General features: G+C 39.1%; 1 protein-coding gene across 2 annotated transcripts; it reads right to left on the bottom strand.

Annotated features, from left to right (window-relative positions):
• Positions 1-59,218: 59,218 nt before the first annotated feature.
• On the bottom strand, positions 59,219-120,891 carry LOC140269877 (protein jagged-2-like). 2 transcript variants are annotated; one of them, XM_072364885.1, is made up of 26 exons: positions 120,574-120,891; positions 119,254-119,577; positions 100,390-100,447; positions 90,411-90,665; positions 89,786-89,846; positions 83,880-84,010; positions 83,077-83,196; positions 82,854-82,967; positions 82,534-82,647; positions 80,723-80,836; positions 79,910-79,956; positions 78,922-79,095; positions 78,661-78,811; positions 78,385-78,549; positions 77,840-77,953; positions 76,664-76,777; positions 76,189-76,302; positions 75,972-76,088; positions 75,779-75,806; positions 73,054-73,139; positions 72,307-72,420; positions 71,624-71,739; positions 71,219-71,479; positions 70,638-70,769; positions 63,442-63,601; positions 59,219-62,653 (listed from the first exon to the last, which is right to left on the bottom strand). In XM_072364885.1, exons 1-26 carry the CDS (start codon positions 120,640-120,642, stop codon positions 62,142-62,144), a joined length of 3,765 nt encoding a protein of 1,254 aa, XP_072220986.1. In that variant the 5' UTR covers positions 120,643-120,891; the 3' UTR covers positions 59,219-62,141. The 2 variants fall into 2 exon arrangements, with proteins under 2 accessions (XP_072220986.1, XP_072220987.1); XM_072364886.1 differs by lacking the exon at positions 80,723-80,836.
• Positions 120,892-144,179: the final 23,288 nt, after the last annotated feature.

Raw genomic sequence — 144,179 nt, 5'->3', positions numbered from 1 at the left:
CACACAGAGAGGCTCCAGCTGGGTTTAAAACTTTATTGCTCTGTTTTTTTTTTATTTTGATCCATCAGTTTTATGTGGACACCAGTACCAGGAACCTTCTGAGATTCTAGTCTCTTGGTACAACAAACAAAAAAAACCACATTTAATTGAACCTTTATCTAATGACAGATAACACAAACCCAAGATATTTCAAGTTTTGTCTCCTCAACTTAATCTTATCTGTCAATATTCACCATTCTTTGCTTTTTAGGTTTTAAACACATTCCAAAAGAAGTTGAGACGGCAAAATTGTTCCAACTTTGTAATGCTGCCATTGCCTCTCACAAGACTAAGTGTCAATTAGCTTCGGTAAGGTCACTGATTCAACCTCGTGCCATTACAGAGCCTGGTTTTTGGACTTGTTGATAACAGCTTGGATGGATTTTTGCTCTTTGTTCCAGAACACAGTCTTCATATCTTCTAAAAAGGAACTTGAGTACTGACTGGTCAGATGCCAGATGCCTCTGAACCCAGAAGTTTATGCCACCTCTGGAGAAGGTTAACATAAGGTTCCTTTTTTGCCATGTGGCAAGTGGTGTTTGTGAAAGTAACTTTGTTTTTACTGCTTGACAAAGATTTTCCACGAGAATCCCCTTCCAATGTGGTAATATCAGCTATTGATGAATGACAGTACTCTATGCAGTGCTGTCTGAAGGATCTGAGATCACAGGTATCCAGTTTCTGTATGTACCCTTGCCCTTTACTCACTGATATCCCCTAAGATTCTTTGAAACGTGTAAAGATTTTCCACACTGTAGAAGAAGAAATAAGGAAATCCCTTTTAATCGTTTTCTGAAGAAATTTTTTTCAAACATATTAATGTTTTTATGCATTTGCTGCCTAGCTTTGATCTTTAAAGACTCAACCTTTTGTGGATCAGGCTTGTACCTAGTCATGACTGTAATCACCTGTTGATATCACATGTTCAGAATAACATCATTAATTGCCCTTTAAAGGGAAATATGTTTCAGGCCTAAATGGCATAAATTGATACATATTAAGAAATGCCAGAATGTCTTTTCAGCCTTGTAAGAGGTAATGGCGGAATTACAAAGTACGTGTTGCAGAACATGTATATTACCATCAGGTGAAAAACTTAACAGTGACATTAAAATTCCAAAGAAAATTAAAAATTCACATAATTTTCCCATAATGCTTCAACCTTTTCTGATTTGGACTTGTATCTGATCCAACTGACTTGTCCCAAACTACTATCACCTACTCCCTTGGTGTATCAATGTCTTTGTAGTTATTGTTGTTTATATTGAAAGTTTATGTATTAACTTGAGAGGCTCACATGAAGTAATACCTATTTTTTCCATGAAGTTTCTGGCTGTGATACAGCGTTTGAACAGTGCGGGTGAATAACTGACATGAAATCAGGTCAACAAGTTCTAACATGCTCACTGTATCAGCTCACTGGCCACACAGAAAAAGGACCAATCGTTCCTGGCTGAAGTTCCCCATTACTATAACAGCAGCATGGATGCCTCACAACCAACAGGAAGACAACAAGAGTAGTGAACTGTGACCAAAACTAACCACGATAGTTACTATCATATAATGTGTTCTGTTTAAATGATCATTTGCTTAATCAGATTAATTTTCTAACATGTTTGTGGCTGTTTTCACATGTTGTTCAAAGCTTTATCTGTATACCTGGAATTGCATGCATGCAGTGCGTTCCTCTGTGTATTTGTGCATAACTTTGTGTTAGGCTCTGCAGCCAAACAAGTACTGAATCGCTCCATTCATGCATTCAGCGAAGTAAAGGAACAGAGACAAACAGCTGGTCCCACATGTCCTAATAAGAGAGTGGCTGACTGGCAGAACATCATCTCCACCCCACTGCAGATTAGATTACACTTTGCCTGGCATGGCCTCTTCGTCTGATTACTCAGTCTACTAAAGCAACTGTTGTTTCATAATGGTTAAAGGTGCACTTCATTCAACAGTCTTTTGTTTTAGAGTCAAATAGTGACCAAAAGGCTTGAAAAACAGTTATGAAGTGTAGCCAGCTACTAATTAAATACAATGGCATGGACTCACAGCTGTGACAGTGGATGCCAACAAGATTAAGCATCACAGTTAAAGAATATGTCCGATGTATCAAGATGTTCTTGCTGTAGAAACTTCATACAGCATAATCATCTTGTTTCGTTACATGGTCCATATGCTCAATATATTCTTAGTTATTCTTGTCCAATTAATTGCTGTGATTATCTGTAACTGATGTAGCCCACTTAAGGGTAATCTTTTACCAGCACAATTCAGAGATTAATGAATTTGATCATTCTAGAGGTGTGAGGAAAACAGCAGCCATCTTTGTTGCTTGGTTTTGCTGCCTTCTTAATGTCCTGCTTACACAGGGGTGCATCCTTTTCTGAAAAAGGACATTAACAATCAGTAGTTGGGCATTTGATTTTTGTGCTTCTCTACTGATATTAGGAGTAGAAGACTGTCTGTATGGGATTTATGTAGGTTTTAATGCTCAGCCGGTTGCACTACAACCAAGGCCCAGTCAGGGCTTTGCTTAAAGACAAGCTACAACAGGTGTAGCCTTCAAAAGCCATAGCAGTTTTATGGTGATTACAATTTACATGATGGAAATAAACAGTCATAAAAAAGCACTTGTAACAGTGCTTGGTATCAGCACTGTCTATTTGCATACCTCTTTATTTATCAACATCTGTATCAGTGCAAGATCAGCAGGGACATTGATTTTTACATTTAGATGGTACCCCAACTTTTTGAGAATCATATTTTTACAAACTTTTAAAAAAGCTGGGTTTTCATTGTTGTTGTCTTTGAATGTTGCTTCCTTTGCCAGAATCTAAACAAAAGAAGAACCCTTCTTTTAAGAGTCTCAAAAGCCAAGACCTGAATATTTTATGCCTACCAGCACCTCCAAGTGTAAGTGGAACATCAGCAACATCCTGTCTCAGAGTGATACAGTGTTTCTTCAAGATTGGACTACTGTAATTCTTTATTATTGGACTGTCCCACCCACAAATTCTCTGAAAAGCCTCCAGCTGATCCAAAATGCTGCAGCCAGAGTTCTGATGAGATCTCACAGGAGAGATCATATTTCTCCAGTTTTAGCTTCTCTTCATTGACTCCCTGTTAAATTCAGAATAGAATTTAAGATTCTTCTTCTCACATATAAAGCTTTTAATGACCGAGCTCCATCATATCTTAAAGATCTCATTGAAAGATATTTTCCTAACTGAGCACTTCGCTGCCAAACTGCAGGTTTACTTGTTGTTCCCAGAGTTTCTAAAAGTAGAATGGGAGGTAGAGCCTTCAGTTATCAGGCCCCTCTCTTGTGGAACCAGCTGCCAGTAAATGTCCGGGAAGCAGACACCCTTTCCACTTTTAAGATTAGGCTTAAAACTTTCCTTTTCGATAAAGCTTATAGTTAGGGATGGCTCAGGTAATCCTGAAACATCCCATAGTTAAGCTACTATAGGCCTAGACTGCTGGGAGGGGGGGCTCTTATGTCACACCCTTCCTCATTTTGCTCTCTTTTTCCCCCTGTCTAATTTTTCAAATGATATTATGTACATGTGACATTATTGTGGTTATTAACTTGTGTTTCCCTGTTCCAACAGGTATCTTTTGAATGGCGTTATGGTGTTTTTCCCCCCTCTTTTCTGTCTTCTCAAACCCCAGCTGGTCGAGGCGGATGGCCACCCTTCCTGAGTCTGGTTCTGCCAGAGGTTTCTTCCTGTTAAAGGGAGTCGTTCCTTTCCACAGTCGCCTCAGGCATGCTGAGGACAGGAGATTGGACTGAAAACAAGTTTCGGTGCAATCTGTTGGTTTCCTTAGCTAGGATATTGTTTTTGAATTGGCTCTAGATGAATGAATTGGATTATTTTGAAATTAATTAATTGGATGTCATTGGATTATGATTACAATGAATTTAATTCCAATTGGCTTGAATTGGACTATATTATTTAAGTGCCTTGAGATTCTTGTAATTTGGCACTATGTAAATAAAACTGAATTGAATTGAATTGAATTGAACTCTTAGAACAAAAATAAACTATACTGTTGGATATGTAAATGTGGAACCAGACTTCTCAATAATTTGTCAACCACAATCAAAACTTTGAAGTGACTATTGGACTGAAGTGGACAGTACTTTAAATGGTTAAATTCTCCGTTCCTGGTAATGTTCCTGGCAATAGCATTTTAAATGAGCTAAAGCCATTGAAAGGGATAAGTGAAAAATGATCTTCTCTCTGACTGAGACAGAAGGCGATGTATTTTTTTTCAGTATAAATATATATATTTCCAAAGTTATGCTTGGCTATATTTGTATGAGCTTTGTAGCTTTGTATTCTTACTCACATGGATTTACATTTTGTTCAACATTTAATATCACTCCAAGATTCAGTGGTAAAAAAAAAGAGTTTCAACCATTGTGATCTAATCTTGGTGAATTCATTTTTTTCCTGTAACCTGATTCACCACATGGTTTGTTTTACTGAAGAATCTGGGAAGTCTTCCATGGAAACCTTGTGAAAGAGAGCAGACAATTTTCAAATAAAATACTTAACAGGTGAAGGATGAAACATCTGTCAAACAAATTCATGAATGAAAAGCTACCAATTGGTAGTGGTAAATGTCATTGATTGGTCCAAAGTTTAGCATTTTGGCCACAAATGATTTGCTCTAACGTAATAGTTTTCTCATGATCATGAATCACAAATCTCAATCTCCAGTTGCTTTGCAGGTGAAACAATCTCTGCTCTGTGTCAGACAAGTCTATATGTTTGCTCCTGTTCAGTGGAGAGAAATGGAAACCATAAAAAGTATTGACCAGTCTCTGACCAAGACATGTTTATTTACCTCATAGTTGAAAAATCTATTTTGGCAGCCACATGTGCTTATTTTTCTCTGCCCATCATTTCCAATAACAATTATAGTAGCATTTTAATTGCCTATCATTGTATGCTATAATATGCAATGGAAAATGGGGAAATGATAAATTGCAGCACTATGGTAGCCAGTAAACAAACACACAAAAAACGTGACTGCTTAGTTAATAAGATATATTTAATTTCCAGCTAATGATCCAGTAAAATTGGTTGCAGGCTAATTCAAAAAACAAAGTTACTCTGCCCATAGAATTGTTCAATTTAAGCATTACTTTTAAGCAAGAACAAGCATGTGGTGAACTTGACAGTACTTGTTGTGACTGACAGTATATTTAATGCAGGAAATAAAATATGAAGTGCAAGCAGAAACACAAACATAAAGAAAGCCAAACCAAAAGACACCTCCTATTTGTTGAACAGTTAGGAAATAGAGGTGATTTAAGGTTGTTTTCCAGTTAAACATATGGTTAGATACTGCACGTGTGAGTTCCCAAGAATATCCTTTAGAATTATTTGGTGATACATTTGTGATTATTCAGATAAAGGAATCTTACAGGATTAATCTCTAACATCCGCTTTGAACAACAGATGTTAGCACTGACATCCACTAACATCAGTCAGTTTTAGTACATTGTACCATGAATACTTCATTGAATGAAACCTGCTACTTCTGATAAAGGTTTCAACAGATGTATGAAGATAGTATCTTTTAAGTTGAATTGGGCAAACATTATTTATTTTATTTACTGTAAGTTGATTCATAAATCCTTTTACTGCGTGAGAATTTCATGTTCTCATATTTGTAAAATGGAGAACATTTAAATACATTTTGCTGACCAGATCAAGGAAATACTGCACAAAATAATTAAAATAGATACACCCTCACACACTTTGCACTGCTAAAAAAAGGATTTACATACCTATCTGGGATATTGTTAACTTTTTGCCAAAAATCTATCAGGCACTCTGACTCACTCCATCAACACTTAGAGGAAAGATGTGTTGTGTTTTCAAGAAGTTTAACTGAATTACATAAAAGTCTTTCATCTATTAAGCCAGGAATTGCTTGAAATTAGTTTCTTCAAGGACCTTCATGACAGATTCACCAGGGATTGAAAACATCAAAGATCTTTCTGACACCCTCAGGAAGCATCTGCATAATGGCACTGTTGAGTAGAAGAGAAAGTGTCTTAATGATTCCACAGAGTTAAAGTCCTGAATCAACCCTTAAACAACCACAGTAACTTGCTCCAGAGCACTTCACGACAGCACAAACTTGGAAGTGACAACCACCCAAGTGTGGAAGCCATTATGTGTTTGTCACATCTCTAGGGGGTGATTTTGAGAGAGTGGTATTCTGAGTTGACAGTGTCTTCGGGACTGAGGCAGCTGGCAATGCTGAGCCAGTGCTCCTCTGTGTCTCACTTGTCAGGCCTGTCTTCTTGTTAACTTTTTCAGACACAGCTGCTGGATATTTGAATAAATAAACATGTACTTTCTTAGTCAAAACAATTAAAAACAGAGCATATTTGGTTTAATATTTTTTTGTCTTTCATACCTGTTCATAAAGCAGCATAAATTGTTTATTTACATGAAGTTCTATGCGTTTTCAGTTGATCAGTTTAAGGTTTTGTTTGCAGATGTTTTTTATTTCATGCGTACTAGTTACAGTGACAAAGCAGCTGCCATTTTACATGTCAAATTTGTCATGCAAAGCTTCACACCACAATATTTTATATAATGCAACATAGGTCCATAGCTAAGAATGAAAATTCCTGTTTGTAAGTGTTGTAAGATTAATTTACTGGATATTTTACTGGGACAATGGAAAATGCATACAACCCCAAATACAAAAAAGTTGGGTTGCTGTATTAAATGCAAAAAAACAAAATGCAATGACTTGTAAATATCATCATCAAATATTTTACTCACAATAAAATACAGAAACCACCAAACGGCATTTACAACTTAATTTACCATTTCATAATTTTTTTCTCTTTTTATGTTGGCAGCAATGTGTCTCAAAAACGTTCGGACTGGGCCAACAAAAGCCTGGAAAAGTAAGTAAGGACAGCGTTGTTCACCAACTTCTGCAGCATTCCTCTTTAAACAATCAGGTCCAGGGGCTCCAGAGCAGCCCCCAGTTCAAAACCAGCCTTCCTTGTTAGCTCAAGTTTTAGAAATTTTCCTCAACATAAAATTTAAAATATTTTGAATATTTCATCATCTACAGCACTTAGTATCACTAAAAGGCCTTTCCCAGCGCACCATTGCTGCCAAGGTTGGATGCAGTAAGACAGTCATTTTAAATTTCTTAAAAGCTTCTGAAGGTCATGGGACAAAAAAGTCAAGTGGTAGACCCAAAAAAAGTTCACCTGCACTGAGTTGGAGGCTCCGACGAGATGTCCAAAAAGACAAAGGCCGATCCTCGACCTAAATCAAAGCCCCTATTGATGCTGACTGCAGCACAGTAACCATAAGACGACATCTGCGAGAGAAGGACTTCTGCGAGGACTTCTGTTCTTTCTGCGAGAGAAAGAACAAAAAATGTCTTGAAAGCCCATGTCTCCTCCTTTACCACAAACTTGCCCATTTGGCAGCACCAAACATAAAACAATGAAAGGTGGAAGAAAGTTTTAGTCTATGATGATAAAAAATTTTACTTGGATGGTTCTAATGGCTTCCAAAGTGACTCTTGACAAGGAGCTCCCACAGGAGATGTTTTCTACGCGTCACAGTGGAGGAGGCTCCATCATAATGTGGGCTGCTGTTTCCTTCAGTGAAACAATGGAGCTTCAAGTTGCACAGGGATGTCAAACGTGGCTGGATATATGGAGATGTTGCAACAGGCACCCTTGACTGAGGGTGCTTATCTGTGTGGTGATGGTTGGGTCTTTCAACAGGACAATGCTGCTCTTTTGGACCATCCTGCATCTTTCCATGATCTAAATCCCATTGAGAACATTTGGGGATAGATGGCAAGTTTACAAAAATGGACGTAAGTTCCAAACTGTGGATGCTCTTGGTGAAGCCATTTTCACCACATGGAGCAACATTCCCACCAGCCTCATGGAAACACTTGCATCAAGCATGCCTAAATTGATTTTTGAAGTGATCAACAACAACGGTTGGGCTACTCAATACTGGCACCTCTTTTTTTTTACACTTTTAGTTTTGGCTTTTTAAGGCTACGGTCTTAAACTTTTGATCAGCTGATGAACAGCCTGTTTGAGTTTGAATGCAGTTTTCAATAAATTGCCAACTGCCAATGTTTTCTTTATCTTGCTCCTGTTTCATCTTTTTGCATTTTGAAACTCTACTTAGAATCTCATTGAGGTCCACCATTGCGGAATGCAAATACTTAAGACTAAGTATTCACACTAGTCTTAAGATTTTTCAGTAGTGTGTATACAGGTTTTAGAGCAACATGTGGTCCCATCCAGACAACCACATCAGTTTGAACTGGAGTCAGACCCTGAAAAAGACGGAGCTCCCAAAGAAGTTAGGCAATTACAGCTTAAACAGGATGTTGGTGGACAGTTACTTTCTGTATTTCCGAAAATTGGCAGAGCACGCATGTTGGTTGTCCTACAACCAACTGCAAGTGACTAAACTGTGAGTTTACATCATACAGGTAAGGTATGTTACATGACTTTATGTGTTACCAAAACGTGGTGTTACATCAATAACACTCAAATTCTCTCTCTCTTTCTCTGTGTCTCTCCATATATATATACATATTCCTATAAATGTGTATGTACACATACACACATATATATCTATATATAGATATATATATATACACATTGCCCTGGTACAGAAGATCAGTGGTTTGATTCTCGGCCAGGGCAAAGTCTCCAGCAAAGTCAATACTAATATGAGTGAGAGACAGAATTGAAGCCATGCCGGACGTTGCCCAGATTAACAAGGTTTGAGCCAGATGTTGGGGGACCAGGACATATGGTTGGCAAGTTGACAACTGGAAGAAGACATTCATGGAATAGAGTGGAGAATCTCACATTGTTGGACTGCTACTATTCTAGCAATCCTGGTGACAAGGGATTTATGTAGAGGATGTGGGACCAATGGATACTCTGAAAGCCAAAATCTAAAATAACTAAGAAGCAACATCGAACCTGGTGTTCTTCATCTGACTGATGAAGTACAACAAAGATTATACGGAAAGACGGAGCCAGGACGACAAGTCAGAGGGGAATACTTTAATCTCAATGCAGGACTATTTACTAAACCTACTGGGACCATCACAGAGACCAGTAAGCTGTACACCATGGCCACAGTGATCCTAGAGATGCTTGGCTGCGAGATCAATAACACAAGGAGCAGTAAGTACCTCCATGAATAAGAAGGTTAGAGGCAAGATCAATGCAACTGAGGTTAGCCTGCTATAGAATGAATAGGATGTGAACCATCCAAAGTGTACTCCCAGCTACTGAGTGACAGATTTTTCATTCAAGATTGTAAGATCACACAAATCTGTGCACCACCTGAATTGATACGAGAAAGCCCACGACTCAATGTTGCACACATGGATAATGAAATGCTTGCAACTCTACAACATCAATTAAGTAGTAAGACTGCAGAGACAGTGTGTGAAAACCTAAGTGCTTCCCGTGATTTAACAGCTTGAAGAAACCCATTTACAAGCAATGACTTGAAGTATTTATCTAATTTTAAGACCTAGTACCACAGATTCTATAAGCAATAATAGCACAATAGCTGTCTTTGAATAACATCTGAAGTATCTGTTAAGGAATTCTTAAAATCATTAACTTTTACAATTTTGAAGCACACTAGGTCATTTTGTTGTTTAAAAAATGTGTGCTGGATGCTGTATCTGTCCAACTCAACTGAAAGGTTTATGGAGGCCATGGGATGTGGTTGGTCTGTGTGGATGAGAAACTCATTGTGAAGCAGTTAGTAAAAAGGTCACACTATAATAACGCAGACTATTTGCATTGATCTAGTTTCATAGTGTAAAAGATTAAGATTAAAACTTAATGTCCCAAAATATAAACCACAACTCTTTGGTCATTATGAATGTTCTTAAAATGAGCAAGACAAGTGGCAGACGATGCAATATGAACATAAATCGTGTTCAGCACAAACAATGCATGAAACCCAAAACTGGATTGAACAAAAGCACACTCTGAAACCTAAAACTGGATTGAACAAAAGCACACTCAAAGTTTGCCCACGTGTCAACATGAATCTGTGATTCAATAGAAAATAGAATAAGTGGCACTGGGAGGAACCTCCTTCTGATGTGGATTTCCTGGTTTATATAAAGGTCCTCCATGTCTCATAAATCTATTAATACCCTGCCACCAAAATGAATGTAACAAGGCCTTCAAATACATTATTCTCCCTACTGTATAACACAATCCAGATTCTGGTGCACGTACACACATGAGAGCTTTGTGCAGTTGTTTGTTATCAGCAGGAACCTGGGTCTACATGAGGGAGGAAATGTTACTGGTTCCCACCATAACTCAGCACAGGCATAATCAGTAATGATATCTTGATGAATGGAAGGCTATGGTCAACACAGGACTTTGTCACGAGCCGCAAACAATGAGTCAGACTGGTATATCAGACAATTATAACCATGCTTCAAGGACTTCTTAACATAACTAAATGCAGTCTTATCCCCCACCACCTCTACACACATATCCCCCTCCTCCTCCTCTTTATAGCGCCAGTCATGTGGTTTCGTGAAATGACAGGCTCAGTGTTCTCACACACAGTAAATCTGATACACTCACAACTGTATATCACTCTTGGCGCTTATACTGTTTGACCTCCACCAGTCTATTCCCAAATTTCACAATATAGAAGGGAGCAATACAAAAAATATAGAGCAGCAGTTTTATAAATGATAACCTCCATGTTCACACGCCTTAAAAGTCAGACTCGGATCATTAAACATTTGACAGGCCTATCTTGTGGCTACAGAATTGTAGTCAGATCCCAGAAAAACAGTCTGGAGTTAGAGCAGGAACTAGTACAGTGAAGCAGGATTTTTGGCTCAGTGAGGTTTCTTTAGCTAAGTTGTGCACTTCTTACCTCAGTGCGTTACTTTGATAACTGCTCGTATTTGAGCAGGTCATGTAAAAGCATCACAAAAGGCACACACATACACACAAAGATCCTGATGTGTTGTATGCTGTTTCCCTGGTTTGGGCTGCAGACACTATGTTGCTTTTTAACTGCCCAATATTGATATGCCTAACACAGATATAAAAGATTTGTATTGATTTATTTTTTATTAGCATTTTGCTTAGCCTTGTTTACATCATTCATTTGAATTGTATTAGGTGATAAGCTGGTACTAAAACAGTCTAAAACTAAAACTAGTCTCACCTCTGTACCAATGTGTTTCTGCTGCATTGTATGAGGGGCCGTACAAGACATAATTCATTCTGGCCCTCTCACATACATACATTCTCCTTTCACACACATACATTCTCCTTTCACACACATACATTCTCCTTTCACACACATATATTTCACTCTCTCGCACACATATATTCTCCTTTCGCATACATATATTCTCAGCTCACACACATACATTCTCCTTTTACATACATATATTGTCACTCTCTCATACACATATATTCCCCTTTCACACACATACATTGTCCTTTTACATACATATATTGTCACTCTCTCACACACATATATTCTCCTTTCACACACATACATTCTCCTTTTACATATATACATTCTCCTTTTACATACATACATTGTCACTCTCTCACACACATATATTCTCCTTTCACACACATATATTCTCCTTTCACACGCATATATTCCCCTTTCACACGTATATATTCTCCTTTCACACACATACATTTTCCTTTCACGCATTCTCTTTTTACACATTTATTTAAATTTTTACATTAAAAAAATATATGTATGTCTGAAGAAAATATATAAATGTAAAAGAAAAATAAATGGGTGTAAGAGAAGATAATATGTGTGTGAGAGGAGAATGTGTGAGTGTGAGAGGAGAATATATGTGCGTGAGAGAAGAATATGTGTGTGTGAGAGGAGAATATATGTGAGTGTGAGGAGAATATATGTGTGTGAGAGGAGAATATAGGTGTGTGTGAGAGAAAGTATAGTGGAAAAGGAAGGCAACTTATTTATGTGTGCTGTGATTGGCTGTTCAGAAGGGACTGGGTGGGACTACTCTTGTGAAAGGACGCCAATGTTTCTCTCGCATGCGATGGCATTACTAGCATTGTGTAGAAGCTGATAGATAATCACTGAAACTCTTTAGTCGGCTTAATAGAGCCCCCCCGCCTCAGAGAACAGGGGAGCTGAGTGTATTCACTTAATTTTAAATGGAAATAACCCCAGAACAACTGGAAAACTCAGACGTGTGTGAAAAGTACTGCAGACTACTTTCCTGTGGCAGTTCAAAGAAGGTTTAATGAAGATCAAGGATTGATTGATGCTCACTTCAAACTTGGAAGCTGTAAGTTTTGCCCTTTCTTATGTTGCTTTACTGTTTATTTTTCATGTTAGACTGGCATCAGGCTGTTCACGGCTAACCGGGCTAATTTAGCATCGCTGGACCGATGACATTTAAAAATGTTACTGAGGGACAGCTAAAGGAGCACGAGGTGGTGTGTAAAATGTCTGTATGAGTTTTAAGTTACATGTACATGATATGAATAGTAGAGCTATATAAATTATATAATTTAATGCTGGAGCTTACGTAAGTTACTATGCCTAGCACGGCAGACAGCTAAACCTTTAGCCCATGGATATAATTGGCACAACACACTAAACCTGCCTCTTGTAAGTTAGTCAAAAGATTTTATATTTCATCAGTCTGTTAGTTTTATAAAAAGTGATAATACCGGAGGCACATTTTATGAGGAATGCAGGACTTGAAACCATTATTACATTTGTATGACATTAGACTAAATGTCCGAAGTGAACGCTTCGATTACGTCATTCTGCATAATAATTAGCCATGTGCTTCTGTTTGTTTGAACAATTGACAGATAAAGAAAGATACATTTGCCTGTATGCCTACATGTTGTGTAGGCCTGCACGATTAATCGACTTTTCGTCGTCATCGCGATGTGAACGTTCACGATAAACGCATAGCAAAAGCTGGTCTGTAATGCATAAGTTTGCTACGACACTCAGTGTGCTGGCTAGTTGCAGTTAACATAACAGCTGTTTAACGTTTTGTTCCTACCCAAGCCAGTCATAATGAGTAATGTACTTCTGGTCATTTTCACAAAAATAAAACACCCATTGTCTTTTATTATAAAGAAAACCATAAGGATAGAATTCACTATAGCACCGGTAACATCAAGTTTTAAAGCTTTTTCGTGACTAGCTTATTCTTCTAAGGTTTTGTTCAGGTGCCTGCTTGAGCTGCATGCCGGTCGCGGGAACGCGCATTACTAAGGCGGAACCATACCGATCATTTAATGTAGTTATTTCTAAAGCAAATGCGTCTTGAAAACATTGACTTGTTCTTTGTGGGTTTAAGCTGTGATATGTAGCCTATATAATTAAGTCTGGGATATAATTATATCGCGGGAACGCGCATAGTTGCTTATAATTATATCCCAGATATACTCGGCAGGGGATGCACCTGATGGTCAAATGGGGTTACACACATTGTATTTAGGTCTGTTTGTGCATATGAACATGAATTCCATACATGTAACAGTGTATCTGGCTAAAAAGCCAGGGGATCCAAATTTCGGCAGGTCCAAAATTAACTATGCGCGTTCCCGCGACCGGCAAGCAGCTGAATCGAACATATTTGATACCCCCCCCCCCCTAGTTGTAGCGCATACATGATGAAATGACTGACTGCCAACTTTTACGACTTAATACATTTTGTTATGTTTTATGGGTCAGTGTGCTCAGAATGCAATGAAGAATGAATACATATCAAATATGTCTGTCTTAAAAGACAAATGGTAAATGGACAGTCAACACATCAGTTTCAGTGTGTCTTGTGCATTATGTCCTCTTCAAAAAAGTATTTTTTCTACCTTTTGCAATTTTATCCACTGTTTCTCAGCCTAGAATTTCTGATGGCATGTGGCAACAGACTGATTTTGCCAAAACTGCGTGTTGGACAGGAGCTGGATGCAGTTCTCATCATTAAAGTATATAAATCAAAAGCCCTGTATATCAGACCATCAAAGCCAATTTTGGTATGTTGCATCACATCTGAAATAACCTGCAGAACATTGTGACAATAATCCCAGGGTTGGGAAACACTGCTTTATGGGAGATTTTTCACTTTTAAAGAATGAACAGTAATTATTTACTTTCTTTTTCTTTCCAAGGATGACATTGCAAGCTACAGCAGTGAAGACAACAATGGTGAAGAAGATACTGGTTCAGCAAGGCAGCTGCGCTTCTCATCTCTAAGACAACACCCATGTTCAGTGACTGCCTCTGTATCAACCTGTACTTCTGCAGTTGACCCTTCTGCCTCATCACCCGGGTGTGGAACATTATTCACTCAAACGCCTGTCTTGACACACCAAGGCACTATGTCCTTCAACCACAGCAGCATGTCAGCAAGCAGTTCTTCCAGTCACTTGCCTGTAAGCTCACTGGAAAGCTGCCCCTCCACCAGTCAGCCTTCTACTTCATCAGCAACTTCAGTTGATCCAGCTCTGGTCCTGAATTGGCAAACTAGCCCAAGGTCACCCTACCGAAGCAGCGTTCTAGCAAGTCATTGTTCTGCATTACCCTCTACCTCAACACAATCGGCAAACTACCTTTCTGTGCTGGCTGCACTGTCTGACATGTCTTCCGATGAAGAGGAGTTGAATCAGGCTATCCTAGCAAGCCTGCAGAGTGAAAGGTGAGTACAAAATGCAATTTTTTTTTTTAGGTACGTAAACATGCAGTTTTGCTGTGTTATTGCTGATGTTTTTCTTCTTTTTTTTTTGTCCTCCCGTGCTCCCAATGGCCAGTCCATCACTCTTTTTGATATGTTTACTGTACAGCTCTGCTCTTTTTTTCTCTCCTTGTTTTATTCCGTTCAGCAGCGCTGCAGGTGTTTGACGATATTCTGTTGTTATTGTTTATGCTGGTATTTGCACATATGAAAATAAAGCCCATAAGGCAAAAAGCTTTTTTTTTTTTTTTGTCACACTACTTTTTGAATACGTCACAGACGCTCAATAGAGCATTTAAGTCTTAATGGTAACGGTCATTAATTGGTTAATGAGTGTCGGTCATAAAAAAAAATTCAAAATGTGCATCCCTACTACATATCCAAACCATGTGACTTTGTACAATATGAAATACTTACTCTACTAACACACACATTATACTCAAGACTAGCGTGTGTACTCTTAACTTACATGCATCTTGTTTGTTTCAGAATGACCACAGGTACCTCTGTGCCAGCAAGATATATTTTGCAAGATCTTGCATCCAAAATAAACCATCAAAAGAAATGCAAGTTCAACATTAACCGTTGCGGAGTCCTGGATGGAGCCATAAGAGGTTTTAAACGAGGGACATACGATCCATATCACACTATTTCAGTCAGGTTTTCTGATGATATGGGAGTATCTGAGGAGGCTGTGGACTTGGGTGGACCAAGAAGAGAATTTCTACGACTTCTAATAGAAGCATTGCCCCGGTCTCCAATGTTTGAGGGAGAAGAAGGCCAAATGAACTTGGCCCTTGACAGTACTGGTATGTTTTGATGTCACTGAGATGCTGAATTCAAATCAATCTAGTGATATAAAGTATACATATTTTATGTGATGGCACAGGTTATTGTTTAGTCTTTGGTTGCATGCAATGTCAAATGTATATTAATTTTATTTTCTGTAGCCATGAGAGAGGACAGGTACTTCATTGCAGGTAGAGCCATCACGGTAAGCCTTGTACACGGTGGTCCTCCAGCAGCATTCCTGTCTCCAACTCTCAACTCTCCAACATTGTAAACTTTTTTTAAAAATCCAAATGTAAAACTTTTACTGTTGTACTGTTTTACAGTTTAAACATACACTATTTAAGTGTAGTTTGTTCAAGTGGGTCAGTGTACTTTATGTGCAAAGTGAATTATTTTTTTCTTCTGCTCTCTGTTGAGATGCTTTTGTGTTGTGTCATTCTCCTCCTGACATTTCAGAGATCCACTGATGTTGTCAGTTGAGTCATCCAATTCAACAAAAATAAGTTGTTAGAATAATTAATAGTTCAATAAATTTATTTAGTTCTCCAGAGCTGAAAACTTCAATAAAATTCAGTTTCATACAAGTTTCAGTTTTTTGGTCACAATTTTCTTGAACATTTAAAGTAAGAAACATGGCTGTAAAATGAAAACATGACAGTTTTAGGTTACAGAATCACGTTTATGAATGTCTTAATACCCACATCTATAAAAAGGAAGAAAACAACAACTATGAGCTAAAACTATGACGTGAAAGGAGAATATATGTGCGTGAAAGGAGAATGTATGTATGTGACAGGAGAATGTATGTGTGTGAAAGGAGAATGTATGTGTGTGAAAGGAGAATGTATGTGTGTGTGAGTGAATATATATGTATGTGAAAGGAGAATGTATGTATGTAAAAGGAGAATGTATTTGTGTGAGAGACTGAAAATATATGTATGTGAAAGGAGAATGTATGTGTGTGAAATGAGAATGTATGTACGTGAGAGGCCCAGAATGAATTATGTCTTGTACGGCCCCTCATAGCATTGTGGACAAAGCTTTAAACAATAAAATGTATGTTGCTGTGTATTCTAATACCCAACCATGATGTACTTTTTATACCTAGCCTATTTCTTACCAATTTACCACTGCAGAAGGACACAAGTCGTTCACTGTGCATCAGAAAGTGACGATAAAGGGGTTCCCTGTGGTTTGGAAATTAACCTGAAGGGCACTTGACGATGTAGCAATATGTGATGAGTTGGGAATGAGAAAAAAGGTTCTGTCTTACTTTTTAAGTTCCGGTCCATTAGCCTTAGCTGCAAAATATTACAGTTTAAATTGATAAAGCAAAATTAAATCTTTTTTGTAAGTTGGCCAAGATAAAATAATGGTCAGTTCATTAGCTTAAAAAAAAAAAGCCATAGTAGTATGATGGTATGCAACTGTGTAAATTATAAATATCTGTAGTCTTTACATTGTGTTTCTCTTTAAGTATTTATGGTGTGGTTACAATTCTGATTCAGAAACATTTTTCATATTAAGCTAAATTTATGGCCTTTCCCATCATGTCCTGTTCAGAGCAAATTACATCAGACAGAAAAAAAAGTAATCTTTACTGGCAGTTTTCCAACTTCCTTCCACATTATTGCACTCTACTCAGAACCACCATGAACATTTGCAGGATAATGATGGAAAGTTACAACCAAAATCGTACATCACAAAATGTTAGTTTGGGTGTAATTTTTTCTCTTGGAAAGTAAATGAGAAGGGCATTTTCCAACCTTAAGCTAAAGTACACGAGCTTTAAATATTACTTACTGTAAACACACTACTTAAATTAAAATGGTTTTCCTGACAGTGTTAGAGACAATAATACTCCTACTGTATGAGGATTTAAAGATTGCACCTTTTTTTCTGTATTTTATCCTTCAAGTAATATTGGTTTGGGAAACAGACCTGAAAACAAAAAAAGTAAATTAGACTTCTTTGAGAATAGTGGATAGGGATATGACAGTTTATAGATCTGTCATGGTGTCAAAAGTAGTGAAAAGAAGTTGGAATGCCAAGCCAGAGGTAAAAAATACACATTATCATTACTAATGCATAAAAGCAAAAACTTAACTTGCACATGGGTGTCTGAAGGCCTATGAGGCTTGACTTTGCTGAGGTTGGTATAAAGACTTAAAGAAACAAAGAGGACATAAGTAGTAATTACTGTATTAGTCTTAAATAGTAATGAGGGTGTTTTGCTTTGGTCTTCTCATAAATGGAGGTTGGTGCCAGAGAGCATTGATAATGAGAGGGAGGTGAGGGTGTGTGTGAGTGTGAGTCGGTGCTTTAATAACAGTGAGGTGTGTACACAGGTGTTTACGTCTGCATGCGAGATAGTTATGTGGTTTGGAGTAACCTGGTGAGTTTGATATATTTGTCAGGCTAGGGTTCACATGTACATGTTCACCTGTGTATAAATGAAGTGTATGTATATGAGGAATAGGAATCTCAGTGTCTAACATTAGGAGCAAGTCATCAGTCTGCCCCTCCCACAGACTGTTTAGACCCATTCAATGCCTAAGTTCTACTTTGGCATGTTGTTAAAGAGCCCATAGCACATTTTCCATGTTTTCCATGTTTTCTGATTTATCGCCAGTGTTAAAGCAATGCATAATTGCCTTAAATGTCACGCAAAGTTAAAATAAAATCATATGCATGTTTAAGTATTTTATGGAGATTACTATCCAGTAGTGTCAAACTCTCACTCGTCAAATATTTTTTGGGGGAAAACAAACCATTAGCTTCACTCACAAGCAGCAAGTGAAATGTCTGTTTTGTATTGGTATTAGGTGTATAAACAGATTTAGGCACAAATAGCATGGTTACAAGAAGCGAAAAGGCAGCTAAGAAAGAAGAAGAAATTTGTTCACTGGCAAACCTATCCAGTTGTTTTATCTAGTTGTTGCTCAGTAACACAGAGTTACACACACAATCAACCATAGCTTGCATTGAATCCCCCCCACAGGAAAGCTGTTTGGATCTTAGCCTCCGTTAACCATGGAGAGTGTGTAATTATAGTATAGCATTATTATCCTTCCTAAATCTTGGTAGCAGTGTTTCCTGCTTCAATTAGTATTTTACCACACTTCACAAATCTGTATTTTTTAACACAGGAGTATACAGGAGATACATATATATGGTGAGGAACTGAAAGATGTCAAAATCCATAAAGTTGCACAGTTGCAGGAAATGAACTTATTTACCAAAAAGAAATATCTGCAGACTACATGCAGTAGTCTTTACTGTGGGAGTTTGTCGTGCTGCTCACTTCCATCTTTTGGATTCGATTTTGGCTCAAACATCTATGACTGGATTTGAGGTGTTATTATACTCGAAAATGTAGCGTCTTTGCCTCCTGACAAGCATTTGGAGTTGTGCACATTCATGAGTCACAATAATCTTCTCCCACGCTCACTGAACAAGCCTCTGGGAAGTCACAGGACCAAGGTCTCCCTTGTTCTGAAATAATTACTAACTGTTTGGCGTTATGAAGTTTGCAAAGCTCATCTACAGGTATACAAGATTAAGAAATACATTTTTGGAAATGATCATGCCATGTACACAGTTATGTAAAAGTGTATAAAACAATCTAGAAATAGATTAATTATATGTTGTTTCTTTGAGTTTATGAGTAGGACACTGTTACTTTGATTTGGAACGAAGTAATGTTTGCTTCCCTCATATTTCAATTAAAAAATAAGTGAGGGTATTCAAACACATTAACCATTGTCCAGGTTGGTAGTTTTACATGACATACAACTATATTCGTTCTTTGTTGGGCTAATATGTGAAGTCAAATAACTCTGGGGGAAGAATCAGGGGGTCCATCTATTAGTGCTTCCAAGACAGTGCCAACCTGCTGAGGCCTAGACTCTGAAAGACTCTAGTGTAGACTCTGAAAGATCTTCATTTGCTGACATATGAATAATATAATCTATTGAGATGAGCATCTATTCTTAAAATAATAAGTTGCTGCGACAGACACACAAACACAGTTCTTGTTTACACTCTGTCTGGCTCTATGCCAATTCCCCATCTTGACTAGATTTAGAACTGACAGAAAGTTTGAGCAAATTATGTGGTAAGTAGTTTCCGCATAGCAAATCATCAGAAACTGAGAGGTGATGATTACCAACCAAACCACCGGAAATAGAAGACTCAGTGCTTTCCATTTTATGTTGAAGGAAGTACCCATTTATTTTCTAAGTCAAAGTCAGAGATAAAATGTGAGAGCAGGAGTGGAAGAGGCCATTACAGAGCAGCCAAGGCAGAATGAGTCCTGTAAATCCCCAAAACACAAAGGTGGGAACTTTTTCCTCTAAACCACACAACCAACTGACTTTATCCTTGGAAACAATTCTCTTCCTCTGGGAACTTCTGCTCTGGACTCAATGACATGGAGAACAAGACAATGGTGGCACTGGGAGTGGGACATTTTGCATTTCAGCTTCAATATATCACTGTTAAATCTTTAGAATGATTAAAGTTAAGGAATAGGGAGTGGGACTGAACTGACAAAAGCCCTTTCTTGCCTTCATAGTATAATTTATACTCAATGTCACTGGGTCGGAACTTGTGGGAAATCTGTTAGATTGCTTACCAACCTGAAAAGGGGCAGAGTTGTGCCAGAATGAATAGACCTGTTTTTAAAAAAGAATTTTTCCAATCTCTACCAGTAGCATTGGGGGCAATGGCCAGTGATTGATGATTGCATCTGTCCTGCTTTTCTTCAGCTCTTCAGTAAAAACAGCAATGGAGAAAAATTAGAGGGAGGAAATGGGATACTTAAATTGGGTCTTCAAGAAATGTGTTCTTATTTTGTATAACATAGATGTGAAAATAGAGCTGCTAAAGCTCATTATAGCAGTTTTCCTGCCTAGTTTTATGAAATAGGCACATGCATTCCTGTAACATAACAACACTAATGTTAGTAGGTTGGTAGTCTTTTTTTTTAAGATGTAGATATCAGAGTTGAAAGGAAATTACTATTAAGCTGGGGTTGTGTGAAACATCTCAATAGAAGATGAACCAGCTGAAAATGTCTGTTTTCAACATGTTTAAGCCTCATGAACAGTCTGTGTTATAAAGAAGTTTGACAAGCCTCTTACTCTAACTGATTCCAAATTACCATTGGTCAGCTTATTGAGTGGTCTTCTTCCAGCTAGACAATTGGCATATCGATCCCTAGTGTGTCCCATGTTAAAGTATCCTTGTGCAAAACAGTTAAACCCTGCATCATCCCTGATATGTTTATCATGAGTGTGATTGTAGAGGAACAGTGTAAATAGAGTGTATATATGATAAGAAGCAGTGTCTGTGTGAATGGGTGAATGAGAAACATGAAATGTTAAAAAAAATCCAGACAAGGATAAAAGAAAAGTCAAAATACACTAGTTAAGCACAACTCTATTCTGCAATATTCTGCACCGAAGTACACCTCTACCTGTGCCTCTTCAGCAAATAAACCACAACTATGTTAGATAAAGAAGTTAAGACATGCCTTATCTTTTTCCTTTTTTTTTGTTATGGGGATGCGGTAAATAACTGAGTAAAAGGAAGCAAATTACAAAGTGCAAAACTTAGTAAATAAGGGAGTTTCCTGGAGGGAGACTTCCATGAATACATTTGCAAAAAGACCAGGTCAAGGACAGACAAGGGCAAAGAAATGGTCCAGGAATTTCATTCTGGTCAACCCACTGACCTGGGGGGAAATGGGGTAGGGTGGGTAGTGCGAGTATTGAGGAACAACATTTTGGTGTAACATAGCATATATAACCTGTCGTGTACCCCGCCTCTCGCCCAATGACTGCTGGGATAGGCTTCCCCCCTCCCCCTCTGGATAGTACATGTCGAGCATAATAATATCTGCCTAATATTCCAAATGTTAGTATTTCAAATTTGAAGTATTCAAAATGTTACACTAATTTAGCCTTTTGCAGCACTGGTGAGGGACATGCTTTACCATTATGCAGGCTTTGGCTTTGCCATCCATCCATTTTCTATACCCGCTTAATTCAATTTAGGGTTGCGGGGGGCGGGAGCCTATCTTAAATACCATCATACTACTATGGCTTAAATATTGTGGACAAGTAACAGGCTAATATAACTGCATCTTTTATGCCAAAAATGAGAACAAGGCTTGTCATTCAAATATGAGATAATTTACCTTACCATGTTACTTGCATTTCCAGGTTTGTTTGAGCTCTGGTGACTCTGAGTGCTGTATTGACTCCCCTGTTTTACTTTGACTGTTGCCTTCCGCCCTTTCATTTGGCTAACCCTGCATGTCACTGCTAGCACTGCCAACCTTGCTGCCAGAAGAAGCAACAGAAGTTGCAGAAGCACCAAAAGAAAAGTGAGTAAATGTAAGCATTTTGATGCACCTGCCGACAGCGCTTGCTTCATTTAATCTTTTAATCTCTTTAATTCTATTTTCTGCACTGCCTTTACATTTTGGAGCATGACAGAAGCCCTAGAAAGCATCTGGAACAATCTCATGTGGACCAAGGTTAACTGGTTACAAGTTCGGGATGCCAAAAACTAACCAATTAGTCTGCCAATTATGTTACACTCCCCTCTTACTGAAGCCACTTGATCAGATCACAAACAATAGCTTTAAATGTGCATGATTTTTTCCTCCTCATTTTAACACAATGTAGTTTATTGTTTATCAGCAATTGTTCATCGGCCCACTGGAAAAACTCCCACTACTCCTGATGGACAGGCGCTAAGGTCCCTGTGTTCATGCCTTTTAGGCCCTAAATTACTGACAATGTGTTAATGAATACAGACAGTAATGGTTTTAATGACCGCGACAGGTGCAAAGCCTTAGTAGATAGAGCAGTAGTAGTTTGTCCTCACCTGGGGACACTATCTCTACTGCTGTTTGTGTTCTATGTGTGAGAGAATAAGCTGCAGTGCAGCATGAACAAAAATGCTCAACCTTAGAAGAATTTTCATTGAGCTCATGCACAGTGAAAAATAAAAACAAAGAAAACCAATGAAAAGTTAAGTTTAGACAGGGCTTTTATTCGTTTATTTATCTGTTTATTCAATAAGATTATCTGATTGATTTCTCTGAAAAGCAGATCATTAAGAAAAAATAAAACGCGCTACTGCAGTATTATAAGTAGTAGACTTCTCTTGCTGCATGCAAAGTTCTGGAGTCTCCGGAGATTAATCTTACTGTCTCGTGTTATTGTTAGTTTTCCCAGTATTAGTGTCTATTGTCCTGTAATGTCCCGTAATTTTCAGCATTGGAAAATGTTTTATGTGATGCCTTATTCTTTGCAAAAAGAAAAAAAAAGAAAAAAAATGGGATTGCATTCAGTTCAGACTTGCCCCTTTTTAAAAGTGATATATGAATGATACCAAGTCTGAACTGTAGCAATCTGATTGATGTAGCACGATGTCATTGAAAAGCACCCGAATACTCATTCAGACATGACAACACAGTCAGTTGTCATCAGATGAATGGAAAGCATTGAAAGTCTGAAAAGGTCTGAAAAGGAAATGCAGCAAAAATACCAAACCTGCTCTTAAATAAATACGAAAGCAAACAAAAGATCTCGAACTTTTGTATAGAGTAGTGTCTTTGAATGGTTATTTGTAAGGAAGAAGGAATATCTAGAGTTTAGTATTTTAGGAATTAAGTACAGGATTATGTGATATCAAATGCTTATATACATCTGCAACTTATGTCAATTTTACAAGAAAATTCAACATGTCAAAGTCCAGTACTTTTCTGCTTTTTAAGGGAAGTTAGCTGTAAAACCCTCAGATAGGGGCGTGCCGCCAGTAGCATCTCATTTCCATCAAAGAGACAAAAAGAGCCAAATCGCCCACTCATGCACATTTTCTTGTTGAGTCACTCAAACAGTGCATGGGCCCTGTGGCTATATGAAAAAGGTGTTTATTCTATGCCAAAATATTTCACCCAGCCCTGAAAAACTATTGGTCTCAACGCGCTCTCCTGCTCCTTGCCCAGACAAGCACAGGTAGGCAAGGCAAAGGCAGCATGTTTGAGCAAAGAAGAGGGTTAAGCTCACTGACAGAAATGCTCAAATGAGGAACAAAGAAGCACACCTTAGAGTATTAATCACTCGTGAGTTTCTGTCACACTAAGTCGTCAGTTTCTTTTATTGAGGATCAGGGACCAAAAGAATAGGTGGTTTTGATTTGACTCAGAGTTAGAGACTATTCGATTCAGTAGATTGTTTTGGCTGGGTTTTATGGGAGTAATTACGAGATTAATACAGCCCCCACAGAAATATCAAAATATGCTGTATCTCCCACGCAGGGTTCAATGGTTGAGGACATTATGCTCTACAGGTGCTGACAGAAAATATGTATGCCGGTACATTTCCAAACTTTTTCATGGCCTATTAACAATTGTTTTCTTCTTGCATCTATAGCTCATTCCTCTGTTTAGAATCTACATGAGAAAATATTCTGTATTTGCAGTCAAAGTCCAAATCATTCTCCAACCGAAATGAGGTGGCTTTTACTTGTGATTCCTGTGGAAGCAGTAAGGGTGTATTTCGTTTTGCAAACACTTCTTCTACATTTTGGTTTGGTTTGTTATGAAGTAATTAAATACATGTGTAATATGTGATGTGTTGTTTAAGCCCTGAGAAGAAGCACATTTTTATGTCTTCTATCAACACATAAATCCTTAGAATTTGAAGAGGGGGTCTTTCTTTTTCACGTTCTTTAGCAAACTAAAGCAGGTTCACTGTATGTCACACTAACTTATTGTATTTGATCAACTGAAGAAAACAAATTATTAATTATCATTGTAAATTTAGGAAGCTTATTAGAAAGTGTTTGCATTCTTCCTATCCATTTGTTCTGACATGGAAAAGTTTTTCAATGATAGCATTATCCATTGAGCCCAGATTTCTTTCAAAAACACATTATAGTTAGCTTGATCAAGCCCACATATAGTGCCATATCCTGAAAACAAACAGAAGCAAACACACACAAGTTTCTGTCTCTTACAATAGGATGTTTATCTCTTGTTGTTCCAGGAGATCAGGGATGAATTACATCAAACTCTGAGGTTTCTGTTGGCATGCCACCAGCCTGTAAGGAAGCAATCATTATATCAAGAAAGATCTGTGATAAAATCCTAAATTTGTCTCCCATGCACTGAATCACCTATGTACTGTTGATGTTCTGGTTGAAGAGTATTTGTAAAGAAAAAATAATTGGTGGATGTGAAGAGCCATTTAAAGACACCAGGGTTGTCTTTAAATGTTAAATGTTGTGTTTGAATGTCTTGTTCTATTCCTTCAGAATGAAAAACTTGACTAATGAGGTTTTATCTCTTAAACAATCAAGACAAGTGATTTGTATGGATTTGGTAAATTTCATGAGAAAGTTTGTCATGGTTTTACCAGATTTGCCACAGCTAAATTCAAATTACTGTTGTCTGCATACTGAATAAAGAAAAAAGCTGGTTCCCACATAGACTGCCAAACTGTGCTTGTATGATGAAAAGGATTAGTTAACACAAAACTGACAGTTGTTTCAAGAGGACTTGTCAAACAATGACTGGATTATCAACCATACAAACTTACTTTCCATGATAAAATACTTTTTCATAATACAAACTATAATTGTTTGTTTAAAGTTTGGTTAATCTTATCATGACTCTAAGTGCCTTGGCTTTAGAGGTGTGAATTTCTACAGGCCCTGTGACTCAATTTGATTATAATTCTTCTGCAAATGATTTTATACTTTCAAAGATGCATCTCTGTGTCTCATCCTCAAATATCATATTACCAGTCATGGCTACATTTTCATGAATGCAAGTAGTCGGATCAATTCAATCGCTACCAGGGATGTTATTTTGTTATAGCAGCTATTTGGTTCCTTGCATTACTCACCCTACAATTTAAAAAAAAAAACGGGCTACAGTTCTGAAGAAGTCTTTTCAATGAGAGGTGAAATGGCTGTAAGAAACAATAACAAAAAAGTCCAGTTGCCCTTATTGACATTTTGTGCATGGATAAATTTATAGTAATGAATCCCATTTGCAGCCCTATGTTATATTATGTGAACACAGTTGTGGGACAGTAAAAATCTTTTGGAAGCACACGCTTTCTCTCATTTACCCCCCTTGATTTATAACGTTGGGAAAACATTTGACTTGTGGATCTGGATTAATATTACAAAATCAGATTACTTAGTATAATTTAGCCTTCCATCAAAATGTCAAGGATAAACCTAATTAAAACTTAATAATTATAGCAATTTTTAAAAGTTAAGTCAGTTAAGTCTGTATAAATTTAATTAGCAAAATATACCTGGTAATGTTACTCTGAAATTGTCGTGAGAAGCTATCGTGTAATACTCAGCCACAATACAGAGCAAAATGATATACTTTACAATGGTTTTTAAAACTTTGTCAAATGTATTGTACAACAAATCATTTTTACAAAAAGTCCAGACACAAAGAGTTCAGTCTAAAAACATTTCTGAACCTGGATTCCAGTTGTCTCTATGAATTGCAGCATTCCGTCTGACTTTCTTCTCTTCACTTTTTGGAAGTTTGTTAAAAAACAAGGCTTCTTGCTGAATCTGTCCGTAATATCGGTTGCTAAACACATGTTGGCCATTTTTTCTGATTCATTTGTTGATGTTGCAGTTTAACAATTAATTGAAGATAATTGGTAGATTTGAGGAGTCTGGGGAAATCTGCTTCATCGTGTTTTCTGGTTACAAATCAAAACAGAACCTACTAATCTGCTCTCTGGTGTGATGTGATACAGGATTACCTGTAAACTGTGTTTACTGTTTTAGCTGTACAAAGTTCACAACACCAAGTTTACATCATAGCCCAATAAGGGTAATTTCCACCCATGCTCACTTACTGGGCTTTAATTGTGGCAATTTTATCGTGACTTGTATTCTTGTGAAAATAATTACAAAATTCAACATTGGTTAATTATAAAACAAGCAATACAGAAAGTGTTTGTTTTTGTTTTAACGGAGCACACTTCCGTTTGGCATCCAAAGCTGAATGTTGTGCCCTCTGTAACTCATTCTTTGATAGATATTTTTTAAAACACATGCACATTTCAGGAAATGTGTGTGATGATCGAATGACTTGTGTTTAGTCAGTTTATGGGAGTGAGGTCAGACACAGAGTCCTACAAGGTCTTCAACATCCCAGATGCAGCCAAACTGTTGTGATTACTTTGTTCTGAGAATTACACACACACACTCAAAGAACAGCTGCTCCAGACCTCACGTCCACCCACTGTCTTAACAGTATGAATAATCAGGAATGGTATGTCTTCAACATACAGAATCATACACACACTGTGTCTTCTTTGTGTGAGAATAGCATCCATGTCAGTGCGTTGTTCTCAGCTTTGCATTTTTGAAATTCTCACACATCCAGACAGATAGAGAGAAACAAAATATGTTTATAAAAGCGCTTTAATTTTGAGCTCAGCTTTAGGCAATTTGTATATTGTAGTGTAAATCAGAAGATGTTAGAGTCTGGTCCTATTCCTGCTTTGGTCTCACAAGCTTTATTCATTATCACTGGGGACTAAATCCTCTAGAAGGACCCACCTTAAATGTATTTTAACAATGTAAATAACACAGGGTGTTTCAGGATCTGGGACCTCTTATCAGTTGCTAATTTTTTTTCTTATGGGTAATCAGCTTTGTTCAATATGCCGACATGTACTAACTGAACTATACATGCACTAATTAACCAATCAGAGTGTTCCAGTTACTCTTGCTCTTCCCTATGTGAGATGTTACAGATGATTATCTCATGTTACAAAAGGAAAAGTGCTCACTGTTACAGAATATGACTGACTAATTTAATGATGTGCAAATGAGGCTTTTCCATTATACAGGTGATGATGATCACTTAATTTAGGAAAAAAATGCTTTATTGAGGAGGACTCTGGTGCTTGGAGTAATGATGTCTCTTTACAAGATAAATATGGAGTAAAAGACCATTCTAAATCTGCTGAAATCAGCTGTTGATGCTCTCGTTGTATGGGAATGTAAGCGGAGCTCAAAAATCAGGGTCAAAGTTCAAAATAGATAGATAGATGATGACACTTGATGCTCACACTCTGCGTCCAGCTGTTATGGCAGTCGGCATCAGATAAGGTATGCAGCCATCACAGCTTGTAATGTTTTCACTCCTCACCACATGAAGCAGTTGCTATTTCCTGTTTAATGGGATTCACACATGGAACAATAGAAAAACTCTGTTTAACTCTGCATCTCAGTTCAGGATCAGTTAGACAGGTCATAGACACAGACCTGCAGTCTAAGTTCAAGTTGAAAGTTGAATTTACTGATAGACAAGTCTTTTCACATGTCTTAAAGAAACTATTTCTAACTGTACTGTTCTACCAGCTGTATTATTTTTTAAAGATTTCCCATTGGTCTTATCTACCTCTATGGACAGGAAACATTTTTGGAATCACTCAATCATAAGTTTGAAAATTATGGAATCACCTTGTAATTTAAAATCAATCCAGCTGCAGGGAATGGGATTTACATCCAGAAAAGCCAAATGTATGCCATCATTAACGCCTAATGGTTACAGTAGATACAAATACCATTTCCACAATCACTGATGATATCTGGTTGATGTCAGGTAAAGGACCAGTGGCGATGACAATAATTACTACCATAAATGCACAGGTGTACACTGAAATTTTAGGCAAGGCAAGGCAAGTTTATTCGTAGAGCACAATTCGTACAAGGCAATTCAAATATAAAATCAGAAGAAGGCAAATAAAATTTTAGACACTTTTCTCATTGTATCAGGTGAAAGGAGGTTTGATAATCCAATGTTGATTTTTCAGGATGATAATGCATCCTGCCACATAGCAAGGAGTGCTAAGCCTTTTCTTCGGGAAAGGCATGTAAATTCACTGACATGGTCACCATACAGTCCAGATCTCAACTAGACTGAAAAATTATGGTGAACATTTTAAAAAATGGTCCATGGCAAGGCCCTGCAAAGCTGATCTGTTAACTGCTATACAAGAAAGTTGGAACCCGATCAATAAAGAACATTGCTTGTCATTAGGAAAGTAATGTCACAGCTATTGAATATAATTGTTTTTTTACAGCATATTTCATATATATATATATATATATATATATATATATATATATATATATATATATATATATAACCAACATGAGAATCATACTTGTTTTAAGCAATTACAGTCATGAGTCGCCACTTACCAGTGAAACACTAACATTTTTATTTGATTCAGTCATGTACATCTTTGAAGTATTGACCAATGAATTCCTGAAAAAAGGCTGTGCTTTGAAATAAAAGCCTTCATTTTTCCTTATGAGTGGATCCAGCCGTCCTTTGTTGTGAGTGTTTCTCTGGGAGAAGGGGCAAACGGACTCGCCAGGGAGCATCACTGATACAGCATGTGTGCATGAATCAGAAGCAGGTGTGTGCTGGCCCATTGAAAATATTACAGAGGTTGTCTTTATGAGGAAGGTGGCAGCCTGGAAACCCAAAGGTGCAGCTAAGCCATGTGCTCAGATCAAAAGATGCTCAGCTGTTTGTCCTGGTGGCGAGAAATGTCATTGAAACTCAGAATGGCAGTCTTATAAGGGCATCACTTAGAACACCAATGACTATCCAGTGGACTAAGAAATGACAAAGCTATTTAGAGTTGCTGCAAAACACCCAAATACAAGCTGGAGGTCACAACTCTATGAAGCAGTGATGCTGTTTTAAACCCACCAGTCAGGATACCTTGGCTGTGCTTATAAATTCTGCATATCAATGTTATCAACACAATTTGCCACAAGGTGCTGTCCTATATGTGCCCTCACTACGGCTGCACAGTATTAGAATTGCCTATGGTAACGGACCCTGTATGTAAATTTGGTACAGTACATGTGGTTTCGTGCTGGAATTTGCTCAACCAAATTCCAACACACTCTCAAGTATTGAGAGAGGGTTCAGTGTCCCTTTTTGAGTGTTTTCTCCAGGTCAAAGATGGCTCTTTCTCTTAAAAGGAGGTGTTCAAATATCTTGGGGTCTTGTTAATGAGAGATATTAAGATGGGGTGAGGGATTAATGATGGACTGGGGCTACATGAGCAGTAAAGAGGGAGTTGCAATGGTCCCTGTGTTAAAGACAAAGCTGAGTCAAAAGGCAAAGCTTTTCACATACTGGCTCATCTTCGTTCCATCCCTACCCTACATGAATGAGAATTGGGTAGTGACAAAGAGAATTACACCATGGACACAACCATTTGAAATTAGTTTTCTGCTGAAGGGGGTCTCATAGATAGTGTGATAAGCTTTGGCATCTGGGAGAGCTTGGAGTAGAGCTGTTGCATTCAAAAGATTCAACTGTGGTTGTTTTGGCATCTCATTAGGATGGGTATCTGATTTTAAATCTCAGCTATAATATGTAATTATTACCCATTATTACCCACAAACGGATACGCAATTTATGTTAAAAAACTTCAACATGCTTCACCAATCTTTAAATCCGTATTCCTATTACACTTCAGTTACATTTTAAGGAGTTTAGTTTGCAATGGGTTTTACAAGCATGACTCAGGTTTCATTAATTCCGTTCATTGTACTATAATGAATTGGACTTGAATTGAGCTGTATCTTTGATGCACCTTGAGATGAAATTTGCAGTGATTTGGTGCTATACAAGTAAAACTGACTTTAATTTAGTTTGCTCTCTGCTCTCAGCCAACACAGGAAATTATTGACCTACAATATTTAGGGAGTATAATAAACGATTTATAGAACAGGGAGATAAAAATAGAGATATATTTATGCATTGATTTAAATTAAGATAAGTACACATGCAGTGTAAATGTTAAGTGTATATTTACACATTTACAGTGGAGAGTGTGACTTTGCAGTTGTTGATCTTGTGCAATTGGTCGTAAATGTCCGACACAAATGTTAAAAGGTATGCATGTGGTAAATTAGGGTGGGAACAATGTTAGTGATCCTTGAGCAGGGTTAATTTACCTGATTGTCATACAGTAAAATCTGCGCTATAAGCCTAGTTCACATTACAAGATTTTGAGCACAATAATCACCTCACAGACAATTACACTCAAAGACATATTGCCCATATCGATGCAAGTTTGTGTTTAATCTGTGGTCACTAATTGCTATGTGTGAATGCACCAAAGACATGATTTGTTAGTGGAAAGGGGATGCCCTAGTCTCCAACTGAATATCCAACTGTTTGATTTTTTTGAAGGAGTCAGTGGGGAAGGAGTGTTGAATGAACTACATCCAATAGGAGCACAAGAGATTAGAGCAGAGAAGACAACAGAGTGAAATGCTGAACTTTTCTTCAGCTGTAATGTTCAGCAATTCACATTTCTATTCTGCCTCCCCAAGGGCATTTCAAATATAATCTTAGGAGATATTTGAGATACTATTTCTGAGATATTAGCAACGTGGCGCTATGGACTTACTTTCTGTTTGCCTGTTTTTCTGTTTTCCAGCACACCAGTTCTTCTGACCCATCTCCTAGCACAGTGCAGGACTTCTACAAAAAGCATCTGGGACTGTCTTTGTTTCAGTCTTGGGCTAAAAACAAAGCTGAGACTTTGTAGCATGGGCCAACTCACTGACCTGTCTCGCTAGCCAGTCTGATATTTAGGATATGGCCGCAGGGGGGCAGGGGGAGGATCACAGATGAAGAACAGAAATATACCCTGATCTGCATACACTGATATACCAATTTTAACAATTCTCAGCAAAACAGTCCTATCTGCAGTGGAAAAAAACAAGTATGTTCAGGTTCCACATGTTTTTATGTCAATGCAGTTAAACATTACGATTTATGTCACATGGATCCGTTTAAAGGAGGCATTAAAATTCCAATGCAGTTAGAAGATGCATCAAAGTGATTTGTGAGAAGAAGCAGCGGTGAGCTTTATTGAAAACCAGATATAAATTTACAGAATGATTGATTCACCTACCTCCAAAGAGAAGAATTTTTTGAACAGAAGTCTTTGAAACAAAAGTGCAGAGTGCATATATTTTGAACATTAAAAGGCAAATAGTAGACTTAAATGTACTGGTGAAAAAATCAAGAGTTTCTGCAACATAAAAAGTAAAGGATAGGAGGGAGTACCAAAAGGCACATTTTCTTAGGCTTCCTTTAAATAAGAGAATACTTGTAAAATTAAAGACTTCATTATTTGAATGATGAACAACATCATCTATTGTCATTTTCCCAGTATACATATATATGTAAATTACTTTCAAGGTATTTGTAAGTTAGAGAGTTTTATTCTATATTTTGAGTTCCTCTAAACAATGAACAACAATAATGATAATAACTATTTGTCACAACGTGTGGTGGCGTGGAGGTGAGGATAAAGGACCCGGATGCAGATATCCAAATGAAAACATGATTTATTTCAAAATCCAGACAAAAAGCACGGCTGAGCCAGAATACCAAAGAAACTGACAAAACAAAACCTGACTATGACTATGAAAACCTGACAAATCCATTGACGTTTACATGGACAAACCTGAGACAGCATGAGTGATGATGAGGATCTGACAAAGAATATGATCCAACTGGGAGACTAAATACTGAGGTGGGTGATTGGTGATTGAGTGCAGCTGATGACAATGAATACAAGAGAAGGAAGTGGCGCTGATGGCAGGGCAGGAGAGACTGAGGAAAAAAGTGGCATAACATGGCAGAAACATAAAACATGACCAAAAATGCTAAACCTGACACTATAATTGTATGATACCCTTCTGAACAATTTAAGAAAGTGCTTTACAAGAAGGGATTGGATTTACCAATGACTTTCTCAAAGAGGTGAGTTTTAAGGAGGGATCTGAAGGTAGCTACAAAGTTGATTTGAGAGAGTAAGGAGTTCCATAGCTGGGAGCTCTACCAGAAAAGGCCCAAGCTATAAAAAGCTGTGATCTGGAAATAGCTAGCAGGGTCATTTCTTGATACCTCAAAGGTCATGAGGGCACAAACCAGGTCAGTAAGTCTGAGATATAATTGGGGTCAAGGCCATTTAAGGCTTTAAAGTTAAGCAGTAAGATTTTGAAATTAATATGAAACCTAATAAGTCACTGGTGATGTCTTTACGTTATGATTCCCATTACTCCTGATGCCTGGTAATGATTCTAGCTTCACCATATTTAATAAACTAGAGACAACAGGCAGAATCCTGAACTATACTTGAGAGCAGTGAATTACAGTAGTCAAGGTGAGAACAGACAAAAGCAAGTATAGCAGTTGAAAGAAAAGACCCACCGATAATTATTTTAAGCTTGAAAGAGCAAGACTGAATATCAAGTTTGAATTGAACATCAAAACTAAGGTTAGAATTATCTAATATGGCCAGATTCGTTGTAGCTTGGTAATATAACATATACACACATAGGCCTATCAATTCAGTGACATGAACTGAGTTGTTTTTCTTGTTTTTTTATTTATATATATATAGGCTAGGACGTGTCATCCATGTGTACAGCAAGTTTTATGTCTTTAGCTGAAGAGACAAGATGCAGCAACCAGTAATCAAGATGAAGGACATGTGGATACAATAAGGTACAACAGGGTCAGTTTTAATCCAAGTCCAGATGTTTTCCTAACCTTAACCATCTAGTTTTTAATGCCTAACCTTGATCAGGTTGTTTGTTCTGTATAAAACAGGGATAACAAAGCAAGTGAAAGCACAGGAAAACAGAGACTAAATGCAAAAACAACAGTAACTTTAACAGTAAAGTTACTGTTTGTGTAACAGTTCGTTTGTGCAACGCCATCCTCCATCCACTCCAACTTCCAAATGTAGACTTTGTTGCTAATTAAATGTGAGTCATTGGTCAAAATGTGTTCAACCACATAATTATTCCTTGTAATCAAATTTCCCATAAATACTTACATAGGCTGTGAATCAAGTCTGTGTCATCTCATGACAGTTTTCGCTGTAACTGCCTTTATTGGAGAAGTTTAAACAAATGTCTTAGTTTTTATGCATTAATGTATTTTGGAGTAAAGAAGCATCCTATTGTTTGGGTTGTGGTGGTCAATCTGTGTCACAGTGCTGATTTCTATCTTGAGCTCTGACCTGGAAATTCAGAGGTGAAGTGGCCCATTAACCTGTCTGGGCTTCGTTTGGTCTCCTCACTAGAGCCACTTAGCATTGCTGCTGTCGTCACAGCTCAGCTGCCTCTGAAGAGCTGCAAACATTTCTTTTCAAGAGAGGTCATCCATTCCACCCTTCATCTGTCCATCCATCCACCTGGGGAAAGCAATAGTCGACAACAAGCCTACGAAGAGGTATTGAGTTCAAAGGATTTTTCTAAGTTGAGACATCAGCAGAATGAAGTCCGCAACCAGCTTCTAGAAAAATGTTTCACTTGCAGGGTGGAAAAACACAGGTCCATTCTTGTTGTTGGACTTCAAAGCTGAGACCGTGAGTGGAGAAGATTTATATGTTGGTCGTGCTTTCCTGTCAGGTTGATCCATGTTTATACATGGCTTTTTCCCTACTTTGACAGCAGCTGTGGTCAGAATTATGGGTTAGACAAAGTTTGGCACACCACTGTAAAAGTGTAGTGACTACCATTGTATAATAAAACAACAAATGGGGGTGAACTGATGGCTATATGATTGCGGTGCATGCAAATAGATCGCAAATGCGAGCTTGATTCTGAGCTGGACTTTTACTACATGTCAATCCACTTATCTATATCTCAATCCTAAAACACTGATATCTGTGATTTTGTGCAAGTATTAGGCAGAGCTGTGAAAACTATATGATACCAATCATGCCAAAAGGCTGTAATTCTCTAATACGGTGTGTATCCTTTGATAACCTAATAAAATGTCACAGCAGAAAGGAATGTGGGATGGATGGAACTAATGTGAAGAACTTTTATGGTTATTGTTTGACTGTCATTCTAATTACAGCCTCATGTTTTGTACTATATGCTTGATCAGGACTTTAGCAGGACAGCAGATTTTATTTGGTCTGGCATCCATGAATCAGTTACTTTTTTAAACTAAGGGTGTTCAAAGGGCTTCATTTGCCCAAGGGTTGGGAAATGTCTTCAAGTTGGATAGCAATCCTTCAGCTCAAGCTGAAGCATGCAAAAAATATTACCATCTGACAGCCGCTGTAAGGTAACTTGTGACTCTATGCAATAGGCAAATCTCAACTTGTTTTGTTTAATTCATTAATTTAGCTCCTTCTAAATACCAAGGGTAGCAGAGGATATTTTTATCATATTTGTCCTGCAACTATTGCCAGTTTAGCTTTGACAGACGTGTGAAATGTGAGGTTGAGTTTTGTTCTGTCCACGACAATTAAAGATCACATGTGAGCAGATTGCATATTGAATACTGGATGAGTGAAATGTACACAAAGGTCAATGCAGTAATAAAGAATAAGCAACGTGTGCAATTTCTGGAAAAATTTGATGCGTTGGATGTCAAGAGAGAAAATAAAACCACTGATGGAGGAAAATATAATTTGAAAATTGAGAGTAAAGCCATTCAAATGTCCTTAAAAATTGCTCAACAAAGCTAAACCTATCTCATACACCATCCAACACAACATGTTACGAACAGATCAAAAGAGACGAAACTCTGTTAGGATTTATTGGTTTGATTCATATAATGAACCTGACGCTGGGTGGTGATGTTAAGATAATTAACACAATATTAAAAACCTCATTGCCAGTTGTATTTCTGTCATGACTGGCTAAATATTGAACTGTTTTGTCATCTTTTCCCACAACCCCTCATCTAAATCCCAATATCTAAGCTAAGTATCCTAAGGGCCAAATGCTTTTAAATCTGTATAGATTCATAGCTAAAACTACGTGTTTTCAATAAAGGCAGAAATGCAGTATTTGTCAGGTTCCATGGTCATCTTCTCCAACTTTCCCTTAACCGACTTAAACCATGAATAATGCTGTGAATCTGTTGTTCTCAATCTTTTCAAGTCATGGCCTCTCCAGAATAATCAGCCTGCTGGTTGTGACCATGTCATAACGGAGGTTGTGTATGGCATGGTGATGAAGAAAAGATGGATGCGGATATTTCCAAAAGAAAACTGGATATATTCCACAGACAAAGTGCGGCTGAGCCAGAATACAAAAATCTAAACTAAACCTGACAAAACAAAACTTGAAAAGCAAAACCTGACATTAACATGGACACAAGGACAAACCTGAAACTGAGCATGAATGACAGTGGCATGGATGACAGTGAGGATCTAGCAATGGGCATGAACTAATCTAGAGACTGAGAGTGATTAGGGAGTGAATGCAGCTGAGGGGAGAAACACAGGTGGCGTGAATGAGGCTGATGGCAGGGCAGGAGAGAGACTGAGGAAAACAGTGGAGAAATGGCAAAATTAAAGACAAGACAGGAACATAAAGCATGAAAAAAAATAATAGATATGACAGACCACCACTATATTACAGTTACAATTGGAAATTTTATTACCATTAGGACAGGAACATACTTGCTTTTGAATCACATAAGAAGCTTGCTCCGATTGTTCTCATACTTTCCTGTATACTATGCCTGTTACCAGAGGATTCCACTAGCGGGAACACCAGATGATCAGAAAAAAAAGCATGGTATCAAATCATTTTTCCAATATTTCCTTTGTGCACGGATGTTTCCAAAATTATTAATTTGGTCCATTTGTTTTGACAGGCAAAGATGCATTGCAAGCTCTACAAGTTTGTCCTAAAAACTATATGCTATATGACCCTACATCATTTTCAGTTTTGTCCGACACTGCCCCTTCCACTCACCTACATATCACGGTTCACCAAAGCATAGAAGGATGTACTCAAACAAGGCTTAAAACAAATGCAGCATACGCAAGGCATTTTTATGTTGTGTTTTCTCACAGCCATCTGGTGACCCTCAGAAATCTCAACCCCACAGATCCCCAAACTGAGAATCACTGCTTTAAAGTGATGATGTGTTACAATTGCCGAAATCTAGGGACTAAGATTTAAATGACAACCATCTCAAAACCTGTCTGCCCACCATCAGGCAAAAATAGCATCTGCATCAGTATATCAGATAACTTGTTGAGAAGAAACAAAAGTAACCTCCAAGATTGTTCCCTACCCAAATACGACCCCATGAGTGGTCTTCTTTTGCAAGCAAATTGGATCTATGATTACCTTTGCTAAATATAGTGGTCATGAAAGCAACTCCATGTGAAATAGGTGCTTTGAGGGTGAGTTACATTGTAGAAAAATGTATATTAATGAAAATGTATGATTACTTTTGATCTCTGACTTTAACAAAAGAAAGTCAATGTTTAAGCATATTATAGCCAGTAAATTACTGTCCGTAACACATGAACAACTGAAAATGCTGTACATGACCTGCAATCCAACTGATTCATTCCAAAAAAATTTTTTTAAATATGTTTACATGCCAATTGAAACATATTGTTAAATTATATCTTCTCATAGATTTGTTATATTGTAATTTTAATAAACCATTATCATGTCAGACTAATATAACAGGTGCTGTTTGGATCCAATAGCAGCACAACGACAGGCAGGTATAGTTGGTAACAAACTTTATTATCACACGCTGTGAGCCCACTGGAGGACCTCGGACCGGGGATCAGGTGAAACGTACAGGCGTTCTGGTGGACAGGTTACTGGGTCCGGGCTGGTCCTGGAGGGCGGTTCTCCCTCTCTCCTCCACCTCCCACGTAAGTGTGGTGATGAGAGGTGAGGCTGGAAGAATGTATCGGTTTGCCAACCTCCTTCTCCTCCTGGAACTGTCGAGACAAGGCATCAGGCTTGATTTTGCGGGACCCCGGCCGATATGAGAGGGAGAAGTTGAATCTGGTCAGGAAGAGTGACCACCGGGCCCGGCGGGAGTTCAGTCTCTTGGCTGACTGGATGTACTCCAGGTTTTTGTGATCTGTCCACACGAGGAACGGCAGAGCCAACTTCACTGCTTGTAACTGTTACCAATACAGTCCCCCTGCCTATGACGTACCCCAGGAAGGAGACGGACGGAACGTGGAACTCACTTCTCAGCCTTGATGAAGAGTGAATTCTCCAGCAGGCATTGGAGAACTCTCTGGACCTGGTGAAGGTGTTCATCCTTGGATCGGGAGAAGATCAGGATGTCATCGAAATAGACGAAAACAAACTTATTAAGCATGTCCCTGAGTAAATCATTAACAAAGGCCTGGAAGACGGCAGGAGCATTGGTGAGGCCAAAAGGCATCACCAGGTACTCATAGTGGCCTGTGGGGGTGTTAAATGCCGTCTTCCATTCGTCTCCCTCTCTGATCCGGACCACGTGGTAGGCATTGCGTAGATCGAGTTTGGTGAAGACTGTGGCTCCCTCCAGGAGCTCGAATGCTGAGGCGATGAGGGGCAGGGGATGACGGTTCTTCACCGTAATGCCATTTAGTCCTCGACAGTCGATACAAGGGCGGAGCGTCTTGTCCTTCTTTGCCACAAAGAAGAAGCCCGCCCCTGCCCGAGATGACGAGGGTTGGATGATGCCTCCAGCCAAAGAGTCGTTAATGTAAGTGTCCATGGATTCTCTCAGAGGTGGAAATGGAGTACAGGTGGCCTCTGGGTGGAACAGAACTGGAACAGGTAGATGACTGGGAAACGGTGGTTTGCTTAAGACAGACCTAATGACAAGTTGGGCTCCAACCCAGGATCGCCCCCGTGGTCCAGTCTATGTGTGGGTTATGATGTCAGAGCCAGGGGAATCCCAGGAGGAGTGGGTGACAAGGACAGGATGTGAAACTAGAAAGTCTCGTGGTGGTTGCCAGACAGGAGCATGTGGATGGGCACCGTCTGGTGGGTGACAGTCCCCAGGAGGTGACCGTTCAGGGCATTGGCGGGAACAGGAACTGGCAGGCGAATCCAACCGACGCCTAGCTGAAGTGCTAGGTTGTAGGAACCTTGGGGTAGCAGTAGTCGGGCCTGACACGGGGGAAGTGAGATGGAGGGTTTTGATGTTTGCCTCACCAGGACCTCCCTCCTCACTGGTGGGCGTGACCTTTTGACGGACACCTGGAAATGAAGTGTCCGGGCTGACCACAGTAGAGGCAGAGGTTCCCTCTGCGGTGTCTCTCTCGTGGGGTTAGACTGGCCCGGCCGATCTGCATGGGCTCAGATTCCCTCCTTGGTGTGCAGAGTTAATGATCTGGGAGTAGCTGGAGAAGCCCTTCCCCTTGTCCCTGCTGTCTCACTTGAATCGGTCTGTCAACACGGGAAGCCAGCTCGATCATATCGTCAGGAGAGGCAGGAAGGTCGTAGGACACCAGCTTGTCCTTGACGTAGTCTGCCAGCCCCAACAGGAAGGCGTCCACCTGGTTCCACTCGCTCCTTCGAGCCCGGATGCGGAAGTCAATGGCGTAGTCAGTGACAGAGCAGGATCCCTGTCTGAGACCCAGGAGACCCCCGGACGCTACACCGAACACTTTGTGGAGTTCAGTGGTGAAGGCGTTGAAGGTGAAGCAGGCTGGCGTTCCCACTCAGCTGATCCCCATAGCAGAGCACGACCCGTCAGGTTATCAATCGTGAAAGCCACCTTGCTTCCTCGGAGGCGAAGGTGTGGGGTTACAGAGCAAAGAGGATTGAACAGTTTGATGACTAGATTGCAACCCTCCGGGTCCCCAGCGTAGCATTCCGGGACTCCCACTCGAGCCTCTAGGATGGGACCAGGAGGTGTTGGTAGAGGAGGATGACTCGGAGGACCCGGCAGAGAGATGGACTGGGTGAGGGTCGCGGTGAGTTGTTGAACCTGGGTGGATAACGTGGTTAGCGCTTGTTTTTGCTTAGCTGCTGCTAACTGAATGTCAGCCATGGTGGAGGCTAACATCGCCTCTTGGTGCTGGGTCGCCACCTGGTGTAGGCGAGCCAGTGGATCAGAGCTGTGTGCTGGGTCCATTCTTTGGCCAGATTGTACTGTAACAGGTGTGGTTTGGACCCAATAGCAACACAACAACAGGCAGGTATAGTTGGTAACAAACTTCCAGGAACTGTCCAGGAAACAATGGCAACAGGCAAAACAGTTTGTCTTCTGGCCGATGGCCTTTAACAGTCTCTAGTGAGGATTGGAGGTTAGGCCCAGCCAACCCAGACACTGGTGAGTAATGTCTCTGAAACTCTGTCTTGTACTCACTCAGTGAAGAAATAAGAGTCACTGAACTGCAGGAAGCCACAGAGGAGACAGGAGTAACACTCACTCTGTAGAGCTGAATCAGGTAATAGCCAAGGGAGCAGACAGGCAGAATCTAGAAAGGGACAGACGAGGATCGTGGTCGGGGACAGAAGGCTGAGGTTATTTCCAGGAGATTCGTGAGGCAGGGTAGTCAGAGGCAAGCAAGGTCTAAACCGGGAGCTCAGGCAGAGAAATGCTGGAGAGTCTGGTGCAAGCATCGAGAACAATCTGGCAATGAGTGAGTGTGTAGCTGGGGCTTAAATACAGGCAGAGCAGAGCAGAGAGCACAGGTGAGTGGAGTTGGCTTGATGAGAGGGGTGTGTCTGATTGGCTGATTGAAGCAGGCAGGTGCAGAGAGGTGAGGCAGAGACGAACTGTGACAACTAATTAATCACAAGTTACAGATATCAAGGCAATAGAAAATAAGGGGAACCCTTACAAGTCCTTAGTCCCAAATCATTGAACCAGAAACACGATTAAGCTGTCAAAACAAGCAGTTATTTAAATTTAACATATCCTGAGTCATATGAGGTTTTCTTCTTTGCTTGTCATCAATTATTTTGATTGCTTAAGCCCAGCTCTAATAGTTGTAGGTGCTCTCAATTAGGACATATTTAAGAAAGTTGAAGAAGTTGACATTGTCAGCATCAGTCAGTAATAATCAGAGATCTTAGTTAGGCTAATAAACTATGAAGCCATTTATAAAAGCAGTCCTCCACAGAGTTGTCATATTGAATTTCAGGTTGGTCCATTTTTATTCTGTATCTTCAGTATTTGTAAATGATGTTGAAGGTTACTTGTGCCTCAAGTTTTATGAATTAGGCAATTCATCAAGCTGACTGACAGCACTGAAGCGAGAACTTGAGAACAGCACAAGCTTTTTTTCCTGACTCATGTAGAAAGGACACATGTTGGAGCTTCAAACACAGTATCAGATGATGGCTAATGATGACAAACTCAAAGATGTAGTGAAACTAAAACAGCAGAAACTTTTTGAGCCACAGCAAGAGTTCAGAGAGAGATTGTCACGGCACATTTGAATGCAGGGTTCAGTTTTCTAAAAGGGAGCCACACTGCAATCACAGTTGACGTGCTCACTCATAATGAGAGCTGATTTGGGACTTAATCACGCATTAAGCCTTATTGTTGTACCTCCGGCCAACTGATGACACAGTGGTCCGTTCATCACGCTGTCTCAACCCAAATGCCCCAGGGCACGACCTCACAGCGTGCAAATGGCATGACGTAAGGTCCACTTCATCCAGTGTCATATCTTTGTGTGTTAGTGTATGTGTGTCTGAGAGAGAGTGTGTATGTTACAGAAAGTGGGAGAGCTGAGACAGGCTAAAAACTTAAAAGTCAGAAAGTCAGGTTGAAAAGTCAGTTAATTCCCTGATTATCAAGATTCAACATGACATACAACAAGAAACTGAATTAGAAAAATAAATAAAGTGACTAGTCAGAAACATAAATATGTCATAGATATGCTAGTGGATACATCTGTATCTCTAACCAGACAGCAGTCTAAGGACTCTGTATAGCAGAAAGCATATTGGTCATTTGTTTATACCATTAAATTTAACTCATAAGAGCATCCTACATAGGACAGGAGGGAAATATGATTCATATGAGTATTTTCACACCGGAATAGACATAACTCTTGTCTTTGTTTTATGAGCCACAGACTCCTCAAAAGTAAGAATGACACTATTTGGTGAGGAGGACAATCTCACGCAGACGCCTCACCTCACCAATATCACTGATGCAGATAGGCACCAACAACAGTCTGGATAGTTTTAATCACTCACCGCAGAGCCTTCCTGTATTTGTCCTTGCATGTTGCACGACATTTTGGGATGTTTTCAGAAACTGTGAAGATGTTGGCAATAGTTTGGTTTGGAAGGTTACCCTTCTAGTGTACTACAGCGGTGATCCAGTCTCATGACAGTCTCTATATGATTTATTGATCCTCAAAAGGATCTTTTTTTTTCGTTTTTTGCACACAATAACTTGTTAGGAAACTGAGGTTTAGAGTCAACCAGAGTCAGTCAAATAGTGGTGTCTGTACATGTGAGTGCTGAAACCTCAGACTTTTAAGGCCTCATTGAACTTTTCCTTTCACCTTCAGGCTGTTTTTGTAGCATATTAAAACTTACCAACACACGTCAGCAGACATATTTATACAATGCAGCACATGTATCTATAAAGATAATATGTTTTACAGTAACTCAATAAGATCCACTTTCACCTTCCTATGAAGGATACATCTTGTCTTTCACTCTGTATATTTCGCTACAGATCCAGTTCATTTGTTGTGATGAATAGGTGGATGATATTGGGTGTTCCAGCTTTTCCTTTTGTTGAGTTGAGGCTTGTCTATAAAATATGTAGCCTTGGGTGGTGTTAGCCAGGCATGCCGCATCAGACTCGTCAGATTTCAAAAGGTAAAGAAATCACTCAAACTATTCCACTTCACGGACTCAACACTTTGTGTGTTATAATTTATAAAATAAAAGGTTTTCTATTGTAGACAAATGCTTTTGTCCCAAAGAAAACCGACAGTTGAACCAAGTTGCCAGATTGTGTGAAAAATTTAATCAAGAAGGTATTGCAGTGATCTGCAAATCATGTAAACCATATGTTTAACTGGAAATGGCACTGGTACTAAAAAAACATATTCAATTGAAATGAAGGTGTATGGGCAAAGATGTCTAGGCACAATGCATCCTAGATCATTGTAGCATATTGTATGACATGACTGTTGAGTACACAACCAAAACAAACACAGATCAACAGGGAATTCAGCCAATGGAAGTTAAAGTTCAATTCAATTCAATTTTATTTATATAGCGCCAGATTACAACGATTGTCATCTCAAGGCACTTAAGTAATATAGTCCAATTCAAGCCAATTGGAATTCAATTCATTGATATCATAATCCAATTAATTCATACAGAGCCAATTCAAAAATTAATATCCTAGCTAAGGAAACCAACAGATTGCACCGAAACTTGTCTTCAGTCCAATCTCCCGTCCTGAGCGTGCCTGTGGCGACTGTGGAAAGGAACGACTCCCTTTTAACAGGAAGAAACCTCTGGCAGAACCAGACTCAGGAAGGGTGGCCATCCGCCTCGACCAGCTGGGGTTTGAGAAGACAGAAAAGAGGGAAAAGAGGGGGGAAAAACACCATAACGCCATTCAAAGGATATCTGTTGGAACAGGGAAACATACGTTAATAACCACAATAATGTCACATGTACATAAAATCAATTGTGAAATTAAACAGGGGGAAAAAGAGAGAAAAGTGAGGAAAGGTGTGACAGATGAGGTCCCCCAGCAGTCTAAGCCTATAGCAGCTTAACTATGGGATGTTTCAGGATTACCTGAGCCATCCCTAACTATAAGCTTTATCGAAAAGGAAAGTTTTAAGCCTAATCTTAAAAGTGGAAAGGGTGTCTGCTTCCCGGACATTTACTGGCAGCTTATTCCACAAGAGAGGGGCCTGATAACTGAAGGCTCTACCTCCCATTCTACTTTTAGAAACTCTGGGAACAACAAGTAAACCTGCAGTTTGGGAGCGAAGTGCTCTGTTAGGAAAATATCTTACAATTAGATCTTTACGATATGATGGAGCTCGGTCATTAAGAACTTTATATGTGAGAAGAAGAATCTTAAATTCTATTCTGAATTTAACAGGGATCCAATGAAGAGAAGCTAAAACTGGAGAAACATGATCTCTCCTGTTAGTTCTCATCAGAACTCTGGCTGCAGCATTTTGGATCAGCTGGAGGCTTTTCAGAGAATATGTGGGACAGCCCAATAATAAGGAATTACAGTAGTCCAATCTTGAAGTAACAAATGCATGAACTAGTTTCTCTGCATCCCCCTGAGACAGGATGTTCCTGATTTTAGCAATATTACGAAGGTGAAAGAAGGCAGTCCTAGAAACCAGTTTTATATGTGCGTCAAATGATAAATTCTGGTCAAAAATAACTCCAAGGTTCCTCACTGTAGAACTAGAAGCCAAGGAAATACCATCTAGAGTAACTATATAACTAGACAATTTCTCCCTGAAGCGCTCAGGTCCAAAGAGAACAACTTCAGTTTTGTCTGAATTTAAAAGCAGACAGTTCTGAGTCATCCAGGTCTTTATGTCTTTAAGACAGGCTTGTAGTCTGACCAACCTGTTGGTTTCATCTGGTTTCATAGATAAGTACAGCTGAGTATCATCAGCATAACAATGGAAATTTATGCCATGCTGTCTGATAATGTTACCTAATGGAAGCATGTATAAAGTAAAAAGAATCGGTCCAAGCACAGAACCCTGAGGAACTCCATGACTTACTCCAACGTGTGAGGAAGATTCTTCATTTACAAGAACAAACTGGAATCTATCAGATAAATTTGACTTAAACCAGCCTAATGCAGTTCCTTTAATCCCAATAACATGTTCAAGTCTCTGTAACAGAATGCTGTGATCGATCGTATCAAATGCAGCACTGAGATCCAACAGGACAAGCACAGAAACAAGTCCGCTATCAGAAGCTAACAGGAGATCATTGGTAACTTTCACCAGTACTGTTTCTGTGCTATGATGCACTCTGAATCCTGACTGAAACTCTTCAAATAGATTATTTCTATGTAAATGATCACAAAGTTGAACTGCAACTATTTTTTCAACTTTAGACAAAAAAGGGAGATTGGATATAGGTCGATAATTAGCCAACACTTCTGAATCAAGAGTAGGTTTTTTTAAGTAAAGGTTTAATTACAGCAAACTTAAAAGTCTGAGGTACATATTCTATCAACAAAGACCGATTGATCAAATCCAATATGGAAGTGTCAATTAAGGGGAAAACCTCCTTGAACAGTCTGGTTGGGATTGGGTCTAACATAGAAGTTGATGGTTTAGAAGAGACTATTGCTGTTGTTAGCTCAGAAAGATCAACTGGACAGAAGCTGTCTAAATACAATTCAGGTTCGAAAGATACTTCTAAAGCTGCTCTACTTGATGATACATCAGTGATAATAATGGGAAGGATTCCATTAATCTTCTCTCTGATAGAAACAATTTTATTGATGAAGAATCTCATGAAATCATCACTGCTGAGAGTTAAAGGAATACATGGCTCAACAGAGCTCGGACTCTTTGTCAGCCTGGCAACAGTGCTGAAAAGAAACCTGGGATTATTCTTATTCTCTTCTATCAATAATGAATAATAAGCAGTTCTAGCTTCACGAAGTGCTTTCTTATACGTTATTAAACTATCTTTCCAGACTAATTGAGACTCTTCTAAATTAGAGGAACGCCACTGTCTCTCCAGCTTTCTTGCAGTCTGCTTTAACGCACGCAGCTGTGAATTATACCAAGGAGCCAACCTCATCTGACTGATTACCTTCCTTTTCAGAGGGGCAACATTGTCCAGTGTTGTACGCATTGAAGCTATAGTGCTGTCAACAAGAGAGTCAAGTTCTACTGGAGTAAAATTTAGGTAGCCGTCCTCTGTCATATCAGCACATGGCAGTGAAGAAAAGGATGATGAAATCAACTCTTTAAATCTGGTTACAGTATTCTCTGACAGACACCTTCTATATGTAGAATTCTTCTCAGAAACCGTGTAGTCAAGTAATGTAAATTCAAAAGTTATTAAAAAATGGTCAGACAAGACAGGGTTATGAGGGAACACTGTTAACTGTTCACTCTCAATGCCATAAGTCAGCACAAGGTCAAGGGTATGATTAAGGCAGTGAGTAGGTCTGTAAACACTTTGAGAAAATCCAATAGAGTCTAACATAGAATTAAAGTTAATATTTAGGCTGTCATTTTCAACATCTACATGAATATTAAAGTCACCCACTACAATGACTTTATCTGTACTCAGCACTAACTGGGATAAAAACTCTGAGAATTCAGACAGAAACTCAGAATAAGGGCCAGGTGGACGATACACAACAACAAACACAAGAGGTTTTTGTGATTTCCACTTTGGGTGGGAAAAACTGAGAATCAGTGATTCAAAAGAGCTAAAACTAATCTTGGGTCTAGGACTGATTAGTAACCCTGATCATAAGATAGCTGCCACTCCTCCTCCTCTGCCTGTGGTTCTAGGAACGCGAACATTTAAATAGTCAGAGGGAGCTGATTCATTAATGCTAACATGATCCTCCTGCTGCAGCCAGGTTTCTGTAAGACAAAATATATCAATATGATGATCACAAATCAAATCATTCACTAACAGAGACTTCGAAGGGAGAGATCTAATATTCAGCAAACCACATTTAATAGTTTGATGTTTTTGTTCAGTTAAAGTTTTTGTTTTAAATTTTTTTTGCACAAGAGGATTTGCTCCTTTTGTGTTTTTTGATTGAGGGGGGGGGGGGGGGGGGGGGGGGGCAGCATCAGGTGGGAAGCCGCAGAGAAGTGTGTAAGACTACAACTCTGCATCCTGGTCTCAACCCTGGGTTGTCATGTTTTTGGATGACTAATAAATTCGTCCATATTTCTAGAAATGAGAGCCGCTCCTTCCAAAGTGGGATGGATGCCGTCTCTCCTCATCAGACCAGGTTTTCTCCAGAAAGATTGCCAATTATCTATGTAGCCCACGTTGTTTGCTGGACACCATCTAGACAACCAGCGATTGATTGAGGACATGCAGCTAAACATGTCATCACTGGTCAGATTTGGCAGGGGTCCAGAGAAAACTACGGAGTCCGACATTGTTTTGGCAAAATTACACACCAATGCAACATTAATTTTAGTGACCTCCGATTGGCGTAACCGGGTGTCATTACCGCCGACGTGAATAACTATTTTACCGTATTTACGTTTATCCTTAGCCAGCAGTTTTAAATAGGATTCTATGTCGCCCGCTCTGGCCCATGGAATGCATTTGACTATGGTCGCTGGTGTCGCTAATGCCACGTTTCTGACTATAGAGCTGCCAATTACCAGGGTTTTCTTCTCAGCGGGTGTGTCGCTGAGTGGGGAAAATCTATTTGAAACGTGGACAGGTTGATGGTGAACTACGGGCTTGACTTTAGGACTATGACTCCTCTTCCTGACAGTCACCCAGCCACTCTTAAGTCCCGGCTGCTCGGGATCTGCTCGGGGACGACTAACAGAGCTAGCTACGCTAGGTGGCTCCGCACTGACTAAAGGGGCCTGGCTCGCTATCGGGTGGTTTTCAACAGTGCAGAGCCGAGCTTCCAATTCAGATAACCTCGCATCCAAAACTACAAAAAGACTACATTTGTTACATGTACCATTACCACTAAAGGAGGCAGAGGAGTAACTAAACACTAAAGTGAAAGACAAAGAGTCATCATCAGAGAAAAAACAACAAGGAACAAGTCAAGATCAAGTTGAAGATGTAAATTAGTTTTACCTTGAGAAAATATAGGAAATAAATGGTGTTGCCCCAATCTGTTTTCAAATCTTCCATGTGAAGTGATTGCTTACACATTGAGGCATTTAGAACTATTAAATTGCTTTAAGGCAGGTGCAGGACATGTAGATTTACAACTCAGTGGCTAGAAAGTATTAATTTCAGTAGAAATATCTGGCAATTATCCGTGTGAAAATTTCAACAGCAACTAATTTTTTGTTGTTGATGCTGCACAAGGTGATGTCAGGTTTTCTTATAGCTGATTCTTATGCCATGCTTCCTAGTTAGAAAGCAGAGTCTCACATCATTTGAGATACAATTGTAATCTGTAAAACATGTCACCATCTTTTCAAAAATGAAATAGTAACTCATCTGAAACAAAAGAGCAATGACTGTCTCCACCAGAACCATTACTTGCATTTCACACAGTCCCACAATGCCTTGCACTTTTCACATAATCTGACATCACATTCCCAATTTCTATTGCTTGTTGAAAAAGAATGCTCCAATTCTACGTGACATCAGCAACACATTTCAGAGCAGTGGGACATGAGCTGGTTTTCCAATGAGGAGACCACTTGCTGCAGTTTTGAAAGAAAATCCTCACTTCAAGTAGGGTTTTAGTTGCTCAGTAATGTTTTCCTTGTTTTTGTATCATAATGTGCCAAATATAGATGACAGTTTCAGATTTAGATTGTATAAAAAGTGGTTTAATTTGCTGATATAAGCAAGGCTTCTTAGAAAAACATCACGTGCATACAGTATAATATTCTTAAACCTGTAATTCAGCATTAATGATTATTCATACAGGTTTGCATGTATTCTTGCTGCATATATATGGATGCTGACATTTGAGATTGTGATAAAAAAAAAAAAACTGGTTAGTCCCTGTTGTGCTTGGTTGATAGCACAAAGCATCCATTCACAGGATTTCTGGAGTTTTTTATATTTTCATTAGTCAAACCACAACACTGTTTTCCTCTTTACCTCAGCCTGGACCCAGAAAAAAAAAGAGAAATTTGATTTGTGTTTGTGGATGAAACTAAACATTGTCTTCATTGGCAGTTGTTTTTAGAAGTCTTCATGAGACCCTCTTTTGATTTTAACTCCAAAATCATGTCTGGTTTTAATGCAGTGCTGGTTTGGAGTCAGAAGATTATGCACATTGGTTTTTACTTTTTCCCTTTGCGTGCAGAGATTTCTGTGGAATCCCTGACTGATATTATTCCAAACATTTTCCTCTAAAGACATGGCATGTCTAGAATGTTATTGACCTTTTGCCAACTGACCAGTCTTGTGTTGCACCTGCCCAAAATCAGTATACACCGATGAAAAAATTACAGAACAACTTCATTTAAAAAAATAAGTGGATTCACATAATTCCTGTACCACAATTTACATACTTTTACCGTTCATACTTTAAGCCTCTTTTGATGTTTTTATCCTGTTTTACCACTACAGTTAGTTACTTCATCTTTAATCCATACTTAAATATATGATCTCATGAGGTATTAAGTTTAGTTATAGGTTACTTACACATACTTGACATCAGAAATACACTGAAGTGATGAATAGGGACACACTTTTCCTTTTGCATATATGTACAGCTGGTTATATGAAGAGCCCCCCAGAGAAAAACAAGAGATTCCCTCCCTTTGTACACACAAAAAAAACTTTCAGTCCCCTCTGGTACAGCTCATTGTTTTGAGTCCTCCTCCACACTTTGATGTAAGAGGGTCAAGCGGAGGCTCCCTCAGCATCTCCGGGGAGAGCCAAGGAGCAGAATATTCGGTATTGGGAACATCTGGTAGAGTGTGTTAAGCTGGGCTTACTTGGCAGGCGGTTGGTATTGGCATCGGCAAACCTTCCTACCAGGAGCCTTTCATCTCCGTTTGAACATGTGGACTTGGCCCTAACCCCGGGAGGAGTCGGAGGGCTTACTGCTAACAGAGCTGCTGAGGTGTGGTCGCTCTGTTGAACATTCCTGTCTCTATCTTTGTATACTTACCGTTGTGCAAGCTTCCCCTATGTCCATCTAACATGCTTTCAAACCTTGACTCTCCCTTTTACATTAAAAAACATTTAAAAGGCTCATTAGAATTTACATTAAAATAAAATTTTGTCTGTTTGTTTGGCAAGTCTTTCCAGGTCACAACCTCCATTGAAGCCTCTACAGAAAACAAATTTTTCAGGCATAGCAAATCCTCAAGGATCCTTCACCATAACTGAAGGTACAATTGATGCCAGAAAGCCCAGCAGGTATCTTGTTTTTTGTGTCCTTAAAATGTAAAATGTTTCTCAACTAACATTTGTATCAAGAAATAAAGAGCAGTCCAAGATTACTTAGCTCCACCAGGGTTCAATAAAGAAATCCTAAATTTGGATCAACGTCAAAAGTTGGGCATTGCCCCACCTCTGGTGAAAATCTGTGCATAAATGAAAAAAAGAATGTGTCAAAGACTGAAATAAGAATGCCACATTGTGTTCTTGTGCTTCAGCTCCTTCTACTGCTGATATGCTGTTTGTGTCATGCTACATCTCATCATCAACTGGAATGGAGAATAAAAAGAGCATACTGGATATGGATGGTACTTGTCTCTGCTACAAAAGCAACTGATGGACTCAAAGCAGCTTACACAAATGCTTTCACACCTCACAGAAGTAAAACAGCTTACTACTGTATCCAATACAAGTGCTTTGATTTTCTTAAATACCACAATGTCATCTTAGTAGGGAAGCAATGATGAAATGGCACAAAGTGTTTAGACCGTGGCAAAATTTGATCATTAGTTGTGTTGGACCAAAGCACACTAAAATTGTTGTATATGCATCTGTGTGTATGTGCGTGTGCGGACTGAGGTTTGAGTGTGTGCATAGACAGGGTGTGTGAGGGAAGCAGTAGGAGGCTGGGGGAGAGTCATTGAGCCTCTCAGCTTCATTATATCTGGGTCATTGTGTTCAAAAGCTGAGCGGTGCCAGACCAGCAGGTCTGAGACGAGCTCAGATTGTACTGTAAGGCTTTGTGCATACCTGTGTGTAACCGTGCCACTCAACCTGGGCTTGACCTATTTCTGTGAGATAGTTCAAATTTAATTTTGGTCATATTTTGGTTATTAACTCACTTTTACCCTGGAAACATTACATATGAACTGGGATACAAAGCTACAATTACCAAAAAATAGTAAAGTGTAAGAGGGGTCTAGTAGTATTTTCCCATTCATCTTGTGTCTTTAACCTGTTAGCTTTATATAGCTTGTTAAATCTTCATTTGTAAGTCGCTTTGGATAAAAGCGTCTGCTAAATACATAAACATAAACATAACCTACGGTTCATCATCCTTTCAACAATTTATCTGTCTTAGTCTGCTCTCTACGCATTGCCAGTTCAACAGTTCTACCACAGTTCATTGCCAGGCTCTGTCTTTGAGACTCTGTTGAAATAAATTCTGAAACTGAACAAAATTTTGCTTTTGTCTATTTAGGAAATTACCTGTCTGTCCTGCTCAAATTCTTGTACTCACCTGGATTGACCTGAATACCCTGCCACCCCAGTGGGTTAAGCCTGTGAAGATCAGATTCATCACCACCAGTCAGTTCATGTGTGGAAAGACACAATAACATTGGTATCAGTTATTGGATAATCTGACCTGCAACATTTCTTTGGACCTGTCGTTCTCAAAGTTCTTACTTGAATTCTTACCTCCTGCAGTCTAATGTCAGGCTTGTATGGAAAACCATCTGAACTTGCTCTGTTTCTTTCTGAAAATAGATACATTAAAACTAACCCGGAATTCTGCCTGTTTAATGGTCCCATCCTCAACTACGTAAAACTGTTAAAACTTGACAAAACTTTTTTTTCAGCCTTCAACAATTAGTTAGAAGCTGCATCTTTGGTAAAACTTGTCTTAATTTTGAAAAACAGTTGGCGATCTGACACGTTCACTAAGTCCTGACTTTCTTTTTACAGTACATGTATGACAGTTGCTAATTGGTAGCTTCGGTGGAGGGAGACACAAGCAAATCTGATCTTTTGTAAAATGAGTTAACATCATCAGTGCCACTGTAAGACTTCAGTTTGATTGCTTACTGAGAAATATTGTTTCTTCTTTGTGTTTTTATACATTTTCATATCTGTACATACTCTTCAGTGTTGTGATCAATTGGTTTTCTTTGGTAGTTATTTAGCAAGACAACTTTTTCTGAGTTTGTGTTGTATACTCATCCATGCATTTTCTATACCCGCTTAATCCGGGTCGCGGGGGGGCTGGAGCCTATCCCAGCGGTCATCAGGCGAGAGGCGGGGTACACCCTGGACAGGTCGCCAGTCCATCACAGGCCACACAGAGACAAACAACCACACACACGCTCACTCCTAAGCACAATTTTAGAGACACCAATTAACCTAACATGCATGTTTTTGGATGGTGGGAGGAAGCCGGAAGTGAGTTTGTGTTGTATGAATCTAAATATAATGAACTGGATTAAATTGGATTATAATGAATGAGACTCAACAGAATTATAACTGTGTTGCAATTAATTGGGTTTAATTAGACTTCTGAAATAGACTTATATTGAATTTAATTTCTTTCTATTTAAAGTACCTTTACATTTTTTGTGAGTAGGCACTATCCTGTAGCTCGGGAGGAAGAGCAGTCGCCCACCAATCGGAAGGTTATGAATCTTAAGACGTGCTGTATGAGTATGTGTGAGTGGGGTGTATGCGGCATGTAGTGAAGCGCTTTGAGTGGTCAGTTAGACTAGAAAAGCGCTATACAAGTACAAGTCCATTTATAAATAAACAAAACTGAATTCAGTTGAAATTAATTAAACTGAACTTAATTTAATACATCGTAATTTATTTTAATACATTCGTAATTTTTAATACATCTTAATTTAATACCTCTTCATACACATACACAAATGGTAAAGTTTGCTATTGCTATGAAATACAAATAATAGAAATTATAAACCCCCACAGACGGTCAAACATATTGAATTTCCCTCACATTTATGATATAATAGGAGACCCTTTCATGGGTTTCATTGGTCGTAAAAAATGTTTCTGTTTTGGGCTTACATGCATGAAATGGTTTCATCTTTCAACTGTTTGCTTATGTATGACAAGCAAAAATGTGAAAAGAAACTGCATTGTTTCTTTTTTTTCAGAGAGGTTCATTACTCTTACTACAAGTGTTTGCGTTAGAGCCAAGAAACTGTTTATGCATCCACCCATGGTAGCATGCACTGAACCCTCTGGCAGGCCTATCTAAAATATGGGAGACTCCAGGTGACTGTGGTATTGCAGGTATCCATCTTCCCTGTTGGTTATCTGTCTCAGTGAGTTGTCGGCCTTGATGTCCAAGATGAAAGTGCAATTTCAGTTCAACATAAAGCAAAGAATACATTGTGTCACCAAGGAGATGATTTTGCATTGGTAATTCAAATTATCTAAGAAGATGAGTATTACTATGGTTGACATAACCCTTATTAGCATGACGAGATAGACTTGAAATGTTGCAATCCTGGCAACAAGGAACTCAAATGTACATATGTTATTTTTATATTGGAGTGCAGAAGAAACATATTAGAAAATATTTGCTCATTTTGCATTTGATGCCAGCAACATGTCTCAAAAATGTTGTCCACAATAATATTGTCCCATGCTTGTCTGATATAGGATTCTGTTCACAGTTTTCTTTAGTTTTAGTAGTAGTCAGTGGGTCAGTAGTTTATATGATGCACCAAATGTTTTCAGTTGTTGAAAAGATTGGAATGTCATTAGGCCAGTCCAGCACATGGATTCTGACAATAAAGTAATTCTATTGTAATAGATACAGTTGGTGGTTTAGCATTGTCTTTCTGAAATATGCAACCCTAACCCTTCTAAAAAAAGACAACATCAAAGACATCATTTGGATGGGAGCATATGTTGCACTAAACCTGTTTGTACCTTTCAGCATCAATGGCACCTTTCCAGTTGTGCAAGTTGCCTTTTTTTATAAGCACAAATACACCCCTATACCATTAGAGATGCAGACATTTGAAGTGCTCATAACAAGCCGGAAAACGCAGTTTCCATGATTTCCAAAAGGAGTTTCAAATACTGAAATTCAAATCTTCAAATAAGTCAGACCGAAGAACAGTTTTTAAATGAGCTTTGGCACAGAGATAACACTGGCAATTCTGGCTTTTCCTTTGCATGATAGATCTTTAACATGCATTTGTGGATGGCACAGTGAAAAGTGTGTGATAAGCAGCGATTTCCTCGACAGATTCATATGTGTTTTTAATGCATTGCCTCTTGAGGGCCCAAAGATAACAGGCATCCTGTGCTGTTTCTTAGCCATGCTCTTGGTGTACAGAGATGGCACAGAGATGTCACCATGATCTCTTAATATCTGATGATAATAGGTACTGTAAATGATGTAATATTCAAAGTGTTTGAAATTCTACATTGAGGAGCATTATTACAGCATTGCTCTACAGTTTGTTGACATATTGCTGAACCTCTGCCCATTTTTTAGTTCTGGGAGACTCTCCCTCTCTAAGGTGCTTTTTTATACCTTGTCATGCTACTGACCTTTTGTCAATAAGCCTAATTATTTGTGTCATGCTCCTCTAGCTATTTCTTTTTTCATCAAATACAAGATGAGCTCATATTTTTTCATCTATTCTATATACCCGTTAATAACAATTCGGGGTCGTGAGGATGCTGGAGCCTAATCCACGTGTCATTGGACAAGAGACAGGGATAAGTGTCACACGAGACAAACAACCATACACACTCACACCTGGGTACAATTTATAGTCACCAGTCAACCTAACATGCATGTTTTTGGAAGAAGCCGGAGTACAATGAGAGAACCAGTGCGTGAATGGGGAGAACATGCAAACCCCATACAGAAACGGTGCGAACCACCACACCACCGTACAGCCCTAATACAGTATATATATTTTTTAAATGTCTCACTTTCAACATTTTATATAATTTATACTTTCTCTTCAAAATACAATATTTTTCCATGATATTTGGAAAAAATAGCATTTTTGATTGGCATTATACATAGCATCCCCACTTATTAGGAATTTAGATTCCATATTTGAATTCCTTGTATACAGCATTTCATCCACTAAACCCCAACCCTCACACACCGATGAGCATCTGGTCACACCGATGAGCATGTCGGGGTCAGTGTTTTGCCTAAAGACACTTTGACACATGGAGGGGCTGAGGATCGACCAGCTCTGAAAGAATGTGCAACAACAAGGTCCAATACACAACAAAGAAATAGTAACCTTAAAGGACCAAGAGGCCTTACTATAGCCATCCATGTTGGAATCTGGAATCTAGTGTCAGTTTACAGGCTGTATTGTGGGGATGACATGCGATCCTAATTCCATCACTGGTTCCTCCTCCTTCCTCTATTTTGCCATCATCTCTCGCTCTCCTTCATTGTACTCTCCAAGTAGGTCAGCAAGTGTGATCCTCTGTATATGCAAGTGACCTGACCGCTGCACCATGCAGGATTCCAAACACATTTCCCATTCTTCCCAAAACAACTGTCGGGTTAATGAACACACAGCGTGGCACATAATGTCTCGCCAAGCATTAAGGATATCCAGCACAGCTGCTGGGGGCTTTCATGCAGAGCAGCCTAATGTTAATCATTTCCCACAGAGCCATTAAAGGGGCAAATTAAGTCACGCAAAGGACTCACCTCATTGGTGTGGCACTACATGAAGCGGGAAGTTATAAGATGCATAATTGGCTACTTCAAGATGCCACAAAAACTTTTTTTTATATCTTTTCATTGCAAAACATCCATTTGCAGTTGACAAACATATTTATGACAATGAGTCCCTTATGAAGAAAGATTCCACCTTTGAGCTTGCCAAGCATTAATCAAACAGGGCAGAATGGACAAAAATAGGGTAATAAGACCCTATTTTTGTCCATTCTGCCCTGCAGAGGAGTCCATAAAAGATGAGTTTGCATGTGTGGAGGAGGATCCAACAGGGCTCAAGTTTATAATGAAATCTGGAAAGGAATTTGGAATTTAATGAATTTGAATTGATTGGACTATGAATGTATTACAATGAGTTGGATTATAATTGGCTTGAATTGGGCTGTATCTTTGAAGTGCCTTGAGATTACACTTAGTTTGATGGTGTGGTGGTTTGCACCATCACCTTGCAGGGAGAGGGTTCCAGGTTTGGCCTGTGTGGAGTTTGCATGTTCTCCCTGTGTATGCATGGGTTCTCTCCAGGTACTCTTGCTTCCTCTTACCATCCAAAAACATGCATGTTAGGTTAGAGCTAAAATTGTCCTTAGGAGTGAGTGTGAACATGGACTGGCTGGTGACTTGTCCACGGTGTACCCCGCCTCTCACCCAATGACTGCAGGGATAGGCTCCGTCACAACCCAACCAACGGATTAAGCGGGTATAGAAAATGGATGGATGGATCAATCGAACTGAATTGAATCATAGAAGATGTGCCTTACCCTTTAGAGATGTTTAAAAAAAGGTTTGACTGCGTCTGAGCACTACAGGTTGCTTTTGTCTTTCTATTTCAGAAGTATCTCAGAGAAGCTACGAGTTCAATCCAGTTATTTATTGTAATACCATTTAACAACAAAAGTCCTCTTAGGACACTTTCCAGAAAAAGTAAAACAGTTTGAGTCAACTCTACTTTCAGACAGTCGAGTTCAATCAAACCGATTATAATCCAATTCGGTCCAATTCGTTAAAATCCAATTCAATCTAATTAAGTCCAATTCGATTCAACCAATACATTCCAGTTCAATTTCAAAGTGTATTTTAGCCTAACTGTACTGATGTCACAGCAGACCGCAGTTGTTTGCATATAGGTGGTCCTGTTAGTATTTAGGAGAGCTTATAATCTGACAAAAAAACTTTTGAGTGAGACAAGACAAAGAAAACATTGGTCAGCTTAAAATCGAGTCCAACATATGACACCGTGGTTGGGTAGATGACATTCACAGACAGCAAGGTAAATGTACTGTAGGCCAAAAAACTGACCAACTGAGGTTGTCTGATTTAATTGAAAGGCTGATAAACAAAGTATGAAAAAGATCATTTGAATCTCAGTCATGAGTGGTGCAGTTAATGTAAGGCTGCAAGAAGATTCAATCATTTGGTGTTTAGTGAATACTGCACAGGATTATTGTCTTTAACCATGGAAGCCTGTAGGTTTAACATTTCAGCAGTTAAAAGGCAAGAAAATAATTACTTGCTAGACTAAAATGCTAAACAAAAACCATATTAAAGAATCTTTTTTTTTATTGTATTTACTTTGTCTTTGACAGTAAGTATTTTAATTTCAGACAGTGTGAACCCAAGATATTTCATGTTTTGTCTTGTCAACTTTATTATATTTTATTAATATAAACCAATTTCAGCATTTACGGTCTGCAACTCCAAAACAAGTGGAGACAAGCAATTTAGGACCATAAATAAGGTAACAAAAAAATTGTGGTTATTTCAAAGTGATGTGAAAAAGTGACTGTAATCATGATTTGATACAAAAGTGTCACCCAAAAAATATCAGCAAATTCATGAGAAATTATTGTTTAAAAACAATGTTCCATAAAGATTGGAAGGGATTTGCATATTTTTCCTTCTACAATGTATAGTATCAATAAACAGTTCATGGAATCGTGTGTGAAGGGCAAACGTCTGCTGGATACCTATGATCTCTGATCCCTCAGACAGCACTGCATCAAGAAAAGTCATATGTCACTTACTGATACAACGACATGGTCATGGGATTACTATGAGAAACCTTTGTCAAGCACAATACAGAGGTGCATTCACAAATGCCTCGACAAACTTGACTACGATATAGACAATTAGCTTCTCTTTGGCTTTTTGGCCCATTTTAGCTGAGAACTATGGTAAGTTTAAGCAAATAGCACTGATAAACAACAAAGATATAGGTTCATATTGATGGTTCTATTGTGCCACACAAAGTGTAGTTGCTCATTTGACCACAAGTTCAATCAATTTTAATGTTAATGAAAATGTCTTATACAGACTAGATTGAAAATGATTGCACGGAAATGTAAGGTAGAATGCAATGTGAGTTTATTAAATATAACTTAAGTTTTAGACTTTTAAGGTTGCTGTAATTAAACCTTTACTTGAAAAACCTACTCTTGATTCAGAAGTGTTAGCTAATTATCCAATATTAGTTATATCCAATCTCCCTTTTTGTCTAAAGTTCTTGATATAGCAACTTTGTGATCATTTACATAGAAACAATCTGTTTGAAGAGTTTCACTCAGGATTCGGAGTGTATCACAGCACCGAAACAGCACTGGTGAAAGTTACCAATGATCTCTTCTTAGCTTCTGCTTCCATTAGGAAACATTATTAGACAGCATGGCATACATTTCCAATGCTATGCTGATGATACTCAGCTGTACTTATCTATAAAACCAGATGAACCCAATAGGTTGGTCAGACTACAAGCATGTCTTAAAGACATAAAGACCTAGATGACTCAAAACTGTCTGCTTCTAAATTCAGACAAAACTGAAGTCATTATCTTTGGACCTGAGCACTTCACGGAGAAAGTGACTAGCTATATAATTACTCTAGATGGCATTCCCTTGGCTTCTCGTACTACAGTGAGGAACCTTGCAGTTATTTTTGACTAGAATTCATCATTTGACGCACATATAAAACAGGTTTCTAAGACTGCCTTCTTTCACCTTCGTAATATTGCCAAAATCAGGAACATCCTGTCTCAGAGTGATGCAAAGAAACTAGCATTTGTTGCTTCAAGACTGGACTACTGTAATTCTTTATTGGGCTGTCCCACAAATTCTCTGAAAAGCCTCCAGCTGATCAAAAATGCTGCAGCCAGAGTCCTGATGAGAACTAACAGGAGAGATCCTATTTTTCCAGTTTTAGCTTCTCTTCGTTGGCTCCATATTTAATTCAGAATAGAATTTAAGATTCTTCTCCTCACATATAAAGCTCTTAATGACCGAGCTCCATCAGAGATCTCATTGTAAGATATTTTCCTGACTGAGCACTTCGCTCTCAAACTGCAGGTTTACTTGTTGTTCCCAGAGTTTCTAAAAGTAGAATGGGAGGCAGAGTCTTCAGTTATCAGGCCCCTCTCTTGTGGAATAAGCTGCCAGTAAATGTCCGGGAAGAAGACAACCTTTCCACTTTTAAGATTAGGCTTAAAACTAGTAAAATTAGGCTTAAACCTTTTTGATAAAGCTTATAGTTAGGGATGGCTCAGGTGATCCTGAAACATCCCATAGTTAAGTTGCATAGTTAAGTTAAGTTGCTATAGGCTGGGGGACCTCATCTGTCACACCTTTCATCACTTTGCTCTTTTTTCCCCCTGTTTAATTTCTCAAATGATATTATGTACATGTGACATTATTGTGGTTATTAACTTGTGTTTCCCTGTTCCAACAGGTATCTTTTAAATGGTGTTATGGTGTTATTTCCCCCTCTTTTCCGTCTTCTCAAACCCCAGCTGGTCGAGGCGGATGGCCACCCTTCCTGAGTCTGGTTCTGCCAGAGGTTCCTTTCCACAGTCGCCACAGGCACGCTCAGGACGGGAGATTGGACTGAAGAGAAGTTTTGGTGAAATCTGTTGGTTTTCTTAGCTAAGATATTGTTTTTTGTATTGGTTCAAGATGAATGAATTGGATTATTTTGAAATTAATTAATTGGATTTGATTATGATTACAATGAATTGAACTCCAATTGGCTTGAAGTAGACTATATTATTTAAGTACCTTGAGATGACATCTCAATACATCTCTTTCTATATATATACAGCAGCAGTAACCAAGGGTGCAGGACGTTGAAAAGGGTAAGTCAGGCAGATGACTTTCACGACAATGGTCAATGTCTCAATTAGCCTAACATCAATGAAGACCAAACAAATTAAAATCTTGGTATAAAATACTTTAATAAATAATAGGATTGTTCTAAGAACAAACAAAACAAAAAATAATCCACTAACAAACCAAGACTTTTTCCAAATTTTGTACAAAATAATTACAATGTTCGCACATTTAGCCCCTCTTACAGGGCTAGTGCAATGTAAGATTTACTGACAGAAGATGAATTTAGGTTCTCCTTGATTTGCATCAGCATTAATAACATAAAAAATAAAATATTGAAAAAAAAAAAAAAAATCATACACAAATATTGACAATATCTGACATTTTTCCCCATTCCTGTTGTGGAGGTAATGCTTAACATGTCTCTCTGCCTCTGTGTTCTCTGTGCAGAAACAGACAACATCCACAACACTTAACATAAACAACAATACAACTTGTTCCCTTCATAAGACCAGAAAAGATACACAGGGGGAGGCAGAGTGAAAACGGGAGAAAAAATACACACTTTTTCTTTTTACTGCAAACACACTCTTATTCACATCACAAACACTTTGTCTAGTTTGTGATGAGGATCTCCACTTCACTCTTCACTCTTAAGCTGGGTGGATGATTACCAAACACCCTGCTGCCCTGTGTGTCTTCTCTGCTGTCAACAGACTGTAAAATTGTAAATTTGTAACTGAATTACAAAGAAGCTAAAGACAGACTGACAGCGGCGCTTTTAAGTTGTTTGGACCCTGTGACCCATAAGTGTGTAATGAAAATAGAAATCAGATGCATCAGTACTGGTTCAACATCAAACTTGATGTGAGAGCACAAGGCAAACTTCCTTTCTGCTAGTTCCAGTAATCAAAGAAACAGCATGCCACAAAACCTTAATTTGTGTTTTTAAACCCACTGGAGTTACTAAATAAACTGAAGCTGCATGAAAATGGGAGGAAAAAATTTGAAGTTGTGCAATGCTGTCAAAAACGTTTTCATTATTCACATTTACACACTGCCAATAATGCATAAAGACGACTGAATTGTGTAACAGTATGCCACTCTCCACAAATGTTCCGTTATGTATCACTGTGTTTATCATGTGATGCCACAGTTACAATAGACAAGTGTCAGAAATCTCTCTATATGGTTTCAGGGAGGTGAACGTGTTTGTAAAGCAGGCAAGTGAGTAAGAATTATTTAACAGTAAAACCTGGATCTGGATCTGGATTTGTTATTTCAAACAACTAAAAAAAGTGCAATGTAATATAAGTGGAGCTATTAGCATTCATGCCTACTTTGGGCAGGTAATAAACAACTAGTGTTTCATTACTGAGACAAAAACTTGACCTGTTCGTAGTCTGCTCCTGGTTGCTTGGTGATATCTGCCCGTGCTCTGATACTGTTGTATCTGAACAGGATAACAACAGGGTACATTTTTTTTCTGTTAACATAAAGTAAATACAGCTTCTGCAATGCGTAACACCAACATGAAATATGGAAACAGCAGATCAGCCTAAAAGTACATAAAAGGACAGTGAATTGACTGAGTTACAACATTTATAACCTGTCTCTGTACAAAACTTCAATGACATTTAAATTTGTTTGTGTAGGGTTGGCCTGGACCAGATTTCTTGGGGATGGAAGGGCACCTAAAACTTAACTTAACATACAAGGGTAATGACACCAAGGACTAAGAAAGATTTTTTTTTTTTTTTCAAAAAAGTTTTTTGACATTAGAAAGGATTTGGAATAGAGGGTACAGAATGGTAAAAAAAAATATATACTGTATATAATGTGAAATAGCTCAAACATAGCCATTTTCAACCAGAGGGACTTTGATGTGATGAAATTACCTCTTACAATTATAGCTCTAAGATACAGCTCTCCAAATGCTGCATTTTGTGCTCTTAACAGGTGGAATAAATTATTTCAACAAATCAAGACATGATTCTTTTGTCTTCAACAGAATAATCACGATGGGGGGGACCAGGGACAAAGTCAAAATAGTCTCTACAAAACCTGTTGCAGTGTCAAAAGACACTAAAAAAAGGAATGGCATTTAAGAAAAAAAAAAGACCAAAAAAACAAACTTATTCTTTAAAATAACTATGATACAAAGCATCACTTAACTTACTAAACTCAAATATACACAGCCATATTTACATATCTACAACACAATGAATCAATTCTATACTGTGATAAGAAGACTTTGCAATTACAACTTCTTTCCCTTTTATATATAATAAGAAACTGCATAAAGTGTACAGGAGAAAGAAATAGGGGCTGAAGGCACTTTTCTAAGTAAGTAAATACTGAAAAATCCCCAGGTAGACTAGCAGGGTGCTGTGACAATTATTTTGCAAGTATATAAGTAAGGACCTTTAGGCCTTAACACAGAATGGAAGAGATATTTATAAATGTAAACAAAAAGAAATTCTCATGCCAGGCATCGCAAAGTGGATTCTCCGTGCCAACTTTCAAAGAACTTAAATGTATATAAAATTTTTTTTTTTCTTCTTTTGAAAAAAGTTATTTTTCTCTCTTTTTAACAAAAACATATAATTTCAAGACAGTGTAGAAAAGGCCCGCGGGTTTGGGCTAAGGCAGACAGTTGAAATAATGTCAGCAGCTGCCAGCCAACGATGTTCAGTTAAATCTTCGAAAAAAAAAAAAGAAAGCTTTGTCATGAAGTAACAATGACAGTGAAAAAAAAGAACTTCCAACAGAGTGACAAATAAAATTCAGAAGCTGTGATGTTTATTGTCCATGCCATTTTTTGTTGTTTTTCTCTTTTTGATTTTTTTTCCTGTTTGTTTTTGGTAATAGGATAAGCCACTGTGCAGTAGAAACAAGTTAAATAAGGCGTGACAAACAAAAATACAAAATTAAAGCATCTGTAATCTTCACTTTTGGTGCTATTAAGAGTGGAAAAGTATGTGACGTTGAAGACTTTGATTTAGAAGGTCCTTCCTTCTCTTTTGTGTTCACACATACTGGTCTTTTACGTCCTCGCTGAGCTTAGCGGCGTTCAGATTTTTACACCGGTTGTCTTTGGGGCTGTATGTTGTCCGGTGCGGTGCCTTAACCGGACCACTGCGCGATGTGCAGATCACCCCTCCCTTAACCATCGATCCCCTGTCCTGTGCCCCTACAATGGAGCACTTTTGAGGTGGACGCTTATCCGCCATGCCAAGCGCTCTCTCCTCATCATCTTCGTGTTCCCCCTCATGCTCCCCTTCCTCCTCTCCCTCAGCCCCGTCACACGTCCTGTCGGAGGGACTTATCAGTTTTTTGCATTCATACTGAATGTCTTTGTCACGGTTGTCTTTGAGGGCATTGCTCCGCAGCGGCTCCAGTTGGTTGTTGACCGTAGTTTCCTCTGATCGGGCTGCTCTCTCGCGGTCTTTCTTTCTCTTACGGGTCCACCAAACGCAAACAACAATACAGAAGATCCAAAGGACACTGAAGACGACACACAACACAGGGACCAAGTAACCTGATGGAGAGAGTTTGAGAAGATGTTAGGAAATGTCAGTAAGACATTAAAAACTACTAAAGTAGAGTTTGCAAGACGTTAATTAAAAATAGAAGACAACTGGATTCCTCCGTTTCTTCTTTTTCAAGAAAAGAAGTCCAGTAGTCATCTGGTTAAGCAATTAGCATAAGCATAGCCTGGGTGAATGAGAATCTAGAGACACATACTTTGTATATTTCAGGGTGGCTATGTTTTCTCGACTATACATTTTCTATTTTGTGTCTGAACAGAAGAACTAAAGTTCCAGAAGACAGAATTGCTCAAACTTCTATGAAACTGACATAAGAGTGTTAAGTCTCTATGCCTAAAGTTAAGTGTAACCTCACAGGTTAGTGAAGTACAATGTCTAGCTAGATAGACAGGTGATGAGCAAATTTCTGTTCATCATTGAACTAGCCTCGCTAACCAGTAATAAACCCATTACAATAAACAGCACGGTTGCTCTGACTAAATCAAGCTATTGCTGGTTTGTCAGTAGTTTCAGTACAAAAGGGAATTAAACTCTGATGTCTTTCCTTCTAGTGTTAACAAGTTAGCTCTGGAATTCTTTCCGTAGGGCTTGGCTACCAGTTCCCCCACTGCTTCCAAAGTTTGACCAAGCCAAAACATACCAATGCTTTACTTATACAAAATATAAATTCCTGAATTTCTATAAAATGTGCAAAAAAATAAAAACTGAAGAAACAATTTGTGCTTACAGGCTGATAAGAATCCAGCAAACACATTGTTGCTAGAAATGAATGACTCACCAACAGGAGGGCACTCCACCAGTATCTCCACTTTCACTTCCACCACAGCTAAAATGATGCTGCTGTTGTGGTGTTTGGACAGTGCGTTAGTAATAGCATTGGCTGCCTCCTGGATCTGTCCACAGTCACTGTCTTTCGACCGTCCGTCCTGCTCATAAGACTGCAGAGATGGAGAAATGGAGGACAGGAATTTTTTTTTTTGATTTACCCCTCACTTCACAAAAAAAATACTGATACTTAAATATGTAGTATCTTGGTCTCCATAGTATGTAGTATCTCGGGGAGAGAAGTATCCTGTCAGGGGCCCTTTTAATACCTCACTTCCCCAAAATGTATTTCTAGGTATCCAGATCATTAAAGTTTAGCTTGTCTGTGTCTGTGTATTATATATGTGTGTGTGTGTATTCTGATTGCCTTAGTGTGGTGATGTCATCTGAGATTTTTTTGCCAAATAGTCAGATTTTTATAACTCAAACCCAGAAAACTGACTAAAGTCCAGTTCCCCATGATGGCAATATTGTGCATTTGTTGAGTTAAGTGGTTTTTGTTTGAGAATCAGTTCCTGCTCCACTGACATGGTTGGCTTTGCCGACAATGTGTTTTCATCTAAAAGTTGGATTTCATTATGATTAAAATAAGTTACCTTTCAAGCTTTGTGATACCCTTTGATATTATTCTGGAATTAAGTAAAGTAATTTATTATTATAAAGTAATAAAGTAAAGTTTTGGGTAAGTGAAGAAACTGTCAATGGACTGCAAAAAAAAAGTCCTATTTGCCAAATGGGTAAGTCTCGCCTGAGGCTATACAGGACAACAAAAAAAAGGAGAAGAAAAAAAACACATTCATCTGTCAGAATAAAAGATATTCTCATTCTAACATCTGGCAGGTTGGGGACACACACCCCTGCTGAGACCACAGAGGGTGGAGTTAATTGCCTAATAAGGTACTGAGGGTGAGAGCAGAGGGTGGAGTGGGGAACAGAGAGGGATTAGTTTTGTGCTGTGTAGTTCAATTAGGACAAACAATAGTGAGGAGGCCAGCTGTGCTCCCTGCTTGCCCGGGGACAAACACTCCTCTTTTCTTCTCTTGAGGAAATCAGCAGCTCATTCCCACACCTCTAAGCCTGCCTCCCAGACTGGCTGATACGTCAAGTCACAGGGACCCTGGACTGAGTATACAAGATGTATATGAGGTTCTGAAAACTAATTGAGGATGCCTGCACCGTTAAATTTCTACAGAAAAGTCCAAAGTAATGACTTTCACTGTGTAAAACATGAATGCCAGCAAAACTCAAAAAACGAACTGAGGATAAAAATTTTTGGAATTGCAGATTGATCCAAGTCCAGTATTGCTCAATACACATATTCAGCAGTTAAAAAGTATGTGATTGTTGTCGTCTAATTCTAATTCTCATGATGCACCACATATTTTCATTTTCATTTTTAAATAGATCTGACCAGTCAAGCACAAACACTGTGTCTAAAGGTGTTTTTTTTCCACTAACACAGTACAGTGCTGGTCTGGGGCCAGAGCCTAACTTAAAACCAGTTCTTTCTGTTTGGACCGCAAAAGCTCTGGCTCCTGGCTCCTGAAAAACTGGTGCAACACTAGCAACAGCTCTTTGCTTTGCAGAGCAAAGAACCGCTTATGTCGGGACTGGTGGCAGGGCTATAGAGACCAACCAGGACAACTCAAATGTTGTGACTGTCATGTTTGAAAATCCAGAGCCAGTTTAGCATTTAGTCTGATTCAAGAGAGATTAATAAAAAATTGTGCATCAATATGGATGTGAAATTGAATTAGTGGTGGAAGAGCATGAACTGAGAGCCCCCCTCATTTTTCTGCTGTTTAATGGTTCATATCATCAGCCCAGTAAGTGAATGCTCCAAGATGTGCATTCACAATCACCCTCTGAATAAGAATTTTCTAACAGTAAATCCTGCTTGAAACATTCAATGTTATTCGTGTTTGTATCGCCCTTCACAAGTACCAGTTAGCATTAGAAAACACAAGCACCAGTCAGCTTTTAGCTCGAACCAACTTTGAACTGGATCTGGCACCAGTTGTGAACCAGCCGCTTTGGTCGAAAAGGGATATAAGAAGCCTGTTGTAAGTGGTGCAGATTTAGCATTCGCCTGCTGAAATAAATGTTGAACATCTCAGGAAAAGATTTTGCTTTGTCAGCAGCATTCATCTTTCCAAAATTCCAACATGTGTTTATTAATCATACTTTTATCACAATATCTACATGTTTGACTGATGCTTTTATACCCAATTGTGACACCCTAACCTGTCACCAATTTATTCAGCTGACTCTAGACTCTTACAAAATGTCGTTACTGTATTATATATATATATATATATATTATGGCATGCCGTTCAGGAAATTAATCTTTGAATATATTGAATGAAACTCTGAATATATAGAATGAACCTTGAATATATGGAATGAAACTGAATATATTGAATGAACCTTGAATATATTGAATGAAACTCTGAATATATTGAATGAACCTTGAATATATGGAATGAAACTCTGAATATATTGAATGAACCTTGAATATATGGAATGAAACTCTGAATATATTGAATGAACCTTGAATATATTGAATGAAACTCTGAATATATTGAATGAACCTTGAATATATTGAATGAAACTTTGAATATATTGAATGAACCTTGAATATATTGAATGAAACTCTGAATATATTGAATGAACCTTGAATATATTGAATGCAACTCTGAATATATTGAATGAACCTTGAATATATGGAATGAAACTTTGAATATATTGAATGAAACTCTGAATATATTGAATGAACCTTGAATATATGGAATGAACCTTTGAATATATTGAATGAAACTCTGAATATATTGAATGAAACTTGACTGACGTCAGACTTCACGGAAGTGCCTGCGGCCATCTTGTCTAAGGTGTGGATACTGTGGCGAAAAGCGAATGACAATGAGTCAGTCCGCTCGGAATTTCGTAGGAGGAATATTAAAGTATGAGGACATCATTAACACACTGGCGAAAATCCTCCCGATAACCCTGCCCGTTCTTCTAACGAAGAAGTCGTGGCAGACTTACGACAACAGGCCAAGCAGCTGTTTATCAGGCCAACCTCAGCATGCCTTCAACCTCTCAGTTTCATTCAATATATTCAGAGTTTCATTCCATATATTTAGAGTTTCGTTCAATATATTCAGAGTTTCATTCCATATATTCAAGGTTCATTCAATATATTCAGAGTTTCATTCCATATATTCAGAGTTTCATTCAATATATTCAGAGTTTCATTCAATATATTCAAAGTTTCATTCCATAAATTCAAAGTTTCGGCATAATCTCATCATGCATTTGTCTGTCTGTCCGCAGACCGCTGTGTGAGTAACGTGCCCATAGTTGTGTCGCGGATCATCAAATACGTTAAATAATAAACTAAATATTCAGCCTGCATTGGTCTAAGAATGTGGGTGATTTTTACTGTATATCAACAATATTTGAAGGGCTTCTATTTCAGGTTACGAAATCCCTGTAGCCGCAGCAGTGCCGGAGAAGTGCCGCGTCAGAGCGCTGAGATATAGAATATGAGCTACATTTTTAAATGCACTAAAGAGCCCTCATGTAGTTTTAAAGAAAGCCTAGCTATTCCTACATCTTGTGTCTTGGGCCCTTTCTTGTTTACGGGTGGAGATCGCACGCAGGGACTGTTTGGGGCACTCATGAGAGGTTGAAGGCATGCTGAGGTTGGCCTGATAAACAGCTGCCTGGCCTGTTGTAGCAGGTCTGCCACGATTAAAAAAGGAGCGAATTTCTTCGTTAGAAGAACGGTATTGGGCAGAGGTATCGGGAGGATTTTTGCCCCGTACTGTATTCGCCAGTGTGTTAATGGTGTCCTCATTCTTTAATATTCATCCTACGACATTCCGAGCGGACTGACTCATTGTCATTCGCTTTTCGCTGCAGTATCCACACTTTAGACAAGATGGCCGCTGGCACTTCCGTAAAGTCTGACGTCAGTCAAGTTTCATTCAATATATTCAAAGTTTCATTCAATATATTCAGAGTTTCATTCAATATATTCAAAGTTTCATTCCATATATTCAAGGTTCATTCAATATATTCAAAGTTTCGTTCCATATATTCAAGTTTCATTCAATATATTCAGAGTTTCATTCAATATATTCAGAGTTTCATTCCATATATTCAAGGTTCATTCAATATATTCAAAGTTTCATTCCATATATTCAAGTTTCATTCAATATATTCAGAGTTTCATTCCATATATTCAGAGTTTCATTCCATATATTCAAGGTTCATTCAATATATTCAGAGTTTCATTCAATATATTCAAGGTTCATTCAATATATTCAGAGTTTCATTCCATATATTCAAAGATTAATTTCCTGAACGGCATGCCATAATATATATATATATATATATATATATATATATATATATATATATATATTATGGCATGCCGTTCAGGATATTAATCTTTGAATATATGGAATGAAACTTTGAATATATTGAATGAAACTCTGAATATATTGAATGAACCTTGAATATATTGAATGAAACTCTGAATATATGGAATGAAACTCTGAATATATTGAATGAACCTTGAATATATTGAATGAACCTTGAATATATGGAATGAAACTCTGAATATATGGAATGAACCTTGAATATATGGAATGAAACTCTGAATATATGGAATGAAACTCTGAATATATTGAATGAACCTTGAATATATGGAATGAAACTCTGAATATATTGAATGAACCTTGAATATATGGAATGAACCTTTGAATATATTGAATGAAACTCTGAATATATTGAATGAAACTTGACTGACGTCAGACTTCACGGAAGTGCCTGTAGCCATCTTGTCTAAGGTGTGGATACTGTGGCGAAAAGCGAATGACAATTAGTCAGTCCGCTCGGAATTTTGTAGGATGAATATTAAAGTATGAGGACATCATTAACACACTGGCGAATGCATGTACGGGCCAAAATCCTCCCGATAACCCTGCGCGTTCTTCTAACGAAGAAGTCGTGGCAGACTTACGACATCAGGCCAACCTCAGCATGCCTTCAACCTCTCAGGAGTGCCCCAAAACGGCAATGCAGGCTATATATTGTTTAGATACAATAAGAATCACCCACATTCATAGACCAATGTAGGCTGAATATTTAGTTTAGTATTGAACGTATTTGATGATCCGCGACACAGCTTTGTTCACGTTACTCACAGCAGATTGCGGACAGACAAATGCATCGTGCCCAAAGTGGACATTGTGTCACGGATCATCATATACGTTCATTACTTAACTAAATATTCAGCCTGCATTGCCGTTTTGGGGCACTCCTGAGAGGTTGAAGGCATGCTGAGGTTGGCCTGATGTCGTAAGTCTGCCACGACTTCTTCGTTAGAAGAACGCGCAGGGTTATCGGGAGAATTTTGGCCCGTACATGCATTCGCCAGTGTGTTAATGATATCCTCATACTTTAATATTCATCCTACAAAATTCCGAGCGGACTGACTAATTGTCATTCGCTTTTCGCCACAGTATCCACACCTTAGACAAGATGGCTGCAGGCACTTCCGTGAAGTCTGACGTCAGTCAAGTTTCATTCAATATATTCAGAGTTTCATTCAATATATTCAAAGGTTCATTCCATATATTCAAGGTTCATTCAATATATTCAGAGTTTCATTCAATATATTCAAGGTTCATTCAATATATTCAGAGTTTCATTCAATATATTCAAGGTTCATTCAATATATTCAGAATTTCATTCAATATATTCAAGGTTCATTCAATATATTCAGAGTTTCATTCCATATATTCAGAGTTTCATTCAATATATTCAAGGTTCATTCAATATATTCAGAGTTTCATTCAATATATTCAAAGTTTCATTCCATATATTCAAAGATTAATTTCCTGAACGGCATGCCATAATATATATATATATATATATATATATATATATATATATATATATATATATATATGGATCTCTATGGCGCAGGGAAAAAAAAAAGAGATATTTCCTTTTGTATTGCGGAGTGCTAAAGTACACATTAGGTACTTGGATTCATTTTATTGCTGGTATGAGTAGACTTTAGGTCTAACACACTAGACTCAGCCTTCACACTATATTCTTTCCCACAATTCTGACATGACACACACATGACATAAAAATGTGGTCCTTCTTTGCTCAGGTTAAAGGCCTGCACTTCACATCATTCACTACATAAAAAAGATTTCAGGAATAGTCTAAAATTAGTCCATACATTTTGCTGCAACAAGAGTCCAGGGAGAGTAGGAATGTTTTTTTTTTTTTGTCCTTTTTAAATGAAAGCCTTGTTGTGGGCTTTGGGTGGATTTCAGTGTTGCCACTCCTTTTCCTGTATCTGTCGCTCAAAACAGGCTTGCAAACATTAGAAGAGCATGAACTAACCCCCTCTATTAAGAGATTAAAGTTCCAAAGTGACTGATTTCCCTCAAGTCTGGGTGGCCAAGATAGATAGGCTGACAACAGGAAGAAGAGGGAGCAGAAAGAACACAAGTAAAAGCAACGAGTACACGTAAGACACGTGTACAGATAAAAATGTAATAGATGACAGAGAAAGGAGCAAAACTATAGTAGATGGAAGTTGAAAAAGAAAAAAGGAAGAGCAGACAGGGGAAAAGAGACAGAGATCCACAAGGTGTTCCACCAGAAAAGCCAAATTTCTTCCAGATGTTGTTAAAAGCTTCAAATGTCTTTCTTTCTTTCCTTGTTTGCATTCTTATTATCAAGAACAAAGATCCAATTTGAAACAATTTGCTGTGATGGATTATGTGCTGTTTAATTCAACTTGAAAAAAAGAAGTGGAAAAGTGTGACGGAGAAAGAAAGAAAGTCTACATACAGTTTGATCTCAATGAGCGCACAAAATGAAATTGCCTACTTCTTATTGCTTGTTCCTGTGTGAATTAATCTTCCACCACTTCTAACACTACTGCTGTTGAAAATACCAGTTTTGCATACATGTAGATAGCAGTGTCCACTGAACCAGAGATTCACTGAATTTAATTCATGTCAAGTTCTGTGTAGCACGTATCTACAGATTTCCTCAAACAATTCTTTATACTTTATATGAAGTATGCATGTGTGGACAAGTATGGGAAGCAATTACCATTGCAACCTCCACAGCGTCACTTGTGGAGTAGGAGAGGTCACAGAGGATGAGCAGTGCTCGCTCCTCCGCCAGTGTCCGAGTCACAGGGAGGTACCTCAGCTCCGAGCAGATGTTCTCTACAGTGGTGCCCTGTTACACACACACGCAAACATAACCCAGATTAGTTTCTTCAGTGCTGGTGAGGAACAATCACAGAATCTAATTCCTCCTAAGACTGTTGAAGATGCAGCCAATCATAATGCCTCGCACAGAAAGGAGGATCCTATTCTGTCGGAGGGATGGATTTTTTTTAACATGCATAGAACTTTATAACCACATGACCCATGTGGTGAGTAAAACAGCCACGGGACTAACTGAAGACACACTTGCACTTGTGTGTCTTACTTCCTGGAGTTTGGACATTTTTATGCAGGGAGTTATGATGACATATACAATAAAAGACAGTGTGTACCATCATACTGTCAGAAAAGGAAAAAAATATCAGAAAATGTCTTTATGGCTGCAAAGAAAACAAGATTTGAACTAATTTTCCAACTGTGCCGGGTACATGAGCACCTTGATCTGTATTACTTATTTACCTGTGGCACTTTGTCCTTTTTGAAGATGAGCGTGATGTGAGCACAGCTGTTGTCGAGGTAACCACTGTTGGGCTCACACTGGGTGTGCAGAGGTGTGGGGGGGTCTGGTGTGGAACACACACCCCACTGATGACAAGGTGGAGAGAAGCAGGCTAGGAACTGATGCTCAACACACTCGTGATTTCCAGGACAGGGTTGAGGGTTTGTGTCCGACGGTGAAAGAGCCTTCTGAAGGATGCAGGGCCGACGACCACACCTCACCTGGAAGAACACGGATTCAGCGATTTTGTAAAGGAGTCAGACCATTGATGTCACTGAGGTTAAAAACCAATCCATCCTTTGCATTCAGTCCATCTATAGAAATGTAGATAAATCAAAATGGGAAAAATAAGAATTCTGTGAAACCTTAGAACAGTGAACGTTTCCATTGATACACTGGCAGGCATTGCACTCCTCCTCCCACCGACTGCCATGAGGATACTGCAGATCAGCGTGACGACACGACTTTCCAAGTCCGATGACTAGACAGAAGAAAGAAGAATTTATCAAAAAGAGGTGATTACTCCCTGATCATAAGTCAGATTTTTACCCCAAAATTAGGTGCAACTGTAAAAAGTACATATTTTCAACTTTTTTTTTTTTTTTTTTTTTTTTATAAAGGAAGCTATGTTTTTCCAGTAACTTAGAAACTATTCCATCTTAGATTCAACGGAAGCGACAAAAGCATCTCAGGCCGAGGATATTCTTGCTTTTTAGTCACACACTAATGCAGGCAATCGCTATACACTGCCACTGTTACTGCAGGTTTCCAGGAGGTGGCAGACTGGAGAACTCAGGAACAACCAAATTTGTAGGATGTAACAAACATAGCAACAATAGATGAGCTCAGTATTTGGTTTATCAAAAGATTATGGTAGAAAAAGCTGTGGCAGTGGTATAATACCTCTTCAACCGATTTTTTTTATTTCTTTTTTTTTTATTAAAAAAATTCAAATCAAACTGTTGATCATTCAAAGTATTACAATAGATTTGTTGTGTCCACCATTACAGAAGCAGTTATGTAGATTAGTGAGATTTGTCAGACTTACACTCTTGACAGCGAGGTCCAGCTTGTCCTGGAGGGCAGACACAGCGGTAGCCATTGATCTCGTCAAAGCAGGTTGAACCTTCAGCACAAGGAGACGACTGACACTCATCTATATCTAAACAGAGAAGGAGAGAAAGTATACACAGAATTATAAACTCACAAAGCCTTTACTTTAAAAGACCAGATCTAGACTTGTTAATCCAGCTCATTTATAACAATTTATTATATTTGTTCATAAAATACCCATTGTTATGTTATTATGATGAGTATATGATCATTTTTCAGTTTAACTTAACACAAGTCATACTCATATTGTTCCTTTCTCCTTTAAGTCTTCCTCATTCTATGGTGTAAAGTAAGATGAGAAAAAAGCAAGATTGAAGAAATTTATTTGTTTTTCTAAAAGAATTCAGTGAATGATGGAATCCAGAGAATCACTTTCTGCACAATAGATTGACACCAGTTTGGTTTGAAACGGTTCAATTGGATAACACTCTGGTTCTGAAAAGGTTTTTCTAAGGAGATTTCTCCCTGAAGACCGCGGGAGAGCGCACTGACCCGTCTGACAAACCTCAGCCCTGACCTCAGCTAAGCGTGAAGGGGAGAGGTTAAGACCGTCTTCCTAAAAGGCTTCCTAATCTGTCGCCCCGAAACAATCGGCTCACGCTCCCCCGCGGCGGCCTTTCACCTCTAACCTCCCGCCCACCTGACCCCGACCACAAGCCCCCTCTGGTTCCCAGAGACTCACTGATGCGACAGTCCGGTCCTGCGAATCCTGAGGCGCATTCACAACGAAACCAGTTCACGCCATCGACACAGATGCCACCATTGTAGCTGCAAAAGGAGACAAAATGAAACACCTGATTTAAAAACTTAACTCTTGTTTCAGTATTAAAGCCTCTAGTTAGATGTGCATTACAACAATGTGCAATACCATACAATGCAATTACCACACAGCTGCTCATCCCACCCATCTTGAGTATTTTAGTACATATTTATTTTTTAAGATTACATTTTTTTCCCCCTTCTTTATTTCATTAAACATGCTCTTAAATGTATGCGTTGCTCTTTGCCCTCCTAATTGCCCCTCGGGATAATTAAAGTTTTTTCTGATTCTGAGTTATCTCCTTGTAAGTAAGCTTTTTGAAAACCATTTGTATGACAGTAATCATATGAAACTTTTTGCAGGTAAAAAGGTTTGAAATTCTTTCTCCTTAGAGTATGAAGTGTCAGTTAGCTCAGGAAGAGCAATGGATGTGATGTGTGTGAGAGATATGTTTAAAAACTGGAAATTACATTATTTAGTGGATAATCGTATCTAAAAACATTTAGATTAATGGAAGGGAAATATAAAAATCAAAGCAGAATCTGTCCCATCCAGTTCTTTGAGCACCTCAGCAGTTTATATATGTTCAACTGCTGTGGTTTACTTGTTCTAATAATTACTTAGAAGAATCTCACATAGACCTGGTAGTTCCAATGGAAGTCACTTAAAGACCAGTGATGATATTTAGTTGAGATGCTGATAATCCAGTGACAGAACATTCATTTTATGAGTAAGTAATTTTATGATTCTATTGGAAAGCCATCTGTAATTTATCTCAAGCTTTGCATCTTTGCGTTAAAACTAATCCACAAAGTGAAAAAACAGGGCCTCTTTTCAATGGGTAACTGAAGACACTGAATTATACAAGGCTTCAAATAATTATCTATATAAATGAACCCATTTTGTAAATGTGGCAGTATACAAACCGCTCAATTTTAAAGAGACTGAGTGGCAGCAGGCTGAAGCTAAAGCTGATTTCAGATCAATGTCTGGACTTCATATGTAAATCCATACAGACCACATACTGAGACCCCCACCCCCACATCTTAACACCTCCACTCCTTACAACTCGCCCCAGGTCGGGGCATTGAATAGGGAGAGGGGTGTCTCATCACACTGTCTTCCCCCTTCCACGTTCTCACCCTATAACCAAAACCACCACTAATCCACCTGTCAGTCATTGAAGGAGAGATTGAGTAAGGGGGTGGGGGCGAAGGGGGAGGGTTTTGTCCAGAGTAGTTTCTCTGCTGTTTCTGAACCTCCATGAATATTTTTTTTAACAAATTCTAAAATAATAATAATAACAACTCAAGTCACACTTGATTCAGTGCAAAAGACATAAGCTGACCGCTACAGCATCACATCCAATATATGATGTACTGCGGGATCTGCTGGACCACACCTCCAGTTGTAAAGCCAGTCTCTGGGGGAAGGGACATCATAAAAGGTGCACAAGGAATTTTGAGACAGGATTCACATCCATATGCTTCAAGCTTTCATGGCCCCGTTTCTTCTTCATTTTGAATGGGATGACTTCTTGCATTCCTAAATTGAATTGTGTGTCTGTTGCTTTGCCAGCGTTACTGTGGAAAGTTAAGAAGAGTTTCACCTTCTAGTGGCAGCAGATTTGACTAATCATATATTTGATCTCATGATGGACTGTCATGACAACTTGAAACATCAAGCATGCCCACTGTTAAATGTTAGCGTACACATGAATCCTGCCAAAATATGGCAACTGAACACTGGGCCGAGTTAAGACTTAAAGCAAACCTGATTCAGCTGGCTTCTCCCTGTAGTTCTTCCCTTAAATGGTTGTCTGCTATGACTTTCCACTATGTCTTTAACGTTTCATTCATGTAAATCCTGCTCTCCAGCTTAATTGACAAGGGGCTGGAATCAAAGACTTCAACAATAAAAACTATAGTCCCTCATCAGCATTTCTCTTTCTTTCTCACCTACTGAAGTAAAAGCAGACTGGATGGTATATTGACTTACAATCCCATTTTAAAGTTCAGAGGGGTATTATAGTACGGATTCAGGCTTGTAATCTTGTAAACGCACATAACACAACACCATAACATCATAGCTGTTTCTTCCAATCTTATGATAACTTTAGTTTATTTTGATTTTAATAAAAAATATATGTATATATTTTTTTAAGTAATGTTCCTTGTTTAAATGCACCTTTAATTTAAAACAATGCACTTCAGGTAATTGGACCTAAGCTATGAAAATCTAGCTACTGTGGTTTCTCTTTCTTACTCGTAGTAATACTGAGAATCAAGGGTGCTGCACTCCACAGGGCTGAATTCCCACATCAAGTACAGTCAAGTTCAACATGCAGTTTGATAGCAGAAATGCTGAACTCAAATTCAGCAGAAAAATAGTCAATATGCTGTGTGCAAATGCAGAGAAATGCTCTAACTAGGCAACTTAAACATACAACTCATCACAAAAAGACACATTACAAAGGTCGAAATAGAAACAAATATTTGAAATATCCACTTCAACCAAACATTAACAAAAAGAAAAGCTATTCTGAAAATAAGAAACGACAAGTGGATTTTAAAAGCCACTTCTAAGCATCAGCATATAGTGGCTAAATAGGTAAGTATTTGCAATGTTGTAATTAAATGGGTCTTACCAGGGATGTGGATTGCAGTCATCAACATCTGCAAGAGAGAAACGGATGACAAATTCAATTTAACCTTCCATTTTTTTTCAAACGTCAAAGCTGTCCGAGTACGAATGTTATTTGTATAAAAGAGCATCTATATATTCCATGTAAGCCTCACAACTGGATATATTCATTCTAGACAACTTAACAGTGCACATACTTTTTGCACAAGTGGGTCCCTCCCAGCCATCCTTGCATATGCAAGTGAAAGTATCTCCCCCTCCAACACAGGTTCCTCCATTCTCACATGGACCCGAGTCACAAGAGCTGTTCTTGGCTAAAAAAAAAAGTAAAGACAAGGTTTTTTGTTTTTTTTTACACATATACTGTATACACTACATTATTACGCTGAATAAGGCCAAAGGCCAAAGTCCAACCTGTGTTGCAAGTGCTCCCACCCCACCCTGAGGAGCAGCTGCAAAGGAAAGAGTCTCCATGGTCGTAACACGTCCCTCCGTTACGGCAAGTGTTGGAGTCGCACTGGTTCTCACCTGGACAGCAAGCAGCATAGCAAAAAGATTGCAAACATTTGCCTTTGTGCCAGTGTTGAGAAGCGTGTAGTTCAGCACCAAAGATGACTTCAGAGGAGGAAAACATGTCTGTGCAGCAAACAGTGAGGGCTTTATCCAAACAAAGAATAAGGAGCTGAAGTAGTAAAAATATATAAGACCTGACATGTTTGAGAGCATGGGATGTGAAGAAAAAGATGCTACACTGCTTTTTGTTGAGTGACACTTATTAGATAAAACTTCACAGCGTGAGAGTGATGAGTTTCCAGTTTGAGAATTTCTCAGAGATAAATAGCCAATACGCACATGGATGTATTTTGTCATTCACACAGATTTAACTTACGGGAGTGGCAGGTTTTTCCCTTCCAGTTGTCTACACAGTTGCAGTAGAAGTCGTTAAGGAGATCGACACACTGACCTCCATTCTGACAGGGGTTTCTACTGCACTCATTCACATCTGTTGAACAGAAAAAACAACAGCCTCTTAGTTTATGCAAAATTAACAGTTTGATTTCATGACATGTTGTTCAGAGGTGGAGCGTAAAGAAAGAAAGAACTCATTGAATTTCAGTTTGGATCCAGACAGCCTCAGACAGTAGTTTAGGTTTTGTAAGGAATAACTAAAAAAACAAGCTATATCAAACGTTTCACTTAGAGCTTCCTGCTTTTGCTGTCAAAAGAAAGAATTACTCTAATTCTATACTTAAACAGCACGGATCTTTAGACTTGGAGTTCACTAATATTTAAGAAAGACAAGCTGTCAGATTAATAAATTTGCTTGCTATGAATTTGAAAAATCACAAACATTTAAGCCCATGACCGTTTAAAAGATTTGGAACAGAGAAATAAAATTGTACAAAACATCAAAGCTTACACAGGTGATATACAATAATGGGTCTTAGAAGGAGATATTATTATAAGATATGAAAAATCTATGAACAAACTGAAAATTGCAATGAAAATGTTAATCTATTTTATACTAAGAAAAAAAAAAAAAGTTTATTCATTTAACTAACAACATTGTTGTTTTTGGGTCAGTTCTTTCTCTTCACATCAAGTGTAAGTAATAGTATCATCAAATGTGATACCTATTGGTGTACCGCATGTCATTAAAATTAAGAGATTCAGACAAACTCAGCTGACACACTTGCCCCAGTAGATCTTAAAACTAATGCTCATTCTTCCTTTGTTTATCTCAATATATTTAATTTCAATTAATTTCAGTTCAGCATATTGAGATAGCACCAATTTTCCAGCACAAGTCATCTCAAAGGACTTTAAAAAAGGAAGTAAACAAGTTAAATGCAGTGTAATTAGAATTAGTACAGTTGTATTCTGATCACAATCCAATGTTTTACAGTTAAATTCAGTTCAACTATATTCATATTATGAGAATTGATGAAGAAAAATATCTAGCCAATTAAACAAATAGTATTAACCAATAATATGGGACTTTATTTGCTAACAAGACATAACATCGCACCTAATCCAAATCCACTTTTCTGCCACACATACTCACCAACATCACACAGACTACCCTCCCAGCCATCTGGGCAGAAACACTGGAAGGAGTTGATCCCATCGATGCAAGTGCCTCCGTTTTTACAGGGCAACGACGCACAGTCATTAATGTCTGCAGGCAGAGAGTGGAGATTCTGTACTAAACATGTATCCCAAAAAAAGTTTTGATTTCCAATTTCTGCCTATGTTTTATATTGCTTTGTTGATGTGTTGTTACAATGATTCATTATCTTGTTCTGGGCATTTTTTTAAAGTAAACACATCTACATAGACCTGTAAGTAGAGTTACAAAAACTGAGTTTGTTTAAGGTTGGGCAACAAGCAGTGAAAAAGGATCCTGTGAAAGTGCAAAACCAAAGGTTGCTTATGCTTTCCTCTGGAATTCCTACTTGTGTTTCTTTCTTTAGCTGTAAACCAAATTAAGACAGTGTTGAGTGGTGAAACGGGAGTCTGAATTACGATAAGACTTGTGGTTCCGAGTGACGGGAACTGATGATAAATATAGAATATGTGTGTTTGTGTGTGAAGCTAATAATGACTCACTCTCATGGCAATAGGTGCCTGTGAATCCTGGATCACAGGAGCAGCTGAAGTTCCCAGCAGGCAGGCTGATGCAGCGGCCGTGTGGTCCACACACATTGGATGAGATGTGCCACACTGGCTGCTGGGTGTCATTGGTTGCAACAGCAACAGTGCAACTGTCAATCACTTTGGGTTATGGAAATGAAAAACAGATAGACAATCAGCAGGGTACAGGGTTTGAGGTATCTATCACCAGCTTTCAAAGAAAATTTTAAAGATCTCAGGGTTCTTTGCTACCTCGACACTTGTTGGTCTTGCAGTGGTCCTTGAGCTCTGAACAGGTTTTACCCTCATAGTCATCTGGGCAGCTGCAGTAGAAGTCATCTGTCAGGCTGTGGCAATGAGCCTTGTTGTGGCAGGGGTTTGGGCTACAAGGATCATTCTGCATCTTCAGGGATGAAATCAGAAAATCAGACACATTCTCTCCGTCTGTGAAATATAAGTAGATTAATCAAACTGTTCAAGAGTGTATCTATACAAGCTGGATGCAGTCCTCACCTCACATGTTGTGCCAATGAAACCTTGCGGGCATTCACACATGAACCCATCCAGCAGGGCGTGGCAGCGGCCGCTGTTCTTACACGGACTGCTGGAGCAACGGTTTCTCTGAATCTCACAGTGCCGGCCCACGAAACCTGGCTGACAAACACACTGGTAGCCTCTGGAATTATCCTGGTAAAGAAACAAGGAATGGGATTCACAGTCAGTAATAACACAGTCAATCAACTGATCTGCAGCCAGTCAGTCAACTGACATTCTTAAAGAAATATGCTAAACACTGATTGCTTTTATGGATTTGGATTTCAGACAAAGCTTGACACCCATTTTCACAGCTGATAATTGCAAAAATAATCAAAAGAATAGTCAATAATGAAATAACTATATGCTGTTACAGAGACATGGAGATACTGGGAACAGTAACATAATCGAGGATGGTATCTTTGAAGTGTGAAGTCATATGAAACCATTGGCACTCAATGTTAGTTTAAAGTCCAACCCACAGATTTAGAGAAGCTTTTCTCCAAGTCAAGTGCAGCAGTTTCCAAAAGGATTTCACAGCTTGGTAAAATTTCACCTTTAAAATGAAATATGTTACCATTTTGATATTTGAGATGCACACATATTGGATTGTATTTGAGATTTCAGAGGACACTAGAGCCACTCTTTTCAAATTTTGTCCTTATTTAGTGAGCACTAAATATGATTTTAACCTTGTGTTTAGTTGTAACCCTCATTTAGACATTGATAAATCAGGCTAAATTTAAATTCTAGTCCTTTTTACATAATTCATATTAACACAAACAGCTGAAATTTGTAAGGTGTAAAAACAGTCTGTAAATAATGCTGAAATTCAAGAAAACACAAACTGGGATTCAATTTTGTTTAAAAATTGTACATATGTGTTTCATAAACACTTGTTTTAATTAACAGATGACTTTGTTCAGTAATAAGCCAGACAAAGAAGAAAAAACTGCCTGAGCCTCACCTTGCAGGTCCCTCCATTCTGACACTGTCCATGACAGCTGTTCATATCTGTGAGGAAAACAGAAAGTTTCATTGATTTTGATTAAAAGGGGAGGGGCACATATTGGCGGTGTAACATGCAGCTGCTGCAGGTAAGTGGTCGATACAATCAAAGCAGAGTGATTCACGCCTGAAAGAGATGTAGAGTCAGAGGTGCAGATGAGATGTAAGAATGTGCACTGAAACCAAATTGCTGAGGGAAACTGCCAAAGATTTTACTAAGTTTAACAGCTTGGAAAGAAGTTGTTTTAGTCATAAAGCCTAGAGCAGTTACCCAGGATGTGGCAGGTATAAACAGCAATCAAAGGTGTGAAAGAGACTGAAAGGAGTCAAAGCCCAGCACACTTGACTGACTAGCTTCTCTTCCACTTGGATTTGTAACTCAATGGATTTCTTTTCCTGAGAAGCTAAATAGTCTTCTTGTGTTTTACAGCTATACAATATGTCAAAGAATATCGAACACTGTGCTGGCCAGTAGAAGCTGAACACCTGCTGTCAAAGCCTCATTAAAGTTGTCGTTGGGTAATGCTAACAGAGTAATATTTTTGGTAAATATATTCTAATAACATGTTCACTGTTAACTACCCAAAGCTTAACTCACTAAAACACGGAATGAAAACTATGTGATGTCACAGATTTATAGAGGAAACTCTACTTTACTGTATGATGGGATTGGAAGAGAGGCTAGCGAGCTAGGGGGCTGGGTCCCAGCTCTTAGTGATGTAAACAGGTTGAAAGAGGCTGAAGACTAAGGATTTACTGGATTGATACTAACTGATGTCACAGTTCTGGCCCACCCATCCACGAAAGCAGGCACAGTAATATCCACCAATCAAGTTTTTGCAAGAGTAAGCATTGAGGCAAGGCTTCCCTGCACATTCATTAATGTCTGCAAAGTGGAAATGAGAGACAAAGACAATGAATGAGAACTAAGAACCTGACCAAAAGCCCCATCACCAAGCACAGCTTCTTATTAAAACATCCCACCAAAATTAAGAGCAGAGGATTCACATCCCTCACTTCCATATGTTCACTTCTGCTTTTAGGATATAAACCACTGTTGATTTTATTTCTTATAATCACTGTGAAGTTTTTGAACAAAGAACTCGACCACAGAAATACTTAATAAAGACTCATGAAGAGATGGGACAATACATTTTTTAGTGCACATTGAGTGGTTATGTAGACTTGTGTTGCAGGTCAGTAACTGTTTTCTTTTGCCTTTACTTATGTTCAATATCAGCACTGTGCAGATTCTCATTACTGTTTCTTACTCCGATTTCCTGTTTTTCTTTATTCAATAAAGTTTTCCGAATTAAAACACATTTTTAAAATAGCTGGTGTGTGTTTTGTTACCTTATGAATAAAAAACTCAAAATGTTACTTATGTGAGGAAAAATTTTAGTCTTAGGTATAAAGATTTGATATAGGAAGTGGTGAAGTCTTTCGTTCAACTGACAGGATTCAATGACATTGTTAAATATTCTTATTACTCAGGGTCTTTATAAAAAGTCAACTTGTTGGAACATTTACAGTGTGAAGCTCATGTCTGAAGAGGTTTTATTCCTTCCAGTTTTCCATTGCCCCTCACCCCCGCCCAGCTCCACTCTATCCTAACCCTTTCGCTCAGGGTTAATGTCTGTCTATTGCATTCCCTGAAGGCCAACCTGCGGCATTCCAAGTGGTCAGTTTCAGAGGCAGCGCTCGCCGCGCCGCCTCGCCCACTATAACCAACACAGTACATTAATACTACTCCCAGGAGGTAAGTGGCACCTGTTAGGCTGCTGAAATGAAACACCCTGAACCCTTTCCCAAAAACCCAGCTCCCCCGACCACCGCCCCATCTCCTCCTGCTCCCTCACAGGTATCACCCTGCCCGTTGAAAAGGAAAGCACCCTGAGAACAGGAGCTGCTGTTTTCCTCTTCTCCCTGCACATGTTTAAAGGTTATAAAGTGTTTCCTGGTCTAGTTGAAAGAGGTGAGGGCTCCACTGTGCTGAGGCGTTGCCTCACCGTAGTGTACACACTCCACTGTTATGCCCTGTCTGGAGCCAAAGATAACCCCCCAATGGAGTATATTTGGTCCCAAGGCAAGCAGTTGCCAGGCGGGAGGTTATTTTTAGCTTTACTCAAGTCACCTGGCTCGAGTTGCAGATATCCAGCCAGTATCTCTGCTGAGCGTGCGTATACCCTAACACACACATTTGAATTTAATTGGACGTCTTACAGTAATGCTACTGGTTAACCAACCAGTAGCATTACTGCATTATGACAACAGATCCAAAGCCTCACCAAACAGCCATATAGGCTGTAACTCAGCAAGCAAAAGGGATTCATGGCATGAGTTTGGATTGCATTGCATTCACTGTAGGTGCAACACACTGAAACACACCATCATCCAACATGCAACAGGTTTTTAAAGTACGATGGTACATATTTCCAAACACCCCCTCAGAGCCATTGTATGTAATTTGGGAAAACAAACTCTTGTGATTTTCAGCTGCAAATAAATCAGCAGATACTCAAATGGCTGGATTATGGCCTCGCTTTACATGACACTAATCAGCAGAAAAAACAAGAGACGCACCAATCCGGCAGGTCTTGCCCGTCCACTGCGGAGGGCAGAGGCATTCAAAGCCATTTTCCATGTCGATGCAGGTCCCGCCCTGAGCACAGGGGCTGGAGGCACATTCATCTGTGTCTGAAATATTTCATAATAATGTACAAGGCATTATCCCAATCACTTAACAAATTAATAAATATTTGTATTTAGTCAACTAGAAACTGCAGTCTCACTTCATACAGTGAGAAATTAAGGAAAGGGCTCTTTTATATTGCTAGTTCACATTCAAAGTTCATACTATCAGTACAGATTACCAAACATCAGTCATCTTCTGTGCCTCTCACCTTTTGCACAGGTCGGCCCAGACCAGCCAGCAGGACAGTGACACTCAAACCCTGACGGGACTTCATGGCACGTCCCTCCGTTGGCACAGGGGTTAGACACGCAGGCATGCTCGGCTAGAAAGAAAGCCATAAATCTTACAACGATTCGTTCTATTTGTCATGAATTCTGAAATAATTGTGCTGACACGAAAACTCTTTTAGTGTTTTTGATTTACAGACTTACCAATCTCGCAGTTCTTGCCAGAGTAGCCGTCTGGACAAGCACAGTTGTACTCATCTGGCTCTGTGTTCATACATGTTCCTCCGTTCTTACAGGGCCGATTGGTCCCACAGTAGTTCAGATCTGTGCAGTACAGAACAGTAATGTAACCAGCCTGATCATTTTGCAGCTTTGTGTTGTTAAACCTCAAAAATACAACAACTAAACAGGATGAGCTGTCGTCGCCCAAAACGATTTCATTGTGTGAAACAAGAACAATGCGAAAGAATGAAAATCTTGTCTTAACATTAGCTTACTGCAGATTTACCCGTCACACGGTAACTTCTCATTCAACTCTCTGGGCACAATGCAAATCAAACTTTTTAGGACAATATGAATGATTTTGCATGTTTTAGCTGATTTTTCCAGGGCACAACAGATTTATGTTGATTTTCTTGCAGTATTACAGCCTGACAACTGAAACTGTTTTTTTTTTCAGTAACTGAAACTCTCTTTTGCTGTAGAAGATGTTTAACATCTCACACATTACATTACATCTACATAAATCCGGCTGAAGTATGGTCTTGTTTATTCAAATTAAAATCAAATGAAAAAATAGAAATTAATGGCTGTAAAAAGCAAGCATCTAAGCGTAGAAAAACACTTAAATAATTCTATAAATACACGGCAAAAAATATCTGCCAATATTAGCTTGACATCAAGAATCTAAATGAACTATCTACTGATAGTGAACTTCAAAATAGCAAGAGATTAATGTCTGACGTGTTTTATTTTTGTCAGTAAAAAAAACACATTCAGAGTCTGACCTTTATCACAGAGCAGGCCTCCCCAGTTCTTCTCACAGTTGCACTTCCAGGGCTCACTGCAGGTACCGTGGACACAGCCAGGGTATGGCAAGCACTCATCACACAACTGGCCCTGCCAGCCGTAATTGCACCTGTACACAAAGATTTTTTAAAATTCCTTTATTTTTTTTATGTCAAACTTACATGAGCTTTGAAGGGGCTCGTGAAAATAACTAACATTTGGGGATAATTTTAGTAAAGAGACTTACTGGTGTCTTGTCTGTGAAAGAGAGACTTGACAAATATATGTGTTCCAAAATACATTCACACACATTTCTGCCTTTTCTGCCTGTCTTAGCTTGTTCCGTCACACAATCTTTCTTCACTGGTTACTTACTTGAACTAATTAACAAGCACAATTGAGGATTACAACCCTTCAAAAAGCAAACGTTGGACATGCAGGCCAAATGCTGAGCAGAAAGGGTGAGAAAATAAACAAATACTGATGAAGCAGAACATTGCAAAAGTAATCTGCCACATAAACATCTTCATCAATGTGAATGGCATGTCTTCTGCAGCTTCTAATCTTAGGACACACATCACTACGAGGTATTTCTGAATACGGTGTTGATATTTGTGTGAGTGAGTGTGTGTGTGTGTGTATATATGTGTCAATGTGTGTCAAGATATGACACTGTTGAAGTTTAAATGAATATGTATTGGTCAATAATCGTCATAAACAATCATTGCGCGGGACTGTTGCAGTTGGCAGGAGTGCCCACTTGTTTGTTGTAGCAGAGCTGAAGAAGCCTCTGACTGAAGACATTCGGTTGTTCTTTTTAAAGTTGCATGTTTTCTTGTCTAAAAAGTTTTCAACATGTTTTGAAGTACTTTTGCAAGCAAGACCTTTCTTCAGAAGTAATTTCTTTCTAAATAAGGTTCGTATGTTTTTCTTTGGGTAAAAGTGTGTAAAAAAACAAAAAACAAAGAATAAAATCAAAATATCACATTTTGAGTTAAGCATATACATCATAAAATGGTCAGTAATACTGTAGTGAAGTGAACTCATTAGGACTTTTAATAAGGTCTGAAGCTGTTGATAAAACCCACAAGATATTACTATATTTTCTCTTTTTTTTTTGCAGTTGCATCTTTTCAGCCTTGTCATGAGTTGCATGTTTTCTCTAAGCCCTCTTTCTGTGTCGTGAGCTGAGTTGAGGTCAAACTTGGAATGAGTGGCTGGTTTGTGGAACGAGGGTTAGTCATCTTAAAGGGGAGGCCTTCGAAGGGGTTAGCTAATCTGTTGGTTCATGGCAGCACTCTGTTATTCCAAGGCCAGCAGTAACCTTGCCCCCACCTGTCCTGTCATTTCTCCGTCGGACCTATTTTAGGTAACAACCCACCTCCCTCTCCACCCACTCTCCCCCACCTCCGACTCTCACAAACACTTCAAAATAGATGCAGATCAAACAGGAGCGATATACTACTCTGTAGTGAGCTGTAATGTGCTGTGTAGTACGCTGGGTAGCTGAAGACAGTGACGGACTGGAGGCACCAGGCTGATCAGGTCTGGTAGTGAGCTGCAGTACACCCAGTTCTGAAAACTATCAAAAAGTATGATGCATAATCTGCTTTAATTTTCTTTTCATGTGTATCTGAAACTTTACATTTTTAACTATATATCATTCAGATAAAGTTTTTTATGGACGTTTAAGTTTAAAAAGAAAACTTTTAACATATAAGAAATAAAAAAGAAACCTTGCCTGATGAAATGCACCAAATTGAGATAAACATAGTCATCTGGTATTGCAACCACAATTTGGGATTTTATGTGAACAATACAAAACAATCAACAAGTATGAGGAACATCTAGGTTCTCAAATCCTTTTAGCAAACTGTACATTTGTGGTTTCCCTGTTGTCGTGTATGTGGGTTAGAGTCTAACTTAATGAGGCTGGAATTAACAAGTGCAATATTAAGTGGTAATAATGAATAATTTACATAATAAAAAAGGAGCTGGTACTGAATTCCAGTCATGTTATGTTTTTTTTAATGCACATATTATAAACTCAAAGGTATTTAACTGCATGTATGACCACATTGCTTGATATTGCAGCAGTATAGTGTGTGTCACTGGGCTCTGCACTGTTTACAGCTGTATGTGCTGTTGTCCGGCTCTGCGGTCAGCGGCAGTACCCTGCACACTGTCAGCCGTGCAGCAGCGGTGGCAGTGTGGACAGTCTGTCTGGCTGCAGTTTGGGAGCGCATGGAAATGGTTTCAGGCAGCCACAAGCCAAGGGTGGCATAACCCACAAGCCCCGACGACGGGCTGCTGCTGTCCCATCAACTGAGGGGGCTGTGGGGGCCAGCCAGAACCTAAAATATCCCGCCTGCCCACAACACCCGCCTCAGTGCTGCCCCTCAGACACACCACACCCTGAGACAGAGGATGGTGGGCAGGGGCAGAGGTAGAGGGGGCTGTTGGAGAGTCTGTGTGTGCATGTAAGACCACTGAATTATTTACAGGCAAGTCTTGCACCCAAATCCAGCAGACGGACTTAGCCTGCTGTTGCCTAGCTACATGTTTAGTAGTGTCACATGAGGGAGCGTAGGTTGTGAATGCGCTGTGTGTAAGAAACAAGATACCAAACACACAATTTTAGTTTCCCTCTGCAAGGCTGAGATGATTTTTTCCCCGTTTCTCTCAGTTTCTTCTTCTCTCTGCTTCTGTCGGCCTTTAACCCTTAGTCTGTTTCTCTTTATTTGTTTCCCAAGTTTATTTGGCTTTTCAACTTTTCCAACAGCGAAATCACCTCAATTTGTTTGACATATGTTTAAAAGCTTGTTTGCATTGCTTACCAACAGAATAAATCTGGTTTATCACAACTTTTTGACATTATATTTGTAGTTTTGGTTATCATTTCAACAGCTTTCTAACTTTGGCACACAATTTTATTTAATTTAAACAGAAAGCAGCTTTGTTTTTATGATGCAAACTCCCCTTAGTGGCTTTTTCTGGAGCTTTAAATCAATTCATATGTGAGACCACAAACGGAAACCAAATTGCCACAGACTTGCCCCCAGTATATGACATAGTGTATAAGGTTCATACCTTATTATTGACAGTTTAGCCATCCCAAGGCTTATGACCAAACTTTTGAATCTGAAATCTCAAAATAAGTCTAATATGTGGACTAATGTTGTGATCATTCACATCAGATTCTAAGCGAAACCTTTTATAGTACTATCACTGATTACTGTTTTTCTATCACCAGTAGATTTTCCATGGATCAAACTGAAGTGGAAGTGATGGAATCTGTTTAAGCCTTTCCAAATGATATTTCTAAAGGACAATTCCAGTTTGTGAACCATTGAACCTGAACTGATCAGCATAATCAGTTCTACTACATCCTGACTGTAAGATTATTGTTTGTTTTATCTCTACTGAACGCAACCTAAAAATCATTCTTTCTTCAGGATAATTAGGAAAAACATCTTTCTCTCATGATTTTATCAGGTACTGCATGTTTGCTCTAGTTTTGTTGGACAGGTGATTTAATATGTTATAACATGCATGCATGTGTGTGTTCCTGACAGTAGTGAAGCTCCAAATCACATGTTGAGACACATTCCAGGGTGTTTCTCTCTGCTGATCCTCTGGCCATTTTCAATGAGAAATGTTAGTGTCATTGTTTTATGAGCTTTCAGTTAAATCAACCCTGCATCCTTAAGGAACTTTAACATTCTCCCCCTCTGTTCCCTAGGCCTCTTACAACACCTGGCACTGTGTGTGTGAGTGATTGTGTGCAGATTGACTTCGTAAAGCTAATGCTCTCCTGCGTCTACTTGCAAAGTAAAGTTTCGTCTTTAATCAAAACTAACTTGCCTCCTCTCCAGCTTTACATAGCTTCTGTACCAAATGCATGTTTACTTTTTTATTAAATGGAGAAGACTCTTCAAGCCTCCTATGCGTCCATATTACACTTCTCTGCCTAATTATGCTACTTAATTTTACAGCCTATATCCATTCTTAAATCTTAAAGACACAGGAGTCTCACAAGGGGTCAACTTGTTAGCATACAAAATCCCCAGCTCCCATCAAGTCTTACATGTTTGTCTGCCCACCTCTATGAGTTGCAGCCACCTCACCTGCACAGACTTAATGCGTTTTACATGTCCAGACCTGATTTTATTATAATTCATGCAGACAAAGAAAACACTCCAAAGGCTTAAATAAAAATACATTTAATTGATCAGCCTAAAAGTGAAAAAGCAGAGGGTGGCTGCTAACGTTTGACTTTCAGCCAACACATTCTTATCAACAAAGATCCCCATTAACATGGGTGCCTGATAATAATTGTGATAATTATGCAAAGTCCCTATTGTAATGGATGACCCAGTGACAAAAACTAAGGCATTCGAGTAAGATGGTAAACGAAGAGCAAGATGAAGCTACAGCCCTCTACATGTAGACAACAGTGGATCGGATCGAGCGTTCTGCACATGTTCGAGATTTTTTTCAGGGGTCGTGACCCGCAAGTCAGAGGAGATGATGATAATACTCTTATTGTCGCCGCCGTCGGAAAGAAACAAACAACGCGATGGAGAATGTGCAGTTGTGCATCACGTTAGTGCAATAACAATGCTCATCACTAACGAAATGTAGAGGGACGTAGCTTCATCTTGCTCTTCGTTCGCCATCTTTCTCGAATGCCTGAGTTTGTTGTTGTTGGTGGTGAAGATGTCAACTGGAAGTGGCTCTATTAGCGATAGCTGAAATGTGTACAGCACCACCTATTGTACCGGGTATGACATGCTTTATTCCAATGATTTGATTTATTCACCGCCATATATACTTGGATAATTTCCCTTGCTCAAATAAGGAGCATAATCCAACTATAGCTATAATCGAATTAATCTCATCATGTAGACCCACTGAGTTTCTTTCTGGAGTGACTGAAATAGCTGTCACATAGCTTACTTCCAATGTACAGGAATGCATAAGACTAAGAGCTCCCCTTTTAATCTTATCCATCATTAGTTACAATATATATATAATATAAAATCATTATTTTTATATATAATAAAAATACATTATAAAATGTAATATATTATTAACAGGAGGTCTTTTCTACCTTTTCTCCGTAAGCATGGTGCTTGTGACACAAGAGAAGATACTCTGCATTGAAAAAATACATAAGACACAGCAAAGTACAACGTGACTTGCCGTCATTCACCAAAATTAACTTTTTTCTGGCTTTGGTCCATTTAATGAGTTTCTTGTATCAGTCAGCCTCAGTGAGGATACAGATGTGTGGTCTTTAAGTGTTTTGTACTACTTTATTTTTTTTTAAATAAGCAATATGGATAAGCTTTCTTGTTGTACACAATATGATTATATTCATACCACCTCCATACAATATATTTATCAATTCATGAATATTCAATAGGATCAGTTACGATGAATTAGCCCACCATGCCCCTTTTTTTTTTACATCCCTTGTTCGGTGGAATCCATACTTCCTAACAGGAGAGTGCCAGCCATAACAATGTCCAGGATAGGAAGAGGTGATGTGGGCTGCAGACATTGGAAGGAGGAGGGCGAGGGAGGAAACGAGCAGCAGAAACAACAGGCCTGCCTCTATGTGTGTGTGCGTGTGTTTGTGTACGAACAGGAGCAAGCTAGCTTTAGAACAGGAAGCAGAACAATAGGCCCTGCATTAGACTGGAGCTGAGGCATGGAGGTGCAGGGATGGGGGGGTACTTCACACACACACACACACACACACACAACTCAGTCATAAAACAATTGTTATCAGCTTTCCATCAAAACAAGATCATATTTTACATCACAGGACAGCAATATTGTGAGCTGAACAAACTGGTACATGGAAACAATGACAAAAACAGAACTAGAGCTGACTTACTTGCATTCCCCAGGTATGTTGCATATCCCATGCAAGGGACTGCATCCTTGTTTGCAGATAGCTTTTGTGGTGGGGAAGATAGAAAAAGTGACATGTTTATGTCAAAATCATCATTTCAGAAGCATGCTTAATATTTAAACATCTGAAAACCCTATGTTTTCTTAATTCACTAAAACCTAATTTCCTGTCTTTTCATGCTTGTGAAAAGGCACAGACGCTTTGATGTAGTAACAATGGTTGGCAAAGTAACTGTCAGAGTTGAGGGTTCATTCAACAGTGACAGGAGTTTCCAAGCATTCTTGAAATTCTTGCAAAGTGACACTTCACATGAACTTCCAAGCTTCTTCCAAAGTGGGCAGTAGGGAAGTAAGAAATTTAGGATAGTGTCCACCGAATCATCGAGAGCATTTATGTGTAGTTTTCATAGAGAAATCTTTACTGATCCTATCAGTTGAGTTTTTTTATTTTCAATCTATTTTTTAAATGTTGTTGTTGGCATTACCAAACCAAATTAAATAGTTCTAAAAATCAGTTGTTTTTCTGTGTTAGTGGACAAGAGGTGAGTTATTCCAAGGTGGTTTGGGCATTGCTGCATATTTATCGTGGGACTAATTTCTTTCCACACCTGTTTTGCAGTCAGGTCCAGTCCAACCTTCCATACACTCTCTGTTTCCAGACTGGTCGCACACATAATGGCCAAAGTAGTCGTCCCGGGGACGGCACACTTTGTTGCATTTGCTGCCATAGTAGTGTTCATCACAGCGCACACGGATGGTATACTCGATGCTGGCAATCAGACTTTTATACTCCACCGTCTGCTTCTCCTCTCCAGGGTTCATCATCCCTTTGTAGATGCTACGCTCAATTAGTAGCTCGTCATCTAGAAAGAAAAAAAAAAAAAAAAAAAAAAGAAATGCCAGGAGCATTTATTAATAAATGTGACAAAATATTATGTTAATAGCTCTAATAGGTAGATTTAAGAAAAAAAATCTTATTGTTAATGGAAACATTTTCAAATTAAGCATTTTGTCTAATCAAGTTTTACTGGTATTTGTATTGCTATACATGGCTGGGTGTAATCTGCATAACAATGAAAGTATGCAAAGCTTGGAATAAAACCAAATGAAAGAGTCAGAAGGTGAAATTTAGCAGCCCTGACACAGAACCCTGTGGAACACCAAGAATAACTTTTTTTTTTTGATAGGGTCATTACTACCATGGACAAACTATTATCTATCTTAAAAACAAGCCCAGTACTATCCCCACCCAAATATTGTTTTCTGGCCTTTGAGCTAAAATATTGATCACTGAAGCTGAGAAAATATTTCCTGTGCTAATAATGTCCAAACTGAAAACCTTTGAACAAACCTCTCCAATGTAAAAGTCCACTTTAACCAAATGTCTTGATTATAGGAGCAAATTAAGAAAAAACGATTTTGTACAAGAAGTTGTAATTAGGATTGCTCAGGTCTAACTGGACAAACCCCCTTTGGAAAAAGAGTTTAAATTGACCACATTTTTAGCTCCATAGAAAAAAACAAGCGAAGCCTGTGACAGCATGCCTCCATCAAGCCTAAATTCAAAATTTAAAAGATGCTGGATCTAGATCTCTATCAATATCAGAAGTTAATCACTTTTAAGATGATCCATACCTCAGCTTTGCCGAGTGCTTTTTTAGTAATCCTTCTAACAGACAAACTAACAGCTCAAATCAACCATATCCACTTGGTAGAGTGAATAAAATGAAAAAGTAATCCTAAAAAAAATTTGGTATTTGGTCTGCACACACAAAACCTCTCAATGCTATTCCAGGAAATGGCTGCTTGCAGTTGTGGGATTTGAACCCCTTAAACCTGGTGTTTAGTGAGCATATTCCAGTAGTTAAGACAGATCAGGAGGGAGGTGAAACCTCTGGTCAAATATCACCGTGTTCCACAAGACAGCAGAGGACGAAAAAAGTGGAGGAAAAAGGGTAAAAGAATAGGAAAATTAAGCAAACACAAACAGGGGTATACGAGCGAGGTCTGCAAGGGTTTGATAACTGAAATCACGTTTTAGCTTTCTTGCTTGGTGAAATGCTTTTCTGTCTTCCTCCTCCACCAGCCCCCTTCTTTTCAGGATATCCAGCCTTGACTCCATCGGAGCCAGGCCGGAAATAATAAGAGACGAGGAACAGGCGAGGAAGGGCGACATAGGAAAGGCCCTTTAGCTTGTTCTCAAGGAACAGAAGCACCGTGACCTAGTCGGCATCACTGCTTTTGCTTTCAGAGAAGGGGTTGACAAGACAGAGCTTGGATTCATCCTCACTGTTGTCTAGCTGGGTCAAGCACCAATATGGTGCAGGTTAAGCCCACAGAGGAGACTTCTGCATCAGCTCTATCAGTGCCTGCTGAAATTAAACAAGGAGGTCTCTTTGTAGATTATACACATTTCCCTTGTGATGTCTATTCCATCATGATCACATATATCATTGTCCTGTGAAATCTGTATAACTCTAAAACGCCCAACTTATGAAAAAGGCTTTGTGACAGGGCAGCTTTCAAATAATCCTAAAAGGTTTAAAAGGTTTGTGTAGCTGAACCCATAAATACTTCATCCTTCAAATCATGTGGAAAATTCCAAGTCACTTTCTACGTGCCTTAACAACCAATTACTGATGCCCATTGTTGTTTTTTTCCAACTTTTTCTTTGTTTTTGTTCTATTTCCAATACTTTCCCTCAACAAGTTTTCTTTCCTTCTGGTCTCTATATGTTTATCGTTAAGCAAATTCAACTCACATTCGAATGTAGACTCGTACTGAATGTATCAGGTGAATCTGCATTCATCCATCTTTTCAAAGACTTGCATGAAAAATATGTTCAAAATATTGCATTTCTGAAAACATTTTGCTTTTGAAAGGGCATATGTCAAGTCCCAACAGAATTAAAGCAAAACTAAAAGCAGCAGTGTCACTTGCACTAAACATTCAATAAACAAATAAAGTTTGTTGCACCGTGTTGCAACCTGGACTATCTTTGAATGGACAGTGGATTGCGTTGCTATACTGACATTCTATAGTTGAGAAACTGTATAGATTAGTAAAAAAAAATGCCTGATGCAGTGTAAAAATCCACAATATAGCTCTTGTTATGAGATATGTGAGATTTAAGTTGGTTTAAACATGAAAAATTCACTCCTTTTGTGGACACGTTCTGATTTCTGATAAGTTATGCTTGTGATTCTCCAAATTGAGAGCACTAAGACTGCCATCCAATGATGGTAAAACTCCTAAATACACACAAATCAACTCTGAGGATAAAAAAATCCCTTTAAGTGGCAAAGTGGTGGAAAATCTTATTGCAATTTCTCCTGAATATAGTATGTCATTTCTATTACTTATATATTTTTTTTCATTGCAACTTTTGTTCATTCTTTTAACTGAAAGAGAAAAAAATATCATTGGGGTCTTGGTACTGGGTCGTGCAAGAGGAATACAAATTACTTACAAAGAAAAACTAAAGAAAGCAAAAATAATTTAAATAAATGAAAAATAGCCACACCCATGCCGGCTGTAATGTGGGTTTGAATTTCACCATTTCAAAAATAAAAGTATCTCACTATATACATTACAGATACACTGTTTTGAAATTAACTCAGCAATATCTCAAAATCCTTAACAGTTATTAATTAGATAAGTTGGAACATTTTCTGAATTTGACTGCATGTGTGGCGCATTAAGCAGACAAGCTATAACATCTACAGCTTTTTAATAAATAATTATATTTATAAAAGATTTGCATATAGAGTGAAAAAACAGCATCTTCTTTCGCCTCATTTCCTAACTTGTAACCAAAAATAGCTAATCCTCCTGTTTAATACCTTTTTACATACTTACAAGAAAAAATTTATCCTAATCAGTTTTGAGGCGATTAATGCTTAGTGATACCTTTAATTCTTCAGGGGAGCAGCATAATAATAATGATAAAAAATAGCAGTATATTCGCAGTATATGTAAAATTTTCCATTGATTTCTTTCAAAATTTTCATATAATTAGTAGCACTGTTAAAGTTTGAGCCTGTACATAAAGACTGAAAGGCTAAGACTGAGAATCCATTTTCACACTGTCCTGAATAACGGAGTCTCACTGCGAGTTAACACACTGCCACAGATTTCAGTCCCACACCCACCACCTGAAACACCCAGGCACTCACTCACTGCTGTTCATCTCCAGCAATTAGATATAAAAATATAGACCAATCATGAGCTCCCTCTGTAGTGGAGGAGACATGCTAAGAGAGGCCGTTGTTACTAGGGAGAGCAGGAGAGAGGGGCCACTTAAAACCAGCTTATATAAACCACGAGGGGCTTCAGATCTGAGCAGCTGATCATGTCAAAAGCAAAGTGATTGTCCGAGCTTTGAAAGAGAAGGCTTCTTTTTTTTTTAAAAGAAAGAGTGTCTAAATTATCCAATAGTTTCCATTTTCAGGCATGGTGCAACAAGCAACAAGGCAACCAGACTGCTTTGTCAGTAGGGGCGTGGGGGTGGGGGGGGGGGGGGTCTGTGGCTCTTTCACCCTTGACCTTTTTACAGCTTATTGCTTGTAGCAGTGCTGATCTTTGACCAGATGCCAAGGCTTTTTCCTTCACTTTACATCAGATGTTTTTCATAGATAGGATCACAGAATTTTTTTATGAAGACTACAAAAAAAGAATACAGGGCTACAACTACAACTGGATAATTTTGAAAGAGTAAATCAGTTTCAGGTTAAGTTTGGATACCAAATTCAGACACAAAGTTGTGTTGATAACTAACAGGTACCAAAAATTGTGAGTAAAAGGGCTTTCCCAAGCTTTTGTTTTTTCCTTTGCCCTTTAATTGTAAGAATAGTTACTTGTGATCAATGATCAGAACTTACAAAATGAGAGTATATGTGATCTATGAGCAGTTAAAACAGCAAGTGTTCTTTATCCCTGTAGGCTGTTTGTTTTAAGTTTACTGGGCGTTTACTAGGAGGTGAAAGTCATTTTCACTCATCAAAAAGATAGACTAACACTGCATAACACTAATAGCATTTTGCGTAATCTTTCACATAGTGACATCCTTCATGAACCAGGTGGTACTGATGGGCAAAATGATTCAAGACCTGGAATGATAGTACAACAGGACATTGCTCATACACTGCAATGATTCAGCCGTGAGAACTTGGTTGTCAGGGTGATCCTGTGTTTTACGGAGCATTTTCCTCCAGGTGGTTTATCGCTACAACTTTTACAGCCATTTTCCAGCCTCTGTTGTCTGAGGACAAATGTAATCAGCCAGTCATTTCACAACTATTCATGAGAATATATATATATATATATATATATATATATATAAAAAAATATTTACGAGACACTACAAAGAAAAGAAAAACACACTTACGTCTTTAAAATCCTTGCAGAATTAAAGCCCAGCATTAACATGTTTAATAACCGACAAAACCCTGATGGATTCCTGATTAAACGTTAAATCATTGCAGCTTTTTGAAAAAATAACAGCCAAGAGTGAGTTTCTTGGGCATGATTTGCATGTTTGTGTTCATGCTAAAGTAAGAATGTCTCCCACAGCAACAGTGTGGCTGAAAATGAGGTGTTTTAATAGGTTTTAATATACGTACATTTACTGTTGGTTTTAAAACAAATAGAAATGTATTGTTTTGCTGGATTTTTACATGTAACTCCAGGGATCTGTTGAGAAATGCACGTAGTAAATGGTCAACAACATCTCCGTCCTCTTTTCTCGTCTGCCATTTCTGTTTTGTTTTTAAACAGGCGAGGGCTTCCTGAAGCATAAACAACCTTTGTGGGGCTTTTTTCCCTTCTCCCTCTCCTGAGGCCTCTTCAACCTGCTGCCTGGACCTGTTTACACGTGGCTCCTGCAGCACTGAGACCTGTAAACTCAGTCCAGGAAATTCATTGGCTTTTTGAATCTGCACCTTGAGCTACCCTCTATTTTAACAGTATGTTTCACTTTGGAACAACTGATTTTTTCATGTGAAGTTTTATATTTTAAACACCACACAAATAGTGTTCAGGTTACACAAGGAATACAACATGTTGGTTTCATTGGTTTTCAATGGTGTTGATACTTTTTAATGTTGAACATCCGGCAGCTAGGGGTGGGCGATATGACAAAAATATCACGATTTTTAAAAAAATCTATATCGTGATTTTATCACAATCTTAAATTGAAAAATGAAAACCTTTCTTTCTTCATTTTAAAAAGTTTTGCCTGCGTATGCAAACAATGTGCAAACAATGTAAAGTTTAAGGTAAACAACTTTCTAATAAAGTGTACTCTTGCAAAAGTAGAAACAGAAAGTAAAATATCAATCAAAGAAATTACTGACAGTCATTTAAACAGGAGTTATTTATCAAAACACTAAATAGCTTATTGAAGCTGCTGCCTCCGCCTGCGCTGTTTGGCTCTCAGTATACTTTTTGGGATGCTTCCTCTTCAAGTGATTGAACAGGTTCGTCGTGTTGCCACCCAATCTGCAAACCGTTTCTGTGCAAACTTTGCAAATTACATTTGCTTGCACTTGATCAGTTGCAGAAAATCCAAACCAATTCCATATAATGGAGGTGGAATTTTTTTTAGCGACCAACTCCTCTGTTTGGCTACCACAACACACAAACAAGGAGGCGGGTAAGAAAGCGCGTCACTGCCCGTAATTCGCTATGATTAGTCGGTCAGGTTGACGACGTAATACATCTGGTACGTCAGCATAGAACTGCAATTTATAGAATGTGCCCTAGATGATCCCACGATCTCTGCAGTTTGACAGATCATCTTCACGTTGCAATCCTTCACAATCTAATATCATCATATCGTCCACCCCTACAGGCAGGTTTACCCTCCCTTCCACCTCCATACAAAGGTAACTGTTTGACTAATGCATAGATTTGGGGGTGGTGCTATGTTTATCTGATGCAAAACTATTTCAAAACTATTTCAATGCAAAACAACAGAACATATTGTCAGCTTTGGAAATACCTGTCATAACCTGCAGAACCCTTTTTATGTTTCAAGCCACTGAGTGACTAACATTTTACAGCTGTACCTGAAGGGCTGCACGGCATACCTGTGTTTCAAATTATATCTGAATTATTCAAATGAGATTTAAATTTAGGCATTCCGAATTAAGTGAGGATAACGGGACACCGTTTCCCCTGTAGACCTGTGTTTGTGTGGATATTTTTCCTCACTCACAGCACACCCTAACCCCAAACTTTACATTAGCATGAGCCCTCAGTTTTCCCCCCTCTCCTCCAGCAGAGCAGCAGCCATTGAGGCTCATGTAAACTGTAGACTCATGTAAACTGTAGACTCACGTAAACTGTAGACTCACGTAAACTGTAGACTCACGTAAACTGTAGACTCACGTAAACTGTAGGCTCACGTAAACTGTAGGCTCACGTAAACTGTAGACTCACGTAAACTGTAGGCTCACGTAAACTGTAGGTTCACGTAAACTGTAGGTTCACGTGAACTGTAGGCTCACGTGAACTGTAGGCTCACGTGAACTGTAGGTTCACGTAAACTGTGGGCTCACGTAAACTGTGGGCTCACGTAAACTGTGGGCTCACGTAAACTGTAGGTCATGTAAACTGTAGGCTCATGTAAAATGTGGGCTCATGTAAACTGTGGGCTCATGTAAACTGTGGGCTCATGTAAACTGTGGGCTCACGTAAACTGTGGGCTCACGTAAACTGTGGGCTCATGTAAACTGTAGGCTCATGTAAAATGTAGGCTCATGTAAACTGTAGGCTCATGTAAACTGTAGGCTCATGTAAACTGTAGGCTCATGTAAAATGTAGGCTCATGTAAAATGTAGGCTCATGCTCACGGAGCAATTTTGGCAACAATCTTCAGCAGCATTTAAGGCACCATTTGTCACCCAAGTTGCAAATCAATATGTTGATTAAATATTTTGTAAAAACTTCAATAACTGAAAATGTATCAGTTTTCAATGAGAGTATAATACCCAAAGGCTTCGCTTTTAGGTCACTGGTTCGAAAAACCAAGAAACTAGTGAAAAACACTAGAAACTTAACCAAAAGCGATAAAGAGAACGAAAATAGTTTGTTTCAGCCACAACATTGCAAGATTTTCACAGCTGACAGCTGAAAACACAAATAATTCTTTATAAACAAATATTCTTTTCTTTATTCATAACTTTAGATGAATCCTCATCAAAATGACAATATTTCAATAGATTTTCTTTTTAAAAGTCACTCAGTGTTTAAACACTAGGTTGTTTGCTCAGACCAAAGGTGCCGAGGCGCTGTTCACAGCAGATACCTCATCTTAATACAGTTAAAACAGAATTATGTACTATATGAATACAGGACACTGACATGAAGATTTGTGTTGACAGATCAGAGGATTCAGATTGGGTTCTTGGGTGAAGCAAAACTTTCGTGAGAAAGTCTAATTTTTTCCCCTTTTCACACCTGAGCAGATGAGAAATGCCTCTATAATTATGACACCATTACACTAATGTTTGTTCCACTTGCATATGCAACACTGACTGGTGGATACTACAGGTTCATGCCTGCTCTATGACGTGAGTCGACAGTAATTCCACAAAATGGAGGAATTCCCAGACTGAGGCAGTAAAAAGGTGTGAGACTAACTAGATATTAGATACAGTAAACAACCCTTAATCCCCAATGTTTCTACTCTTGATTTATGTCAATTTATATTTCTGTTCAGCGTGACTTAAAATTCAGCAAAGATCTAAGGTTTTTATTTGCTGGGACACATGGGCCCTGACAGATTTACTGAGAGACTTAAACTTGTAATCACGCACTGAGACTTAGTCCACGTTTACATGACAGGACATGGCGGTTGAGACATCAACACTGCCTCTTAGCCTTCCCCCTCTTTGAGAAGAAATAAAGCAGCCCTCCATCCATCACAACGTCAGATATTCAGGTGGTTGAGCATGCAAAGACTACAGCACACCCCTCCCCACTAGGGTTGCTGTCCAGGCTGAGGCACTCAGTCTGAATGCCAGCCTGTCACAGTGTATAATGAAGTGTCGTGCAGTAGCTGGACAGCTGCCGGGATGCTAATTAGGAGACAGACATCAGAGGGAAGAAGGGGGGCAGAAAGTGGGCTGTGGTCTGTAATTAATGGCTTAACGAGGTGAGCTTATTATAGAGGAGAGCTGAAAAAAGCCTGAGTGACCCTGAAGAGGATGAGAAAAGGGACGATGGTGTTAGAGGAGAAAAAAAAAAAACTTAGCTAACATCAAAGCTCATCGTTTACTTTTTAGGATGGATGTTAATTTTCTAAGATATTATTATGAGACAGACGTGTTCAAATAAAGTATACCTAAAGTGTCATACTTCACTGATTCTTTTCATCTTAGTCAAACAATTCAGATTAGGAGCTGAGCTATTTAATATATGGAGTGAAATATTCAGTAAAGATAAAAATCAGTATTACAGCAACTACCATATGCAGTATGTCTGAATCATCAGTATTAGTTGTTGATTTGATTATTCCATGAGAAGAAGTCATCAAATGACCCACCCAAGTCAACTTGGAAAGTGAGCCCCTAATTAACTTTTGTCTTATCACATAGATTATCTCCTTCCATTAACCCCTCTTCCTCCCAAAGATGCTGGAAAACAGTCCAACTGAACTGAGATCAGAAGAATATGTGTAAACAGGATATAGCTGTACGCCAAAGAAATCTGGGAGATGGCCACAGGCATGCTGGAACTGAGCTTGGTTCCAGTTCACATGGTTTACTCTGATGACTTCTCATGAATGCATGTTCTCATAGAGCGAGATAAATATTCAGGATTCTCAAATAGGTTTTCATGCCAAACACAATCAGGTTTGCTCCAACGTGCAACTCATATGTCTTACACACCGACTACCACAACGTCATGATGTCCCCTGAAGATAGAAGATGAAGGTTGCCCAGCAACTAACAAAAGCTGAAGATTTTGATTAATGTAATTTGATTTAATGCCAAACTGAGTATGGTTATTGAGAAAAACATCTCAAACCAGTTCTTAAAATGTCTTAAGTTGATTGGTAGGATTTGCCCATATTTGTTGCACCATGGGCTTTGTTTTATTATCAGCTAGTCACTCGAACACATTGCTGCTGTGCAACGTTGCATATGTCTAAAGATACAATCCAGGTTCTTTGCTAATTTGCATTTCATGTGTAGACATAACACTGATTCATTCCTTGAGTTACAGTAAATGCATTTTTTATGCTTAAATTATTAATAGGCGAGTGTTTAGTGGTCTAACGAACAAATAAAAAAAAAACATCTCTCTGAAAATGGTTTGGTACAACTCAAAACTCAAAATAAGTTAAAAACCAGCCACTGTCCAAAGAAAAACTTTAAAAGACATTCAGAAGGCTTGGAGAACTATTACTCAAGACCACTTTGAAAGATAACAATAAAGTCAGACTGCTTGGATGCAAAATGTAAATAATTAAGGGGTGACTCAAGACTTTTGAACAGTACCATATATGGACACTAATTTGGACAACAATATATTTTATCATTTATTTTGGAGTTAAACAGAGAGCTGAGTGGTGCACCTTACCATTGCTGTGTGTGCCATTGTCCTTATCCCATGCTTCCACTATCAGGGTGTACGCTCGCTGAAACAGAGAGAGGAGAGGGCAGAGGTTATCACAGTGCACACTAATACAGAAACATGGCGCGCACGCACACAGTCCTGCTGGAACTCACCAATGCCCACTTCAAGATGCAGACATGAACATGATGTGGAGTTCGCACAGAAACTTAGATATGAGCCACTGTCACTCATAAACAGGCACACACAAGTTACTTTCATACACACATGCACACACACATACTGTGATGGTGAATAACGGTGGGAAAATAAGACTTGTTCCCACACTGCTGCAACTGATTAGTTTCCATGTGCCTGGGGCAGGTTAACAACTGCAGCCACTGTTCTGTCAAGGAGCAAAACATTCACCTGGAAACTACCAACATACTTTTGGGATATTTCACCCAATAGGTCAATTTGAATTCAACCGGTTAGGTTTTCTTTATATGGTGCCAATCGAAACGCATTTCATCTCCCACGTCATTTTATTATCAAATCCTGGTGTCAGGGCCAAAAACTAATCCAGTTTCCCTTTTGTCAAATCTGGTTCAGGCAATGATTTATTCTTTCCATCAAATTATGAATGTTTTCACCATTACCTCAGCTCCCTGGGACTGAGCAGGGGGGTGATTACTCAGTAAAAGGAGCTTTGTGTTGTAATATGTTGATCTCTATTGTAAAAATGTATTTATTTAGTTTGCATACACATGGCTGATTTTTAGACTTAAGTACACATCAGAAATTACAGATGTTATCTCTAAGTATTTGTTTGATACTAAAGTTTGAGTTAAAATGATGGAAAATTAATGTAATTTGGTCACGTTAAAGTGGTTACAAGCTCTAAGGAAAGCTTCTCCATCCATCCATTTTCTGTACCCGCTTAATCCATCGGTCGGGTTGCGGGGGCGCTGGAGCCTATCCCAGTGGTTATCGGGCGACAGGCAGGGTACACCCTGGACAGGTCACCAGTCCATCACAGGGCCACACAGAGACAAATGAGACAAACAACCACACAAATGCTCACCCTCACTCCAGAGGACAATTTTAGAGACACCAATTAACCTAACATGCATGTTTTTGGATAGTGGGAGGAAGCCGGAGTACCTGGAGAGAACCCACGCATACACGGGGAGAACATGCAAACTCCACACAGAAAGGCCCCAGCCAGGAGTTTAACCTGGAACCATCTCGCTGTGAGGCGACGGTACTAAGCGCCACACCACCTGGCAGCCCAGGAAAACATGTGTTGAAATTATTTTGGGCATCTTATTCTTCAAGTTACATGAGATAAGCCGTTCATGTTCCAGTTACTACAAATTGTCAGAATCATAGTATCATGGTACAAGAAACAAAACATGGCCATAATTCTAATATGCAAAGCTATCTACCTCTTTTCCATTACTAAATACGGAGACACAGCTTACAATGAGATAAAAATTCAACGTGTCCTAATGCTCTCACTATGTCATGATGTTTACCTGGCACTTGTGACTATTTAGACACATTTCAGATTTGGTCGCATATGGGGGAGAGTACCATTTAACACGTTTTTTTTAAATTCCTTTCATTTTCTTACTTTGATGTCACTCACCAGTGGTGAAATACATGATTACGGTTTGTCACTTCACGATGTAAGTTGTTGCCTGATGTGAGATGCACATGCACAAGCACTGCAGGGGAACCGGATGAGTGTGAAAGAATAAAATCTCAAAACTATTAATGTGACCTCTGACCTTGTCTTCTTTCAATATTTGACACTTTTTTGGTCTGTAATGAACTTAGACTGGCAGAAGAAGACAAAGAGTATTTCAGTTGGTATAAAAACTGAAATATAAACATTATGCATTGTGAACTTATCTCAAATTCATTGGAGTAACACAGTTTCAATGTTTAGAATATTTCTTAAAATGGAACTGATTATTACACAGTTCCACTTAAATAAAACCAGGGATATTAATTTTTAATACACTATTTAGTGCAAAGACATAGCATTTATTTATATTCTGTGCAAAAGCCCAGCATGCCTGCACACTATGTCCTACTTTCCAGAGGAGACGGACTCCACTATTCCTCAACAACAAACTCTAACTCTAGATTGTTTCAGGTGCAGCGTTATTTTTTTCTTTTTTTTTCACGGGCATCAGCAAACAAATCGAGATGGACCTCGCTGTCTGTCAACTGCATGTGGTCGGACAAGCAGCTGTGAGTTCCCATGACCCAAGTCTGACTCAGTGTGACTGAAAGCTGCAGGGAGCGTTACAGGGGAGTTTACAAAGTGAAGCTGGGAGAGATTACAGACAGAAGAGGGTTGACAGAAACATGAAACAGAGGACAAGAGAGCCCATGAAGTTAATTAAAGGTAATTTAGTGGTCCTATAACATTTTTAAAGAGACGTTCAGATAATATGCAGAAAGGACAAAATACATATTGTGTTCACAACAAGCAGGTTCGTCCACAGAAGAATGATTAACTAAACTTCTGTGCAAGACACAACTCAAAAACTCTTTTACTCGATTAGGGTTCAGACTAATCTATCAAATCAAGTCAAGTCCTTTTATCATCATTATTACATAAACAAAACAGTGGGGAACTCAAAGCTGATGCGACAATCTTGTCCTTTCATAATATATAATTATATAACCTAGAAATTGTAATACGTTTTTGAGTTTCCACACTTTTGTCTGATGGAATGCCAAATTGAATAATCTAAATCCAAAATTCAAGTGTATCCTTTTTTTTCTCGAATTTAACACATAATTATCCTGACATCTGTCAACTGAAGAACTGGTCCATCATTACCAAAAGCCACTTATATTCTGCTGTATATTTTTGGTCTTTGGTCTTGGTGAACTGTGATTCGGTTGAATATGCCGTTATAAAAACAGCTCTGGTCCAAGCACTTTCATCTATTCAGTAAAATGTAAGAGTTTAGACTGCTTGAACCAGGTGATAAATTACTTTTTTTAATCCAATTTCTGTAACAGTGTTTCAGGTTTTTCAACAGTGAAGTTATCCAAAAAAGCTAAGAAACAACTTACTGGAAAGTACAATTACTGCAATTATTTGTCTTATTATTTGTAGTAGCCAAGATAAAAGAGATCATCAAATTATTATAAAGGCATGATTTATGTTTGCAAACATGCAATGAGAGTTTGAGAAATTTGGGAGAGACCTAAAGAAATTCTTTTTACCTCTAACCCCTGCTGACCTGATAAACCTAATTGAAGCTAAATGCATAATGCTGAAACACTAACATGTAAAGACTTAAATGTAGCCTGCTGGTCAGAGAGCTTAATTTCTTACATCCCTAAATTCTCATCACTTCTCAGCCTGACTGATGGATGTCCAGTAGTTTCCAGAATTTAAACAGAGTTGGACCACTCTCAGATACACAAACCAAACACATCCAGTAAATTTCCAAGATAGATTTTGTGAGCCTAGAGCTTTCGATATAATATCACAGAACTACCAGCGAAAGACAGATGAATTCAAACAACACTCAAAACAGACAGATGACTTAATAAGGGTACAGAAGCCAGGACATGAGCATCTGGCCAGTAACTGACCTCTTGATACTTGTTGCTGGTTGGTGGTTGGTAGGACTTGCATCAACTTGCCCAATCACCAAAACTGAGACAAAATCTTAAAACTACTCATATTCAATCGCTTCTAATGCCAAACAACTGATCTGAACCAATGACAAAGCCTCCTGTTCAGACTGCTCTCTGTTAGGGTGAGGCGACTGTGCAGTGATTTATGATCCCAGCAAGCGTCCCCAATTCTGAAAAGAGTGAAAATAAGTGGACATTATCATAATTAATCTTCCTCTTTGTAATCAATCTTAAATGTCACCGAAACCGGCTCTTAGACCGCCGCAGCTGTCTCACAGTCACAGACCAGCCAGACGTGTGTGTTTGGTGTGGGTCTGTGTATACTTGTTTGACTCTGTGTTACTGGACTGAAGTGTGTGATTATGTGCACGATGATGGACAGGAGCTTGAGTATCAAAGCGTCATGTCCTTTTGGTCTGCAGTGAGACGACTTTATGAGTCGGATATGCAAACAGTGTGTTCCTGTGCACATGCATGTGTGTGGTTTTGCTGGGTGGGAGGGAGGGGACAGAGGGAGGGAGGGAGAGTGCATGCTGGGAGACACTTGACACCTCAGAACCAATTTAAAGGAGTCAGAGGGATATGAGTTTTCATTAGGTGAGGAGAAACCAGCCAACTCCTCACTGCCTTCACCTGTTCAATGAATAAATTACTGCTTTACATTCAGCAGGAACAGCCGCCAGTGACACACAGCTCTACTGAGAATATGCTGTATAGGCTGGAACTGCTCCACACCCTACAAGATACTTTTTTTTTCTGAGTTTAATCACACAAGTTTATCGCACATGTTAATAAGCTTTCTTCCACAGAAATTCTGCTCCTATACCCACAATGAACCAAGTCACTAAAACACTTTTGAAAAACCTCACATTGTGTAATGTTGTAAGACTGCGCAAACAAACTGTTGATATTATCAAGCTGATATCAGATGAAGAAATAAATTTGGATTCACTGTTACGAACTGTTTGATTGACAAGGAAAAAAAGAATCAGAAGTCTTACAACATGAATGCCAAACACAGAGTCCTGTCTTTGACCAAGTCACTTAAAAAAAAAAAAAAAAAAACTGAAATTATCAATAGGATTCAAGCTTGTAACAATAGAAAATCTTCAAATTACAAAACTTTACAGAGCATGGAACAACAGATATGTGGATCAGTTTATACTACAGAGGATGTTGGTATGTGAAATGTAGATGCCACACTTGATCCCCACAGTCATAAATTTTGTAAAATCTATAACAATGTTCATGTGAACATTAACAGACACAGACAGGTGATTAAAAGTACAGTATATAGAGGCTCAATAAAACCCAGGGGTCACTGTCAGTCTGTTACTCCGTCTTTTGATTCAGTGTCAAAAGGATAGTTTGCGAGTTTCTTGTTTTTTTTAATGACGTGTTCCAGTCGTTTCGTCTGTTCAACCAATCACTGAACACTAATCATCAATCAATGATAATTTCCCTCATGCTAGGAAAGTTCCTACTCTAAGGGAGGACCTAAAAAAAACCTATAGAAAGAGTTCAGTTCTTTTGGTGCAAAAGCTAAAAAGAAGTGGGGCTATCCCAAATGGTTATAAGAACTATGAAAGGTTCCTGGGGACTGAAAATACTTACAGATGCAAACAGTGTAATTTGAGCTTAAATAAATGTAGCACATTGAAATAATTGAAGTCGTAATTTAGAGTAGAACAGGGCTAAAGCTAACTAAGCTAAGTTACAACTGTTTTGGTCTCATAAAGAGTGTGATAATGTCCTTTAATGTCAGTTTTGAGGACCTTAATCAACTATGAATAAAACCTTCAAACCACAGAGTGAGTGGTAGCTGTATTCTGTTGAAATAGAGTAGCGACTTCTGGGGCTCAGACTAACAGGGAAATGCTAAAACACAACCTGTGGGGCTGACAGCAAACGTAAATCAATCCCAACAGATGTCCAGGTGGTTTCTCTTCAGATATTTTTCCTGTTCATGGCAGTTTGAAAAGCAATTTTCTATGTAGCCTTGTTCAACCATATAACATATATAAATGCTTAAATTATGCATAATTAAAGGTATGGCAGCATCAAGTAACAGCTAAAAAGATGTGTACAGTGTCCCAGGGTTCTCAGTCTGATCGATCTCCTGCATATTCACCTCCGATTCCAAAACCCCAAGATGGCCATGACCAGATGACAGATTTGTAGCTTCAAAACAGCAGTCCACAAACTAATGGGTCACATCATCTACATCTATGGCTGAAACAGTTTAGCGTTTAATTAATCTGAGGAATTAAGCAGCCACCATGAGTAAAGAAAGTCTTCATGTCAGAACAAAGAAAATAAAATCATCTGCAGAAAATCAACAGCAGGTTGTTACTCCAGTAAAAAAAAAAAAAAAAAAAAAAAAAAAACTGCTACTACTAGATTATGACCTCAAAAAGACAGCATAAAAAAAGATGGATGTAGCCAACTGAGGAAGCGCAGTGGTAAATGGACTACATCAGTGCAACACTAATCCACATTTACCCATTCACATACAAATTCATTATTAGTCTACACAGTTTGTTAGCCTAAGCACTATATTTTCTCTATCTTACGCACACTCAAACACCAATGAATGCTCCACAGGCAAAGTGCAGTTCACTGTCTTACACAAAGGCACTTCAACATGTGGACTGGGGAAGCTAGGAAACAAATCCCTGACTTTCTGATTGGCAAACAACTGCTCTACCTCCTCAACCTCAACCAATAGTCAATGTTACAGACTGCCCTTAAACACATCTCTGGCTCTAATAGATATCCATTAGGAATGCTTAAACCTCTTTCATAAAACACAGTCAATAAATTTTTCGCACAAGTCATTACGATGTCATTACTTAGACTCTGTCCGATCAGTGTCCTTCTGAAAATAATTATGTAATAACATTGAAATTCAGCTTCTTATCCAAATATGGTCACTTCTGGCTTTAAAAGAAAGATCATATGGCGAAGGCCATCAAGGGCTTCAAAACAGGAGTTCACAAACCAGTAAGTGAAGCCACAGTGGATATGTCCACTTTTTAAATCAAAAGAAAGGTTTTATATACAAAGGCGGACTAAAAATAAGAGGAATGTTGCTTTAATTGAAAGCTCACAACAGCATGGAGGACCCAATTAACAACTTTTCTGGAGATGTGATCAGAAGAAAAAAAAAAAAAAAAACAGCTGCACCACCTGTCAAGTTCCACCTGTTATTCTATTGACATGAATAAAACATGTAGCTCTCGGTAGAGAGGAGCTTGGATGGTTAATTTAGCACATTATTAACAGAATAAGCCCACCACCCCTCCACTTACCACCACCTCTTCTCTAAGGACACTTCACTGCACCAATCCTTCCCGAAGAGGCCTCGTTCAGCCAGCAAATCTAATCAAAGCTAATCTAATCAGGTCTTTATACTGAGCTGGAGAGTTGTGAAATGACCCAATTCACTTTTCCCACACCAAACGCGTGAAAAGCTATTTCTGTCGCTCCAGGTCATGCTGGCTCCTCGAGCGACAGAAAGGAATTCTGTGAATTGGTCTTTCATAGTGAATCCATGGCATGCATGTATGAGGGAGAAAACACTGTCTTAAATCTATTAGTTAGTCTCCTGACCCAGTGATGTAACTGGAAAAAAATTTATATTTTCAATCCAATGCAGTAAGATATGTTCTTTTACAAAGAGAATTCGCATTGCATGTCAGACCCAACAATTTTTGTTTATTCCAGAAAACCTCAAATAAAGCCAAAGGGCATAACCACAAAGTTACAACACATACAGATAAAGTCTGATAACAATATGTCTTTTATTACCAACTAACCAAATCCTCTGTAATCAGATGTTGCCACTGATAATATGTCTGCACTCATTTAACCTATATTCACACAGCGCCTCGCATTAAGTATATGACATTATCATAACCATCTGCCAGGAGCTCAAGCCTTCTCCTGATTTACTACTTTATCTTGTAGTAGAACCACAATCGCTTATCACTCTTTTTTTTATGTCTGTCTCCTTGGAGGTATATACAGGTAATTTGCATTAGATCCTGATATCTGTCTTTTAGTAAAGATAATAACAAAAGTTTTACAGAGGAAAAATCACAAGTCTGTCAAGAAGGAGAAGGAAAAATACAATGGAGAAATACTAGACAGACACTGAATTGCAGCACAACATTTACATCAGCGCAGTATTTAAGTTGTGCATGTATAGGCAAGTGTGTGTCTATGACCAGCTCAAGTACTTGGCTAAAGCTACTGATTTGATAACAGGCTGTAAACAGAGAGATAAGCAGAACGGGAGAGCCAAATTCAGGCCACTTATGACCGTAAAAGTCCACAGTGACTCACTGAGGCTCCACTAGGTTTTTCACAACCAACCAATTTCAAGATTGACCCAGACTGAAATTTCACAGAGGATCTGAAATGAAGATGTGTAAGTGGGTAGAATGATTTTGCCTGTGATGTCAGAGGCACCATGCTGTTTTCAGTGGGCAACTGCTGCGCAAGGTGGTGAAAAAAGCTGAACGTTGCACAAAAGCATGACCACTAACTCAAACATTTGTAAGCTACAGTTTGTGCAGAAGCAAAGATGAGTTCCAAAATTCATCATCAACTGCAAGGTTGCACTGAAGACATTGTCAAATGCCATCATACTATGATTCTGCACTGAGCTCAGAAATATTTGTTTTAAATTCTACCAGTGTGTTAACTTTCCCACTAGGCAAAGAAGTGCCCTACATCACCATGTACAGTTCAAATATATAAGATTACAGCTTTCCTCTTCTCCGAGCTATGACCTGACATAATTTTTTTTCTTTTGTGCGTGAGTTAGGTAACTTGCAGTTAACTTGTCTGGCCTGGTGGCCTTGACCTGGTGATACATGCACTTAGAACCTTTTCCAAAGGAAACCTTTCTGACATCTTAGTTTGGGACATGTTCTAAACCATTTTTTCATTCAGACATTTAGCAGTTACTTTTATCCAAAGCCACTTGTAAATCGGGAACGTCGTTCAAGTGTCCATACTCTGACAAAAGTATTAACTGCAAAGTAAGTACGTGTTAGGGTATAGAAGTGTTTCTCAAGGTGATGAGTCTTCTAAAGATTTGCTAAGATTGGGAGGGACACGACAATTCTCACAGCTTTGGTAGTTCATGCCACCATTGTGGAAGCACAAATGGGAACAGTCTGAACTGAGAACACCTTTGGGATAGCAGTATTCCCATTCAACTAAACATATCAAAGAGTGCACTGAAGATGGAACTTGTACATATCTGAGCGGTTATTAAACAATTATTCAATACCTATTTCTAGGGCTAGGTACCAAACTTCGGTTCTTTTAAGGCCCCCCAACCTAAATGCTTCGGTTGTACCGAGTATCAAAACATGCCTAGTCTTTCAGTGCCAAGTTTCGGTACCCAGAGATTAATCACGTGATCAAGAACTGATCATGCTACCCTCAACTGGCTGTATTAGTGTTACACTTTGCCGCATGCAGGAAAATGTGGTTACGCCCACAGACGGGGTTCACGTGTATCTGCGTTGGGAACTGTAGTTGTGTGCGTGTTGTTGAACCGGTTATACAATGCCATTGAGGTCAAAAGCGTGGCTCTATTTCACCAAGATTGATGTCAATAGTGCGCGATGCAGTATATGCCAAAAAGTCATAGCTGCTAAGGACAGCAACACGACTCATTTAATTAATTATTTGACCGTGCACAAAGTGAAGGTAAAGGTACTGGTATCGAAAAATTTTGATTGATACCCAGCCCTACCTATTTCTAAACATCATATTGTTCCAGACTGCCAATGATTAATTCAATATGAGTTCAATACCCACCAATAATTAAGACTAAATGATTACCCTATTCTGCATGGGACAGTCACCTCTAAACATGTGAACTGGGATTCAATTCATTCAGTGGAAAATCTGTTAAATATTTGTCTACATTTGTAAGAATGTGCACTTATAACCATTAATCTCTAGCTGTGGATTTAGTGTAGATATTAGCTGTGGGCACTTCAACCCAAAGGTGCTTTCTCTGAAGATCTTTGGACACCTACAGCTGTCTGTATTTAATATGACATAAGAACAGTTTAAACAGATGTGTATATTACTCCAACATCAAAACATTTAAAATTTAACTTTCAGAAACTTTCAATACATTTTAGATGGAAGACTCTATGAACCCAGATGGGAGAAGAAGGAAATAGTCTCCATGATGGATCTCAGTGATTCAATAACGGTTTTCTTTTTTACTTTCAATTCTTCTCCTCACCACAACAGGATGTAGCTATAATTCACAGTTCTGTCGAGGGAGAAGCCAACACCTAAACCAGGCATGAATACCGAATTCAGCATGTTGCACTGCAAAGAGCAGCCCAAGAGAGGCTTTATGTAAATGCTCTCAAATGCATGTGTAGGTGCCCTCTTCTTTTTCCACTTCTCTGTGCAAGTTTCCCCCACCTCCACTTATCTTAAATAACTCAATATCTGGGCACAAAAGCTCAGGTATAAATTCATTATTCACTCAGAAAGGTGCAGTGACAAAAGGTTTGAGGCAGCCTCATTTCCACGGTGCCACAGGGAAAGTGATACCCTTGCTGTGGGAAAACCCTCTTGTCATATATTTTATAGCCCGCCACTTTCACTTTTCTTCACAACATACCAAAAGAGCACGGTAGACAAACGTTTAGACACATTATGGGCTCACAAGTGTGAAAGTGTGTTACAGGGGTTCCTCCATAAGGGGTAGGTTGGGTAACGGAGATTACTGTTAGAGATTGTTGAGAAACCCTGTTGAACCTTCACCCAATCCCTCTGAAGTAAATGCTTACAGCGGGCTGCATGACGTTCATGTTGCAGCATTCTATTAACTTATTCTCTGTTTGATTTCTAAAACTTACTTTGGGGAAGACAAGTGATAAGTCAGGGTGTATTCATGCTGAATGTGGTTACAAGAACTCTGGAGCATTTATTCTTTTGGTTTGGTTTCTCCACTACAAGTATGACATATATGTTAGAATGTCCAGCTCCTCCTCCATGTGAAAAAAAACTTGAGAAAATAAAATTGCAAAGAAACCCACCAGGCTGAAAGAAACAGCATGTTAAAAAAAAAAAAAAAAAAAAAGCATCAAAGTTAGTGAACACACTCTATTACTTTTTGAACAAAAGGGATCAAAAACTGCATTCAACTCCATTCATCCGTTTTTCCATTTCCAATCCTGATTTACAACCACTCCACCTTTAATCGCAATCTGTGTTTAGGTCTTTTAGCTTGACTAGAACTCAAGAGGGAAATCAAGCCCAATACACGCATTTAATTACATCTGCATTAACCTATCACACACATTACAAAATGAGGGAACACAGAGTGACAGGATGTCACAAAAAAAAAAAGACAGAAAATACATTAAATGCAATTTAAGATACCATCTGTTTACTTGAATATTTTTCTACTCTACTTCATCACAAAGGGTGAATTGGGAAGCAGCACTGTAAAGCTTCCTGGAACACAGAAAACAATAAAAGCTCTATTAAAGTACTGTCCCTTTTATGGAACTCCTTAGCATAGTTGTAGGCAGTGTCTTTTCTTTGATGACACTGTGAACAGTTTTCACTCCTGTTCTGAATCAGTACTCAGTGTATAATGATCTACTGGTATCTATGGCAACACTAATGCTTGACACCACATAATTACAATATTAGTGGACACCAGAGGAATAAATCCCACAATGTTAAGCCTCCATGTTATGTGCGATTGTTGTTTCACCACATTCACCAGCTATCATGTTAAACATGTCCCTATTGTCAATTGTTGTAATAGTGACAAATTTTCATTGCTTGTAGCTTTTCACAATGAGATGATGCTGTATCAACATGATTAATTGATGTTACGTTTATTGCATCTACTTCAAGAAACTTAATATCAATCTAGAGTGGGACAGCAGCAAGTTTTTTTGTTTATCTGATGTGGTAGTGTGAGATATTTACATATTTATCTCCTAAAGGTGCAATTAATGCCAGCACACAAAGCTGTCCACTAACACACTAGTTACACATAAATCACAACCCAGATACTTTATAGCAAGTCAATCCTGAAATTCTGACTATGTGCTAGCCATGTCTAAGTGTCATTTGGTAGGGTAGGTATCTGTCTCATCTCCAGTAACATGACATAAATCTAAATTCCACCTGAAGCATCAATAATCAATCTGCTGGCCAGGCAGATCAGCTAAACACATATTTACACCTTGGACCAGAACCAGGTCATCTGACCTGGAACCAGCGTGGGAAAGATGAGCGCACTGTTTTTGGCTGCCAAGCAAACCAAGGTTACACCTTGTAACAAAACCTTGATGTGGTCATCTTGGAAGGCTTTTTGGCTTATTACAGACACAGTGCAAACATATAAAAATTGGAAATTGTTTAATACATTTCCAAACCTGCAGCTTTGTCCCAATTTCTCTCTTTATTCACTATCTTATCCCAATTTAAATAACAAAAATGAAGTATTACATAATTATTTTATATTTACTTCAGAGATGCAATTCAAGCAATGACAACCTCTTCCTATTATCTTTTATGTGGAGTAAGATGTAATTACAGAAAAGTACATTTGTCAAAAGAGGCAAAAAAAAAATCATTGTTGAGAGGATATAAATTTGACACATTCTTAGCCTAGTTAAAGAATAATTTGAGTATCTTAAAAATAACTACTGTGACTCAAGTGTAAGATTAGTAATAATGAAAAAATATGGCTAAGAAATCATTCACTGTGATTTTCTTGGTAATAGATTGTACAGTATGATCAGGTGAAATTGGTTATGTACTAAATGGTAAAACCATAAATAAACAAGCCACAACAATGGTTATCTTTCTTCTTAAAAAGTTGGTTTTAGCCACTTCTCCAGTGTTTGTACAGTCCATGAAACTGTTGTCCTGTAGGGATAGGGGGATCGGAATAACTGATACTTTATAGCAAGTCAATCCTGAAATTCTGACTATGTGCTAGCCATGTCTAAGTGTCATTTGGTAGGGTAGGTATCTGTCTCATCTCTAGAAACAGTAACAGCTGTCGAAAAACGTGTGGGTAAATGTACACAAAATATGACATTTTAGTCTTTGTCTGAATACCACATGCTCACTCACTGAGCTTTCCTGACACAGCAACCACAGCAACCCTACACGTCCATCCAGGTGAGTGTCCTATCCTAACTAATCAACCAAAAAAGCTTCACCAAAGTGCAAAGAGCTCCTGATTGTGGAGCAGGAGACAGCGCCAAGTATGCACTCTGCAAATGAGCCAACCGAGCCGACTGCCGGTGGTGACGGCAACAAAGGTCTACCAAGGAATACAGTGACTTGTTGTCATCCAACATTGCACTTTGTGACTGCTCACTGATACTCCTCTGAGATAGTTGGTTTTATGCTCATCGTGCTGTAATCATGGCCTGTTTTCGTGATAGTATTTCACAAAAATGTTTATTCTAGGAGGCGGAGCAGGAGGTTTCTAAAGAACAGCTGTTCCACCTCTGTCCCCGCATCTCTGCCAGGCTGAGGAAGAAATTCTGGCAAGAGAGGGGGCAGACAGGAAAAAAAGTGGGCTATGAAACTGAAGGAGTACACACTCTTGATCCTTGATTTACTCACAGAGGGGTGAGGGGAGGACAGCAGCTCTAAAAATACCCCATAAGGAGAGAGGGAGAAAGAGATGGTTGGCTGGGGTAGCTTTGGGTGAGGGGAGAAGCAGAGGAAGAAGAGAAGGAAATGCTTGTTTTTGTTCCAGCCATAACTGTTAAGAAAAAAAAAAGGCATCATCTTAAAAGTCTTCATCCTAAAAATACGCTTCCCTCGTGATCTCAGAGGGAAACTGGGTGGAGGATTTATTTTTAAAGGGGGGCTACTTTCTCCTTCTTCCTCTCTCGGACCCATCATCACTCCTTCCCTCCTTTTATCACCCAATCCATCCCCCCACTTGTTTTTCATGAAAAAACATGCCACTACAGACCCAAACAGCCGGAGGGGCTAACGTGAAGGGAAAATGATCGGTGAAGAAGATGGAGAGAAGGCAGAACAATATGCTTTTTTGCAGCTAATTCATGTCAGGACCACTGGCCCAGATAATTAAGCTAACCAATGGAGTCCACTATTGCAGCACCAGAGGCCACAGACCACTGCCTTGTACAAAACACCCTCTGTTAGTAACTGATTGTTGGATTACGGGATGCCAGAGCAAAATAAAAGAGATTGAGAGATATTGGTTAATAAAGCCAACGCCTTTATCATTTTTATAATTAAAGAATAAAGTCATGCTGATGTGCTTTCATTTAAGTAGAAAAAATTCAGGTATACCATGCAAGGATAAACTTAAATTGAGGCAGAAATTTGGTTGATATGTAATAAACAAGTAATCAAAAGAAAAGTAATCGTGGAAGTAATACATTAAAGCATTGTTCAGAGTCAGTGGTTCATAGTGCTACAGTTAAAGAGAAGTTTGAAAAGGTTAACAACAGTGGCACTTTGCATGTAACACGAACACAGGCCTTTTTTTACAAAGTGACTGCACCTTATCGTTGATGGAGATTATCAGGTCATGGTAATCAATCTTCGAGGAGCTTGAAGATGTTTCACCGCTCATCCAAAAAGGCTTCTTCACTTCTGAACTAGATGGTGGGGAGTATCAGCTTATAAGCAAAGAAGGTCGGTACAGTCACATGTGTTGCTGAACCCCCAAAGCAGTGTGCATGTCGTTACAGTCATTATCACCTCTGACTTGTCTATGTGCCTGAAAGGGTGAGTTTTGCTCACAGGATCCAAGGTGTGAATGATTGTGAAACAGCCTTGGGAGAAGAATCAAAGCTGCATTGTAGGTGCTGGGAAGGTGATGCCTGAGACCTCCTCCTCTGTTAAAAAAAAAAACTGTTTTTTCCAGTTTAACATAGATGGCTTCCTTGACTCCTCTCTTAAACCATCTGTCTTCTCTGTCCAGAATGTGGACTTTACTGTCCTCAAAAGAGTGTCCTTTTTCCTTGAGATGTAGGTGCACTGCCGAGTATTGACCTGAGGCGGTTCTCCTATGTTGTGCCATGCGCTTGTGGAGCTGTTGTTTGGTGTCTCCTATATAGAGGTCCGCACACTCCTCGCTACACTGCACTGAACTACATACATGACGCCACTCAGTTTTTGTTTGGGTGTTTTGTCCTTTGGGTGAACCAGTCTCTGTCTGAGGGTGTTTGAAGTGCACTGGAATTTCATGATTGGAGAAGCTCCTTCTAAGTTTCTCCGAGACTCCTGCAACATATGGAATTACAATATGTTTGCGCCCGTTCTTAGCTTCTCTATGGTTTGGTCCATTTGGTCCACAGATTTGAATAGGTTTCTTGGAGTGCTGATGTTTCTTTTGTTTTCCCTCAGTCTTTGTAGGTACACTCTCCGCCCTGCACCTTATCTTAAGAAAAAAAGGCGTCCTCCTGACGTCCCTTTGGTCATTTGCTAGACAAATATATAGGGATCAGCGTTGCATCAGTGTGTGCTTAAACACAGCAAGTTGGTGTTGCAAAATCACTTGACTCACAACAACCAAGTTGGTAAAAGCAGTGTGCTATAAAGGTGCTTCCCCCTGAATACATGTATGCCAATTTGGCAAGTTTTTGTAAGAGCTGCATCAATGGCAGATTACCCTAAGTCCTATAGTTCGTCTCTGCTCTTATACACAAGATACTGATCCAAGGGGTTTCCATCCTGCCTTAAAACGGGCTGTGTGGAAAGGGCTTGAGATAAAAAAAGAGAATTACGGGACGCCCATGGCAGAACAGTGTGTCGTTAATCATTGTCACATTTTGAGCTGATGTAAAAAGACTGTGTGAACATTTCTTGGTTTTTCAAATTGTAAGTAGCCATGTATTACTTCTCTCTGTGAGTTTCATTCCTGCAAAGAAAGTTATTATGGTGTTGTAATTTTTTTTGTTTTGATCGCCCAATCAAGGTGGCAAACATCATAGGCAGTAATAAGCAATGAGTTGCAGTAGTTTGTAAAATCTCCCACTGGTTCAGATTAATAAACCAAACACATGAATTAGTCCACCTTTAAAAAATATTACTTGTATTGCAATAGGAGAACAAGGTACATATGTTGCCTTTTCAGCTGATACAGTCTGCAAAGCCTTTTACAAGGTTTTTCTCATTTACTCACACAGCTCTTATTAATATAAAGCATGTATATCAATTATAGTATAATTTGCTTCAAAGAAGCCAGAATCTTCAAAAGTGGTTGAGCGCAACAGTCCTACAGGCTCTCTCAAGAAGCCATTCTTAAGGAAGGGAAACGGGGAAAAAAGGCTGAGGTATGCCAAATGGCTCAAAAACTGGACTGAAAATCAGTGGCAACAGGTCTTATGGAGGGATTAATCCTCCCCAGAGCCCAGACCCCAACATCATTGAAGCAATGTGGGATTGTCTTCACAGATAACAGAACAAAAGGCAGCCAATATCCAAAGAAGAGCTTTGGGACGTCCTTCAAGAAGCCTGGAGAACTAATCCCGAAGACTACATAAAAAAATGACAGAAATCTTGTCTAAGAGGGCTCAGGCTGTGTTGAAGAATTCAGGGGCTCGTCACAAATATTGCATTTCAAGCTAAAAGACTTGTACAAACGATTTTTGCTTCATATACACGTTTAAAAAAAATTGCTGCACATATTTCTTGTTTTTCTGGCACTATGAAAAGAAATTAGGCTATACTCAACATATTTCAGTGTTTAGTGTATGCAATGCTAAAATGAAGAAGGCAATGACTGTATGTGGGTTCCTTCCGTAGCTTTGGCATTTCCATAACTTCAAACCATCCAGTGTGATAAAATAAACAGCAGATAAACATAACAAACCTGACTTTCATTTTTAAAGTTTTTAAACTTGCCTTCAAAATCAATTTCCACTTGAATCTTTCATATGTGACAACTGCAGATGAATTTACATTTTTTAAAGTTAATATGGTTGAACAAGAAATCATACTCTTTTAGAGTGATTAGACCATGCTAATATTAATAAAATAAAGCTCAGAGACGCTGTCCTGTGCATGTGCCGCTACTCGGAAGGAGTTCATAATGCTGCACATTCTTTTTGAATGAGACTTCATCATTATCACAAGCTTTTTTACATCCTTTATCAATAGCTCTACAGTCCAAATCAGAAGTAAACATTTAATTTAAGTCCATTTTAACATAAGAAGTCCCCAACACAGTGCTGCAGCTTAGCCAGCATTGAGCAACCTGCTCAAGCCAAAAGTACAAGCTTATTATGATGTCTGGAGAAAAATTTCAATTATATTCTTTAAAATTCCTTAACTGCCTCAAGTCTTGAGAGCCTCACCATAAGAAGCTGCTGAGCACGGATACCCTCCATTCTTAATGCACCCACCCCACCCTAACACACACTCATACACAGACTGCACCACCTTCAGGGCAGATAGTGGAAAATACTAACCCCACACACGCCGAGCGAGACAATGACCCAATAATGGACAGAGCGTGAACCTGAGAGGCAGCGAGGTAAAGGCATCCCCAGTCAGATTGACCGGGGATCTTCACTTGCTTGAGTAGTTGGTGACACTGATATCCACCGCCTGTGTCACATACAACTTAGTGGTAACCATATCTGCCCGCAGGGCCCCAACTTACTACTTCCATCTTCCCCTTTGCTGACAGCTGACCATGGGGAGTGATGAATGGGGAGGTCATGTAACCAGCCGAGCACACAATGCACCCGATATGTACATTCTGACATGAATACATGGAAGGGGTCTCTGTGCTTTCATGTATATATAGCTGCAGTGATACACGATTATTTCAACAGATTTTCAATTACTTTATTAATGATTTTCTTCAAGCAATTTAATATTTAGTTTTTTTAAAACAAATTCCAACAATGTTGTTGCATATTTCATTACAATAACTGTCAAATAACGCTGCATACAATATTACCTTATTCAAGGCCTTGTGTTTTCATTGTTTGTTTTTTTTTATCTGAACAACCCCCAAAAAAGCCCAAAATGTCTAAAATACAGTAAATCTACAAAAAGCAAGTAATTTTTGACTATTGCTCAGCATCTTCAAAGAAGGCTAAAAATCCCTGGAGAAATTTAAGCATGCAGTAGAGAGCATGGCTTAAATTAAAAGTTATTAAAGCATTATCAATCTGTTTTCTGTTGTCTGACTGATTAATAGATACTGTACACTGTAGAACACATGATGTTAGAAGTAAATACTGTGCTTGGCTCTTTTCATCATCTGGTTAGTCCTCACTTGTTTAGCTAACAGTGACTGAGGATAATTTCAACAGCTCATTCAGCTGTTTTGTGAATCAAACTTGTGATCTCTCCCTCTTCAGCAGTCACTCTGAAACATCCCTGATAAAGATCTGTTGTTGTGAACAGCAGTTTCATACAGATCTGAGTGCCAGCACTGATCCAGTTTCCCACGTTGACTTTACACAGGAGCAGGAGAAGGTTTTGTTTGGAGTAGCTCCTTGCTATGTTGGGATTAGATACTAAATTACCTGCCACTTCTTAATCAGCACTGCTTGAGAATCCTTCTTTCCCCCAACCAAACACCAGCACAACACCCCCTTCCTCTTACCTCAAACACAGACGACACACAAACAGCGGATTGTTAGGTAACTCATCAAACCGAGACACAACTGCGCCGCTCCCGTGCGTAAAAGTCACGCGTCATGCGCGCTTGTGGCTTTGGTTTCATCAGAAACACACGGATGTTCACTCAAAAGCTCCCACGAATAATGCGATATCCTTCGATAGCTAACTGATTATGCGGAGACACAAAAATTAGCCAAATTGGCACGTGGAGGTGAAAAAGGAGCTGCCAGAAAATGCTTAGACCAATTAGCGTGTTCTTATAGGAACCTGTGCCAACGCTTGCAACATTACGGTATGTATGACCACTTTCACGCTGCATTAAAAAAATCTTCCATTTGCAATTCTGACACCGAATTACCAACATGAGATTATGTTAAATGGGCCGTAATTGAGGGGTCATCCTCACACCATTTCAAGAACTTATAAAATAACAGATTTGGTCCTGAATTCTGATAACGGACAAAGGGAAATGTCACCACTTTTTAAGATCCAATGTTTTACAAACAAGAAACCACAACATTTTCACAATTTGTACATAAACTTGGATTTCCACTGTCACGATTCACTTACCGGCCATGCGAACTGGAAAGGAATTACGATCTTCCCTGCGTCGCTGTTCCGGTTCTGTCCGGATTTCTGGCCGACCCTGAACTGAAAATTATTCCCACCGATAACCTTAGTAGTTTCCGAGCCGTAGGTGCACGTTCCACTGGTCGTGACCTCCGTTTGATATTCCTTTAAACACACTTTGAAGTAGGTGTCGCACTCGTCCGCGCTGCAGTGGCCGCCCGCCGCGCTCTTCTCTGAGTCGCAGCAGTCGCCGCTCAGGAGCTGACCTCTGGGGTTTTCCACCGAAATCAGCTGCAGCTCAAAGTAACCCGTGGACTGAGACACCTGAGGAGCACAGAGAACGCTCAAATGTGAGGTGAAGTGAAGTAGTAAGACTGCAAAAACTAAAGGTCTGCAAAGTCGATTCAGAACGCTTACTTTTCCTTCACGCCACAGTTAGTACTTTTAAAGTATTTCACAGAGAGTACAATTGGCCTACAAATACTTATATCACTTAGATCACTTAGATATCACTTTCAACCAAGACTTTCTAAAACAGCAAGTGTATCGCAAAAGTATGTCATCCTATTATATATATATATATATGACCTATTCTTACATACATATATAAATATTATTTGTATGTTCTGTTTCTTTTGTTTTTCTGCATTAGAAAGTCATCCCAATCCTCCTCACTACTGTACACTTTGGCACCGCTGAACTTCAGAGATGAATAACGAGACCTAGTACTCCAATTTAGCTCACTCTGCAGTTCAGCTTGCAGCTGTACACTACAAAGATACCAACGTTGCAAGCCTCTAGTCTGAGTTTGAGTTCAAATATTTTTTTCTTTCCTCAAAAGAACTGAAAACTTCTCAGAAAAAAACGGAACAATATTAAAAACTTTAAAACTTTTTATAGGTGTGGGGTTATTTCTTGTTGCGCATGAAGGTGCACCACAAATGTGGGAAGCTTTTTCACCGAATCTTTCAGCGTCATATGAGTCTTCATTTTGGCATCTTACAACATTCTGCAACTGGCACTTTGTAAGGAAAAAAAGTTTATATTGCTCCAAAGCAACTGACTTATTTCACATGCACGACTTGCAGCTCATAACACTGTAAACGATTTTGAAATTAGGAAACTGCTAAACTAATTTATCCCCTGAAGGAAGCGCAAATTTAGAAATTCCAGATCACATGATTCAGTTGTGGGCATGCAATTCAATTAAAGCTGGAATTTAACCGTCTACAAAAAGACACTCTTGGTCGACTGATAAATTAAACCAGCGCCCAAAAAAATATAATCTGCCTCCGAGACGAAATCACATAAAGTTCTCACCTCGGCCCACAACGTGAGGAGAAGACACACTAGCAAGAAGCGATGCACTTTCCCCGGATTAGTCCACATGTCGCTGGCCGCTCAGTGTTGGTTATCATGAGGGAAAAGCTCAATATATATACCTCAGTCCGTCAATATAAAGAGTAAAGAGGGAGAGAAAAGCTATATCCTCCTCCTCCTCTTGTCCGAGGCATTCACGGCAGCTCCCCGGGATGCCTGCGGGTCTGGAGGAGGAAAGGCGCACCGTCGCTGCTACTGTTTGGTCCACGGACGCACAAGAAAACACGCAAAGTCCACTACCCGTCGCCGCTCGACGCTCTAAGCAGCAGGGGAGAGGAGCAGCGGTGAGTTTCTGCAGCCCAAAGTACGGACCGGGCGCTCACCGTGATCGACATCTCAGCGGGCCAATCACAGGCCTCTAGTTGGAACAATTAAATCCTGGAACCAATCGTAAGTTGGGGCAGGAGCATGAATGAAGAGAGGACTGCTGATGGATTTATTATTGAAGTTTTCTCCTATATGAGTTTGTATATGTACATTTTTACGATTCAGCGTCAATTTCCATTTTACTGAAATTGTTGTTTACTGTTTGGAAACATTGTTTTTGTATCACTGAGCTCGAATCAAATAGAGTGCCCGTAACAAGATTAGTGCATAGCTTCAGTTCAAATTATTCATATTAAACCAGCAAAAAGAAGCATTCAGTCTGAAAATTAAAGCACACGCAGAGTGGATCTGATGTCTTTAGTGAGGGACACCTAAGCTGCTCCTCACTGACCTGCAGGCAGTGGAAACAGGGCTGTTAGCGCCCTCTACTGACAGCCTACACAACTACCAAGACAGTGATGTGAGAGCGATAAGAAGCGGGTGAGCAATACGTGGAATCAAAAATGTAATAATTTACTGTCAGTGCAAAATGTTCTTGCTTTCTTTATTTGATATTGGCACCTCAGAGGGCATTTATTCCCCAGTACTTTACTTTCACTGAAGTTTGATATCAGTGTGTTAGCAATCCATAAATATTCAGGAAACTGAATGAGAAATTGGTCTCTACAGTTTCTGAAATTATTGTGGGAGACAAATTATAAGAAAAACAGCACAATGGGAGAAAACGTGTATCTGTTTTATTTCACATCATAACAACAGATGCTTGGAGGCTTATAGATCGTGGGGAGAGCTTGAATGAAGAGGTACCTTAATCATCCCCCCCCACCCCCACCCCCTTTTTTGTAACAAATTCAAGATGGTAAAGAAATAGGTCTGTGCTCTCCAAGTTCCCCTCTGTTTTTATTATTGTTATTTAGCATGCAGAGTTTCACGGTCTGAAACATTCAGCTGTCATTTCCTATCTGTTTGCTATTTATAGAGACCTGTCAGTTTGAAGCTGTGTGGAGAAGAGTGCCAACCTTGAAAGTGCAAAAAAACTAAGTACACCTTCACTCCTTGCATATGAGTTGCAGTCAGCTGCTGCTGCTTATAAAGTGCATACGATTAATCAATCATCAGCAGGTGTGAACACCTCTATAGAAGCCAAAGTTTTGGCAGTTTCCTGGTCAGGAGCATTCAGGTGTGTGTCAACCCAATTCCAAGGAGGAAAGCCAATTATTTTAGAGAAGTAATTGTTGCTACTCACCAACCCCAAAAGGGTTATAAGGTCATTTCCAAACATTGTACAATGAGAAAGATTATTCAGAGGTAGAAAACATTCAACCACTAATCTTCCCAGAAGTGGACCTCCCAGCACGTTCACCTCAAACCTTTAACAGAATCACTTGGTGAAAATGTCAGTATCCATGGTTGAAAACAAGTTGTGCTGCGAATGAAAGGGGTTTTGAGTTCAGCTGTCTCGAGGTTTTAAAGTTTCAGATTCTTGTCTCTCTGTCAGAACCAATCTCCTACTGTGATAGGACAGGTCTGCACTTATTAGATCAAGTCACTGTGATAGTCACTGCTTCTCTGGAATTTAGAGGAATATGGAATTTATGCTAAAGGTACCAATAAGCTTCTAATGACAAATACTCTGCTTGCTCAGAGCCTTTCATGTTTCAGCCCAAGCAGGGCTTTATACTAGCTGGCTTTCATTGGGGGCAGGTTCAGGCCAGGGCTACGTTCAAGAGCCCAGCTACACATGTAATCTCAGACAAAGGAGAGTAGTCCAATTACCCGATTAAGATGAGCTATAACTAGCTTGACTTAACTGTGCATGTAAATCTTGTCCTCAGCTGACATGTGATACTGTTGAGCTATACTCTAGTGATAAACAATATAGGTGTAATATAAACATTAGATAAATGCCTGTTGAATAATGAATAAATATAGCAGCAGCACAATAGATCTAAACAGTTCAGGTAAAAAAATAAAAATAAATAAAAAAAACATTATGGTGAATCCCTGGATGAAAATACAGCTAGCACAGAAAGAATAGATAAAGATAAAGACAAGATAACAAGACATTGATGATTTTCTAAAGCCACAAACTGGTGGATTAACGGTCTACTGCAAAGGATTTTCAAAGTTACAGTGAGGTTGACAATGACGACGATACCGTCCATACTTAAAAACCTGTGATAAGAAACTGTTAAGATCTTTACAGTTTCTTACAGGCCAGACCCAGTAAAGATCGGAGGCAGGCAGGTTAATGGTAATTAAGTTTTTTAAAACAAAGACCCAAAATAATACTTAAGTACTTGCTTAATGGCAGACTCAGAGACATCAAAACTCCTTTTCCAAACCGGTGCTGTGAGCAGACAAGAGAGGTGAGTATCCAGCAGCTTCAAAGATCCAGAGATGTGAAAGGGTTACTGATCAGACCGGAGTAAAATGGGAGTTTGGGACATCTTTCCTAGTGAGTTACTTGAGTGGCAGAGGTGGTAGTGGCAAAGATGATACTGTAAGATAAAATGGAAACTCAGAAACTCCATGACAGTGATCCCTGTTAGGCATCCAGCGAGAGAGGGGATCTTCTGAAGAAGACAGGGTAAAAACATGGACTTAGTAATCTTAGAAGATTTCAACTCGAGAACCATAAGCCTTGACAAAATAGTTGGACGGTTATTGTACCACTGACGATCACTAAGAATCTTGCAACAAGTAGACTGGAGCTTAAATGCACCAGAGCCAGGCACCTCCACAGGTGAGTAGAATGAGCAATCAGCCACCGCGCCCACCAGGTAGCAACACCAAGAAAAACAGGAAGCATCAAAATAAAAGCATTAATCAAAAACAGTGATCAAAGTCAACCAGTGTTGGGCAGGTGATAGACAGTTTCTTTCCACTGTTCAAAGGAGTGCACCATTGGTCTCTCTCCACACTTTCCTGGAGCGAGAAAGGCGCGATTGGACTGACGGGACTGCCAGATCATGCTCCTTCGACGGGAAGCGGGAAGGTTGGTAGCCCAAGGGGCTGTTTCCCAATAGGGAGGCTTTCCTGTGGCAAAGCAAACCAGTGAGTTGTGGGCATACTTAATCCATGACATAGGGTTACACCAAATAGTCTGGTTCTGTCCAGCCACACAGTGTAACATAGTTTCTAATTGGTTGGTTGAGTTTTTCAGTCAGTCCATTAGTTTGAGGATGGAAACCAGAGGAGAGACTTACAGTGGCATCCAGGGCTTTACCAAACCTTTAGAAAATTAGTCTACTATAGTTAGAATAACTGAGAAAAGGGTAATCCAGTCACAAACTATATGGCAATATGGGACCAAGGGCAATGTGGAACAGGCAAAGTCTGGCACTTTCCCACAGGGGGTTGATGAGAAGCTTTACCCCGATTACATTCAGGGCAGGCAAGGACGAAGGCACAGGTATCAGCATTCACTGTAGGCCACCAGAAGGCTCTCTGCAGAAAAGTTAAAGTACGATTAATTCTGGGTTTACATGTTAAACGGGATGAGTGACCCCATCCGATATGAGCTCTGGAGTTCATATTGGATTACAGATCCCATCACTCAGCCTGTAGTTTAGCTGTGACATCATCACTAACCTCTCTGCTTAACTTCAGTGAAAGCAACCGAACCACTAGCCTTTCCAAACTCATCTACTCTTCAGATGCCCACCTCATCTTTCGTTGGATGACACCTCTGGAAATCATTACCTCAGGAGTCCCATCCACAGCTGTGGTTTTACCATGGAGACTCAGGAATACACTTTGCAAATGACCCCTTTTTGGAAATAAGATTAAGTATTTTTATTCTGTGTGGTGTAATTTGAGGTTTAATTGTAATTCTTTATTACTGGGCTGTCCCACATATTCTCTGAAAAGCCTCTAGCTGATCCAAAATGCTGCAGCCAGAGTTCTGATGAGAACTACCAGGAAAGATCATGTTTCCCCAGTTTTAGCTTCTCTTCATTGACTCCCTGTTAAATTCAAAATATAATTTAAGATTCTTCTCCTGATATATAAAGCTCTTAATGACCGAGCTCCATCATATCTTAAAGATCTCATTGTAAGATATTTTCCTAACAGAGCACTTTGCTCCCAAACTGCAGAATTACTTGTTGTTCCCAGAGTTTGTAAAAGTAGAATGGGAGGCAGAGCCTTCAGTTATCAGGCCCCTCTCTTTTGGAATAAGCTGCCAGTAAATGTCCGGGAAGCAGACACCCTTTCCACTTTTAAGATTAGGCTTAAAACTTTCCTTTTTGATAAAGCTTATAGTTAGGGATAGCTCCGGTAATCCTGAAACATCCCATAGTTAAGCTGCTACAGGCTTAGACTGCTGGGGGACCTCATATGTCACACCTTTCCTCACTTTGCACTCTTTTTTCCCCCTGTTTGATTTCTCAAATGATATTATGTACATCTGACATTATTGTGGTTATTAACTTGTGTTTCCCTGTTCCAACAGATATCCTTTGAGTGGTGTTACGGTGTTATTTCCCCCTCTTTTCTGTCTTCTCAAACCCCAGCTGGACGGATGGCCACCCTTCCTGAGTCTGGATCTGCCAGAGGTTTCTTCCTGTTAAAAGGGAGTCATTCCTTTCCGCCGTCGCCACAGGCACGCTCAGGACCGGAGATTGTACTGAAGACAAGTTTCGATGCAATCTGTTGGTTTCCTTAGCTAGGATATTGTTTTTTTGAATTGGCTCTATATGAATGAATTGGATTATTTTGAAATGAATTATTTGGATTTCATTGGATTATGATTACAATGAATTGAATTCCAATTGGCTTGAATTGGACTATATTATTTAAGTGCCTTGAGATGACAATTGTTGTAATTTGGCACTATATAAATAAAAATTAATTGAATTGAATTGAATTTAATTGAATTGCGAGGGGGCTGCACGGTGGTGTGGTGGTTAGCACCGTCACCTCACAGCAAGAGGGTTCAAGAGTTTACATGTTCTCCCCGTGTATGCGTGAGTTCTCTCTGGGTACTCCGACTTGAAAAACATGCATGTCAGGTTAATTGGTGACTCTAAATTGTCCATAGGAGTGAGTGTGACCGTGCATGGTTTATTTGTCTCGTTTGTCTCAATGTGGCCCTGTGATGGACTGGCGACCTGTCCAGGGTGTACCCCGCCTTTCGCCCAGTGACTGCTGGGATAGGCTCCAGCCCACCCGCTACCCGACTGACGGATTGACGGTATAGGAAATGGATGGATGAATTGGTCAAACCAAAGGGTATGACTAGATATTCAAAATGGGGACTGTTAAATGCTGTCTTCCACTGGTCTCTTTACAAATACCGACGATATAATAGGCATTCCTGAGGCCCAGCTTGGTGAAGATCTGGGCCCCAATTAGAACCTCAAATGCAGAGCTAAGTAACTGAAGGGGGTACTTGTTCTTTACCGTAATGTTGACTTCATGATAGTTGGTGCAAGGATGGAGAGAACCATCCTTCTAATCCGCAATGAAAAAGCCAGCTCCCAGGGGTAAAGAGGATGGTCACATTATGCCTGCTGCAAGGGAGTCATTATTTTATAGTTCTTCGTAGCAGCCTGTTATATAGTTTATTAGTTGAGAACCAGGGAGCCAATCAATAGCACAGACATATGAGTGGTGTGGAGGAAGAGGACGGAGCCTTATCTCTACTAAATACCTCTGCTGGATCATAGTAGGCTGCAGGGACACAAGTGAGATCTGGAGTTTCTGGATGGAAAGCTGGACTTGTTCCAGGCAGAAAGACCAGCAGAACGGAGGCAACCTGAGTGACATGAGAGGCTCAAGCCCATAATTTGCCAGTTCTGCCAATCAATCTGTGGCTAGTAGAACAACAACCTAGGAAATCACAGAACTAAAGGTGAGGAATTCACAAAAAGGAAATACCTTAAACATGATTACCAGAAACAGGTCTAGAGGTACAGTAACCTCGGTAACCTATGCAAGGGCTCTGCCATCAAGTGCTCTAATAGACCTAAGTTCAGGCAGTTTAACAGTAGGAATACCTGATTTGGTCACAAAACCTTGATCAATTAAATTGGCCTCAGCACCTGAGTTAATAAAGGCAGATGTAGACAAAGATGTCTGTTGGAGTCTTAGAATAGCCGTGAGAGTCAGATGCAGAGGAGGGGTGCTCAGAGAGGAGGTTCAGCTCACCAGTACTCCCATCTTCATTGATTAGCCGAACCTTTTGGTGTCAATTCAATTCAATTCAATTCAATTTTATTTATATAGCGCCAGATTACAACAATCGTCATCTCAAGGCACTTAAGTAATATAGTCCAATTCAAGCCAATTGGAATTCAAATGTGTCAGATGGAATCTTTTGCACATGGCTACCTAGTGATTTGGTTATCTACAGTAAAACATTCCCCGGCTAAGAGTCGGCACTGTTTATCCACTGGGGTTAAACAGGTGTGCCCCAGCTGCATGGGGACCTCCTCCGTTGGAGCAACGGGATCGTCAGGAGCTAAATGTGACTCAACAGGACGTAGTGGAGGATGTGGTAGTGGGGATGGGGAGGAGACAAAAGACAAAAGCTCCTTTCCGTCTTCTCTCACTCATCTGATTAGCTACCTTGATGATGAGGGAGATCAAAGTGTTGAGATTAAATGCATTTTTTTCTGTGCTATAACAAAAAATCATGATTCCCTGGCCTTTAGAAAAAAACTAATTGATGGTAGATAACCAACAACTGATCTTTAGAAAATAACTTGTTTTCATGTACACTGGAAAATAAATATATTTGTTCAAGAAATATTCTGAACTGAATCAGCAAGCATCGAATGTGATAAAATCGAATGAAATCCAATAGTATGTAATGTTTTGTCCCTGAACCGTTTGTTACCCCATGTTTCTTATGTCTCAAATTGATACACCCCCACTAAACACACAGATCCAAAGAGATTGTTTAAAGTTAATTTGGTACTGATTGTTTTAAAAAATAATTATTATTTGCTGCAGGAGTGGTTTATAATGTTTACAAATTATAGAGACCCATTACTATGTGCTATTATCACTGAGGTGACTCAGTGACTCAGTGACAGTGAAAGCTGCCATCCTCTATAAAGAAAAATCATAAACCTCATATATGCATATACGAGATGAGATTATCATTGTGTACTCATTGATTGTACAGAGCTTTACATCCTCAGATTAACCTGTTTCTACAATGCCCTCACTGGTGCTTTATATAGAAATAATCAAGAAAGATCAAAGACAGACCAACATTTCTATTCTTGTAGCTTGTTACTAGCCTGACCTAAAATGGAATGATATGTTCAAAGAGGGTATGGTAATTGGCAATGTTTTGTTCATTGTCTGTTCTCATTTTTCCTGTTAAACTCTTTGCTATGTTTTTCAGGATATTTTGGGTAATATTACTGATGATTTCCACATTGGTAAGTTGCATTTAACAATCTCAAGTCTTCCCACATGTGTGAAAACTCTGTTAAATCTGTTACTTCCAGTATGCAGATGAGATTTCCTTTTGCATCCATGTCTGATAAATTGGTTTTAATTTGGGCCAGCAGGGTGAATCTACATTGTCTCAGATGGTCGGCTGTGGGAGAATTTAACAAGACAGCTGTTTCTTCTCACACAGACCTTCCTGCTGCAGCTTGATCTTGTGCAGACAGCATATCAGTTCTGAAGACTGGTCAGTCAGCTGCAGTATGGAGTCCGACAGGTGGCCTATGACACTCTGCAGCAGGTGTTTCCTCCCAGGAAGGCAGGTGCAAACACACACACATTTTCTCATTTGCTTCCACTTATGTACACATGACTCATTCACATGCCTGCACAAAGACACAAATGTTTTGTGTTCATCTATTTACAACATCTCTTATCAGAAGAGATAGGAAGGATGTGAATGCTGTTGAGACAAACTGAGGAAGTTGTTAGTTTAATTAGCTGCGTTAAACCTACTGGTCAAATTTTAACTACACCGAGGATAAGACGGTTCAGTGACCAATCATCAGATTTGTATGAGTACAATGTCAGGTAGGCTACTCTATGTGACTGCAATTTTTATTCAGTTTCTTTTTTTATTTTCACTTTTACAACGTGTACACTAATAGCAACTTAGTGTGCTGGGGAATTAGCCAGCATACAGTTAACAAGGTAATAAAAAGAAGTTTATGATTGAAACCTGCTTAGACAAGGATATGAAGAACAAAGCAGTTTTAACTTGGTTTGAGTGAAGGAATTCATTTTATATTAAAATCGGTATTTGTTCATAACTCGTCAAAATAAGGTTATTTTCAGAATTAGCTACCAATATCTGTTGGTTTGGTTTAGGAGAAGCTCATGAATTAGGCATCCTGGCTTTCTCACCAGAAAATGACAACACTGCTCATTTCTTAACATTTTACAGTGAATTATGTGTACAATCCTTTTTTTTTTTCAAGAAGAGATTGTGTTGTCACCACCAACTGGGATTTTATACAGGACAGGGAGAGAGAGAAGGAGAAAAAAGATACCTGCCATTACAATGTGCATACCAAAGACAAAAAATATTAGTCAATAGAGCTTTTAATAGCTATGCTGTTTTATCATGTTGTTGTACTAGATTAAGCATTTGTCAAAGCAGCCTTTTGATTCTTTAGATTTAAATCACTCAGGAACAGGATGGATGCACATCATTCACAATCAAAGCCTTCCTAAGAACGAAGAAAGAGTGTTTATCATCCAATTGAATTCAGAAGTTATATTGATTTGATACAGTGCAGAAAGTGTTAAGTGTATAGTCACAGCTTGTCAGCCTAATTGATCTTTAAGCTGTTTGCTACTAAAGGCACACAGTGCAGTCTCTCATCGCAATCCACCACAAAATAGAAAGTTTTTCAAATTTCTTCGAGGCAAATTCTGGAGTGGGAAAAAAAATGAAGCTGTGAATTCATAATTTCTTGACTTCTTTTACTTTCATTATCAACGCTTAATTAAATTCAACTTTGAGTCCAAGTCAGTGTTTTATGGAAGGATGGATTGGCAAGCCAAGAACATGATATTGTATCTCAGACCACAGCTGTGGTCTAAACTGAAGATCGAGGTAAAACATCTGTTTACAATATATCCACCAATTTGAACAAACCTTAAGAATAAGCTTTCCATGAAATAGAGAATACTGACAGAAAATGTGTTATCTCATTCAAAGTCACTTGGTGCGTTAATAAGGTCAGACAGCCTCCGCTGCTTCATTGCACAGGAACGATATCATTCTGCTAGTGTTGCATAACATCAAGATAGACCTCCAAAGTAGTAGTAAAAACAAAAAAGAGAAAAAAGTTACTGTACTGAACGTGCACATGTGACTGGTGATTCCAGAACAGCCTAAAAATCCTGTTTTCATATTCAGTAGGCAAATATTTGAAGGACTAATAAATTCTAAAGGAGATAAATACCCATCTCACATTGCTCGGGCCTCTTACACGGAACAAAGACTAAACAAGAGCCCTGCTGAAGTCTTTACACATCTGATATGTCCCCCAGCATACAGCAGATATGATGCTGATGTTTACAAGCACAGGACCACATCATATAATACACAAAAGCTTCTCTGGAGGAAAATTTAATATTATTATGTAGTATTGCCAACGATTATTTTATTATGTAAAAAAAAAGGTACAGCACTGACTAATATGACATTAGAAAAGCCTGAATTTGCTCTCAAACGTGCTGATTTATGTCAGTGTGTTTGTGTGTATACTGTATTGACAAGACCCAATTTAACATATCCTCTATACTCCTACATATTTTATTGCAGTCATTCACACGTTTAGGTCGGTCTCTGCAGCAGTTCCTCATTCCTACACTTTAATCACACATAGTGATTAAATTCAATTTACTGTAATGACTGTTATCTTTACTGCAGTCAACAATCTGCTAATTTTATGACTCTCATGGCTACTGTAGAAGTTTTGAGACAGCTTTGCCAGTGAATACATGAAAAATATGCCTGCGTGTAAAGGGATTATTTCTTAATGTGAAATTGTTTTTAATTAAAATTTGAGGTAGAACTTGATTGAGTGTTGCAGAAACTGAGATGAAAGTTTCTTTTGAACCTGCACCCACAGAGAACTTTGCCAGATCGTTCTCAGACTTTGGTCTCACCACTGAGTCTGTGCCAAAAACTTGTCTGTTTTTCATATAATTGTTTTATCTCACATTATTGACCAAATATTATCTAGTTGAAATCATGTTAACCATAAAGGCTTAACAAAGCAAGTTGTGTCGTGGACAGGTAGGTTAATCAATCGACGTAAATATGATATGTTTTTGTAGACAATCTTGATGTAAAAGGAAACATATTCAAACAGGATTTGGAATCACATGGTTGCCATCAAATAAATGTTATATATCAAAAGAAATCTTAAATATCAAACAAAATAACATGGATTTAACGGGAAATAATAAAACTGAATATATTTGGGCAACAGAATGAAACTGAAGAGTGATCCTTAAAAACTGGCAAGACAAAAATGGGGTTCTTTCAAAAATTATACATTGATTGGAATCTATTGTTTCCAATGTTTAGGAGTGAGGTGTATTGCAGTGTGGAGGTTAGCACTTTTGCCTCAGGTTCCAGGTTCTCGAGTCTCAGCTGGGGCAATTCTGTGTGGAATTTGTATCTTCTCCCTGTGAATGTATGGGTTCCTTTTGGGCATTCCGTGTTAAGTTGACTGTGTCACGGTTCGGAGAGGTAGGACCCAGATGCAGTTCTTTTTGTTCACAAAAAGGGTTTATTCCACAAGCAGGGAGCAAAAGACAAGAACAAAAGGCACGATAGGGCCAGATCAAAATACTTAACTATGACAAAAAAAACAAGACTATGAAATACAAAACAAGACTATGAATAAACAAAGAAACAGGACTCTGAGGCATAACCAGACTTATCTCTGTGGCGAAGCATGGCGGGATAGTGAGGTAAGGATTCTGCAGTGACTGAAAGGAAACCAGAAGACTAAATACTGTGGAGGGAGTGATCAGTGAATGAGGTGCAGCTGTGAACAATGAGCCAGGTGACTTGAGTGAACCGAGGTGGCAGGGGAAAAACATGACTAGAACATAACTGAAACCATTATTAAACATAAACTGTGACAGAGCCAACTGTGACAGACTGATTATTCTAAATTGACCAATGGGGTCAGTGCTTGTCTTTGTGATTGGCTGGTGACCTCTCCAGGGTGTAATGTGAATCTCATCCAGTGGTAACCGGAATAGGCTCCAGCTACTACCCAGCAGATCTTAATTGGATGGGACAGGTATGGAAAATGAATGTGTTGGAGACAGCACCTAGGGGTTATTGGTAATATCATATTTCTATACCATCTTTACATCCTCCTGCTGACAATGAAAATTTTTTTCATACAGTTATTGGGTTTATCTAATATTAGCAACGCACTGGTAGCTGTTTATTCTTTTACTGTTATGATTCTAACTTTGTGAAGAGTGATACTTAAAATACATTAACATCCTGATGCATCAGTTTGTGGTGAAAATATAGAAGATGCATGCAGTATATGCAACTACCAACTCCCACTTAAAATGTGTTTGAGATTCCAGCAGCAGCTAAAAATGCTAAAGGTCCAATGTAAATTTAGTTTTTGGTTTGTCTGGTTTCAGGAGTTGCAACATGACAGACTCTTTGATAGAGGATCCTCACCATCTCTAAATACAAATTACTCCCTCTAAGGTCTTGAAAACACAGTTTATTCTACTAGTGTTTATGTTTATGTTTATGTATTTAGCAGACGCTTTTATCCAAAGTGACTTACAAATGAAGATATAACAAGCTATATAAAAAGCTAACAATAAACTACATAGAAGGAACCCACTAGTCCGACTCTGTCAGAGGTGACAGAGTAGAGATAGGGTGCAGGCATAGAAGGAAGTGCAGAAAGATAAAGTGCAGAGATAGAGGCGGTAGGTAAGTACAAGGTAAGTGCTAGGCTGGGAGATGCCCTCTGAAGAGCTGGGTTTTCAAGAGTTTCTTGAAGATAGACAGAGACGCCCCTGTTCTGGTAGCGCTCGGTAGGTCATTCCACCATCGTGGGATGACACATGAAAGGCGTGGGGTAGGCACTGCTAGACGACAATCCTGGGACGAACGAAGGGACCGAGTTGTGACATAAGCCTTTGCAAGAGCATTCAAGTAGATGGTAGCCGTTCCATTAAGCACTTTGTAGGCTAACATCAGTGACTTGAATTTGATGCGGGCGGCTAAGGGTAGCCAGTGGAGTTCAATGAACAGAGGGGTGACGTGTGCTCTTTTAGGCTGATTGAAGACCAGATGCGCCGCCGCGTTCTGGACCATCTGCAGAGGTTTTATAGTACAGGCTGGAAGACCAGTTAGGAGAGCATTGCAGTAGTCAAGTCGGGAGATGACCATGGCCTGCACCAGGAGTTGGGTGGCATGTTGGGTTAGGTATGGTCTGATCTGATCTTTCTTATGTTTAGTAATGCAAAGCGGCATGAACGAGCAACCGAGGTAACGTGATCTTTGAAGATCATGACATTTGGTCATCAATCATGATGTTTCTAGCAACCTTTGATGGAGCAAGAGATAGCGATTCAGTTTGGATGCAGATGCTGTGGTGTATGGTTGGTTTGGCTGGGAAGACAAGCAGTTCAGTTTTTGGGAGGTTAAGTTGGAGATGATGGGCTTTCATCCATGTTGATATGTCAGAGAGACAGTCTGAGATTCGTGCTGAGACCGTGTGGTCGTCAGGTGGGAATGACAGATAGAGCTGGGTATCATCAGCATAACATTGGTATGAGAAGCCATGTGATCGGATGATCTGTCCCAGTGAGTTGGTGTATATGGCAAAGAGAAGAGGTCCCAGTACTGAACCTTGGGGGACCCTTGTGGCGAGGTGGTGCGCTGCAGAAGTGTGACCAAGCCAGGATACTTTGAAAGACCGACCAGTGAGGTATGATTCAAACCAGGAGTGTGCTCTCCCTGTGATGCCCATGCTAGAGAGAATGGACAAAAGAATACTGTGGTTGACAGTGTCAAATGCAGCTGATAAGTCGAGCAGGATAAGTACAGAGGACTCAGCTGTCGCTCTGGCTTCTTTTAAGGCTCCTGTCACAGCCAACAGAGCCGTTTCGGTGGAGTGTCCACTTTTAAACACAGATTGGTTTGGGTCAAGGAGGTTGTTATGTGAGAGGTAATCGGTGACCTGCTTAAAGACCGCCCTTTCAATGATTTTAGACAGAAACGGGAGGCAAGAGACCGCCGATAATTCTCCACATGAGAGAGGGAAGGTTTCTTGAGCAGCGGTGTAACCTGAGCTTTTTTGAAGGTGGTAGGAAATGTGCCTGATGTCAGTGAAGCATTAATCACATGCGTGACTGCTGCAGTTACAGTAGGAGCAATGGATTGGAGAAGATTAGTAGGGACAGGGTCCAGCGGGAATGTAGTAGGACGGCTACATGTGAGAAGTTTAGACACACTGCTCTGAGCGAGAGGGGTAAATGAGGAAAATGATGCCGTAGGACTTCTGCATGCAGATTTTGTGGTACCAGGTTCGGTAAACTGTTTGCTTTTAGCTGCCACTTTGTCAGTAAAAAATGAGGCAAAGGTGTCTGCTGTTAGATTGGTAGCAGGTGGCGGAGGCGGAGGATTAAGTAGAGTTTTGAAAGTGGAAAAAAGTGTCAGTAGTACTATGAATGTCGTTGATGTAGAAAGACTTTTTTGCATCAGTAACACTGGATGCGAATGATGACAGTAGCGCCTGGAATTTAACTAGATCTGCAGGATCTTTTGACTTGTGCCATTTCCTTTCAGCAGCTCTGAGATTGGTGCGCAACGCTCGGAGAATATCTTTAAGCCATGGGTGAGACTGGGAGGATCAGGTGGGTTTGGTGGATAGAGGACACAGACTATCCAGAGATAAGCTCAGTGTAGAGCAAAGGGACTCCGTGGCATCATTAACCTGAAGGGAGGAGAATGCGCTGGAGGTTGGAAGAGCGGAGGCAACAACGGAGGAGAAGCGGGTGGGCGACAGGTTGCGGAAATTGCAGCGGAAGGAAACCATAGGGGTAGAAGCAGATGGTCTTCTCGGGAGACTCACTCTCAACTGAATGAAATAGTGGTCAGACAAATGCAGAGGTGTGACAGATAGGGCCTCTTTCTTGAGAAAACTAGATCTAGCACTTTGTCAGCTTTATGGGTCGGAGGACTGCTGAGCAGTTGTAGCTGAAACGAGTGCATTAGTGTCAGAAAATCAGAAGAGTTAGGACTGTCAAGGTGGATGTTCATGTCACCAAGGACAATTATGGGACAGTCATGCTCCGGGATAGAAGAGAACAAGGTGTCTAGTTCATTTAGAAAGTCACCGAGTTGTCCTGGTGGGCGATATACGACAATCATATTGATTTTACATTAATCAAACCATTGTTATGAATATTACTTGGCACTTCTGTAAGTAGATCTCTTCTAAATTTCACACATGACCTTTTTCAAGGAACGAGGGGATTATATTCCATCAGAAAACAGCAAATATGTAATTATGGTGAACAATGATACATTTTTTAAGGATTTTCTCATTGCTAGGAGATAATATGTGAAACATGCTTTCTTGTAATGTAATCATATAAGAATGTAAAAAAATCTCAGCAGAAAAAATACATTTTCATGTCTTGAAAATAGTCTTGTTAAAATAAGAAGTTGCCAGCTGAAAAAACAAATGAGTGTGAAGGCTTTTTTGGCAGAATGATGTTTAATTTAATTTAAGAATAATGTTTACAGGGCCATGGTTTTTTGAGTCAGTTTATGTTGATGTTTATGCATTTAGCAGATGCTTTTATCCAAAACGACTTACAAAGGAGGATATAATGTTACAGCATAAAAATATATGTTTACTATAGACATAACCCTAACCCTAACCCTATCCCTGAACCATATGCATTTGCTGATGACTCACTCCTAAAAACAAAATGATGGTACTTTTAAACTGAAGATCTTTTCTTTTCAAACTGATTTCACATTTATTTTCCTGTCTGCCAAGCTAAACCTTATTTTTTCTATCCTCCTTCTCTTTCTTCTTCCTTCAACATGACTCGTGAGTTTCGGTTTTTCAAGGGCAATGTTGAACATCAAAGAGTAATGTGTTTTAGGAAGGACTAAACCCACAAACATGATTGCTTTCACGTTCACCCTCAGCTTCTGCCTCACAGTGTTGAGTACAATGGCGCACAAACAGGCTGAGGGCTGAGTGAGCTGCCATGGAAACATTTACAAGTCCCATCCTGAAGAATGCAAACAGAGCAGAGTAGAGCTCTTATCTGACAAAAGAGTAAACTTTAGGCAGTCTTGTTGCTGCTTGCCAGTGTTGTCTTTCAGTTTCAAATAGAGGACAGTTTTCTCAGAATGAATTGCATGTGTGTGAATACTTATAACCGAATAACTTGAAGAAAAATTAATCTGGTTTACAGGCATCCTCAGAGGGGGTATTATAATAAAAACCCATATACTCACACTCAAGTGCTTATGAAGCTGATGGTAATTGTTGTTGAGGGAGTGGACTGATTCACCCTCAAGTTCCCCTGTAGGAATTCAACAGCTAAATACTTAATGCCAAAATCAGCAACTATCGCAGTGACAGATCACCATTGCTCACAGGGTGGGGTGCATGTCTTGGTCAAACTAAGGCTGTGAGGTGTTCAGAGTCTCAGAGCACACATATCATGAATCCTCAGGTTGGATCAGGTAAGTAAGACAGCCTGGGACAAACCTGTCATACTCGGGTGTGGCTGAATGTTGCCAGTGGAATTCTTTCAGTCTGTGGTGTGTTTGGGTGGCAGTGCAAGCCTCTTATATTTAAAAGGTATAATCATCAATGTATGGTCAATTTCTTCTACTTTTAGACTCCCACCGTGTAGACAACATGCTAAAAAGAAGACAAATGTTTCATCTGAGTATTGTTTAACTAGGAGCCCAACACATTAACATAAGTTTTGATAACCTGTGAAGGATGAGTATTTGGTCTGCTGGTGCTCTGCTGTATTCTGGGACCCATCAGACTCTCGGACTTTAGCAGGTGCTCCATGTTGATTTTATTCTGCGTTAATTGCTACTGCAGCAGCAGCACAGCCCCGCTGATAAAGAGAAAATAAAACAAGACAGAGTTAATGACTGTTATGAAGCTGTAACAAAAAGTATTAAACCTGCACCCACCATTATATTCCTCATATAGCCACATGGTCTCAGGGGTGCCCCAGAAAAAATAAGATTAGATAAGATAAGACAAGATGAGTTGCTGTTGCTGTTGCAACATCATACATTATTGATACATTACAGGCTGTTACATTATATTGGATTACAGATACATTATAGCAGGGAATAGGCAAGTTGGAAAACCATTTTTACTAAACAATCCCCAGGTATATTAAAAAGCAGCTGAAATCTTGTATTCAGCAAGAATGGACAGAGATTCTTCCACAAAAAGGTCCACCAGTTAGTATCCTTAGTTACCAAATAGTTAAAAGTGTCATTTAACAGAAGGGTGATAGAACACAATAATAAATACAACTCTCTTGACTTTTTTCAGTGTGCATCATATTCTTAATGTGTTTAGATGTAATTAATGTAACAAAATCAGTTCATGAGGACACTTAAAGTCAAGGTTCAAATGAATTGAGAAATACCGGATTTATTACATATTTAGATTACAAGCTTTTTTTACATTCAGCAATTCACTTTTTTCCCTTTTTATTGCTTTTCTACAAACAGTACAGATGCAGTACAGAAACAATACAGAGCCAACGTCTAAACAAAAGATACTCTCATACACATACCATCAGGACCACAGAAACCAGCGGAATGCACACTCATTGCGCTCATTAAAAATAGAACTTTAATGCCTTTTACAAAACTTGTCGATTTCTTTTTTTTTTAGGGGGAAAAAGCTATTTTAAAATTTATCAAATTGAACTTTTTTACAGCAAAAAAATTACAGATCCATTCAGTTATTTAGTTGATCATTTGTAAAGAGCTTTGTAGAAGTAAGTCAAAGCTGAAAGGCACTATATACATTAATGTAAGTGCAGACCATCAAGATAGATTATGATCTCTTGAAGCGATATGTTCAGAGAAGAATGTTGAACTACTCAATCCTGCTTTAGGTTGCAACACTGCTGTCACAAAATCTAACACACTGCTCCCCTAAAAGGTTTTAATGAATGGATTATCCATTATCCATTTTACAAATGGATACAACAGATTCAGTTTGACGTAAAGGCACTGAACCCCAGATTAGGTGAGTAGTCTCTCAAACCTGAGATGACTAAAATATATAAATAGATACAATCAAAATTACTCATGACCGTGAATTGTAATTGAATTTAATAGAAATCTGTTTGTGTAGGCCCAGTAATATGTTTGGGCATACTTCAGAGAGTCAGAAGAAAACAAAGATGGCAAGTTTGCCTTGCTGTCACAAGCCGTTTTCACACATGAACACTGGAGATGTTCAGGAAAATATACAGAGAGTTTCATCCAGTCTTTTTTCTTTTTTTTTCTCAGTTTTTTTCTCACGTCACAGTGGGAGGATTTGTGCCGGAGATGCATTCTCCTGGGGAAATGAGAGGGAAGGAACGCAGGAGAATGGATGTTTAGAGGGTGCAGGAAGCAGCATGCTTATGCTATGAGTTTACAACACATTGAGAATACCAAATGTGGCAGTTTATTGTGTAGTTATGACTGCTGCATGTGTTTATGTCCAAATTAGTGGGGAGAGAGCAGAAAGCAGCATACAGACCAGCAGAAAGGACAAAGGCCCACCAGCACATACAAGCTGAATTGAACAGCAGCAGCAAATGCTCCGTAATACTTGATGACATGTTCGTACATTGTCTCACCTGCTGATGATCTGGAGATTTTACTAAGGGGCGTGTCAGAAAACTATCACAAGAGTATGGAGTCAATGTTGTGGAAGTTTGTGGTTCTCACATGCCTACGCTCCAGAGCATCTCAAGAACATCTCAAGCATCTCGAGTTCATGTGGGAGGTCAGCTATACATATTACTGAGCAAAAGTATTTACAAAAAGTCAAGTAATTTCTTTATATCCAGGCACTTTCAAAGTTTATTTTTTAGTTTTTTGGGACTTTGGCTGCTTTTTCACTCATTTTCAGTGGAATGTTATTGTTTTCTTGTTTGTTTTTTTTTGGCCAGTTAACACTTACTTAAGAATCATTCAAGCATTAAATAATGCAATTAACACAAGGGATGAACCAGTGTTGGGTCTACACATGAAAGATAATTTATCAAAGAACCACGATGTCCTTGCAGTATATGAAGAAACAGGGGTTGGCTCAAGACTTTTGCACGGTACCAAAATATATCATATTTGGAGTCTTGGAGGCTATGAAGCATTAATGCTCCTGCCTCCCTCGGGAAGACAGCTTCATATTCCCAAGCTTTGACCTCCCGATGGTAGACAGAGTCAACAAAGCAGACACTTTTTGACCTCAGTGTGCTCCAACTCTCACCTCTGAGCTTTAATGGCTCACACCTTCACAGAAAGCACTGTTTGATCACCTGACAGCTCACTGACAGGCCGAATCCTACTCTTCACCTGTGCACATACCAGCCAGGAAGTCAAGCCTACAGACACCCACTTATCTCCCACTTAGGAGTGAGCTGACAAAACAAGCATTCCAAATGGAGCATCATTCACCTCGAAAAACACATTAACATGGTGAATAGATAGATCCCTTACAATGCAATGATCAAGAATGACGTGTCACTGTGTAACTGATAGTGGTTTAAAACATGCATTCCAGGCTCATATCAAGTCACAATTAAATGTAGATGAAGCGTTCTTTATCTCCTGCAATCTATGTCATGTGAGAAGGAAATTAAATACTGAAAACCTTATCAGTCTGATACATAGGTGTTTTGTAGAAAATGTTTCCTCAGTTGTAAAGGCAATCATTTTCTATACCTGCTTGATCCCATTCAAGGTTGTTGGGGGCTGGAGACTATCCCAGAGAACACGTATGGTTGTTTGAATCTTTTTTCTTTTAGCCTTGGTGAACTGTTCAACCTTGTCTCTTGCCCACTGGCAGCTGGGATAGTCTCCAGCCTCCCAACAACCCTCAGTTGGATCAAGCAGACATTGAAACTGAATGAATGAATGAAAGAACAATAATGATAACATTGATAAATAGAAATAAATTATCTGTGACAAAACTTGAAGGAAAAATGAGGTGGAGGTCTTCATCCAATTTATGTTAGGGTTTATGGACAGACTCTAACTTATCTGAGAAAGTTGAGCAAATTCAGTTTAGGCCTACAAGCCAGATTGTCTCACGAAATCAGTTGTGGATTTGTCTTGTACATGTCTCGCTTCAGAACTTGAAAATTCTTTGTTCAAATCCTTGGGGCTTTTCTCCTTGTTTGTTCTCCCTGTGCATGTGTGGGTTCTCTCTGTGTATTCTGTCTTCCTCCCACTGTCCAAAAACATGTATGTTAGGTTAATTTGTGATGTAAACTGACCCTAGGCATTAGTGTGAGCGTGCATGGTTGTTGTCTCTTTGTGGCCCTGTGACGGACTAGCGACCTGTCGAGGGTGTACCCTGCCTCTCGTCTGATGACAGCTGGGATAGCTTCCAGCTCCCCCGAGACCTTGAATTGGATTAAACGGGTATAGAAAATGAATGGTTAATGGTTTGTCTCTTAAGTTTGAATTCAACACTTTGACTAGCAAACAGTTTTCTTCTTTCCTGCCTTTGCTTGTTCTTACATTGCTTTTTCAACCATTGATGTCATAGTCTTTGGGTTTAGCTTTGATTATCATGCCATGGTTGTTTGGTTTTCCTTATGTTTCTATACTTCTACCTTGTTGTTTGTATTTCCACATTCCATTTACTTTGCATCCTGAAATTTGTGATGTGTTTCAGTTAGTCTTCCTTCTGCTTTCAGTTTTCACTAGACAAGTTGATTCTTGGACCTGTCTTTAGTTAGATGATTTAGTTAGATCTTTTTAGTATCTAAGCTCCTCAGTTCCCTTTGTTTTCTTCCAATTTGACATCTTTGCTTTGCTGATTGTCGAACTTCATGTCAAGTCAGTTCTTACTCTGCTCAGCTATTTTGTTTGCTTCTCATCCTCACGCTTCCTTCAGTGAGGTGCATTTGGGTCCTCACCTTCCTTCCACTACATAAAACCTTGACAATCAGTGTTTGAGGTCAAAATTACACATAATAACAGTTTAATATTGTAAAAAAGTGGATTTAAAGATGCACAGGGGTGTGGTGGTTAGCATCGTCACCTCACAGTGAGAGGGTTCCAGGTTCAACTCCTGGCTGGGGCCTTTCTGTGTGGAGTTTGCATGTTCTCCCTGTGTATGCGCAGATTCTCTCTGGGTACTCCGGCTTCCTCCCACCGTCCAAAATCATGCATGTCAGGTTAATTGGTGTCTCTAAAATTGTCCTCTGGAGTGAGTGTGAGCATGTGTGTGGTTGTTTGTCTTCTTTGTTTCTGTGTGGCCCTGTGATTTACTGGCGACCTGTCCAGGGTGTACCCTGCCTCTCGCCCAATGACTGCTGAGATAGGCTCCATCCCCCCCGCGACACGACGACGGATTAAGCGGGTATAGAAAATGGAGGGTTGGAATCTAGCCAAAGAGACAATGAAAATTAAAGTAAACAGTGGATGGAATTGCAGAAAACACGGAAGTGAGAAAATAGTTCTCCCAAACATTGCATAAACTTTTCATAAACTCATGACTTCTAATGAAGTTCTGTGTCGATGCATACCAACACCAAAAGCCACCATGTGCCTGTCTCAGAGATAGCAAGGGCACATGGTGGCGTAGACAGACAGGTGGAAATGTTTCAGTCTCTGTCCTCCAGCTTGCAATAAAAGGCAGTAAAGCAGAATTGCTTTGTAGCGTTATCAGACACACACCTTTGGATTATAGCAGCTGCACCTGCTGCTCAAACTGACCTCAACACAGAGGAACTGAATTTTGGTCACCAACACCTGCTCACCTGCCCTGTATGGGCATTTGTGTGTGTGTGTATCTGTATGTGATTGTGAGAGGTGGGTACAGGTGGGAGTGATGGTGTCAGGTCAGGGTTGATATGTATGTGCCTGAGCATGTGTGAACATTTTTATGCCTGTCATAGGAATTTCATGTGCATGAAAGTGTGGTTTAGTATCTGGGGTTTAAGTATTTGCAATTTTCAGATTCTGCAGATTGATGCTTTTTTTCAGAAAAACCACAAAAATATTCATAGCATACAGAGATACTAACACTCACAGTACAAAGAAAAACAAATCATGTGAAGCTATCATAGGTGATTTGCAGTTAAGCTGCAAGTCCAGGTAGTTGTAGTCTGACTTTAAGATCTTAAAATTGCACTCTTTTTTTTTTTGATGAGTCAGGGTAGAGGGTCTAAGACAGTGTTCATTTTATTACTTCTTCTTTTTCCCCTGCTGTTGTAAAGAATAAGCTAATTGTCATTTTGCCACCCAAATTCGAAATAAAAGTTTGTATGCTGTGTAAATGTACATTTGAAATAATGCTGTGATTAAGTAATTTCATTTATAAAAAGAAAACAAATAATTCACAATAAAACATAGAAAATATATACAATTTACTACTTCATGGAGAAAAACAGATGATCTTTTTGGATGTGCTATTATTTGATCGCAGCAAATGTTGGGACATGTACATCACTGTGTAGCTGTCAGAAGGCACAAAACGGCAGGCAAGAGCCCAATAGCACGACACAGAGAACAGTTCAGGTGAAGGAACAGAGGTTTGATAACCAGCAGAGGTCAAACCAGGTAGTAACTGCGTGGAAAACAAATCCAGTAGGAACAGGCAAAAGGGAAGGTCCGAAATCCAAAAAGGCAGGTCAAAACACAAACAGGAAAGATCAGGATCAGAAAGATCAAAAAAGCGCTTCTAACACTACATGCCACACTCACCCATTCAGACACACTCATACAGCACGTCTTAAGGCTAGACATAACTACGTGCTTTCAAACCATTCATACACCGATGGATACATCGGTAGGCAACGTGGGGTTCAGTGTCTTGCCAAGGACGCTTCGACATGTCGGGAGTCAAACCACCAACCTTCCAACTGGCAGATGATTGCTCCTGCTTCTGCTTCCTCAGCCACAGTCTCCCCTAAAAAGAACAAGAGGTGAACCTGCATTTCTAAGATTCATTTCTAGGCAAAATATAAAGATAAGATCATATATCTGTAATACTGGCAAAACCTTTGACAAATATCTTAGATGTTATGCTGAGTTTCTCTCATGTTTCTGCAGGTTGGTGGAGGCTCAAGTCTCTGATTTCATCACTAAAACCTTTTAACAGGGCTTAAAACACAAAGCATGTCCCTGTCATCTTGTACCATAACATATGGGCCCCGGTTCCCACACCCAACTCCATGTAAACATCTCATTAAGCTCTGCAGGGTGGGAATCTCCCCCTCCCCAGAGACAGCATCAATTAGACTGCTGTTGGAGGTTGCTGGCTACCTGATTGGAGGTACTGTCTGTACTGTGAAGCTACAGGTAATCACCTTAAATTACCTTTGCAAGTTCAAAAGGCTATCTGTGAACTCTTAACCCCTCATTGTCCTGCTGCACTGTTTGGTAGAGCATATTTTTCAGTGACAATACTGTATTTTAAGAAAACATTTCGGAAGTATTTCTGTAGTTATCTCTACCAATTAGCTTAGGTATGTAATACCAAAAGTGAGTATATGTATGCAATATTTTCTCAATTTTTGTGACTTACATATGAAGTGACATCTCAACAATCTGTTGAAAAAAAATAACAATGGTTTTTAAAACACCCAACATTTCTCTGTTGTTTTTTTCTCAGTGAGGACATTAAAGGGTTTGAAAAAAGGACTTTTTTAAAAACAGATTGGATGAGGATTCACACTGAATCCTACACATCTAAGAGGACATTTATCAGTTTTAAATGTTAATCACAAGAATTATGTGATTAAGTGACAGATTAAGACAAAGCTACTATTTTGGGACCTAAATTTGTTGATGAAGATAAAAAAAAGTATTGGTAATCAGTCTTATGTTAAGTGAAAACACTGTAATTGGGAGCCATCAAAAAGTGACAATTGTTGATATCAAGGCAGTCATTGACTTGCTCAGATTGCCATGTTACCAAAGGTAAACACAGATATCAGCTTCCATGTTGTAAACTTCATTATCTCCATCCAAGACAATGATT

The sequence above is a fragment of the Leuresthes tenuis genome, unplaced genomic scaffold (genome assembly GCF_036924035.1).
Source record: "Leuresthes tenuis unplaced genomic scaffold, fLeuTen1.0.hap1 SCAF_15, whole genome shotgun sequence".
NCBI classification, from domain to species: Eukaryota; Metazoa; Chordata; class Actinopteri; order Atheriniformes; family Atherinopsidae; genus Leuresthes; species Leuresthes tenuis.
The sequence above is the reverse complement of the archived record's forward strand: the minus strand, read 5'-3'. Positions and strand labels throughout refer to the sequence as shown.

Bases quoted from the DNA above. Each gene is read 5' to 3' on its own strand.
- LOC140269877 (XM_072364885.1), bottom strand. From the start codon at position 120,642: ATGTGGACTAATCCGGGGAAAGTGCATCGCTTCTTGCTAGTGTGTCTT. The intron at 89,847-90,410 runs GTGTGGAAAGAA...CCACCACAAAAG, and splicing joins TGGACCTGACTGCAAAACAG to CTATCTGCAAACAAGGATGC. The intron at 76,303-76,663 runs GTAAGTTAAATC...CTTGCTGTCCAG, and splicing joins GGGAAAAACCTGCCACTCCC to GTGAGAACCAGTGCGACTCC.